Source organism: Eleutherodactylus coqui, chromosome 1, assembly GCF_035609145.1.
Source record: "Eleutherodactylus coqui strain aEleCoq1 chromosome 1, aEleCoq1.hap1, whole genome shotgun sequence".
NCBI lineage: Eukaryota > Metazoa > Chordata > Amphibia > Anura > Eleutherodactylidae > Eleutherodactylus > Eleutherodactylus coqui.
The window spans coordinates 102,304,746-102,419,372 of NC_089837.1; the positions used below are offsets into that span (position 1 = coordinate 102,304,746).

General features: G+C 43.6%; 1 protein-coding gene across 2 annotated transcripts; it reads right to left on the reverse strand.

Annotated features, from left to right (window-relative positions):
- Nucleotides 1-2,885: 2,885 nt before the first annotated feature.
- INPP5D (inositol polyphosphate-5-phosphatase D) lies at nt 2,886-114,131 on the reverse strand. 2 transcript variants are annotated; one of them, XM_066598248.1, is made up of 27 exons: nt 113,872-114,131; nt 109,681-109,744; nt 80,373-80,520; nt 69,453-69,615; nt 67,078-67,218; nt 60,910-60,997; nt 56,445-56,525; nt 50,127-50,198; nt 48,047-48,170; nt 45,305-45,411; nt 42,611-42,713; nt 42,328-42,524; nt 42,124-42,241; nt 40,099-40,195; nt 38,906-39,044; nt 36,282-36,390; nt 33,933-34,021; nt 30,317-30,398; nt 29,052-29,141; nt 27,721-27,834; nt 25,654-25,733; nt 22,978-23,065; nt 18,052-18,204; nt 16,854-16,941; nt 12,866-12,940; nt 8,264-8,494; nt 2,886-7,027 (listed from the first exon to the last, which is right to left on the reverse strand). In XM_066598248.1, the coding sequence occupies exons 1-27, from the start codon at nt 114,003-114,005 to the stop codon at nt 6,706-6,708; spliced, it is 3,297 nt and encodes a 1,098-aa protein (XP_066454345.1). In that variant the 5' UTR covers nt 114,006-114,131; the 3' UTR covers nt 2,886-6,705. The 2 variants fall into 2 exon arrangements, with proteins under 2 accessions (XP_066454345.1, XP_066454346.1); XM_066598249.1 differs by lacking the exon at nt 50,127-50,198.
- Between the last annotated feature and the right edge of the window lie 496 nt (nt 114,132-114,627).

A 114,627-nucleotide genomic window follows, 5' to 3' on the forward strand; every position in this document is an offset into this window, starting at 1 on the left:
ATCATCACGTGCTCATACCACGTGACGTGTTCTAGCTCTGCCTTCCTAATGGAGGAGGAAGTGACAGGGTGACAGATCTAGTGGGTTTTCCCACTCAGAACACGTTCACTAGGAAGTATTTTGTATCTAGAGTATTATGACCGTAATTTTTACATACGTAATACAGACAGCATGAACAACATTGATTTGCATTGGGGTATTAAGTTAGGCATTTTTTCGCATGCGCCAACTGGCCACGTGTTACTAGGAGACAGTCGGTAAAACGCACGCGGTCATTTTTCCTAGTGCGGTTATGTTTAACAATGTGGTACGCCGAGAAATAGAGCGAGCTGTCATGTATTTCTCATGTGTATCTACACACACACGTGCATGGATCAATGAAAGTCCACTGGCTCCATTCACTGCATATCACGCGTCTGTGCATCACACACATAATACGCGGTGAAAAAACGTCCTAAGGGAGCAGTGGTGCACATGCGTGATCGCCACTCCATTCACTTCTATGGGACTGAGCGCGGTTTTGTTCCCTTATGTGGCCATGATCATCATATCCCGTATTTCCCGCGGGGATGAAGGGATTTCCCCCGCCAGCAATTAAGGGAATCCCCGCCGCAGCTGTCACAGCCGCGGCAGAGGCTCGGGAGTTCTCCCATTGCTTTCAATGGGGATGGCGTTGCTGCTGGCCCCATTGATAACAATGGGCGATATCGTCAAAAGATAGAACATGCTCCAATTTTTTTTTCCCCACGCAACGTCGCATGAGTGAAAACATCGCAAATGGGAATGAAACCATTGAAAATAATTGGTTTCATATTTATGCGTTTTCACTCACTCTCGCACAATTTTATCGCCAGTGTAAAGGCGCCCTCAGGCCGTCTTGGAAATGCTCTGACCCAGTTGTCTAGCCAGCAGATTTTGGCCATTTTCAAAGTTGCTAAGTTTCTTAGGCTTGCAAATGTTTCCTGCTTCCAACACAACTTCAGGAACGGACCGTGCTTGACTTGGCTAAGTTTAAATCCATTGTGGCAGCAAATGGAACTTACTAGTATGTCATAAAAAACTTTGAACCAATGAAAGATATCATTCAACCTGTCTTTTATAGTTTCTTTGTAATTAAATCCCCAAATCTGCTCCTTTTTGAATAACCCTGTACAGCATCCGAGGAGCGGGCCCAAAGCCGAAGAGACAGCGGGGTAGAGAAAGGCCTTGTCACGGGGTACTACCATCTCCTCTCCTGGGGGTAGCTCGTGACCCGATCAAGGTGCTGCTGGGGGAGATCACAGGTGTAGTAACCGGGGGTTACCTCATGTTCGATTGTCACTCGTGACGCCACCGTTCCATCCTCTGCGGCGCATCTTCCCGATGAAATAAAGTAGTCCAGATACGGCAACTTTCTGAACAAGAACCAGGAACGGTTGGCTCTGTCTGTTTACTGTAAACCTCTCAAAGTAATTCCAAACAAACAGGCATGGTACAAGTGCGACAAACCAGAGTGGTGCAGCAGAGAGGATTATCGGGGTGATCGGATATTCCACAGTCCCAGTTATCTGTGTGATCCCACTCCTGGCGTCTCTCTCCCCGTCTCTCTCTCCCCGTCTCTCCCCGTCTCTCTCTCTCTCCTCTCCTCTCCTTTCCTTGCTGTAAAGCAGCTTGTCCTGCTCCCGATGCTCGGTAGCGGCACCGAGGTCCCTTGAGTAGGATGGTCCCGGGCTGAGCCTAGGAAAGTTGCTCAGCTTCCTCCATTCCGTCCACACACAGACTGATGTCCGGTGTCTGTGTGGCTCACTTACTTGACTCCCTCACTGTCAGACCTCACTCTTCTTTCCTGATTGATGGGCTTCTCCTTCTGACCTGACTACCACTACTGCTACTCACTACCCATTGCATCCTTGCAAACACATATATCCCAGGTACAATCACATGACCACAGACGATGCACAAAACGTTACATTTTCCAGACATAAACTTAATGCATGCCACAAATAAGACGCTGACAAGACATTGACACGAGACAGCCATATAACATTATGGAGGGGCCCCATTAACCCTAGGCCACTACACCTGTATTTTACACCCCTTGAAGGTGCAGTTGTCACTGGATAATCATTGTTGTTCACTTCACCTGTATCTTTTCGCGGCGATATCGCGATTTTGTGTTGCTAATAAGTTGCACATTATCCTACAAAGTTGCGCGACTTTGTAGCGCTCTTTTGCCAGGATTTTTTTTTGGGGGGGGGGGGAGGGGGATGCTTGAAATATAAGCCTGAAAAGAAGCCTGGCTGCAATAAAAAAAAACAAATCAGCAATGTTGTAGGCTACAAAACATCGCTCATGTGAGAGAAACCATGGGCTTCTCATGCATGCGCTTTGTAGCGCTGTCGCATTGCTACAAAAATCGCGCAATTTTGTAGCCCATGTGGAAGCAGCCTTACATTGATGTCTATGGGAGAAAAAGTTGCATGCGACCTGTGGCAACAGTCCAACAGAGTTAGTTTTCTTCAACTATCGAGTCACAGTCGTGTTAGGTCTAAGACAACAGCATTGGTAATCATCAGACGCGATGTTGCATGTGATGCATGTTGCCATGTAACCCTAGCCTAAAGCACGCCTGCAATCAGATGATCACTTTCCACCTAGTTTTCCAATCAGCTGATAGGCCTGAGGGAAGCCGCGGCCATTACATACTTTACAAATGTAACATGGCATAATATCATAGTGAGAGCAGTTCACTGCTTCGGCTAATAGAGGAGATCCTTACCCCCGCCCCCCCCACTGATGTCCATATACCCCAATAGTATGTAAGGAAAGGGCTTGTCATTGTAAGCCAATACAACAAGTGAAATTCGACATTCAGCATATAAATGAATCGAGAGATTTGATTGTTTCACTGAATACTTTTATTCTGCTCACAATTTAAATATATTCTTCCAGAGAAATGTACAAAACAGTAAAACCTTTCCTATTTACAGTAATGCTGAGCAGTGCTCTCTAATGCACATGCAAACCATAAAATACATAGAAATTGTACCTACACAATATCCTCGTTTCCAGTTCAGATTTATTCCTAGCGCTGCTTTTTAGTTCCAGTGAGCAATCTCTATGTGTGATCAGCATAAGTGTAACGGGTGCATAGATGGGCCATGTCTCTTTCAAAACCTTGGACCTTAAAAAATCATGTACACCTAGAAATACAGCATTCTTCACCATATAAAGTGCTCTCATAGATGGAGGGGGGAAATGGGGGTGGTTGCATTAAGATCTACCGCTACAAAGTAAAATAAAACGCAACAATGTAACTCATTCATATAACATGAATGGACAATAATAAGTGAGATTATGTGTTACACTTTGGCACTGTTCATGTGAATTCACCTCTTCATTCACATCAAGCTCTTGTAAATAATGTGTAGTACACAACAAAGTAGCAAAAAAAAGTCATTTACAAATGGTAGAACATATAATGAAATAAGGCAATAACGTAATAGTACACCGCGAACTGCAAAAGAATGGTGCAGAAGTAAAGCTGATTTAAGGCCCTTTTACACGCAACGATCATCGCTCACAATTCGTTAAAACAGCAGAAAATGAGCGATAATCGTTACATGTGCACTTTTCGTTTGAGCGATGATTTTAAAGTAAACTTAAAATCCATCATTCAGCTAGTGAGAGATAAAGTATCTCTTAATAGACAGACTGTTATCTCCACGGGAGTCGGCAGATAACATTGTAATCTGCTGTCAGCCGTGGTCAGAACAATGCAGCTGGGTGTGTGATTAATCACACGCTGGGCTCTGCAAACAGCTCCTGGACGCCCTATTACATGCAAATGAGCATGATAAAATGTTAATGGCAAATAGATCGCAAAATATTTCAGTAGTTTGAAAGATTATCTTTGCGTGTAAATGGGCCTATAGTCATACATGAATTACCATACAATAGCCAGAATGGCTTGAAAAGATAGAAGAACTCTTCAGAAGCTTTCACATGGAATGGAATATGCAAGCCCAGAATTTTGCACCAAAATCTGCATGGCTTACTGTGGAATATCTTGTCTGTATGAAAGGTCCCTTCAAGTTTTTAATGCACCTTACAGATGTTCGATGTGAGCACCATTGATAACAGTAGACAACCTAAAACAATGCATTTCCACTACAGTGGAATTGATAACAGAGGATATGCTGGGCAGAACTGGACTACCAAACTGACATCTGCTGTATCACCAACGGTGCCCAAACATCTCTAAGGTGCAATGCAAACTTGAAGAGTTCTTCTATCTTTTCATGTCATTCTGGCTGTTGTATGACAATTCAAGTATGAAGAATCGAGCTTTACTTTTGCACTTCTCTTTGGGGTTCACCATGTATAATCATTTCCTTCTTTAGTACCTGTAATCCCTGCCTTGTTCACTTGCTAAATATCTCTGTAGCTTCTGGTAATGACCTGATATTTAGATTTCTTAATATGGGGTTTGTTTTCGTGGAGCTCCACTACTTTATGCTATAAATACGGTACCTCCGGTGAGCCAATTGATAAGTTGGGAGGAACTGTTAATGTTAAAATGGGACTGTATCATAAAATTTGTCAAAACAAGAGCTACAGCATCCACTTGACCTTTTCGGTTGCGAGCCACCACCGGTACAATAAGTGTGTAGTATGAAATACATCTATCATGCAGAACAACTTCATTTGTATACTCCACTTCTTATGTAAAAGTTACACAATGTGGAGCTTCACTCTAAGCCTGTATTAAGTAATCTGTGTCAGTCTTCAGATGTAAAGCTCCTGTTAACCATTTCATAGTTATGGTAATGCATTATGTGTAAGGAGGATATATGTTTTTTCATGCCAATATGGAATGTATGAGTATTTGGTAGTACCACCACAAGATTAATAGACTAACCATCAAAAAGACCTGTATAAAATGCTGGTCTCATGTAGAGTACTAAATGCTAATAAACTGAAGCACCACTATTGATTGACTATAGCTATACACTGAATGATATCCGCATTAAGAACATCTACTCAATAACCAGTTGGTCCACCGCTTTGGGCAATCACGGCTTTTAGACATAGGGGAACAGATTGCACAAGGTGGCAAACATCCTTCATACTCAAATCGACCCATGACTTCTGCAACAGCTCCGTCAGTTGGTGCACATTTCGCAGATAAGTAAGAGCAGATCTCACAGCCCTTTCCGGCATATCCCAAACAGTATTCAATGGGGTTACAATCCAGTAAGTTTGGGGGCAAAAGTAGTATAGAGAATTCATTGTCATGTTCCTCCAACAACTCCCTAGTGATCCGAGCTCGATGACATGGGGTGTTGTCCTGAATAGAAGATGGCATTTCACTTCCTGAAATTTTGGTAGTAGTCTGTAGTATTCACCATTCAAGGATTGTCATATCATGATGAACGGTCCAAGGCCATGCCAGGGAAACGGTTCCCACACCATGACATCTCCACCACCAGCCTGTTGAACTTCAGTGGCACAGCCATGAGATATTGCTTCATGCTGCTTACGCCACATGCAGACCTGACCATCCGTATGGTACAGCAGGAAATGGGACTTATTACTCGAGATGACCTTTTGCCATGTGTCCAAGGTCTACTGACATCTTTCCTAGGCCCATGCGTTGTTGGTGATGACACAGGGGCTTCGGCTATTAAACAACATATAGTCATTGTGGAATGTTGTCCAAGTTTCCTGCTGTTGCACTGCTGGGTCATTTGGTCTACCATGGGACATCATTGTTGAGATAGCTGATGTGCTACCTGATGCTTGCCTCTAGGATCAACTACACATGGCCTGCTGCTGCGTAATCTTCTGTCGGATGCTGGTCCATGGTTCAACCAGTTTTGGTACACTCTTGATACTGTGGTTCAGGAACTGGTAATAAGTGTGACTGTTTCAGAAATACTGCCACCCCACCTCCAGGCACCAACAATCTAAGTGTGGTCAAAGTCACTTATGTCTCCACGTTTACCCATGACTGCCAAATGTAGCCTTCTGCAGCACATTCTATGAGAGCAGATCGTGACTCACCCATCACGTTGTACCCTGGTACTAATTACAAGATGTTACATACCAGCTGTTCATAATGCAGTGATCGTTCAGTGTATAGACAGCATGTTTTACCCTTGTTATTTGGAAACCACCGACTAGTTGCTATTAACAGATCTGTTTATTCATATGTGTTACTATTTTGTGCCCAAGTATAAAATGTTTCCAGGTCTGATTGATTCTTTAGCACCATAATATCTGAATGTTCACATGTCATCAAAAGTAATAATGATTTTAAAAAATCTAACAAGATCTGTCAACAGCAAATCTGCTTGTTGTTGGTTTCCGAGAAACAGTCTATGGGGCTGCCTTCAGCTGCCGAAAGGGATCTGCAAACGGCCGATGGAGCAGAAATGCTCTGAAGGTGAAAGTGTAGGTACTCTTTAAAATATGTAAAATATACAATAAGGACATGTGACAAAGATGAAAGAGTTAAAATATGTGGGCTATATAACTATATAGCCATGGCCAATCAAAAGGGAGATATGTACTTTAATCATGTATTCCAAAATAAACTATATGGATTTCACTGGCAGAAGTGGAATTGGAAAAGGCAAAGAACATTTTTTCCTGACTGGAATGTGTCAAAAACTACATTAAAATTTTGACAAAAACTCCAATGTATTTGAAGAGATGACTTAGCTAAGTGTGATGGCCATCACGGCCGCCTTGGAATTTTGCAGGAAGAGGAGGGCGAGGTTTGGTTATAGACGGAGCGATTTCAGAACGGTTGATGTTAACAGATGCCATGATCTTTGCTGTAGTTTTAAGAGGCGCAACAGGTTTCTTGTCGGAAGACGAACAAGTCATAGCTCGCTGCCGAATGGCAGGAGTGGTACGAGTGGCAGGTTCAGGTGGCTTCAGTGGTCGGCACTGTGCTGGAGGTTGAGGAGGACCACTGTTTACTGGAGCATATAGGGGATTATCAACCATTTCTGGTACATCAGGTTGAGTTGTGGAACGGCTGCATATAAAAATAGATATAAAGAAAAGAAGAAAAAGCTATAAATCCAGTAGCATCATGTAAAAAAGAACACATAAGAGCTTATTCACAATAGCGCTTTGGGTTCCTTCTTGCTGCTCCGTAATGGGAACAGGAAAACGGAACAGTCATATGATAGGACCTAAATGCCTAACAAACGTCATTGACTGAAATGAGGTCCGTTTGGTTTCCAAAGAGCCATCTGGAGTTACATAGAGATTGAATGCAGTGGCGGCTGAGCATGCATGGGTCTGCTCCATACATTTCAGTAACTCTGACGGAAATAGCCGAGGACAAGCGCTCAGCCATCTCTGGCTGCTCGACTGCTGCTCCATTCAATTTCCTCCGCACTGCAGGGGTGCAGTGAGGAGGAGAGGAGACAGAGGACCCATGTTCTCAGGATCAGTGGGGGTCTCAGCGGTGAGACCCTCACTGATCAAACTTTTATCCTGTGAATAGGTAATAAAAGTCAATTTTGGGATGACCCTTTAAAAGTTGTCGTTCCATTTGGACAACCTCTTCCCAAAAGTGGTCCATACGCATGAGATAAAAGTCAGTCGTAATGGTCAATTCTGGCCATTTTGATTCTCTTTAGGAGTGCATGTGGCCAAAATCTGTGATTTGAGTTGGATCCACTGACTAATATAATGGGGACATGCTGAGGAACAAAGCAGGATCGCCATGTTGGATTTCAAGCTCCTAAATCCTTTGCTCCACCAGGAAGTACTTTTAGCAGCAGCGTATCCCCCTCTCCCTATCATATTGAATAATCTATCTATGAATCTATGGATAGCATTAAAAGGGGTTGTCCAGTTGTACCCTTAGGATAGGACATAAGTAGTAGATCAGCGGGGGTCTGCTGCCCTAGACCTCTGCTAACAGCTGTTCACTGGGTCAGTGTGTTAATTCACTGAGCTGATTTCTGCAGGAAGCAGACAGTGCTGTTCCCACAGCAGTGGCCAGGCTTAGTCTTACAGGCAAAGTTACCACACGCATCATTGGGAACTTGGCCTGTAATGCCAAGCCTGGCCACTGCAGTGAGAAGAGAGCTTTCTGCAGATATCAGCAGTGCACAAACACAGCTGATCGGCGAAGGTCCTGGGTGGTAGATTCCCATTGATCTATAATTGATGGCCTATTGTAAACATGGGCCATAAACAGTTTATAACTGAACAACCCCTTTAATCACTTAAGATGACATTGGTTGGAATTACTTACATGGAATCCTGCTGGCGAACATTCTGAGCTCCACGAGCATTGTTGCAAGTTACAAATTTCTGACTAGGTGTAGCAGAGCGAGCAGGAGGTGTGATTGGTGTCTCCCCGCGACCCATCACTGGAGAACCGGGTTTACTTCGTTGCTCGCTTCCTTTAAAGCCTTGTGGGGTATTAGGAGGACTCTGTTTTACCTGGTTACTTAATGCCTGAGCTGACACATTATGGTCTGTACTGGAAACAGATGAAAACCAACATTGTAAGTACAAGATAAACATATGAAGACTAATACGGAAGTAGTCTACATGCACACATTCTTGCACCCAGTTCGCTCTGTAGATATACTAAATATATGTATCTAGACAAAAGGGTCTAAATACATTTGCTGTAAAATACTGTCTCTTAGTTACCCAACTTTTTGTAACTTTAACAAGTTACCTCTATTTGTTCAGCTTACACATTTTTTTTTACACAGGACTTACTTAAGGCCCCTAAAAATGAATGAAAAGTCATCTGAACTTGCAAATTTTTAGTAGGACCAGATGGCTGTTGCATGCGTATGGGGGGCGTCTGAGCTTTCCCAACAAATAATGTCATGGAAAAGTATCAGTTAAGTTGCATTTCAACGCCTGATCATTTTGTCCCCCATGGAAATAAACCACCACCAGAGTGGTCTGGCTGTGGCTTTTGCCCCTCTTCCCATGAAAAACACATGAACGCTTTACCAAATCAAGTGTTCAGGTGTATGATGGATACTGGGTTCTTTGAGAAGATGGTGTAAAGGGAGTTGTCATAAGTCTATGCATCCCAATGTAGAATAATATTGTATGGGGACATGTTCGCTCCCCTATTAGCCAAAACTGCACAAAAAATACTATGCCATTCGGCTAATATGAGTGATCAAAGAATACATTAGGGAAGTAGTTTATGAGTCTGGTGTATTTACAAGAACAGTGCTACCTCCACCTCTACCTGCCTGCTCTCTTCACATTCATTGATGCACTTGTTAGGTTGTGCTGCTGGCATCTGTTGTACCACATAGGTTTCTAGCAGCACAGCCCGACAGGTGTAGCATGATTGTGCTGGCTGGGTGGGGTGATCTCCTGCTAGCCAATCCCCTGGGTCTTTGCTAACATAAATACCCAGCTCCTGTCAGTGTTTGTTTGGTGTCCAGGGTGAGCAGTCATGTATCCTTGTCTGTTGCAGCTTGTTGTGTGCTTGGTGTTTTGCTGGTTCATGTCCGTTCTTATGTTTATTTTATGTCAGTTTTAGGTTAGTTTGTCTCTGCTTTGCCCTGCTGAGTTTGTTTGCCATATCTGGGTTAAGGTGGCCCTTAGGGTCCTCTGGTACATGTTGTCTTGCTAGTGTAGGGACTCGCAAGACAATGAGGAGCCTTGATCGCGGCTTGCGGGCTTAAGTATTTTAGCCAATATATGAACCAATACCTCATACTTTTATAGCTTTTGCATTTGCTTATGGGCACAGGTATGGAAGGTGAGTGTTTTGGTCATTTGTCAGTCCCTATATTATGTCTGTCCATCAGTCCAGTCCTCAGTATTCAGTTCTCTGTCCAGTTGGTGTTTCCGTCACCACGTCCAGTCTGAAGTCCATCTTAGGTTCCCTTGTTTGTTATATCCCCGAGTTTGGACACGTTCATGTGGGCCCAGTGCTCACTAGCCCACACGAACGTAACAGTGCTATTGTGTATACACCATACACAGCAGTCAGTTGCAGGCACTGATGAGGGGGGCAGCTAGAGGCTATGTGTCCAGGGTATTCTGGGATTACTCATATTAGCCAACTAATTAGCCGTTCTGGTTTATTTAGAGCGAACCGGTCCTCATGCCATACTAACCATACATAGGGTAGCATAAAGTTATGACAGATCAGCTTTAAAAAAGTCTGTCACGTTACTTTTGCCTATTAGTGCCATATATCTATTCATGTGCCCTCGAAGGAGGAATGCACGGATACCTTTATTTTTCTCATCTTCAGATATCACCGTGGGAGGTCTTTCCGCACCACGTGCATGTTAGCAGTGGACCATCCAATGGACAGTCCAACTCTGCAAGTGGTCTGGGCTCTCCAGCTCTGCCCCCTGGAGACATCATGCATTCCACCAAACATGCAAAGGCGGATGACCCATTGGATGGTCTACTGCTAATTTGCAAGATGTGCGGGAATATCTGTAGTTCACCTATATTCCTCCCTTAGTTGCACATGCATAGACATATGGGGTTAATAAGGCAAAATTAATGTGACAGATTTTCCAGGGTCCACAAATTGGCCCCATATCTGGAAAAACTAACAAACCCCCGAGAGCGCAAAGTCCTGTGCCACTACAGACTGAGCACCGACAGCTTGGCCATTGAATCAGGGTGGCACAGTCAGAACTAGAAGCGCAGGGACAGCAGACTGTGCCAACTATGCCACTAGGAGTCCATGGAAGATGAGACCCACTTCCTACTGCCAAGCTCCAGATACTCAGTAGTGAGGAATACTGTCTTCAGCAGACTCTGATCTATTCCCGAACTTCAGCGTCATTGAGGAGGAAGATAAAACATAGTGGCTATAGCAGCAAAATATGTTAGTGCTTCCCATAGACAGGAGCCTGATATGCCATGGACTTCTATACCTCCTACCGTGGATATGTCCCCATCCCCCAAATCCTCAGTCCTGATCCCTCATGCCTATCCCTCAATCACTATTCTCCACTTGCTTTTGCAATGCTAATGTTTATTTGGTTCTGCTAATAAAGCTTCCTTGAATTTCAACTTGAGTCATGCTACTACCAGTCTCATTAATTTACTTACTACTAAACATTGAAAGCACTGAAATCTTCTAATACAGAAGCCAGTGAGAAGAAAAGCATAACACTGGGCTCAGAATCTGAGAGATGAATATGTTCAAAATAAGTGGAGTTTGCTAGAAATAAGAAAGGGGATTACATATGAAGATGTAGCTGTTATTGCCAAGATTTATTGAAGAAGGCTTGAGTTGACCTTTAAAGGGTTATAGACAAGAAGTCTATGGTCAGGAAGACATATGTCATTTCTCCTAACCCTTATGCAACAAGAAAAACATCTTGGCAGTAGGAATCGAACAGTGAATCATACAGAAATATGACATTTCAGAAAATCTTGTGTGAGTTGGTGCTCTTCTAATCAATGGATTGATTCATCTATTAATGAATCTGTTCCCTCTTAACTGCCCAATTTCAGTCTTATTTTCATGGGACATCTATCATAGTAACATATCATATCCATTAAGTAGCCTATTATTCTGCAATGTTGATCCAGAGAGAGGCAAAAACCCCAATGAGGTAGAAGCCAATTTAGCTTATTTTAAGGGAAAAAAATCCTTCCTTTTCTTTCCTGATTCCAAAACCTGCAGCCAGAATAATCCCTTGCTCACCGAACCTTCTGCAGTAATCAATGATAATCATTAGACATGAGCGAATGTACTCGTTTCGAGTAATTACTCGATCGAGCACCGCGATTTTCGAGTACTTTCGTACTCGGGTGAAAAGATTCGGGGGGCGCCGGGGGGAGGCGTAGCGGAGCGGGGGGTAGCAGCGGGGAACAGGGGGGAGCCCTTTCTCTTTCCCTCTCCCCCCCACTCCCCGCTGCAACCCCCCACTCACCCACGGCGCCCCCTGAATCTTTTTGCCCGAGTACGGAAGTACTCGAAAATCGCGGGTGAAAAAGAGGTGTGGCCTAGTAGGTTCGCTCATCTCTAATAATCATGTAATTGTCACGTCTCAGTCAGCACACGGTCAAGTCTCTGCCAGCACACCTTTGTTTCTTTGGGTTCTATCCTGATTAGTTTGGGTTAACATCTCCTGTCTGTACTAGTCCTAGTTAATTAGCCCTGCAACTATCAGCGAGGTGTGGCTAGTGATTGACAGTTCTGTCTACCAATCAGCATCTCCCTCTTCCCTGTATAATCCAGCTCTTCCTGGCTGGGAGCTGCTGATGATTTTCAGTGTTCCCTGAGCAGTCAGCCTGCTCAGAGCTCCTGTGTTTGGGTTTGTATCTGTTTGCCTGGTACTCTATTGTTCTTGTCTTTTAGTTATTGTCTGTCTCTGTTTGTTCCTTGGTTGCCAGCACTCTGGTTTCCTTCGGACCCCCCATCCTGTTCTCGTGGAAGAAAGTGGGGTCATCCCTTTTGGAACGGGTGCTCCGCTGCGAGGTGGGTTTAGTCTGAGTTTTCACATCCGTTCTCGCTGCCCTTGTACCAGGTTCCTGTTGGCAGTCCAGGACGAACATAATAGTAATATTATTACTCTCAAAAACGACTACCACGTCCCTCTTGAACTCTTTTAGTGAGTTTACCAACACTATGTCCTCAGGCACAGAGTTCCAAAATCTCACTGCTCTTACAGTAAAGAACCCCCTTCTATGTCTGTGTAGAAACCTTCTTTCCTCTAGACGTAGAGGGTGCCCCCTTGTCACAGTCCTTGGTATAAATAGATGATGGGAGAGATCTCTGTATTAAACCCTGATATCTGGTGTCTTCAATGAGGTCAAGCCAGAAAAACTGTCTAAACTCTCCAATGCTGTAGGCTTCTGGTAATATCACCAGTTCTAAATACAATAGGTATACCTGCTTAATGTCTCCGGGGTGCAGAGTGGAACACCTCGTACTCGTCCAATTTTATCACCAAAGCATTTCCCACTCCTGTAATCAAAGAAAAGTAGAGGTAGTAGACTTATGTTGTGATGGATCATTCATCAATGGGTTTGAAAACCCAGCATTAAAGGGTTTATGTAGACTTAGAAACATGGCTGCTTTATTCCAAAAAAAGCTCCCCACCCGCCCATGGGTTGTGTCTGGTATTGCAGCTTCCCATTAACTGTAGAAAAAAAAACCAGCCATGTTTCTAGTCCTAGACAACGCTGTTCATTATAGAACTGTTTGTAATTGAATTTGGAACTGTCTTGCAAATGCAAAGTTCCCATAAGAAATCAATCACAATTGCAATTAGTCTGTATAGGAAATGCTATTGTTAAAGGGTAAGAATTATTGTAACTTAATGCAATAATTTCCAACTATAAAAGATCTGACTTACCTAAACCTACCAATCTTTATTTTGAAACTCACTAGCCTTCTCCTGCCACCCTCCTTAAAGTTTAACTATTTGGGACTTATTAAGGAAACTGTAAAGAAAAGGCTCCACACTGCTGTGTTAATCTGCAGACTCCTCCAAGGGAGCATCTCTCAGAGCAGCTGGCATTCAGGCTTGGAACACAAGATCTCACTAGTTATCACGCGATCTCACGTTGTGACTATAGAAGAGCGCTATTTACTGCCTTAGGCCTCGGTCAGACGACCGTTTTTTGCCGCGATTTGCGGATCGCATGACAGATGCGCATCCGCAAATCGCGTGACCGGGGCTGACGATTCGCCGAAAAATCTGCAGCTAGCAGCGTTTTCGGTGAAACTGGCCCGATCAAAGGAGCGCTGTCTAACCCATTGAAATTCAATGGAGCCGGCAATACAGCCGGCTACATTGAAAGCAATGGGCTGCTGGCGAGTGCGGCATGAATTTTCGGGAAGGGCTTAAAAATATAAGCCCTTCCCTGAAAAACATCCAAAAATGTGTAAAAAAAAAATATATATATACTCACCTTGTCCCTGCAGCCGGAGTTCAGCCGCGGTTCGCCGGCAGTTCTCCTGAAGTGCTCTGTGTAGTATTCAGCAGCCGGGGATTTAAAATCCCCGCCTGCTGAATGGGCTGCCTCTGATTGGTCACAGCCCTCACCAATCAGAGGCAGCTCTCACTCACCCATTCATGAGTGCTGCCTGCGGGCCGCGGCTGAACTCCGGCTGCAGGGACAAGGTGAGTATATATATGTTTTTTATTTTAACACATTTTTGGATGTTTTTCAGGGAAGGGCTTATATTTTTAAGCCCTTCCCGAAAATTCATGCCGCACTCGCAGGCAGCCCATTGCTTTCAATGGAGCCGGCTGTATTGCCAGCTCCATTGAATTCAATGGGCGAACATCTTTCTTCTCTGCCACAGCTGTTACAGCTGTGGCAGAGGAGAATGATCTTTGTAGTATATGTTCTCAATGGGGTCGGCGCTGCTACAGCCGGCCCCATTGAGCGCATATATAGAACACAAGGAATCGCAGAACGCAGATAGGTGCGATCTGCGATTCCTCGTGTCCTATAATTTATCGGACATCCGCATAAAAAGCGGCCATGTGACCGCTCCCATTGCGAAGCAATGGTTCTATATATGCGCAGATCGCATGCGCAAATTGCGCGAAAAAACGCCCGTCTGACCGAGGCCTTAACCCTTCACTACCAAAGCCTGTCTGCGCCTTAAGGACCAACTAATTTTTCAGTTTTTTTTCATCACAGCATTCCCAAAGCCACAACTTTTTGACAACGCCAAGATTTGCTTTTGTGTCTCTGCATTCCATCAGTTTTTCATCAATGGAGCTCTATAAAGCTGGTTTCACACGATTTTGCTGTGAGAAAATCGTGGTAAAATTCGCTTCTTTGTTCTTATGATTGTTTTTTTTTTTAAAAATTAAAAAATCTTGCATCACATTGTTGCCGCCCACAATAAAATCATGCGATTAAAAGCGCATGATTTTTTTAAATTGCAAAAGTCAATAGGACTTTCTGATATTAAAATCGCATCCCAATGCAAGTTTGTTGTGACGCGATTAAAAGGAAGCGCCACAGGGAAACATAGGGGATAAAGAGAAAAAAATAGCACATCACAGAAAGATAGAGCATGCCATGATTTTTTTCGTTTTCAACATCGCATCAGTGAAAACATCGCAGATGGGGAAGAAACCAATGAAAATCATTGGTTTCATAATCTGCTTTTTTACTGACTCTCTCCTGTGTGAAACCACCCTAAGGGCTTATTTACACGAGCGTATATCGGCCGGCGTTTTCACGGCTGGCATACGCTTCCATCTAGAATATGCCAATCCTGCAGTCAATAACATCCGAAAGCTTGGAAACCCCAATGGTACACAGTAAGGGCTTATTCACACGAGCGTATATCGGCTGGTGTTTTCACGGCTTTTACGCTGCGGCAATAAGTCTGTGTGATCTGATGCGTTGGAATTCAATGCATCAGATGGTAGCGTATATTGGCCAGCTGTGAAAACACCGGCCGATATACGCTCTTGTGAATAAGCCCTAGGAGTGTGAACAGAGCCTAAATGACAGGGCTCACAGAATTTTAAAAGGAAATTCACAGATCATATTGATGGCATATCCACAGGATATGGCATAAATGTCTTATCCCACGTCTGGGATCTGCTCCTATCTCTAAAATGGTTGCTCCCTGACCCTGTCTGTGGCCACCATCGGTGACCATGACATTAGGTCAGCTCTTCCCATCTCAACCATAATTGACTGAGATGGAAATACCCCTTACAACATATACCGTATATATGTATTGCAAAAACTGGTAAAAACAGAAAAAAACAGTGCTAAATAAGTTGGACCCTATTCACAGGGGCATCATGACTTTCATTTTGCAGGATCTGACACCAATCAGTTATGATTTGTTAGCATATATATATTTTTTAAACCCATTGACTTATAATGGGTCTGTCAGGTGTTTGTGGCTTTGTTCATACCAGCAGGTTTTCATTGCATTTGTAGCAGCAAGAAGAGCAGAGTAGCAAATAGCAGACTGTATCAGCAGCGTATGGTGTGGCGGCTTTATAGAATAGATTGGTATAATCTATATTCCAGGCACTGGGTTCTGCAAGTAATAGGAAATATCCATTTTCCCACAATTAAATATCAAAAAGTACTTCTAAGCACTCCTCAGATGACTCAAAGATATAGTCATGCAGATATGTATGTTATGCTCTGGATGAAGCCTAATGGGGAACCTGGAGTAGGGTGTTCTTCTGACACTGCTTGCCATGGTTTCATTTTACATGCCTCTGTTAATCCCACTTGTGAGTACAATGAAAGAAAAGTTTTCTGGACCTGGTCCGTGTTAGCTGTACTGCACTACATTGGCTACTAGGAAACTGCACTGAGTTGAGAGTGTGAACAGCGGTGATCTATGGTCTACCAATTTATTCTGTGGGTGCTTGGAGAGGCCCCTTCCGTCTGCGTGACTACATCTATGCGGCATCTGAGGTGCACATAAGTACTTTTCTTTATATTTTGCTGTGCTGGTCTTGGCCCACTCTTGATTTACATGGACAGCCTTTCACATGAATGGACACCATTTCATAGTGAATTCGTAAAAAGGAATGTTTGCTCTGCAAAAGCGCTACACTCATGTGTATGCAGATATGGATACGCTCATGGAAATCTGGCCATAGCCATTCTAAATAAGTCCACTAGTAGACGTGTTTGTGAGAATCTGTACACCTATACAGATCATAATGGTAATGTATAGGACTCCGGCAGTACTAATATATTATATTTTATAGGCGGGATATCATAAGATAGTATCCTGGGATCATTCAGTAGTTGTGCCATACTCCCCAACCACCTGTGTCATGATGGGGATTTCGGCACACACTATAAGAGAATTTCACTTTTATGTAGCATGAAGTAGTAAGTTTCCTTCCGTATATACAGTTCATCATTACCTGGATGACTGTTCCCATTGCTGGCTGCACTGTGCTTTTAGTTGATGTTTTTGCGCTACAGTTTCATCTTTCTCGATCTTCACAAAATCTAAGACACAAATAATGACACAGTATAACATATACTGAAATATTGTCAAAGATACAAAATAGGTCTAATGTACAATAAAAAGAGTCCAGCATCCTATACATTAGAAAACCTCCATATGTTTATCTAACAGGGCAAAGGTTTGGTACCATGTTAGCCAGTGGGACAAAATGTGATTGTTCTCTGTACAAGAAACAAAGCAATCTTGTAGATACGATACCTTTTAATGACTAATGAAAAGTAATGATATTACAGCAAGCTTTCAAATCTACTTTGGTTTCTTTAGCAAGCTGCTGAAACCTGATGAAGAAACCAAAGTGGCTTTGAAAGCTTGCTGTAATATCATATCTGTCAGATCCAATCTGGGCTTGCTGGATTCAAAAACCTGAAGGACTCAGGGACTGTGAACAAACAGACCACAACTGCACACAAAACAGTAGTAAACTATAAAAAAACAGACACCAGGGAAACAATGTTCCTATAAACCCCGAAAGGGACCTGCCTATACGCAGATAACCCGCCCTAACAAGGGTGAACCTGACCATGTACCTTGGCCACTAGCAGACCCTACATGGGATAGGAGAAAACCACAGAAAACAAGATATAAATGGTAGTAACTGCAGTACTTAGCTTTGTGAAGCATCAGGAGATCCAGCACCAAACTCTGACTTCTGCCACAATCAGAGGGAGACTGAATTAAACAGCAATGATCTAAGCACAAGGCCAGGTTAAATAGTCCTCCCAAATTACCCATAGGAGAGACTAAGCGAGTCTCACCTAAAACCACTCCCACCAGAGCCAGAAGATGAAGAGAAACAAAAACAAGACCTGAACCAGATTACTAGAAAGGAACAGATCCAAGAACCGCTGCAACAATGTATTTTTGTAAGGCATTAAAAGGTATCATACCTACAAGATTACTTGGTTTCTCTTACTGAGAACAGTCACATTTTATCTAACAGGGCTGCACAATAATCCGGAATCTCACGAGATTATCCATAATATTTGCTACAAATCATGTAATGTTGGGTTAAAGAAGCTTTAATGTACTTGGTAAATAGTTGGTAAAATGGGGTAAGCAATTGCTCTCCGCGTATGCTGTACATGACTTACCATACAGCTTCTCTCTCTGTTTCCCACTGGGCGCATGTAGGCAGATCTCTCCCTGAAAGTGACCCGTCTCCTCTCCATGGTGGGTCAGAGGAGTGAAGAATGGGAACTGCTGCTGCTGTGGATCCTCCATGCGGAGTGCAATGCAGCCCTCACCTGAAGCAAACAAGAGTGAATAATGTGGTAATTCTGACACAGATTAAGGCTGCATTTACACGAACGTATATCGACTTGGTTTTCACACTGAGCCGATATATGTCGTCCTCATCTGCAGGGGGGGGGGGGGGATGGAAGAGCCAGGAGCAGGAACTGAGCTCCCGCCCACTCTCTGCCTCCTCTCTGCCCCTCTGCACTATTTGCAATGGGGAGAGGCGGGATAGGGGCGGGGCTAATTCTCGGAACTTAGCCCCGACCCCGTCCCACCTCCTCTCATTGCAAATAGTGCAGAGGGGCAGAGAGGGGGCGGGAGCTCAGTTCCTGCTCCTGACTCTTCCAGCCTCCCCCCCCCCGCAGATGAGAACGACGTATATCGGCTCGGCGTGAAAACCGAGCCGATATACGTTCGTGTGAATGCAGCCTTAAGGGTCATTTTTCCACAAAATGGAATTGTTGTGGAATTATGGCTGCCGAATACATGCTGATATTCTGCAGCGATGGATGGTAAAATGTACCATTAGTGCAAACCCCATTCACTTACAGTGGAAAAGCATCTGCAGCAGTAGATAGATATAATATGGATTATTTTTCCCCTGTTGTGGAAATGCCATGGGTTTTCACCACTAATTCATTTATAGCAATGCAGTAAGTGAATGCCACTGTCAAGATCCACATCAAATTCCACTCATGGATTTTAGTATGGATTTACTCTGTGATGTGTAATCACACCCTCAGGGCGCCTACCCACTAGTGATATGTTTTGTTGCGATGTGAGAGCGAGTGAAAACACATGATTATGAAACCAATTATCTCAGCCAATCAGACCAGCGCTTCCTGGGGGCGGGGATTTTTCAATCTCCGGCTTCCAGAAAAGACGACTGCCGGGGCTGGAGAGAAAAGCCGGATGGCTCTTCTAGGTGAGTAAAAACTATTTATCTTTTTACAGCTGGGAATGATTTTTAGGGAAGGGTTTATCTTTCAAGCCCTTTCCCGAAAATCATTGCTGCGATGGTTGCCTGAAACCCACTACTTTCAATTGGGCCGCAGCAGCACCGTCATCATTGAAAACAATGGGATAGCATCACAGACTTCTGCCACAGCTGTGACAGCTATGGCAGAGGATTCCTTCATCCCCGCAGGGATGAAGGAATCCTCCGCTATAGCTGTCACAGCTGTGGCAGAAGTCCGCGATGTATTCTCTATGTTTTCAATGGAGCTGACGCTGCTGACACCAGCCACATTTAAAACCATGAGCGATATCGCAGAGTTTTCTTAGCGCTGCGAGGCTTGCGTTTTGCACTCGCTGTCACATCACAAGAAAACATATCGCTAGTGCATAGGCGCCCTCACTCCCTGTGTTTGTCTGAGCTTTCTCCAGTTACTCTGCATTTCAATGAGTTAGTTGGAAAATTAGATTGCAAGTCTTGCTGGAAACACGGACTGATGTGGGTATAAAGAAAGTAATGGGAAGTGAATAAAATAATGTATTTGGTGTACTCCCTTTTTTTCCTATTTCTGCCATGTAATGATTCTGAACTAGACAGTGTTTTCATTCAAATGTATGACTAGATGGCTATATATACTAGCAAAGTCTAGTACAATATATGTATGTAGGTATGAGGTATTTTTAAAGAGGTTATCTCATGAGGACCCAACCCTTTTTTGAATAGTCGGGTCCGATTTCTCTAACCCCTGGCAGTCATCACCGAAGGAAGTGGCTTCTGGCTGGAAATCTCTCTGCAGAGGTCACTGCCATGATAACATAGCATTACATAGTGGTCATTCACATGAATGTAATGATACATGAACTGAATGGATGTAAAACATGTACAGCGCCGTGGCCTCTTCTAACCACTAATTAGCTGCGTTTGTGTTTAAAAAAAAAAGTATAACTTGTAACATATTGAGTGAAATCTCTGCTCATTGTGGGCTTAGGAGTCCAGTGGGCGGTCTCACTCAATAATTGTCAGCGTCTTCCTTTTTGAGAATGCATACAGACATAGCTGTCAATCACAGATTTGGACCGCCCACTGGACTCCTAAGCCCAAAATGAGCAAAGATTTAACTCAATACTTTACCATTTATACTAAATCCTTTTACACAAAACTGTATATTAACCTACTCAGCTCCTCCTGCTCTATAACACAATGCCAGGAGGTTGGACTACATTTTCATAGTGACAGGTTCCCTTTAAGGAGCAGCTTTCTGTCTAGCTTACAGAGGGGGACCCTAGTGGAACCTTCCCTATGTGACCTTCATATGATCTAGAGGTCATCTAGACAGAGATTACCATCATCTGACAGCCCTTTAAGTGTTTTTAGTCTGTGAGTGTGTGTATTTACTAATGTCCCAGCTAGTGCCCCATCCAATAAATTGTATTGAGAGTCATCAAGAGTTTTCTAGCTCAGACACTAATGAGATACTTGTAGAGAATGTGTGGGTGAGTCACAGATGACTTTGACAGGGAACGAAGGAGATGCACTAAAAATATACTAAGATGCCAAACAACTTGTGCTATTTTTAAAGAAATTAGCCAGACAACATGGCAACCATTGAAATATGACTGTTCTGCCGAGGAACAGAATTTATCCACATATGCTCCGTATTCCTACCAGCAGATGGAAACTAGGATACTGGCAACTTCATGTGCAGCTATGTCAGTGGATGCCATTGTAGTGGTTCAACTGTGCTTTCATTAAAGGGGTTATCCAGTTTGTAGAAACTCAATTACTGATCAGTGGGGGTCTGCTGCCCGGGAACCCCGCCAATCAGCTGATTGAAGAAGCTGCAGCACTTGTGCTGTCAATGTTTACATCCTAGTACAATTCTGTTCCTTCTTAGAATGCTGCACTAGTCATAGCAGTTGTTCCATTGTGCCATTCAAGTCAATGGAAGTGAATGCAACCCTACGGACATGCTTAGCATGTATGATGGAAGTTGTTAACATCGTATACATTAAACAGATCTGAACAGAGCTAAAGCTAAGTCCAGGGGGTAACTATAGAGGATGCAGGGGATGCGGTTGCACCCGGGCCCAGAAGGCCTCTCTTCTCCATATAGAGAGCCCAGTACTATGAATAAAGCATTATAGTTGGGGGCCCTGTTACAAGTTTTGCATCGGGGCCCGGGAGCTTCAACTTACGCCTCTGGCTAAGTCTATATTAAAATTGTCATATGATGGAATGTTATATATACTGTTGAAGACCACAGCCCTGATAATGCATAGCTACCAAGGAGTAAAAATAAGTAGTGCTGTCTGTTTGTTAGGCAATGATTATGAGGGTAATGCAATAAGCGTTGCTTCCTCGATATACTAAAGGGATATTCCAGGCATTTACTGTTGAGGACCAGTCCTCAGGATAGATCATCGATATTAGATTAGCAAGAGTCTGCAGCTCGGGATCCCCAGGCGATCAGCTGATCTTCCAGCACTTTGTCATTGCAAGGGGCCAGATGTCTACATCGGTTGTCAGGGTCGGAAGTGTAGTAGCCAGCATCACTAATGGGAAGCCTTCTATTACACTTCTGGCTTCTTGTTGCAGTCAGAGCTGAAAGCGTAATGAAAGGCATAACTATCATTGATTTCAATAGGAACGAAGCTGTCTATGACACTTCCGGCCTCGACCACCAATGCGGATGTCTGGCCCTGCAGCACTGACAGCGGCAGGAGGAACAGTTAATCAGCAGGGATCGTGAACAAAGAATGCACGGCTATCATCTATGGATCACCTATCTTGAGCATAGGTTATCAATACTAAGTGCCTGGAATATCTTTTTAAAGGTTGGGAACCACAACTCAGTGCTAGTCTACTAACATGTTAGTCTACTCCATGTAACCCCAGCTTAGGCTACAGCCACAAGGGGAAGAATTACCGCTGTGTACAATCCTCATAAACCCCCCAATGTGCGGATTCGCTGCAGAATTCATCCTACTCATTGAAAGGGGTGAATTTCACTGTTAAAGTTCACAGCAAACAATTGACATGCCACAGAATAAAAAAAAACCCCACCACATGGCAATTCTGCCGTGGATTTCATGCAGATTTTTCCCACCCCATGTAAAAAGATTTGATAAAGAGAATCTGTTGGGTCAAATATGCTGTCCAATCTGCAGGCAACAAGTGGAGCAGGAGGAGCTGAGCAGACTGATATATAGTTTTATGGGGAAATATTCTGCTTATTCTGAGCTGAACAGTCCAATGGGCGGAGCTATCTTGTGATTGACAGCTATCTGTGTAGGAGTGTACATACAGTGAAGCTGTCAATCACTGATAACTCCGCCCACTGGACTGTTCAGCTCAGAATAAGCAGAGATAGAAATGAATAAAATATAAGTTATACTGAATATTTCCCCATAAAGCTATATATCAATCTGCTCAGCTCCTCCTGCCCTATAACATCATGCCTGCAGCTTGAACAACATGTCCGAGCTGACAAATTCCCTTTAAAACTTCATCCACTTTGCTTATACTATAAGCGTTGTAGGTTTTCTGCAGGCATTTACACTGCAGAAAATCCACTGCATTTATGCTATGTGTGAACATATCCTTAAAGTCTCTGTCCCTGCATCGCACTGACCTGGAGACTTTGCTCCATTATAAATATCTGTTCAGTTATTCTGCCACTGTTATGGATTCTGCATTTCCAAATTTTATGGTTAACCCCCCCCCCCCCCTCGCTAAACCATCAGCTATTGTATATGCCGCAAATAATATGTGATACACTGATGTTAATAAAAACACATTATAACAGGTCTGTAATATGTTTACTAACCATATGACTCGTCAGTGTCTGAAGACTTGATACAAATCAGTAGATGCTGGTCCAGAAGGTACTCAAGATCTGAGATGATTGGCGTTAGCTGCAGGGACAGAACTGTGATAATGTATAGAGAGCCAAAAGTAGGAAGTAATACAGCAAGATATACAGGATGATCGCTTCATCAACAGCCTATTTTCATTATTGATGCAGACACAACTGGGCCCACCTTAGGGCATACAGCCCAGCCGCCCCACAAAAGGTACTGACCCCAGATCCAACACCTTGGGCAGAAGACGCAAAACAGCTGTGGCTATCCAACCCGCTTCAGGTAACCCAACAACTAGCACGAGGTTGGTCCTCTATGGTCTGAACCAAGGGGAAAAAACCAGCCACCACCTTAGGGTCCCTTAACCCCTTATTACAAATACAGTCTCAGCTTCCATTTTTTGAAACTTCCTACTATGGGTATTGGCCAGACAGCTCATTACATTGTCCCAGGCCTGATTGTATGACTAAATCGTTTGAATCACACTTTGAACAATCCAAAAAAAGTGTACTACTGATGCAGACATCTGGCCTCATGCATTTTTGCCCTCAGGTACAATTCATTTAATAGTTTTGTCTCACTAAAGACATTAATGAAGATGGCATCAATATCTGATTAATGGGGAGGGATGATCACTGTGACCCCCACCGATCACTAGAATAAAGTCTGCACAAGATAGTTCCTGTGCTACTTTTGGTTCCTGCTGGCTCTGTTTCTCAGATACTCCATTGTTGGACCCATACAATCAGTATCCGAATATATGGCCACTTTGAAGGGGGTTACAGCAGCCGGACTTCAGCAATAAGAAATTAATAGCACAACCTAGTGATATGTCATCAATGCCTTTAAAGGCTAGGGACACCTTGGGGGGCACATTTTTTCACTGAAATGCATGAATTTTGCGCTGACAATTTTTGCAGTAGGGTTTAATTAAAAACCTTGCAGTTTTTGTCTTCTCCAATTTCATTTAGTTCGTCCCTAATCAGTCCATATTTAGGGCTATTTCAGGGACGGTTTTCACACCGAGCCAATATACGGTGTCCTTGTCTGCAGGGGGAGGAGGATGAAAAAGCCAGGAGCAGGAATTGAGCTCCTGCCCCCTCTCCGCCCCTCTCCGCTATTTGCAATAGGAGGGGACACGGCGGGGGGCGGGGCTAAGTATCAGCACGTAGCTCCATCCCCGTCCCACCCCTCCCATTGCAAATAGTGGCAAGGGGCGGGGAAGGGGCGGGAGCTCAGTTCCTGCTCCTGGCTCTTCCATCCTCCTCCCCCTGCAGACAAGGACACCGTATATCGGCTCGGCGTGAAAACCAAGCCGATTTATGGTCGTCTAAATAAGCCCTTAGTCTGTAAGAAATAAATATAGACTGAATATGGATGGAACATACACCCATGTGAATGGGCCCTAATTCTCAATAGGAGATCTGTCAGTGAGGCTGGACCTACGGACTGATTATCGCTTCTCTGCCATACTTTATCAGCTAATTTATGGCCACGACAAATATAACCGTTGTGGTCATAAATTAGCTGATGAGGTGCAGGAGAAGAGAGAACAGAGGAAAACTAAGCCATCAGTCCAGCCTCGCTGACAGATCTATTGAGAAGTACAGCTCACTGAAACAAAGCGATTAGTGAGCGACTTCTCAGTCAGTACAAATAGACAGCTTATTATTGAACAACTGTTCACTGTGAATGGAGACAGGTGACTGGAAAAGACCTCCAGCACGCCCCACCCGCATTCACTGAACGACTAGTGCTCCTGTGTGACAGCACAGGAGCGATAGTCATCCCTTGTAAAAATAGCCTTAGACTGCAGTGTCTATATACAGTGATATGTAGAAGCTGCAGAAGATAAATGGTGTAAAGTTTTACATTAAACCCTTTTGCAAAAACAATTGTCAGCCCAAAATGCATGCATTTAAGTAAAGAAAAATGTTGCATTCCTCCAAGGTGTTCATAGACTTCAAGAAAAAACTTGAATCTTACTAGCCTCATTACCTGACCATACAATTACTCAGTTTTCAGAATAGGTTAACACAGGGTAGTCTGATGTAGTTTTTGAGTGGATCTTAAAAGGAGGAACAGGAAAGTCTAAATCTTTTTTTTTTGTATCTACGGTTTGTTTTAGCTAAAAAAAGACCCCAAACTCTGTGATATGTGAATCTGCTTTACTTTGCACTGCGCCATACCAATACTACAAAGCTGTATCCAAATTAGCATTTTTTAAATATTGGTCTCCTAAAATTGCATTTGGAAACATCGGTATATTATTAGATTCGAAAAATGGTCTATTTTGGGCTCTACAGAAATAGCCTGAGATCTGCCAAACTTCTGTGGTCAGCTCACACAGAGCAATGAAAACTCAACTGGTGCACGGGGAACTGGCTGGGGGCAAGAGGGGAGGGGGAGGTGTGTGTGGGGGGGACTCCTATGTGGTCAGAGATTCCGCTTGAGTTTTGTAAATGTTTTTAATACATTATAAGTGTGTAAACATGGGTAAGCCTGATTCCAACTAGCTGGTTTGAAAATGTTGCAATCTGTTTAAATGTATAGTGACTATGAATGCATCATGTATACTTGATAAAAATTGCATTGACACAAACACGATGGCAAGAGATGAATGTACAAAAGGGATAAGTCACCTTTGAGGGAGCTTTGAACTTAACAACTAAAGTGCCATTGTCACATTCCTGTTCTTCAGCTTCTAAGCTCTTCACCATATCTATAAGCCAAGAATGTAAGAAGATATTTGGTTATTCAAATGCACGCAGAACACATTGGACCACTTCTTCACATAAAGGCCCATTTAGACACAGCGATTATCGCTCAAAATTCGCTCAAAAGCCGTTTCTTGAGCGATAATCGTTGTGTGTAACATCGTGCAGTTTTCGTTATTCCATCTCTCATCGTTGTCTTTCACCGTGCTGAAAGACGACAATGAGCCTTATCAGGGATTCACAGCGGGATACAGCTGATACTATTGTTTGAGCTGTATCCCGCTCCCTGATAACAGGCTGGATATGAAGAACAGAGCGGTCCAGCTGTGTTCTCCATACCTGGCACGGAGCGCTCAGCTGTATAACAGCCGTGCTCTCCATGCAGGAAACATCTGGATGCAGAAGACAAGCGGGGACACCGCACTTGTCTTCTGCATCCTCCGCTCCGAGCGCTTGGCTGTATAACAACTGGGTGCTCGGAACGGGGAACAGCTGGATGCAGAAGACAAGCGGGGACACTCATAAAGTGGCCTTTCAAAATACGCATAAAAAGCAATGCTTTGTGTGCGTATTTTGACATTGTGCAAACATACCCTAAGGGTGAAATGCTATTCGTTGGCTAATCAAGTTTTTTTAGCAAACATAAAAGTGCTTGCTGGTTGGCTGCATGTTCCCCATGCAAACAAGGAGATGTGCAGCCGGCGAATGATTGCTGCATGAGGACAAACAATTATATTAATGATTCCTCCTTCCTACATCCTGTACAGTTGGCAGTGGGACGTCCAGTTCTCTGCTTGCTCTGGCAGTGGATTTCGGAGGACTTTGTGTGAAACTTGCTCGGACGTACTCCGCTGTTTCCACACTTACTGATGGATGGCCGGGTGATTTTCGTTTAGAGGTGCAAGCATTTTCCTTAAAATTGGAGTGACACGTATGAATTGTGCGCCCCCTGGGTGGATCTTCACTAAACTTTATTATTCTGCAACGTCATTTTCAAACAGACTGGTAGGCGTGAAAATAAAGGACACAAAACGCTCTCCTGTCTTCTTTGGCAGCCATTTTGTCTCATATCCGTCTAGCGATGACTATGGCAGAGATAAAACATTTTGGGCCTCATTTAGCAAAACTGTCTAACAGTAAGACCGTCCTTGTTGTCCATAGCAACCAATCACAGTGTAGCTTTAATTTTAGCTCAGCAGCTTGAGAGATAAGAGCTGAACTGTGATTGGCTGCTTTGGGCATCAAGGACCGTCTTACTGTTAGATTTGCTGAATGAAAGTTTTTGAGCTTCTGTTTCCATTGATATCAAACTTATTTATGTATCCAAGGGTCATTAAATGTGGGTTATGAGGGTTTCACATCGGGAAGATTATTCCTAATAATCCGGTATATATTATATGGCTGCCTTGTGTTTTATTACATTTACATATACACTTTTTCCCCAATGTGCTCTTGTAACATCTTTTTTATATACGGAGGCGGAGGCTCCTGCCTCCGTCCCCGTAAATGTGAAGTGAAGAAGCCATCTGCATTGCAGACAGCTTCTCCTCTTCACAGTGCACCTGTTCCCCGCCGGACCCCATGCACTGCCAGGAATTTAGTGCATCAGGTTGTGATATACTGAGAAGTTGTCTAACACAGAATGGCATGTTCATTACACAACACCGAGGAAACAGAGGCTGAAACGATAAATATAAAAGATGTCAGAGAAAACACTATGGGGCAATGTATGTATAAATGTAATAGAACATAAGGCAACCATTTATTATACTATTCTATGAAAGCTGCTGTGCCTGCACTAGAGAGAGTGCAGGCACAGCTGGAGCTCCCTGCTCAGCTATGCAGTTAGTTAGCTGAAGACACATTTCTAAGCACCCTCTTTATCTAGCTACATAATGCAAAAATGCTTATAATCATGTATCATGTACCAAAATCCCCTTGTTCTACAGTATTCTGCTCTTTTTTTTTTTATAGGAGACATTAAGAACTTACTTTCCAGGCAGGAAGAATGGAATTCTATGTAGAACTCAGTGTGACTCTTGGTGTGTAGCGTTGCCTTGCAGTTCAGCAACTCAATACATCCTTGCACATCCAAATCACCTGGATCTGAGAAGCGAGAATGAAACATCACTATTGTTATCTTAAGTGCTACACTGTTATTAGTGCCGGATACATGAAGACGGGAGCCAGTCAGTAAACAGGTTAATAATTAAAGTCATCAGAACACAAAAAGTCTATACTCACCCGTCAGTCTTCTTAATGCATCCTCTCCTCGCCGATCTTCTTCTGGCTCCTGCAGTCCCCCCGGGTCACCTCACCTCCAGCCGGCCGATTCTTCTTCTTCCGGTGACAAAGCGTCCTTTGCGGCACTCTCCTTTCTGCAGGGCGGTGTACCCTACATCACTAATGACGTAGCGTTCATAGCCTAGCAGAGAGTGCCGAGCTGTTGCTGAGACTGCGCATGTGCTGGGTCTCTCTGCAATAATACATAAACACTTGTGGTGAGACAGCACGCATGCACAGTCTCGGCAATAGATCGCCATTCCTTTCTAGGCAGTGAACGTGACGTCACTAGTGACGTAACCTACACTGACCTGCCAGAAGAAGAAGAGGATCCGGCCGGCTGGACGTGACGCAACCTGGGGGACTGGAGAAGTTCAGCGAGGAGAAGATTCGGTAAGAAGACTCCCTGGGGAGGAATAGGCAAGTACTGATTTCATTTTTTTAAATGACAAAACCCTTTTAAAGAGGTTTGAGTATTAGAAATATCCATTAGCTGGTAGTATCTCCCAACACAGGGTTATGGCATAACAGAACTTCTAGTTTCAGACCACAGCTGTCAGTTAAACTGTAGTCCTACTCACATTGTGCTGTATATACCAAGTAAGATTTTTACTCGTCCTTCTCTTATTCCAGTAGGCTTCCTTCAAACATTCTTTTTTTTTTCCACTCACATTTTGTAAAAATAGTTGCTTACTATTTGTAGCAGTGCTATATTCTTAGGTGATGGGAAGGTTTTTGAGCCTCCGCAAGCACCAGTCAACCTCTGCAGCACTATAATTACATCTCTGATGGTGCAATGTAATCGTCCTATTTTCAAGGCCTCTTACATGTTAATGTGATTGTGGCATGAGCCGTGTCTGGTGTTCATGACACTATGTATTCCTATGGACTGCATCTGTCCTGTGACAATATGTAGTCTCCTGCCGTACTACACTGAAATGTACAATGAAAATAGGCATGCTGACTTTCAAAAACTGTAGACAAACATTTTCTGGCACTTCAAGAAATCATATTTGGGGACTTTTCAAAAGTTATCTTACTGTTTTTTGAGACGAATTGCGATGTAACGCCAACTTGGAATGTAGCAAATACAGGCGAGTGATCACTGGTAGTTATATCTTCTGTGCATCCTTCAGAAATAAATATATGAACAAAAGTAATTAATATGTTCATCAAAAAACTACTCACCACCCAACTCATGTGTAAACAGTATGCTGCATAAACCTGGCTTAAAGGCTCAAACGATTGAAAGATTGACAGTTCTAGCGATCATTCTGCATAAAGTACTAATGGGCGCTAATGCCCATTAGCTCTTTATCAGCTTCATTTGCATTAAAATGAGCCTCCAGCAGCTGTTTGCAAATCCCAGCATGTGGTCTGGACTTTGCATTCAGCTGCATTGTGTTTGCATTGTTTGCCATAGGCTGTCAGCTAGATAAAATGTAACCAGATGCTCCCGTGGAGAACACAGCATGTGGTCTCTGCTATCTCTCTCAGGCTGAACGATGGATTTTATGCTCACCTAAAAATCATCGCTCAGCCGAAGAGTGAAAGATGGAAGCGTTTACACGCAACGATTATTGCTCAGAAGCCATTGTTGAACGAATTGTGAGCAATAATCGTGTGTAAATGGGGCTTAAGAGCACCTAAAGGGTTATTGTCATCTCATAAAATGTCTGCATATTGCAAGGATATACCATCATTTTGTGATAGGTGGGGCCAATGCTGATATTGCAACTATAACAACCTTTATGGACAAGTATACATACATATTCAATCTTTTCCCTATAGAGACCAAATTGTAATACAAAGTTTATTCTAAAGTTAAAAGGGAACCTGTTAGGTTCCCTAAGCTACTTGGGCTGTGGTCAGCAGGATATAATGACAGACATGCTAATAGCAGTAGTCTGTCACTTATACCAATCAGTTTGGAGGTTTTGCAAATCTTACTTTTGAAACTTTGCAGGGCCGGACTGGAGAGGAGTCCAATGAAGCTCATGTATATTCATATATGCACAAACTCCCACCATCCCCCTCTTCTCTTCAGATGCTGATTAACAGGTCTCTCCATGTACATGGTAACACAAAGGGACCTGCTGATCAGCATCTCAAGGGAAGAGTAGGGCAGGGGGTGCTCATATATGAATATACATGAGCTTCATTGGTCTTCTCCAGTCTGGCCCCACAAAGTTTCAAAAGTAAAATTTGCAAACCCACTAAAAGGTACTGCAGTGTATTTCAGTCTCTTGCATGTAGGTGGCACCATTCAGCAGAGAACCTTTTCTGGAAAAATAGAAGTACTTACCATAAGACTGACATACAACGTGCATCTGAGGATATGATTTCCATAGCACTCTGTCACACCAAGAAGGCAAATTGTACTTTATCTAAAAAAATACACATGATAAATTGTGTCACATATATCAAAGATACTTCATGTTGTGTTATCTAGTAGACAGGAAAAAACAGTAAAAGGTTCTGAATATGAGAAGCAAATGACTATCCTCTGTATGTAACACCCTGTAATAGCTAAATTGATGACAAATAAGCTTTTAAGGCTACCTCTAGTATTTCTCTTCATAAAGCACATTGTAACATATAATCTGAAGAGTCACATATTTATATGGCGTAGCAATGTCTGCGTTGGGGATGGGGTTCGGCAAGGTCACAGTTGCCCACACAGGCTATATAAAGTCCATCCAGCTTTATTTTATACCAGCAACAGAAGATCAGTGGAGAAACAGCCATGTGCAGAAGATAAACTTTGTACAATAAACAGAAATAAAACAACTGCCCGGCTGGGCACTAACTAGACAGTGATTTGTTCACCTAGCAATAACATGCAGCATTTGCCAAGAAACAGTCAGAAATTCACAGGGGACTTGTGTTCACACCTAGGCTCTAACCCAGACTGCTTGGGCTTGTAGACATGTATGTCCCAATAACCAATTCGGTGGGTACAGCTGAGCTGACTGGGGAACCAGGAAAGTCCCATACTGGATTGGGAGAAGGAGTGATGGGTCCCACTAAAAACCAACCATCACTTCAATAAAAATCCACCCCATAACTTACTTAAATAACGGTTCAGCAAACCATCTCTCCTGGATTTTTAATTTCACCCAGTTTAGGCATTCAAATATACACTCCCTCCAGTACTCTTCTTGTCACGTGTTTACAACTGATATTGGTCATGATGAGGATGACCTTTAAAGTTTGCAACCAATGTGTGCACTTCTCTCCTGGAAAAATAGGCATCATCTTTATCTTGTGCTGCCTTTACTTAAAGGGGTTGTCTCGCAGCAGCAAGTGGGGTTAAGCACTTCTGTATGGCCATATTAATGCACTTTGTAATGTACATCGTGCATTAAATATGAGCCATACAGAAGTTATTCACTTACCTGCTCCGTTGCTGGCGTCCCCGTCTCCATGGCTCCGTCTAATTTCGCTGTCTTCTTGCTTTTTTAGACGCGCTTGCGCAGAAGGGTCTTCCCCCTTCTGCTCGGTCCGGGCACGAGCGGCGTTCTGGCTCCGCCCCCTTCTACACATCATCGTGTAGCTCCGCCCTGTCACGTGTGCCGATTCCAGCCAATCAGGAGGCTGGAATCGGCAATGGACCGCACAGAGCCCACGGTGCACCATGGGAGAAGACCCGCGGTGCATCGTGGGTGAAGATCCCCCGGCGGCCATCTTGGAGAAGGAAGAAGTAGGAAGAAGAAAGAAGTCGCAGAGCGGGGATTTGGGTAAGTAATATATATATATATTTTTTAACACATCCCTTGGGTTTGTCCTGTGCCGAACGGGGGGCCTATGCAAAAAAAAAAACCCGTTTCGGCGCGAGACAAGCCCTTTAAAGGGGTATTCTGGATATTGGGCAAAAATCTCAAAATTTCCCTAACATTTCCACTTATTGCCATTATTCTAACATCCATCTAAAGCATCAAACTGAACTCCAGTATATATATATATTTTTTTTTTTGCTGCCCTACGCCACTGCCGCTTTCCAGCCAGCCTCAGATTTTCACATTGTCATTTAAAATGGCCACAAAGGACTACAAAAACTACATTTTCCCCAATGCCCCATTGCTAGTTACTGACATAGCAACATAGTATGTTAGGCCGAAAAAAGATATATATCCATCCAGTTCAACCTATTACCCCCCAATATTGATCCACAGGAAGTCAAAAAACCCTAATGAAGTAGAAGCCAATTTTCCTCATGTAAAGAAAAAAAATCCTTCATGACTCCAATCTGGCAATCAGAATTATCCCCGGATCAGCAACCCTTTTTTAGTAATCAGTGACTATAACATGTAATGTTGTATCACTCAAGAAAGGCGTCCAGATCCCTCTTAAAGTCTTATAGAATTTGCCATTACCACATCCTCAGGCAGAGAGTTCTATAGTCTAACTGCTCTTACAGTAAAGAACCCCCTTCTATGTTGGTGTAGAAACCGTCTTTCCACTAGACACAAAGGATGCTTCCTTGTTACAGTTGCAGTTCTGGGCAATACAGACGAGTGTGCATTTATAACTGTACAAACTATGCTGTCATTACAGAATGTGAAGGCACTGAGCATGCCTGACCAGCAAAACAGCGGAGCAGACAGGACGTAACCATTGGATACCAATGGAGAACTACGTAGGCGGTAGAGATGTGAAGATGGAACCACTGGTAAAGCAATATATTATATGTTAGTGTTTTATGTAACATATAACTTTCGCTTTAAATTGTGAGAATACCCCTTTAACTGCCTAGGTCTGGGCAACTCTGGCCTTTGCCATGTATCCTAGACTTGGTACCTTAGTCTAGGATCTATGACAAACACAAAGAGCAAAACTGCCCGACTCAAGCTATGAATCAGGTGTGATACAGTTGTCAACTGATGGATTTTATCTCTTTTCCGGTGTAGAAGCTGATTATGATAAGCTTGTATCAAGCCCAAAGACTTCAGCGTCCTGTCACAGAATGTATGGGCAAAAGGGGAAATCTGGACACAAATGATAATATTTATTAACCCCTGAACAACCCTAGGCCATTAGATATGTTAGACTTTCTACCATTTTAGGGGTATTATATTTATCTTCTAAACAACCCAACACCACCAGGGATATTCTAACAGACTTAGACCACCAGGTAACTTCGAGCTGAATGGTTATTTCAGAAATCCTTAGAGAAAATCTGCAACAATTAAAGCATGCTCTGGTTTGAGGTTGGTTGAGGGCTAAAAAGGTTGTCTTTCTGATTAAAAGTTTTACGTGATTGGCTGTAGTGGCCATGTGTCCGTGTCAAGAGGAGTCATGAAGCAGAGACCAGTACTGGACTTGGGAAGCATCAGGTTGAGAGCAGCAGGTGAATCGGAAAGGTATGAATTAAATACTAATTAAATTAAATAAAATAATTATTTTACACCATTCGGAGCCTTTTCTTTATTTTAATCGGCAGCCTACACCTTTAATAGGAACGTGTGTGTGTGTGTGTGTGTGTGTGTGTGTGGGCCCCTTTAGTCAAAGAGTAACTAAACTTTTCTGGGGAGCAGTCTAATCCACTGCTTATCATATTCCAGAGACAGATTTTGCAAGTAGTTTGAAATGGTTGATAAGACCGCTCCTCTGGATACAGATAACACAGCTCCCATACGCAGACACTGCGGGGCGCTACTCCATGGACCTATTTGCAGCAGCTGTTGGTTGCTCTGTTCAGGGAAGTTCAGCCGCAATTAAAAAAATGTAAAACTAAGTGTAATCATCTGAATAAATATATCACAAAGTGTCATAAAATCACATGTACAACTCAACTTCTCCCCCTGACCCCAAAAAGGTTTAGTTACTCTTTAAATCTGTAACATGTATCTGTATATTTTCAATTTCTAACCATGAAATAAGAATCTCTCCCTTTTTCTTCATGTATACCAGTGACTTACTCCTGTTGCTTTCTGCTTGGTGTAGCAGTAACGTTCTCTTGTTCCTCGCTCATAGCGGTATGTTGGGGGAAAGGTGATCTCTTCTTCGCCTGCAATAAGAGATCTATATAGTCATATACTGTACACATACTTATTATATAACCTAGTTTAACGGGATTTTTTACTTTGATGCAAAAGGTTCTGAATAGAGATGAGTGAACGTACTCGTTTCGAGTACTTACGCACCCGAGTACCGCCATTTTCGAGTACTTCAGTACTCGGGTGAAAAGATTCGGGGGGCGCCGGGGGGCGGGGAGAGGCGTGGCGGTGCGGGGGGTAGCAGCGGGGAACAGGGGGGAGCCCTCTCTCTCTCCCTCTCCCCCCCACTCCCCACTGCTACCCCCCGTGCCGCCACGGCGCCCCCCGAATTTTTTCGCCCGAGTACGGAAGTACTCGGAAATCGCGGTATTCGGGCGAAAAAGGGGCGTGGCCGAGCACGTTCGCTCATCACTAGTTCTGAAACTTACTATTATTATTTGTTTCAGCTCCTCACCATTTTCAAAATCTTAGCTGTCAGTGGTTTAAATTATTTTTCATTTACATGCAGAGGTTAAAAACTCATATAAACCTAGTCCTGCTCACAGTGGAGAAGAACAAACAGTTCTATCCAGTAAATATAATCCTATGTGAGCTAAAAAGTCCGAATCCTGAACTGATACATTTAGTAAACATTGTAGCAAAATATTGGAGATTTGTGCTGCTGTGCTTAGTTTACTGAATATTGCCTGGACTGAATACAATTCTAGAAGTAGAAGATTTTATATGTGTAAGGCCCCCCTCACACAGGCGCTTTTTGCAGCAATTAGCACGGTGTTTGCAGCACCGCACTAATAGAGGTACAGCGCTCACATTGCTTTCAATGGAACTGCTCACATAGCTGCAGACAGCTGCTCGATTGCGGCGCAGAAAAGCGCTGCGATTTCCGAGCGGTGCATGTTCTATTTTTGGGCTTTGAGGAGGAGTGCTAAATGCCGGCGAAAACAAAAGTAAAACGCTCAGCCAATCAGAGTCAGTGGTTGATGAAGCAATCACAACCATTCATCGAGCACTGTCTCTGATTGGCTAACCATCACAGCACTCAGCCAATCAGAGGCAGCGCTTCCGGGAGGCGGGGATTTTTCAATCCCTAGTCAAAAGAGATGATGAAGAACATTGACGGGGACCGGACAGAAGATGCAGCGCTTCTAAGTTGGTGTATTCTTTTTTTAATTTTTCCTGCAGCTAGGGCTTAGTTTAGGGCTTTTACAGTAAGATTCCCTACTGTAAAAGTTGCATTGCACCGCACGAAAACCACATTTTCATGCAACAGAAAAGAAGGCTCCATAAGGAAACATGGGCTACAAAAAAACTGCAAATCGTGGCTGTTTAGAGCATGCCGCGATTTTGTAGTCTCGCAATGTCACAGGCTACAGAACATCGGTCGTGTGGAAGAACCCATAGGAAAGCATAGGCTCTATATACATGCGATTTGTAGCATTGTCGCATAGCGAGAAAATCACACGATAAAGTTGTCTGTGTGGATGTGGCCTAACGACCTACCCTCAAGATAGGTATCCTCAAGATCGTCAACTGATTGTCCAGCCTGCTGTTAGTACAGCAGGGCCAGACATTTTCATCTGGTTCAGAGCAGGAATTCTCAGGGACAGCTTTACTACCATTGAAATCAATGGAAGTGAAGCCGCCTATTACACTTGCGACTCCGCTATGTCTGTTATAAGTATTTGTAAAGAAGTTTCTAAGGGCCATTTACATGCAAAGATAATCGTTCAAAAGATTTTGAGGTTTTGAGCGATTGTTTTGCATAAAATGCTAATGGACACTAATGCCCATTAGCAGCTTATTACCTTAATTTGTATATAAGTGAGCCTCCCAGACCTGTACGCAGAGAACAGCAAGTGGGCTTTTCTCTACATTCTGCCATGGGGCTGTAAGCTGGATACAATGTAATCAGCACTCCCATGGAGAATACAGCACCATGGGCAGCAGACACAGCATGTGGTATGTGTTATCTTCTCTCCGGCTGAACAATGGATTTTATGCTCACCTAAAAATCATCATTCAGCTGAAGAGTGAAAGATAGGAGCCTTTACACACAACGCTTATCATTCAAACGATGGCATTTGAGCAATAATCATTGTGTGTAAATAGCCCTTAAGAAACTCACATTTTATCAGTAGCAGTGCAAACATTGGAGTGGAAAGAGGGAGTCACTGACATTCAAGAGCTGCAGGGCTAGACCTGCCCACACACCACCCCCCACCTCACAGTTGTCTCCCTATTAGTTCTATTAGTTGTGATAACATTACTTACTGAAGTGCAGGAATAATTGACTTTCTTTACGTTCCATATTTAACTGGTCGTATGCCAGAAGTTCATGGTATTGCTGTAGCTTGATCTTGTGAACAATGTTTTCTGCCTCCTTAATTACAGAGACAAAATATAATGATTACATTGGTTATCTATATGCATGTCATGCACTACTCTTCCTTAAACAATACAATACATTGCTACTTAATAGTGAAGGGACTCACCCTAAAGAACTAATGTTGGCATGGAAATGAACTGGAAGATTCACCAAAAATTGCACCAGAATTACCAAATGTGCCAAATTTTTGCACAGCAAAAGTGAGCATGCAAACAATGCCCTGATATAAAAGAGACAAATTCTTGCTGCATAAAGAGTAGAGAAATTGTGGTAGAGGAGAAGAAGAGGCTACTGGGAGAAGAAGGTGTACAGTGCTTGTGAAGAAGAGCTCAAAGAGGGAGATAAAAGAGCACTGAATATACACAGGAGTGAGTCTAAGAGGACTGAAGCCAATGCTGCTCAGGCCCGTAAAGGAGCAGAATTGCCAAGTTGTCAGTGGAGAATGGTGTGGAGTAGCGCTCCCGACTCCCAGGTTGGTAGTAGCAATGATTCCCACACATTGGAACTGTAAGTGAGGCCGTCCTAAAAAGTACACTGGGATTGCACACCAGACAAGGTTAAAATATAGTTAGCAGGCCTTCTGCAGAAGATAGGACTTATACTGAGGATACTACTGTTGACAAGTTTCAGATGCTCAAGCTTCTGTTCACGGTCTGAGTTATTTATTGGCAAGGGGTCAGTTAAATGTCTCTTGGGGTCTAGAGTAAGCCTTAAAGGAAAATTGTGAGTGCATACTGTAATCAGCCTTTCTAGAAGACTGTATGGAGTGTTAACCCTCAAAGGGATGCTGTGTATCCTATTTTGCAATTTGCATTCCTCTGAGTTAGTATCGATATTAGACAAGAGTTATTGGTAGATAAGGTATTACCATTACTATGGATTGCTGAACAGGTATTATTATTCCTACATTATAGTTAGCAGTACATAGTGCATAGGTATTTGAAGGTACAAGTTCAATTGCATAATCATTATTATTCCATTGCTCACCTTTGTTCCTATGCTGCTAAATAAACATTATACACCTTGGTTACACCATCTGCTGCATCATATCCTGAATTCTGCATCATTACATCTCCTCCCATGACAATAGCTTATAGCAGGGGCGTAGCTAAAGGCTCACGGGCCCGGGTGCAAAGGTTTACCTTGGGGCCCCCCAACTCCTCTTAACCCCTTAACACAGAGGTGTAACTTAAAGGAGATGTCTCGAGGAAGCAGTCAATTTTTTTTTTGCCCAGTCCCCCTAATTAAGCATACATTACTAATTACCCCTGTAAATGACTTTTCTAGCTGGTTTCTACTTACAGTTCCAGCGTTTCAGCAACTTATAAAAATTTTCCCAAGATGGCCGCCAGCTCTTTTCCCTTCGCTTGCTGTAGCCCGACGTGCGCGCTCCCGAGACGCTACCAGCTGTGTCTCCCTGACAACCAGACGCCCCGCAGCCGCCGACCGGACCCCTGGATTCAACGCGGCCGACCACGGCACACAGTCACCCACCGCCAGGCAGCAGGTAACCGGCGCAGCCCCCCCGGCCCAGCGACAGCCCCCCCCGGCCTAGCGACAGCCCCCCCCCGGCCTAGCGACAGTTCCCCCGGCCTAGCGACAGCCCCCCCCCGGCCTAGCGACAGTTCCCCCGGCCTAGCGACAGCCCCCCCCCGGCCCAGCGGCAGCCCCCCCGGCCCATCACTTACCTGGACGGCTGGGCGGCTTCTCGGCTGGGCTGTTGGGCTGGGCTTCTCGGCTGGGCGGCTCTGCACCTTCCTCTAAGAGAGGATGGTACAGAATGGCCGCTCCAGCGCGCTCCCGAGCAGTGACAGCTCGTCTGCGCATGCGCAGAAGAGCTGTAGCGGCGAGCACACTGAAGCGGCTCGTGCTGAAAGGAGAAGACCAGACTGCGCAAGTGCGTCTAAAAAAGCAAGCTGCCAGCAAATTTAGACGGAACCATGGAGACGAGGACGCTAGCAACGGAGCAGGTAAGTGAATAACTTCTGTATGGCTCATAATTAATGCATGATGTATATTACAAAGTGCATTAATATGGCCATACAGAAGTGTATAACCCCACTTGCTGCCGCGAGACAACCCCTTTAAAGCTCCTTGTCCCCAATGCAAAACCTGCAACAGGGCCCCCAACTATAAAGTTTTATTCATAGTACTGGGCTCCCTATATGGAGAAGAGAGGCCTTATGGGCCCCCTAAGTCTCCTGGGCCCGGGTGCAACCGCATCCCCTGCATCCCTTATAGTTACGCCAGTGGCTTATAGGCTGCATCCACACATGGTAGAAAAATCCACCAGTAGATTTCACCAGAAATCCGCAGTAAATCCACAGCAAAATCCATACATGTAACAAGCAGATGTTGCTGTGCATTTGCTGCTGACCTTATTGTAGATTTCTGCTGCAGATTTCGAGTGAATTGTTCCGCCATGTGTGGACCTGGCCTAATCCAAGGATTCCAACTTCAGAGCTGGAGATGTGGAGCAGATCTGGCTGCCATTAAGTAAACCACTTACACTGTTTGGCAGTTGAACACGATAGTTAAGATCTCCAAGCCAAAAAATATGAGTAAATCGATGTGAGATGTTGAAAGGGCTGAGCTTCTTGTCACCCAGGACTAGGAACCGCAGTATGTTAAAGTAATTCTGCTTCCTCCTAATTAAGAGAAAACAACAGATGGAGACATGATGATTGCATGCTGTCTCCTTACCGATAGCAACTAATGTTCCATGAAATGTGAAGTAAACTGTTGTATATCAAAAACTATTAAATATAGCTTTTAAAAGGAACCTGAGAAAGGCACTTTTACATTAGAACACCTAATCAGGGCTGTATTCACAGCTCGTGCTGCCCTAGGCAATCAACCTGAATAAGCTCCATTAGGTGCCCACTTATACTGGCCAATTATTGTTACAATTTGTTTAGTTTTGGGTGATTATAACGATAATTGCCCATTGTTAATGAAAAATCAATGATAAATAAACTTAGCATTTACATTTGATCATCATCAATCATTCTGCTGCATAGTTATGGTACCAGAATCAACTTACTGTAGATAGTGTTCCAAAACTTAGCTTACTGCGTATATGGTAACAGAACCAAGCTTATTATATAGATACAAAACTAAGCTTATTGCAAAAATATATTACCAGAGCCAATTTTAATGAACATTTACAGTACCAGAACCAAGCTTACTACATAGATACACTATTAGAGCTAAGCTTATTGCATAGATGTTACCAGAACTAAGCTTACTGACCTGATATGATACCAGAACTAAGCTTACTTCATACATACAGTACCAGAATCAAGCTTACTACATAGATATGATAATAGAACCAAGTTTACTGTATAGAGGCATTACCAAAACCAAGCTTACTGAACAGATACGGTACCAGAACCAAGCTTACTACATAGATATGGTACTAGAACAAAGCTTAATGTATAGATATCATACCAGATCCAAGCTTACTCAATAGATATAGGCCTACTAGGACCTCATAACACTGAGTATATAGATACATTTGGGTTGTTTCCCAAACTATCAATAAGAGGACTTCACTCTATGAGTCCTCTCAGACACCCAGCTAAGCCAGAGCTCTAAGGAACCACTATTTATAATAAGTAATGGATAAAATATATGTTTTAACATAGGCAACCCTATATACACACATCTGAATGTACCTATGTAGAAGAAGAAATTTAGTACCTGAGTTTCTTTTCACTTCCTGAAGTAAGGTGACTGTTAATGAAACCAAATGATGTCCCATTGAACATAAATGAGGCACCAACTGCTCCTTTGTTACCTACATACAAGAATATGTGGTCAGTGAAATGTTAGTGGTGGATACAGAGAGCTATGTCTATGGCTGACTTGAAGCTCCGTGGGCTCAATGGAAAGTCTCCAACAGACCCCATCCACCATGAGCCATTTATAACGACGTCTGGTGTCTTCTTAAGTGTCAGATGGCTTACCTCACACACGGGGTAGGGGTGGGGGGATGTGACCAGTTCTCCCTAACGGATTGTTAAAGTAACAGGTGATTTGGCAAATTAAGCAGAAGCATGAATGCAACCTGGGGCTCTGCTTCAGTAAAAGTTAGCAGGTTAGTGCGTGCACAGAAGCCCTAAGCTACCTACCCCGTCGTTTAGCACCTTCTCCTATGATGCACTTGGCAATTTTGCAGGAGGCAAGGCTAGCAAGAAGAGGAAAGGTCTGCATACATGCGCATCTGCTGAGCTTTGATCACATACAGTCTTTGCTCTCCAGTGTTTCCCCACACCTCCTCATTCCACACTGCAACCAGCAGCTATAAAGTAGGTGAACAAGGAGACACATGAGCACAGTTCTTGGTCTCTAACCCATGGAAAAGGACACAGGGATCCCAAAGCTGACACCAAAAATATGCCATAGTAAGGTGCTGTATATATCTCTATGTATTTTGGTTTATATGTAAATGGATCTATGCCAGTGTGTGTATAGTGGTAACATAGTACCAGTATTTTAGGCTGAATGAAAACAATGTCCATCTAGTTCAGCCTGTTCCCCCCTTGTTGGTCCAGAGGAAGGCAAAAAAAAAAAAACGAGCCAATTAAGCTCATTTGGAGGAAAAAAATCCTTCCTGACTCCATAATGGCAGCCAGAGTAATCCCCGGATCAACATTTGAGATCAACAACCTTGCTGGTTATTTAATGACTATATCCTGTAATATCATAGCACTCTGGAAAGACATCTAGTCCCATCTTAAGCTCCTCTATAGATTTTGCCATCACGACGCCCTCAGGCAGAGAGTTCCACAGTCTCACTGCTCTTACAGTAAAGAACCCCCTTCTGTTTTGGTGATGAAACCTTCTTTCCTCTAACTGTAGAGCATGCCTTCTTGTTACCATTGCAGTCCTGGGTACCAACAGATCATGGGAGAGATCCTTGTATTTTCTTCTAATGTATTTAGTGGTGTGTGTGTTCTTGAGTGCTACTTCTGGAGCGGGGAAGGCATTAGGGTATAGCACATGAGGATTAAGGAGGTTCTTTTTACCTAAAGACATTTATCACTGATCCACAGGATAGGTGATAAATACTGTATATAAACTGCTAAGGGTCTGACCGCTGGGACCCCCACCAACCACAGTAATGGTGCACCCCAGTCTCCCTTGTAAATGCAGCAGTAGTGACAATTGTGTGATTTATTGTCTATGCCATAGCAAAGTACTTGGCCATCTCCATCAAGCATTCAAATGGCTGCTTATTGGTAGGGAAACTGGATTAGGGAGCACAGATTGGCCCTACTGGCAGAGGACTGGGGGCGAGCAGAACCAGAGGTGTGGTATATGGCATGTAATAGGTGGCAGCATCTGACAGCAACCTAGGAGCAGATGAGCGGTATGAGCATCGGTGGTGCGTCGTGACACTCCCATATACACACTCAGTTGAGTGTACATGTGTTCTAAATGGGGGGGGGGGGAGAGAAATATTCCACTGGAAGACTCCTCTTATCTCCCACAAGAACAAAAGGTCAGGCAGGCTGAAGTTCACTTGCTTAATTCTTCTTTCTCCCAACATCTACCTCGGAGAGTGGTGGAACATCCGTATGCACATTAGACAGTTGATTGGTCCCAGCAAAATTGGTGGGTTTGCCACACTTTCATTAATGTGTATGGGAACCTTTAGTAAATTGTATATCAGACCCTACATGCAGAACAGAAATACATTGCATAGTCCCACGCTTTTCTCACCCAGTGTGTTGGCGATTCCCGTCTTCACACTGTTTGTGGAAATGTGGCTGATTCGGTGAGCGTGCTCTTGCTTTGCCAGGACCACAATTCGTATGTTCCAGAGTGTTTGAATTGTAATCTAAGTTAAGATGAAAATAAACACTGTATTCTATCCTAGTTATTTGCAGTGTATCATATGTATCATGACATAGGTGAAATAATTACCAATTTGTATTCAGCATTGGTGATCTCGTTTAGAGAGCGAAGCAATATTTCCACCCACTCTTTTTCATTCAGAGGGTCTTCCTGCGTACCAATCACATAAATATCATGTTCTATGTAATCGGCTGTCTCGTCACGTGTCTTGCCTTGTCCTTTGCAGAGAAACCAGGATGTAATTTTCTTTGGTGGAGGAGCATCTCCTGTTACAACATGTGCCACGATAAGTAAGTGTTAACCTATTTTTAGCCGATTCCGTAGTTTTGGAAGAAAAAAGCTCATAACTGACCCATATTCCACGTTCCGGTGAAGATAGTCAACATGTCTGGCTCTAGCTGATCAGAGTGCTTGTTCTTCATCTGTTGGAGAAGCTGGCAGAATCCTTCCCGTTTCTATATGCAAGCAGAGAGAGATAAATGGAGTTATAATAGGCAGTCCATATACTGGATAGTAATACCAAAAGACAAAATGTTGGCTGAAAATAGTTCATATACAATACAAAGCCTATACAATATGGAGTGGGTCCTCAGCCTAGGAGACAGCAGGGTAGAGTTTGGGCCTTGTTACGGGGCTCTACCGTCTCCCACCCTGAGGGTAGCACAGGACCTGTTCAAGTAACAGAGGGCAGGCGTTGCAAAGGGGTAACCCAATACGTGGTTTACCTTGGCGGTCAGTTGTCACGGGTGACGCCACCGTTCCTTCCTCTGCAGTGAATCCAGGCAATGGAATAAAGGGTCCACACTCACAGGTAATGATTAACTAGCAAAGCCGGGAACAGTCGGCAGTGCCTCTTTACTTGAAAAACTTAGGTCCAGTTCCAGACAAGTACATTTCACGCCAGCAGGAGAAGAGTGCAGAAAATCACAAGGTGATACGACAGGGAGGAAATCACAAGTGCCCAGAGGAATCTACAGTCCCAGTTATCTGTACGGCTCTGGTCCCAACACAAACTCCTTTCAAACTCTCCAGCTCTCTACCAGTCGGCACTCACGTTGGCAGGCACTCCACGCTGCAGTGGCGGTCTCTCTCTCTCTGTCAATGGCTTTGGATACCACCGCTAACTCCTGGGTACGACAGACCCAGGGAAGCCTAAGGTTACCCCTCAGCCGCTTCCATTCCTAGCCACACAGAACTGAAGGTGTCTGTGAGTCTCTCTCATCCAGCCTGACTGACTGGCAGACAACTCCAACTCTCTACACTTGCAAACACCTTGCATTTACATACATAAAGCACGATCACGTGACAGACAACAAGATATAATTCTCAGACATCCTTGCATAGGATACAGTTAGCCCATTCAGTGCTGCAACATGAAAGACACCAACAATACAATTAGCACAAGACAAATGCATTCATACATTACGGAGGGGCCCTGTTAACTCTGGGCCACTACACACTCATTATAGAAGGATATTATATAGTAAGGAGTCTGGGTAGTAATTGTCTTAAGACAGAAGACCTGTGCGGCGCGAGCACGCCGGAGCGAGACAGAAGAGGGAAGACAGCGCAAGTGCGTCTAATCGCGGCAGGAGAAGGCTTTAGTCGGAGCCATGGAGACGGGGACGCCAACGCCGGAGGGGGTAAGTATATAACTTCTGTATGGCCAATATTTAATGCACGATGTATATTAAAAAGTGCATTAATATGGCCATACAGAAGTGTGTAACCCCACTTGCTGTTGCGGGACAACCCCTTTAAGTCAGTCTGCACCAGTTGGCCAAAAGCATCCACCCTCTGTCAAATCCCCCACACTCTCCAAAGCAGTCCACATGAATCAGTCTGAGGAGCTGTTTGACAGTGTCATGGATGTCAACTGAGCAGTCCAAACACCCAGAGGGAGAAGACCAAGACATCGAATTCACTGATGCCCCACCATTCCGTGTGAGCCAAACCCATGCAACATATGTATGAATAAAGTATTGAGTATTGATATGACGAGTATTGCCTTAGTTTTATACTAAATTATACACACAGAAGATGTGGAGATTAACGTAACGGAAATTGTGAATTTTACTTAGGAGACAGATTACTGTCACATTCACTGAAACTAATCATCAGCATCAAAAAAATATATAGTAAAAAGCAGTGTAACCATAGGGGATGCAGAGAATGCAGGGGATGTGGTTGTACCCGGGCCCAGGAGCATTAAGGCCCATTTGGACCTAACGATTCTCGCTCAAAAATCATTCAAAGCCGTCTTTTGAGTGAGAATCGTTGGGTCTAACTGCACAGACACTATGAGGTTTTCGAGCACAAGTCGTTCATCGTTGTCTTTCAGCAAGCTGAAAGAGCATGATGAGCCTTATCAGGGCCGCGCGCTGAGTTCTCAGCGGGACACCGCTGATACTATTGTTTCAGCTACTATCCTGCTCGGATAACACAGCAGAAGTATGCAGAAGACCGCGCTCCAGCTGTGTTCTGCATACCCCGTCAGAGGGCTCAGCTGTATACCATCTGAGCGCTCCACGAAGAAAACAGCTATATACAGAAGACAAACGGCTCCACCTGTCTTCTGCATACCCCACTCGGAGCGCTCAGCTGTATAACAGCTGAGCGCTCTGAGAAGACAACAGCTGTATGCAGAAAATAGCATACAGTGAGCCTTCATTTACAAACTTATGCAAAGTGAATGCTTAAAACTGTCACTCAAACTGCCGTTTGAGCGAATTTTGAGCGATCGTCTTGCCGTGTAAATGCACACAACGATTAACGCTCAAAAGATGTCTTTTGAGCGAGAGTCGTTGTGTCTAAATAAGCCTTTAGGCGGCCCATCAGGCCTCTCTTCTCCATATAGGGAGCCCAGTACTATGAATAAAGCATTATAGTTGGGGGCCCTATTATTGGTTTTGCAGCAGGGCCCAGGAGCTTCAAGTTTCGCCTCTGATAGTAAAAATATGTATTTTTGTAGCTGAAAGCTACAAATATGAAGAGAATCTCCACAGTAATCCCTCATACTTAATAATTATTTCTAACTTTTTCATACCTTGGAATCAGCAAAAATATATTCTTTACGTTGTATCTTTTCCTTTTCAGTTTCTAGAACAATTACCAATTTATTTGGGAATCTCTGAGATTTGATCAATTGTAGAACTAGGGAGAAGTAAAGAAGACAGAAATTAGCTCAAATGTGTCCAGAACTCAACATTATGGAATTAATATTTTCATTCTAAATACAAAATATTCTTCATCCAGGTATGAAGCCCGGTCTGTTTAGCACACACAGTGCTGTGCAAAATTTTAGGCAGGTGTGAAAAAAATGCTGCAAAGTAAGAATGCTTTCAAAAATAGAAGCGTTAATAGTTTATTTCTGTCAATTTACATAATGCAAAATGAGTGAACAAAAGAGAAATCTAAATCAAATCAGTATTTGGTGTGACCACACTTTACCTTCAAAACAGCAACAATTTTTTTAGGCACACAGTTTTTGAACAAACTCAGTAGGGAGGTTGTTCCAAACATCTTGGAGAAGTAACCACAGATCTTCTCTGGATGTAGGCTTGCTGCCTAAACCCTGTCTAAAACTTTTGCACAGTCCTGTACATCTACCATATCCAAAGGTTTCAGTAGCTGCACATCTGTCCCTTTGGCTAGTATACAACAGTAATTTTACAATGGGAGCCAATGACAGATGTATACAGCTACAGTATATAGAGACACAGAATTGTATATGTCTAGGGCACATATCTGGTGGCACTAATCAAACATGCACACTGAACTCCATGTGAATAGAGCCTAAGGGTACATTTATTCTGAGAGACTATCATTCAGATAGTCGCTCAGAAAAGTTGCTGAAGCGTATGAATGACATTTGTTTGAAAGCTTTTTCACAGAGCACTTATTGTTCATTAGTTGTTCTCTGAAATGTGGTTCATAGAGGGGATCTCCATGCAAATTTGTTTACAAGTCATTCAAATATGACCTTCTGTGACTTTATATAAAAAATGACTTTTGACCAACCGGTAACCATTTTTTAGGTGAGCTAAAACGACACTAGTGAGTGATTTATTGTGTGAGAACAACTGTTTGCATTTGCTCTTTTGAGTAATTTTTTTTCCAAGGATCTTTTAAATTTTTGCTAATATTTTTCATTACAATTCAACAAAAAAATAAATAAATACTGTATATACTCGAGTATAAGCCTAGTTTTTTAGCACATTTTTAATGCGGAAAAAGCCCCCTTCGGCTTATGCTCGAGTGAGGTTAAAAAAACAACAACAAAAAACCCAGAATACTCACCTCCCAGCCTGCGTCTGTGTCTCCGGCGTGATGGTCTCCCCGGCGGTGCAGGAAGCTGCTTGAGAATTCTCCCCACTGTCATCTCCCTGCTCAGCTTTGAATTCCCCTGCCATCAGCGCTGTGTAGGTAAGCGCTGTGATTGGATCAAGCGCCAGCCAATCACAGCCAGTGCTCGATCATTCAGAGCCATTCAATGAATGACATCACTGAATGGCTGTTGATTGGTTTATTGAGCGCCGGCTGTGATTGGCTGGTGCTCGATCCAATCACAGCGCTTACTTACACAGCGCTGATGGTGGGGGAATTCAAAGCCGAGCAGGGATATGACAGCGGGGAGAAGTCTCCAGCAGCTTGCTGCACCGCCGGGGAGACTATTGCGCCGGAGACATAGACGCCGGCTGGGAGGTGAGTATTACATTTTTTCTTTACTTAGTATATACTGGAGTATAGTTAGGCTTATACTCGAGTCAATAAGTTTTACCAGTTTTCTGTGGTAAAACTTATTGACTCGGCTTATACTCAGGTCGGCTAATACTAGAGTATATACGATAATAATAATAATAAAATGATACAGAAATAAAATACATCTTGTAAAAATACAATGACACTCTTCAAGAACTTTGCATTTGCAGACATGACTCGCATTGTCCCTTTGGGAAGTAAAATATTATATTAAACATATTGATCTCTTGGACTATTTCCTTATTATGGTTTACTCGGCACTTTTAATCCTCCCATTATCTTCGTATAAATCCATTTGTTTCAAATTAGGCAAAAAACACATAATAAAATGTCAAAAAGGAAACAACCAGGGGGAGGGTACTTTTAATATTTTGAGTAATTATTTTGACGATAATTGTTCTGTATAAAGCCACCCTAAGTTACCAATGGTGAGTAGCGTTGAGCGAACCAAAACAGTTGAACCCTGTTTCAAGTCAAACTTTGCTAAATGCTCTGTTCAGCAAGAACCTGAACGTCGGACAGTTCATCTCGGCTGAATCTACTAAAATAAAAATAAAGTAAAAGAAGGGAAAAAAAGGGAAAAAAAGGAGAAGAAGGAAAAAGACAAAAGAAGAAAAATAAGAAGGAATGAGAAGGAAAATGAATCCTTTTCCTCCTTTTTTCATCATTAACCTTGCTTTAAAATGGGACTTAGAAACACTCCTAGATGACCTAAGAGTGTTATATAGGGTTTTTATAGCTCTTTCACACTGCTATACACCAGTTTTAGGGGTACACTATTAGTGAAGTTCCACTTCGGTTCAAACTACTTCAGACCCAACCAAACGTTTTGCTGAAATTCGCTAAACCAGCCAGAACTTTTCAAAAGTTTGCGCATCGCTAATGATTAGCTATCCAGATGACAAATCAAGTTGTTCACAGCCAGAAGAATCTGCTGTCTACTAAACCTTTCTTCTAGATTGTAATTATATTATTCTGTATTTTTTTCATTTAATGTCATTATAGCACTGGAGGAAAATAAACATACTTTTTTTGCTGGTGTAGTATTTTTCATCTGGCCCATCTTTTGCCTTCTTGATGACAAGTTTTCCAGTTTCAACATCAACTTTCAGGTGAGTCTTTTGTGATATGGCTAAAGAGTCCACTTTAACCTACAAATAGGTATAATGGTTTAAGGTAGATCTGTGGCCTAATATCCAAATAGAGTTACAATGGTATTCTGGGCTTTTTGAAGGTCATCAGTAGTTGATGGACAGGGGTCTGCCACTCAGGACATGTCGTCCTGACCATAAGAGAAGCAGGAAGTGTGGGTAAAGTGCCTGCTGCTACTGCAGAGAGTTGGATATCACCAGCAGTGGGAGCCAGTAGCGCTGGCTTACCTCCCATTTAAATCAATGGGAGCGCAGCACATTTTGCACACTTCCTGTTTCTACTATAGTTAGGACAGGACCAAACGTTTTGAGTGGCGAACCTCTGTCCATCAACCATCACTTCAAAAAGCCCGGAATACTCTTTTAAAGAAAATGTTAATTAGCAATGCATTGTATGTTTAAAATATCACGGTAATTGTATTGTAACGCGACATATATATCAATTTTCTGTTCTTTTTTTTGGTTTGTTTGCTTATTGTAAAATCCAATAATAATGATTGAAAAGAGAATTACACAAATTAGTCAAAATATTACAAAATGTGAGACAAATCAGTAAAACATTTGTATTCCTCTAGTCAATAAGTGATGAGTGGTCAGTTTCCCAATTATTCACTTTTTCTCACAAAAACATTGCTGCGCTTGCGATTTCTTGTGCGTTTTTCTTGCGTAAAGGACAATAGGACTTTCTAATATTAACATTGCATGAAAATCGCAAGTTTGTGAATTGCAATGTGATAAAACGAAGGCTCCATAGCGAAACATGGGTGATTAAAAAAAGCAAAACGCAGAAAGATAGGACATGCTGAGATTTTTTTTTCACGCAACACCGCATGTAGAGATGAGCGAACGCGCTAGTTTAGAGCAATTACTCGATCGAGCATCGCTTTTTTTGAGTATCTGCCTAATCGGGCAAAAAGATTCAGGGGGAGCCGGGGGTGAGCGGGGGGTTGCGGGGTGGATTGGAGGGGAAAGAGAGAGAGAAAGCTCCCCCCTGTTCCCCCCTGCTCCACCCCGCCGCCCCCCGAATCTTTTCGTCCGAGTAGGCAGTTACTTGAAAAAAGCGATGCTCGATCGAGTAATTGCCCTAAACGAGCACGTTCGCTTATCTCTAACTTGCATGAGTGAAAACATCGTAAATGTGAAGGAAACCATTGAAAAGCATGGGTTTCATAATTCTGCGTTTTCACGTGCTCTTGCACCAAGTGAAAAAAAATCACACTATTTTATCGCCCGTGTGAAAACGGCCTCACCATACGGCCACTATTGTAAGCATCACATATAAATATAATCCCTATGAATATTCTGCTCTCCTTACTCCTCTTAGTCTGATATCAGATTCCAGTTTATGCATATCCTCACCCAGTTCTGCCGGCTTTTGAACTGACATCTCCATACTCTTCCTCCTCAGAGATTCCTGTAGTCATTTACAATATGGGATAATTCGCCTTCTGACAAGTGTAGTTTAGCTCTGTATTTGGTCCGTGTTTTGCTATTCACATTACCTGATTTTTGATGGACATTTTTAAAAACGCGGCATGACCTATTTCTGTTTTTGTCTTTGTATTGATATTATTCTATTGGGGAAATATTTATCAAATAGTGATGAAATATTGACGACATACCGATGACACGCGGTTGTAATGTTATCTGTAACACATACACTCGTCTGAAACTGGCCTAAGTGTAGTTTCTACATTGGACATTAATACAGTGTGGAGCATTATATTGCAGGAGCCAGAAACATTATTTCAGGCCAACTCTATTATAGGGACAGTGTTCTAGTCAGGATCACCGATGCACGCTGGATATGTTCTGGAGGTATTGTGGATAGTACGGTAATAGAAGCAAACTGATTGACTTGTTCATGGCGGAAGGTGTCTGACCAATGTAATTGAGGTACTTTTGAACCTGAAGAATTGGATCATTGAGAAATACTGCCCTAAATTAAAACATTACCTCAAATATTATGGGCGGTATGAGCGATCTGCGGTGTTTCACTGCAGCCCCTTCCATTAATACTGTTTTTACCTGAAATAAGAATAAACTGCAGTCAGCGCAAAAGTGTATATTCATTTTGCTTAGGTACAAAGATGTAAATTATCATTGTCTTTCAGTCTGATTGTGCTAAGTGTAGAAGAATGAAAAAAAAGATTAAAAAAACATAGAATTTCAAGAACATTCCTTAAAAGGATCTAAACTGTCCTAATAAAGTCCTTAACTTGGACGGGTACTAGACAGCTTTTCCTCAAATGTTCCTCTGTCTTCTGTCTCACACATATTATAAGCAGAACAGCACTAGGCTTTCCGGTTATAAAGATGGCATGGTGACATGAACCATCACCAGTAGTGGAAGCCATTTTTGCTCTTGCTATGGGGTCCATTCTACTTTATGTCTGCCCTTGGAAGGCCATAGTGCTGCTTGTGAAATTGCAGAGAACCACGCTCTTCAGATGTCAGATTTAGTTTGGTTGAGGCTAGGTGCACACTAGCCATGTGTTTGAGAGGCTCAGGTGCAACTGGCATAGGCAGCATATGTCCACGGGCTGTCCAATTTACGCAGCGGCAACGCACTGACATGCATTGGCGCGCTCTATTTCTCTTCTGTGGAACAGACAGGAATAGAACATGTCATGTGTTTTTTCATTGGTCCATGTGAAAAAATGTTAATGCACATAGATTCATAGGCATATAATGGGTTGCGTGCTGTCTGTAAATTAGCATGGACAACTGATAGCCAAATTATAGTAGTGTGCGGAGGGCCTAAGTCATATAGTTTGGTGGAAAACGAAGGGCATCTGAGAACGTTGAACTTTTGTTATATGGCAACCAAATACACATTGGTTGTGGAGTGTGCATTCCAATTATTCTGTGTGCAGCTTGCCTAATATAGGCCGCCTGCACACGGGTGGGTCGGATTCTGCATGCGCCCAGCCGGCATCCGTGGGTACCTGTCCTGAAGTCTTGTTATTTCTACTGCAGATTTTTAAAAAATCACTGCTTTTCCCATGTCATTGCCTAGCGATGACGCTGCATCTGCGACCTTTCCGCTACTGAAATTGCAGAAGGGCTGCGGATCAGACGGCTTCCATTGACTTCAATGGAAGCCGTCCGTGCGGAATCCGCACGTAAATAGAGCATGCTGCGATTTTTCGAAAAAATTGCAATTTATTTCTGCTTGTGTAGAGGAAATCACGTTTTGCCATAGCATGCTATAGGCAGTATTTGCTGCAGAATCTGGAGGCGGATGCCCACTACGGATTCCGCAATGCAAATTCGCCCGTGTGCAGGCGGCCATACAAAGGCATTTGTTGAAATAGGATTAGTTCATTAAAATAAGCCTTAGCAAGCAAACAAATAGAGACAGAGGTATAGAAAAAGGGTAATAACAGTAAATGACAGTAAATGAACAGTAAGTGACTACCAAACTAAGGCCGCTTTCACATATATGTCAGAACCTCTGACTGCAGTGCTTTTTCTCCCATCCAAAAGACGGGCAGCTGGGCGGAAAGCGGGCAGACACCATAGTAGTCAATGGAGTCCGTGTGGCACTGTTCAGGTCCATCCGGAGACAGAACCGTCCAGCTGGGGGATTCTCCTTTCCTGCTCCCATAATGGATCAGGAAAGCGGACCCCCGGGGTGCAGATGTGAAACCACACTAAATATTATAAGCAGCCATAAATTTGTCAGTTATTACATTAAATCAGTGGCGGTATTATAGAGCAGTTGCATTTGGCCCTGATGCCAGGGTAGTCCGTGGCCCCCACACATCAGCATGAGGTGACAGTTCAGGTTCTTTTACAGAGCCATCTTCCCCCACTTCCATCTGCCTTCTCATTTTTCTCCTCGCCCTTCCTGTAATGCATTTTAACTTTTTCCGCAGTTTGCATGTGTTTGTTGGGATTTTTGTAATGGAAAGAAAATTATGCAGTTTTACCAGAATTAAGAAAATTCTGGCAAAAATTGTGGCAAAAAGAGCTATTTGGCTGCACTGTGTGAAATGTAGACTAAGGCCGCTTCAGAAGTACATGATTTGTCTGAGATTTTCAGTATGGATTGAGAAGTGAGAATCTGTTACCAACTGCATTACAATACATGTGAGGAGGTTTTCAAAACCTCATGCAGATGTAGCAGAAAAACCGTATACGAAATCTATGACATGTTGATTTTCCAATCCACAGTCTGTTTATCATGTTGCTCAACTGCCATGCATTTCAGCCTTTACAATGAAAATGACATAATATTTACTCATTGTGTGAATCTGGCCTTAAAGGGGTTGTCCAGATGTAAACTACTGATGGCCTATGTGCAGGAGAGGCCATTAATAGTAGATCAACAAGGCTGTGCCACCATGGATCTATGACAATCAGCTATTTGCCAGGCCAGTGTGCTCATGCAATAAGCTGATTTATGTGAGAAGCAGACAGCTCCGTTACCCACTGCAGTGGTCAGGCTAGGAATTGCAGACCAAATTCCCACTGAAGTGAATAGGAACTTCTCCTGTAATACCAAACTTGGCCACCATAGTTGGAATAGAGCTGTCTACTTCCTACAGAAATCAGCTCAGTACATAAACGCACTGGCCTGGCAAACAGCTAATTGGCAGGAGTCCCTAGCAGCAGATCCTCGGCGATCTACTATTGATGGCCTACCGTAACGATAGGTCATAAGTAGTTCACGACTGGAAAATGCCTTTAAGGTATGTAAGGTATGTATGTGTACATTTAGTTGTGGAAGTGTTGGGATAAACAAGGGGGTGATCAACACTGCAGTAAGGAGGACCGGGATTGCAAGAAGAGAGTTCCTTTATTGGGCTACATGTTTCTGAGCCGGACTGACTCTTTCATCAGGTTAATACTTGGCTAAGATACAATAACAAATTTTAATACCTGTCAGAAGCCAACTAATGGCCTGATGAAAAAGCTGTTCTGACTGAGAAATATGAAGCCCAATAAAGGAACTCTCTTTTTACAATCATAATCTCATTTTAAAGACAAGATTCTTGAATTTAAAACAAGACCCAAACCATAACTCTAGCCACAACAGAACTGGAGATACAACTGTCAGAGGTAGGTTCACCACTGCAAGACAAACTGTGTTCATTCTAAACGGTATAGTCTTTTAATAGTTGAACACCTAATCAGTAGGGGGTTAAGCTTTGTCATATATCTTATGTGAAAGTGGAATTTCTCACTCCATCCAATAGTCTGCAGTTCCCCTTTCCCTGACTCAAGGCTCTTTGCAAATGCTCAGAAACCTACCGAGTCACCAGAAAAATCCCTCTAGTGTAAAACAGCGAAATCGAACGCAGAATTCCTCTTTCAGTATATCTATGAAACTGCATGTTGTGCAAGGAAACAGTTTGCAAGATGTAGAGTTACTAAGCACAGACAGTGAAAATGTGCATTTAGGATTTACAGAGAAAAGACAGACATATATATATATATATATATATATATAGGAGAAAGCCCTCACTGAATCACTGACTGACTTGCCACTAATTCTCTAATTTCCTGATGTCATATAGATGTAAAAATTGTCAGGAGAATTCTTTAGGTCCTAAATACGAAAAGTAAAGGGCTCACAACAACTTGATTATCCAATGCTAAGTGCAAAAGTATTGGCACCCCTATGTACTGTACCTAATCTAATACTCTAACTTCCTGATAATGTCGTATAAACATGACATTTGGCACAACCATTCTTTAGGTCCTAAATAGGAGAAGTAAAGGGGTCACAACTCGATTATTTAATGCTATTTGCAAAAGTGAGTGCCCCCCTCAGTAATGTAACTTCCTGATGTTGTACAACTGTGAAATTTGGCACAACAATCTAACTGACCTCTGTGTGTATATACTGAGAACAATCTAACTGACCTCTATGTGCATATACTGAAAGGCTGTAAAGTACATAAGGAAGCGTCCATGGATGGCAGGGATGGAGCATACCTTCAAGGCTAAGAAGGGGCTGTAACCTGGAGTTAAATTTGAATAAAAGGGGTGTTACCCTTAAAGGTAAACAGTGAGGAGAGTGGGAGGGGTGACACAATCTGAGAGGGACATCGGTACATGCAGCCTGAGGAGAATCTAATGCTCCTCTATGTGTATACATATTTTATTCCTCGGTTCCTCTGAAGTGACCATGACTTCATGAAAATTTTCAGCAGCCCTTGCGAAGACAATGCAGCTGAGTGCAAAGTCCAGACCACATGCTGGGATTTGCAAACAGCTGCTGGAGGCTCATTTACATGAAAATGAAGCTGATAAAATGCTAATGGGTATTAGTGCCCATTAGTAGTTTATGCAAAATCATTGCTAGAACTGTCAGTCTTTCAATCATTTGAAAGATTGCCTTTGCGTGTAAATGAGCTTTAAGTTCTTTGTGTATTAAGTTCTTTAGGGCCCATTTACATGCAACAATTTTCACTCAAAGTTAGCTCAAAAGCCATCGTTTGAATGATAATCATTGTGTGTAAATGTTCCCATCTTTCATTCTTCAGCTGAACGATGATTTTTGGTAAGCATAAAATCCATCATTCAGCTGGAGAGAAGATAACACAAACCGCATGCTGTGTTTGCTGTTCATAGTGCTGTATTCTCCATGGGAGCACTGATTACATTGTATTCAGCTTGCAGCCCCGCAGCAGAACAAAGGAGCTGAATGCAGAGAACAGATCCCCTGCTGTTCTCAGCATACACCTAATGGAGCTCATTTACATGCAAATGAAGGTGATAAGCTGCTAATGGACATTAGTGTCCATTAGCAGCTTATGTAAAACAATAGCTCAAAACCATTGTTCAGCCGGAGAGAAGATAACACATACCACATGCTGTTTCTGCTGCCCATGGTGCTGTATTCTCCATGGGAGTGCTGATTACATTGTATTCAGCTTGCAACCCCATGGAAGAACACATAGAAAGGCCCACCTGCTGTTCTTTGTGTACAGATCTAGGAGGCTCATTTACATGCAAATTAAGGTAATAAGCTGCTAATGGGCATTAGTTTCCATTAGCAGTTTATGCAAAACAATCACTCAAAATCTTTTGAACGATTATCTTTGCATGTAAATGGGCCTTTAGTTTCAATGTCAATCCAAATTACAATGGGTAATATGAACAACTTTCCTGGTCATCGGTGCAAGACCAGCTTGTCCAAGGTTTCAAAAACTGCCAATCTTATGGATTTTTCTCATGTAACAGTGTGGTGAATATACCGATAATGGTGTGATCAAGGGTTACATGCAGCAAAAGGGAAGAATTGTTCTGACAAACAGGGGGTGCATGTAAAGTATATTGCAGCCAAATATTACCCTGATGCTCCTAGTAACATATCTGAATGCCCTACTTGTCATCCCTTAGCATGGATGGACTATAACAGCAGATGACCAGTTCCAGTGCCATTGCTGTCAAAGGCCGCATTCAAACGGGCGAGCAAATCGTGCAAGATTTGTGCGCTGCGAAATGCACAAATTTCGCACGAATATGAACGCCAGTCTTTTGCATGGAGTCATATAATGAGTTGCATGTCCTATATTTTCGCGTTCCTCAGAACGAATCACCCATTTTTTTAATGGGACAGGAAAACACATTACACGGTGTGCAATGTGCACAGGAGTGTGATGCAAAGTTTCCCATTGGAAACACTGGGAAACACTTGCTGATCCTCTGACGCGGCTGAAAGCTGCGCCGAAGGATAGCAACCTCACATTGCATGGCCGTGTGTACGTAGCCTAAGAGAAACAGAAAGGCGAGAGTCCATTCTGTTGCACCATGCTGATGGGAAGGTCAGAATTGGCCCAAGCAGCATTAATCCATGAACTATTTCTGGCAGGTGTTACCAGTCCAGGCTGGTAGAGGTGCAAAAATGGTGTGTGGAATGTTTTCTTGGCACACCCTGGGTCTTCTTGTACCCGTGGATGTATCGCACAATGAATTGGGTCTAAAGGCCAAAGGAGGTCAAATGTCTATAACTACGTGGCCAATGTGAATATAGCAATAGGGACAAATATCAACAATAGCTTGGCAGAAAAGTTGAAAGGAATCAAGTGTAACCAATGTCACATTTTAGAATGGTTCTGTTCCAGAATGACCTCTTTAAGAGAACAGCTATGTTGCCTAGCAATCAGTCAGTGATCGCACTGCAGGATATACTACAGCCCAACAGAAATGAATACTTCCTAATATGACTCAGTTCTAAAAATGTCATCTCTAGTTCTAGCTTGTTTTAGGTATAATTTCTGCTTCTCATTAGAAATCCAATTGTATTATTTGTCATACCTTCTCTTCAAGGCTGGATACCATAGAGGTCAGCTGGTTCAGTTTACTCATCATGCTACTTGTGCTGGGGTCACCAGGTAGCTGTGAACGATCACACAGAATAGTTGTTACTAACAGACCCACACTGCATCTAATCCTATAACATGTAAACTCCTAAATGCAAAATTGACCCTGTTTATCAAGATTGGAGACCACTGGGGTCTTCAACCTTTGGTTCTCCAGTGTTTGTTAAACTCCAACTCCCAGCACATCCTAACATATGGATACTTTTTGGCCATGTTAGGAGTGCAGTTTCATAACAGATGGAGAGCCACCGGTTAATGAACACTGTAGTATATAGTATTGCAGCCTATTATACAATTGTACACATATTTTACACAAAGAATACTGTACTTAGTTCTGGATTCTATTCGATGAGCTAGCCTCAAAGGTAAGTACTGGGGTTAAATGGCTTATTGCCATCCCCTCTAGCACAAAAATCTGGGACACTTACCTTACCAGTGCTCTTCCCTAGTTATGTTCCACTTGAGATACACATCCATTACCCACCATCTGTAGTTCTGACGGCTCATGTGGTATATTGGTACTGAGAAAAGGGAATCATTTTAAAGGGGTTGTGCAGTTGTAAACTATTGATGACCTATGTTCAGGATGGGCCATCAATAGTAGGGACCTCCTTTGAAGAGCTGTTTGTACTCATGCACTGAACTGATTTTTGCAGATGGCTTAGTTCCCACTGTACTAGTCAGGGTTGGGACTATAGGCAAAGTTGCCATTCACTTTAATGGGAACTTTGCCCGTAATACCAAGATTCACCACTGCAGTGAGAACGGAGCTGTCTGCTTCCAGCAGAAATCAGCTTAGTGCACAAGTACAAACAGCTCTTCAAAGGGGGTCCCAGGTGGCGACCCCTTGTGATTTACTATTTATGGCCTCCCTGAGCATAGGCCATCAATAGTTTACAACTGGACAACTCCTTTAAATACAGTATTCAGGTTTTCTGTATAGATAACATGTTATGGCACATCACATGTCAACCAATACCCAATGTGTCTCACAGCAACAGCACCCCAAAACACATGTAATATTGCATATCCAGGGTAAACTAACGTACACCATTTAGGTTTTGGTAACATAGTATCATTGCCCTGAAGCATTATGAAATTCTGATTCTACCCAACATAACGACCGCAGGGAATCTGACTCAATGTTGCAGTAACATTTACACGACAGGCACATTAAAGTCTCACTCGCATGCTATCATAATGCATTTCAATGGGCTACTCGAATGTACATGGTGCAGTATGGTGTTCAGCTGGAGGAAAAGAACATTAGTTCCTCTGTCCATCTGAAAAGGACATGTGGTCAGGGCCAAAGTGTGAGAAACCCATCCGTCAGCAGCTCTCTTGCAAGACTCAGTGCTGCTGACTGGCAGGGCTCTGCTCTCTTTGCATTCCCTATTCTGCCTGCTGATAGGCACCATATGGCACGCAGGTGAGTAGTTTAGCTTAAAGAAGACCTGTACATTCTTTGCCCAGCGAGATGGGCTGCATACATTTACTCTCTACAAGAAACAAAACACAGGAGGAATAAGCCGAAACGTGGCTGTAAAAGTATGCGTCCTATTCCACTGGCCAGAAATCCAAATGTGTTAATACAATAAAAGCAGCGGTACCTATTCGTTCACCCATCGATCCTGCGCTGCTGCTTTCCCGCTCCTCACAGTCTATATTTATGAACAGCTACCATCTTACTGCTGCAGCCAATCGGAGGCCACAGTGGTCATGTTGCGTTCTCCTGGCATCATGGCTCCCAGCATCTGTTCATTAGCAAAGACTGGGAGGACCACAGGGGCTGCAGTGCTGGATTGATGAGGGAACAAGCAGGTGAGTACCGCTACTTAACCCAAGTACTGCTATTACTTTAACCCATGAGGACCCATTTTAACAACTGTCCACACCTGGACAATCCCTTTAAGCATGACCAACTTTGCCATTCACTAAATATTCTTTCATTCTTCATCATTTTTAAGATACTGTTTGCTGTCATTGATTGAAAACATTCACTTATAAATCCATAGGCTGAAAACCAATACTGACGCACATCTAAGAGATAGATCTAGTTGTACCAGCCAAGGCAAACCTCCATGAGCTGATCTGCCTGAACTCAAGGATGATAAAGTATATCTAGAGTGATAAATTGTAGCAATTTATGGGTACTTTTACACAGGCGACAGTCGCCCGAGTAATTGCTCAAACGAGCAATTATTGGTGAGGCCTCATTGACACAGGTGCAATGTTTTGAAATGTGTGCCAACCCGACACAACAACCTTGCGGGTCCGGAGATACGCACGCAACTCGTGTGGTTTTGAAGCCCATGTTTTCCTATGGAGCATTGCTCTCTGTTGCATCGCATGAAAACGCGTTTTTCGTGCGGTGCAATTCAACTTGTACAGTAGGAAATCCTACTGTCAAAGCCATAACAAAAGCCATAGCTGCAGAAAAAAAAATTTAAAACTACACATACATCACCTAAGAAGCACTGTCAGCCCAGCCGTGTCTTCTTCCTGATCCCCGGCTCTGGTGGTCTTCTTCTCTTCTGGCTGGGGATTGAAAAATCCCCGCCTCCTGGAAGCGCTGCCTCTGATTGGCTGACGGTTAGCCAATCACAGCCAGCGTTCGATGAACCAATCACAGCCATTCATCGAGTGCTGGCTCTGATTGGCTAAGCGTCAGCCAATCTCAGCCACCACTTCCAGGAGGCAGGGATTTTTCAATCCCTCCAGAAGAGAAGAAGGACACCAGTGCCAGGGATCGAGAAGAAGCTGCAAGGGAGCCACGGACTGCGCTTCAAGGTGAAGTATACTTTTTTTTTTAAATTTCTTCTACTACGGCTTATATTCGGGGTGTGGCTTATATTTCAGGCCTCTCACCGAAAATTTTCGCATGTGGTGCTACAAAGTGGCATGTAAACGCAGAGCCTGACAGAGTAAGTGAGCGAGAATCGCTTGGTTTTTATCCCATCTAAGAACCAAACGACGATCAGCCTGTGTAACCAGGCAGTGGTTCATTTATGAACGACTGCCTGTTTATTGTGAATAGATGTGAGCAGCCAGAAGAGATCTGTGGCCCGCTTCGCCTCCATTCAGTGAGCGATCATCACTCTAGTGTAAAGGTGAAGTAAGAGATTTGTGCTATGTATTTAGCCCATAACAGAATTTCTTTGACTAGTAGATACTATTGTATCTAACTATGAAAAGTTTGTATATGTGCAAATACACTTGCCTCATTGCAACATATTTGTGCTATGAAGGAAGTTGATTTGTGCGCCTGTCTGCGCCACAGTACTGTACTTGTTGCGCACACAGAGCCAGTTTACACATGCACGCAACACACCCCTTCCATGGATCAAAAGGCTATTGAGTATAATGAGGTCCAGATGTGTTCTTTTTTTTCATGGAATTGCGCAGCGAATTTTGCATTTGCACACATATTGAGTGCGTATTTGCACACCTCTTATAGACTCCTATGGGGCCCTTGGTGCGCAAATATGCTGGAAAATAGAGCAGCAACTATTTTTTTCGCAAGCGCAGGAAATGCGCGCACAAAACACGCTCATGGGAACGACTCCATTGACATCAATAGGTAATATTTTCTGCTCATTGTGCGCATATAATTTACAAGCGCATAAACATTCGCCAATTGAATTAAATGCGTAAAGAAGCCCTAAGACTGTAAACAAGCTTGTTCCCACTCAATAACAGCAAGCAGAGATCTAGAAAATATTAAGCAATCACTGAAAATGGCCATATACTTACTGATACAGGAGGCCAATTATGTGTACCACCTCAGCATGCAGGCAGCCAAACTGCCAAATGAGGGAGCCAATTACACCTAATACCTTGCATTTATTATCTATTATTCACATGCAGTGCGGCTTTTAAACGCCAAGGAAGCCCAGGGTGGCAGTACCAATGTGGTTCACTTTTTGAGGTGCAGGGCAATCGGCCAAACTAATATGGCGTCATTAATAGGTTGCTAGTCTGCATGGTGCACCACATGTATCAGAATGGTCTGATACTTTGTATCTATTCTGTGTAGGAGTATACACCAAGCAGCCACCCCCCTCTATATTAAGAGGCTGTGTGAGTGGCTGTCTCATCGGTGTCCCTCACAGGTGTAACTGGCTCCCTCATTTGGCTGCCTGCATGCTGAGGTGGTGCACATGTCTGCCCTCCTGTAACAGTAAGGCCGTTTACAGTGATTGTTTGTTTTTATATTTCCCTTCCTGTGATACACCTAGAAAATATTAAGGAATTAAAAAAGTATATTAGATCACCCATAAAGGTTCGATTAGAATAGTTCTTTTTTATTGGCTAAAAGTTACAATATGCAGTTTCTTGCTTTAGTGACTATGATGATGGGTGTTAAACAGTACACACTAATACTGTCCGGTAAAACTTACAGGGGAGCGCTGCCTGAATCCTGGAGAGAACTGAGGTTCAAATGTGCTCTGCAGGGATTCCAGCGCTGGCAGCGTACGGGTGATTTCACTAAAAGAAGAATGGACGGGTCAGATAATAGAGCAATACATATACTTGAGATTGAGGTTCAGGTACAGAATTACAGAAAGGTGACATCACAGCGGTGTGACTTTTTACATACAGGTGACATGTGGGCCTTATGTCAGGACCATAAATCTGGTGATTAGCTCATAGGCCCAGTGGTAGGGAAATTATTTCCTTGCATTGGCACAGAACAGATGACTTATGGAAAAGAAAATCATTTTTGGCTCTTCAGTTGGGCGTGAAACATGAAGAAATACTGTGGGTAGATGAGACAAGGACACTGTGTAGCTGATGCATCACACAATGACAAGACACATAGGTGGGTAAAGGGGCAAAAAGAAATTGAAGAAGGAGAAGAGATGTTGCACTTCCCCTTACCTCAGACAGCTGCCACCAAACTCGTCTGCCCGCGGCCCCCTCCTTTCCATACCTTTCCTTTGTGCTGTGATGCTTGGCTGTCTTCCCTCTGCACGCAGTACAGTAAGAGGGAGGGGACAGCAGGGAGGCAGACACTGAAGTAATAGGAAGATTTCATTTGCAAGAAAGGAACAAGAGCTATCCTTATGTCATGGCCCTACATTACGTTGTAGAAGATGACAACAGATCAGTAAACGGGGTTGGAGTAGTCACTCTTCTAATGCATCTCTATAATGGAAGGAGAAGCCACTGAAGGGCGAGTCTGTCCCAGATGTGCACAGACAGTAAAGGGAGGAGGCTGCTGGGACTACTAACATATCTACCACTTAAGTAGACAGATATCTCCAGTATGGTGTTCCTCCGTCATTACATGTATGTATAGAATATGGACTTCATTAATAAAGTTGTTTTATGTAAATTAAATGTACAAAAATTAAAAACAAATGTATTTGGAGAATTCAGATAATTATCTAATTGAGCAGATAACAAGGACAGATTCATTTAGATGAGACTACCTTAATCAGTTACATTATTACTTTATTTGTGTATGTTTTGATTTCTGTTTATCCTTTATTAAAAATACTAATATTGCAGGAAAGTGAAGACCTTTTATATGCTTAAATAATACAAATATGTTTGCAATTGTGTGTTAACAAATAGTTACATTTATAACTTCTGATAGGGACCTGGGTGTCCAATATTATTTGGCTCTTTCCCGTTCTTTCAACCTGACGTTTTGTAAGCTGCATTGGCAATCCGAGATGTAATCCATAAAATAAGATAGATAACAAAAATGAAATTGGCATTGAAGAGAGTACGTGCTCACCTACCCGTTAGAGATGAGCGAGCGTACTCGGAAAAGCACTACTCGCTCGAGTAATTTGCTTTATCCGAGTATCGCTGTGCTCGTCCCTGAAGATTCGGGTGCCGCTGCGTCTGACAGGTGAGTTGCAGCGGGGAGCAGGGGAGAGCGGGCGGGAGAGGAGAGAAAGATCTTACCTCCGTTCCTCCCTGCTCTCCCCTGCAGCTCCCCGCTCCGTGCCGGCACCCGAATCTTCAGGGACGAGCACAGCGATACTCGGATAAAGCAAATTACTCGAGCGAGTAGTGCTTTTCCGAGTACGCTCGCTCATCTCTACTACCCGTCCCAGGTTGGAATTGGGTAGACATGGCTAATGCTGAAAGGCTCATTAATTATCAGAATGGGACACAATGGTTACATGTTACTTCTGGTTTAAAATGTTTACAAAGATTGTAACAAATGAATGCGAACATCACTGGTTACAGTTAAACTCATGAAGCAAACTTGTATCCATGGACCAACTTCTATGTAATACTGTATCAACTACACATCTTTACATATACCGATGTCTGCAGTTACTTGAATGTTTACCTAAATACCAATAAAAATATTGAAAAAGAGAAATTGCTTATACTAGATATACAGTATTGCAAATATAGGATCTTGATCAGAATGATGATTAATTACTTTTTAAGGCCAGATTCACATGGTTTCTTGCACCCAGGAAACTCAGACGCAACTCGTGTTAGCATGCGACTAGAGATGAGCGAGTATACTCGCTAAGGCACATTACTCGAGCGAGTAGTGCCTTAGCCGAGTATCTCTCCGCTCATCTCTAAAGATTCGGGCCCGGCAGGGGGCGGGGAGCAGCAGGGGAGAGCGGGGAGGAACGGAGGGGACATCTCTCTCTCCCTCTCTCCCCCCCCCGCTCCCCGCCCCCTGCCGGCCCCCGAATCTTTAGAGAAGAGCGGGGAGATACTCGGCTAAGGCACTACTCGCTCGAGTAATGTGCCTTAGCGGGTATACTCGCTCACCTCTACATGCGACACCTGTACGTGTGCAGTCTGATCTCTACAGACCCTGTACATTGCATGTCCTATTCTCATCAAACAGACAAGAATAGGACATGCAGTGATTTTTTTTCACACGGACTATCTAAAATAGCCTAATAGGGCAATATGGGGCTATTTGCTGTCCCTGTTTTTCAAATTCGGGATATACGGCCTTAATTATGCCAACAACTGTACACAACAATGACCGGCTGAAGCAATGTCAGTTCATCTTTTCCACAGATATTCGGCCGTGACTGTCACTCTCTTGTGTGTCATAAAAAGGAGACTGCAGTTGACAGCAAATAGTGTAAGTCAGCCTTCTCAGCCATATAAAAATCGCTGGAATAGTGCTATTAATTTAATTGTGAAGTCTGCTATGCATGGTGATGAAGCAAGGTTAGCCAGATGCAGACCGAGCACCATAAATGTACAGTACTTGGTCCTGGGCTTTAATCCCGTACCATTGTAAATATATGTTGCAGGTTCGAAGGTCCTGCAATTTAGCAGGAACAGGTCATTTGCTCGGCTATCAGAGACAGCTGGGAACCATGGAGAAAAGACATAAGCAGTTTATAACCGCTTCTGCCATCAGCCGACACAGTGCTTAATCAGTGCTATGTATAGAGGAAGAGGCAGTGCCATATTCACTTCACTCTTCTGATAGGTTTAGGCCTCCTGCACACGGCTGGGTCGGATTCCGCTTGTGGGATCCCACAGCAGAATCTGACCCTGTGCCCAGCCGGTGACCCCCCTGCGTACCTGTGCGCAGTCATCTCTTCTGCATTGCAGACGTTCCGTTCGGTGGGCCGACACACATGCGTGGTGCAGAAGATACTGCGCCGTTGCTAGGCGATGACTCGGAATCCATGACGCTTCTACAATGTCATTACAGAAGGACCGCAGATCGGATGTCTTCCATTGACTTCAATGGAAGCCGTCCGTGCTGGAATAGGACATGCTGCGATTTTCCTGCCGAAAGCAGAAAATTGCAATTGATTTCCACTAGTGGACATGGAAAGTGATTTTCCATTGCATGTCAATGACGCCTGCTCCGGATTCCGCAATGCAAATACGCCGTGCATTGGGCCTTACAGTCTTACAAATTGTTATACAATGAGTTGTGTTTGTATTCCACCAGCAGGGGGTGCTGGGTGATGAGAGCTCAGAGTTGAGAAGCAGGTGGGAGAAAGCTAAATGTAGTTCTGGTTGAAAATGGACATGATGTAATTCAAGATCAGTGCGAGATAAACAGACCAAAGTATTTGCAAAGTTAGTCAACATTATATGTAGAATATATTTATAAGTATGCTATAAATAATAGTAAAAGGTAATCTCAGTTTTAGGCTGGATTCACATGGGTGTATATCGGACGGGTTTTCATGTCCAGCTGATATACGCTGCCCCTCTGATGCATTGGTTTACAATGCATCAGTTCACATGGGCGTATTTCCGCAGCGTAAAAGCGCCCTGCTGGCCAAGATAGTGCATTTCGGACGTGCGCTTTTACGCTGCCGCCGGCTGCATAGACTCCTATGGGAGCCTATGACAGCTGCCGGAGAAGGAAGGTGGGAGGGAGTTTAACAGCGTGACTGCTAAACTCCCACCCCTTTCGCTGCTCCTCTCCGCCCCCCTGGCTGGCTGTTAGTAATGGGAAGGGACAGGGCAGCTAAGCTCTGTCCTATCCCGCCCCCTCTCATTGCTGGCTACTGGCAAGGGGCAGAGAGGGGGCGGGAGCTTAGCCCACTAGCTCCCGCCCCGTACCGCCTTTTTTTCTTGTAGAAAGCCGGCGAGGGGAGGGAAGGCAGACAGCTTAGCAGAGCTGGGCGTATATGCGCCGGGCCCGTGCCGTCTGAATGGGCACAAACGTTAGATTTGTGCGTCCTTTCACATGTTTTCATGTCACCGGCGAGCAAACGTAAAAACACATACTCCCGTGTAAATAAGCCCTTAGGCCGGTTTCACTAGGACGAGAAACTCGCATGAGATTTTGCACGAATATAAACCCCATTCTTCTGAATGGAGTTATACACATGAGTGATTTTTTTTCCCCACACCGCATCACTGTGCGAAAAAAATTTGTCACATGTCTTATATTTTCGTGTTCCTTGGATTGCATCACCAATTGTTTTCAATGGGACAGTAAAACACATCGCACATGAGTGCGTTGCGAGGTTTCACATAGAAAACTATGGGAGGATCACTACTTTACTGAAGTGATGGGAGGCGGGTTTGCCATAAAAACGCCTTGCATCCCCGTGAAACCACACATTGGCGAACACGATATCAAGCCGAGTTTCCCGGCCCGATATCACGCTTGCCTGTGTGTAGGTCGGCTCAGCTACTCTCTTTTGCTCCTGCCTTGGTCAGTGCAGTATGAATACTCCTATTCTTTCCTAATAACAGCTCAGAATTGGTTTCCAGAATGCTTTTGCTTTAATGGGGTTGTTTAGTTGTAAACTATTGATGGCTTATCACTAGGCTAGGCCAGCAATAATAGATTGGCGCGGTTCCACCACCCAGTTTTAAACAGGTGCTGGCAACACCCGTAATGGAATCCAGCTCTGGAGGGGGAGGGGGCGTGCATACATTAGCAATCACTATATTGCACTGCAGTATTACAATACATAGTACAAGCAAACAATTAATTGCAAGTTCATGTCCCCTGTAAAAAGGTTTAATAAGGTTTTTTTTAAACAAAAAAAAACTTTCCCCAATTTTCCCATAAATAAAAATGAAACAATTTAAAAACCCATATATTTGGTAAAAGACCACACTTTTAAAATACAATATTTATCCTGCTTGGTGAACATCATAAAAAAAGTAAAAAAAATGCCAAAATTTCAGTTTTTTTTGTGATTCCAAAAAATTCAAAAAAGGGATCAAAATATGTATGTACCCCAAGATGGTACTAATAGAAACTACAGCTCACCATGCAATAAAATGATTCAGCACACAACTGAATCAATGAAAAAAATTTTAAAAGTTATTTTTATTTTTAAAAGTTCCTTTAAAAGTAATAAAACATACAAAACACTACATAAATCTGGTAAAACTGTAACCATACTGACCCAGTATGTTATTTTCACAGCACCATGAATGCTCTAAAAACGTAACCTCCCCAAAAAGGGCACAATTACATTTTTTTCGTATTTTTTATTTCACCCCACTTAGTTTAAAAAAAAAAATTAATTCATTATATGATACATACTTTAGTATCTTTAAAAAATATAACATGTACTACAAAAAACAAACCCTCATACAACTATGTCAGCCTATGGGAGCCTATGAGAGCTGTCAGAAAAGGGAAGGGGGAGGGAGTTTAGCAGCAGCTCGCGTTGCTAAAGTCCCTCCCCTACCCTTGCCAGAAGCTCCCATAGGCTGGGGAGAGAGGGTACGGGAATTTAGCCATGGCAAGTGGTGCTAGAGTCCCTCTCACTCTCTTTTCGGCAGCTCCAATAGGCTTCTATGGAGGAGAGACTTCCCCCAGTCCACGGAATTCTGGGCTGTGGCGTATATACGCCATAAGCCTTGTGAATGGGCAAAAAACAGGTGATTTAGCCAGGATTTGGTTGCGGCTTTCTCTCATTCATGCAGTTTTCAGCTGTGATGCGGGCGGTTTAAAGACGCAACGCCATGTGAAAGAGCCCTGAATTTGGCGAAAATGCATTTTAAGTCATCATAAATTTTGTAGAAACTAATTGCGTAATTCACTTCATACATTTGCACTGAAAAGCAGAAGGTCAACTATGATTTGAGGATTAGTGCTTAGTCGGTCGGATCAGCATTCCTGTTACCTGTACAGCCCGGTGCAAAGACCCATCAGGAGCTTTTTGAACTGAGGGAGATTCTGACATCCATTGCGAACCATCTCACAATCGCTGGTGATGTGAAGGCATAAATACTGATGAATTGCCTGTAAGTGCTCCTCAGACACACTGCAACACAAATAGAGAAATGTAAAAAATACTTCCTTCACACACATGGAAAAAGCCAACATTTTTAAAAATTCTACTTGCATATTTTTTTTTACAAGAGATTTATATGTGGCGATGTTTTAACCCAAATTGAAAAACACAGTTTTTGGCACATTATACATTTCCCTACTGACTTCCAGCTAACATCTGGCTATGGTCTTTTTGGCAAAAAAAAAAGAGTTTAAGGGTGGGTTCACACGAGCGTGTTTTTATGCGCACCTAGGTAGGAGCAAAAACCCGCGTGAACACAGCTGCGTGCTTGTTGCCAATGGAGTTGCGGCTGCTGCCGGTGGCTCCATTGAAAACAATGCTCTGCCGGCACCCCTGCATTATTTTTCAGGGAAGGGCTTTACATATAAGCCCTTCCCTGAAAAAGAAAGATTTTAGTGTAAAAAATAAATATATATATATATACTTACCTGTCCGTGGCTGCCGTGACCCCAGCGGGGATGAAGAACACCTCTGCTGCATCTGTGACAGATGCAGCAGAGGAATTCTTCAATTCTCTACCGCAGCTGTCACACATCAGCTGTCTCTGCTGGTGGCAATTGATTTCAGGGAGGGGCTTTAAATATAAGCCCTTCCCTGAAAATCAAGTAAAAGTGGTTTATAAAAACAAAAAAAATAGATACTCACCTTGCTTCAGCTGCCAGGGCACAGCCGCATCTTCTCCTGCTGTCCCCTGCACTGTGGTGCTGATCTATCAGCAGGCGGGGATTTAAAATCCCCACCTGCTGAAAGAGCTGAATGTGATTGGCTGAGCACCTTAGCCAATCACAGGCAGCTCTCGCCGAATGAATGAAATCAATTGCCGGCAGCAGAATCCTCTACCGCAGCTGACATGTGTGACAGCTGCGGTAGAAAATTGAAGAATTCCTCTGCTGCATCTATCACAGATGTGGCAGATACAGCAGCAGAGAATTCTTTTAACTAGCAGGGATAAGGGAAACATCTGCCGCATGCGGTGGACAGGTAAGTATATATATTTTTTTCCATTGAAGAGAATGTCTGCTTTTTTTTTTTTACGCTAAAATGTTTCTTTTTCAGGGAAGGACTTTTATATGTAAAGTCCTTCCCTGAAAAAGAATGCAGGGGTGCCGGCAGACCATTGTTTTCAATGGAGCCACCGTCAGCAGCCGCGGCTCCATTGAAAACAATGCGTGCATTCCGAATGGTGCACGCATGTCCTATCTTTGCAGGCACACGCCTGTAAAGCACGGACATGTGCATGCAGCATAGGGAATGCAATGTTGCAAATACAAGTGTGTTTTTGTGTGTGCGTGAGGCCACCCTAAAAAAGGGCCACTAAAACGTCATGTTTTTGCTCAAAACTCTGCATTTGAAACTGCCCTTAGGGCTCAGTCAGACAGGCGTTTTTATGTGCGCATGTTACTTGCATTTGCGATCCGCATCTATTAGAACCAATGCTTTTCAATGTCAGTGGTCACATGCCCAATTTTTACCTGCGCACAAAAATGTGCAGCGGTGAATATAGGACAGGGATTTTAAAACGCAAATAACTGCGGCATTCCACGGGGAGTCCACTGCGGCATTGTCAGAGTGTCCACTGACAAGGGGATTTCCCGCGGAGATGAAGAAATCTTCTGCCACTACTGTGGCAGAGGACCGCAATGCTATCCCATTGAATACAATGAAGCTGGCAGTACAGCCGGCTCCTTTGAAAGCAGTGAGTTGCTGGCAGCCCACACAGTGATTTTAGGGGAAGAGCTTTGAATATAAGCCCTTCCCTGAAAAATCATCCCTAGAATGTGTAAAAAATAAAAAAATATAAGCTCACCTCTCCGCTGCTTCCAGGTTAAGAACATTGTAATAGATTGGTCATTTGATTTGCTAGATTACAATAATTACAATTCAAAACCATCATTTCCACTTGCCTTGCCATTTTTTAATGTAAGAGGACGTACAGGCTCTTTAGATTCAGACTTCTGAATTAATCTTACATTAGGCTGCCTATCCACGGGTGTTGTGGAGCAGGAGCCGGCAGACAGATCTCCGCCGGCCAGCCTTCTCCGCTCGTGGACAGGGGGGAAGCGCTCTCCATAGCAATGCTATGGAGAGCTTTCATCGCATTCCCCGTGGCCGGATTATCACTGCAGGGAATGCAATGAAAACCCGCCCGTGGACAGGCAGCCTTATGATGATGCACTCTTCCAATCAAAATCTCATGAAGCTACCTGCGGGTGTCAAGGTCGCGCATTCTTTGCAACAATGTATCAGACAGGAGCAAGGAGCTGTTTCCAATATCGGGCTTTTCTATAGTCACTGGACACTCTTTAATTTCCGGGGATGACAATGTGGAGACAAAGTTTCTTGGAGGAACATTCGGGGGGACCAGCTCTGTGAAAAATGATATAGAAAGTACCGGTTATAACAATGGGTATCTTAAAAGAATTTGTATCATCAGACAGACATTGGCATCCATAGACACAGCGGCTCAGTTGTCAAGCAAGGCATCTGCGGTGGCGGAGCGTCCAGTATAACATCCACTTGCGTTGTCTCCTAATACTTATCAACTGTTGGCCACAATAGAACATAACGCAGGAGGAGGTGCGGAAGCGTCTAAAGAAAACTAAAATTGATAAATCACCGGGCCCAGATGGATTACACCCAAGGATACTAAAGGAACTAAGTGACGAGATAGCTAGGCCGCTATACCTAATATTTCTAGACACTATCAAGACCGGAGTAGTACCATTGGACTGGCGCATTGCCAACGTGGTTCCAATTTACAAAAAAGGGAGCAAAAGTGAGCCTGGTAACTACAGGCCAGTAAGTCTCACTTCAGTAACGGGAAAAATTTTCGAGGGGATTCTGAGAGACGCCATCGATGAGTACCTCAAGGAGATTAAAGGGGTGGTCTCGCGAAACCAAGTGGGGTTATACACTTCCGTATGGCCATATTAATGCACTTTGTAATGTACATTGTGCATTAAATATGAGCCATACAGAAGTTATTCCACTTACCTGCTCCGTTGCTAGCGTCCTCGTCTCCATGGTTCCGTCTAAATTCGCTGGCAGCTTGCTTTTTTAGACGCGCTTGCGCAGTCCGGTCTTCTCCATTCAGCACGAGCCGCTTCAGTGTGCTCCCCGCTACAGCTCTTCTGCGCATGCGCAGACGAGCTGTCACTGCTCGGGAGCGCGCTGAAGCGGCCATTCTGCACCATCCTCTGTTAGAGGAAGGTGCAGAAACTGGAGCTGCCCAGCGGAGAAGACCAGACCAGCCCAGCCCAGCCCAGCCCAGCCCAGCAGCCCCGAGAAGCCTCCCAGGTAAGTGATGGGTCGGGGGGGGCTGCCGCTGCGCCGGGCTGCGCCGGGGGGGGGGGGGCTGCCGCTGCGCCGGGGGGGCTAGCGCTTGGCCGGGGGGGCTGTCGCTGCGATGGGGGGGGGGGCTGTCGCTAGGCCGGGGGGGCTGTCGCTGCGCCGGGGGAGCTAGCGCTAGGCCGGGGGGGCTGTCGCTAGGCCGGGGGAGCTAGCGCTAGGCCGGGGGGGCTGTCGCTAGGCCGGGGGGGCTGTCGCTGCGCCGGGGGAGCTAGCGCTAGGCCGGGGGGGCTGTCGCTGCGATGGGGGGGGCTGTCGCTAGGCCGGGGGGGCTGTCGCTGCGCCGGGGGAGCTAGCGCTAGGCCGGGGGGGCTGTCGCTAGGCCGGGGGGGCTAGCGCTAGGCCGGGGGGGCTGTCGCTGCGCCGGGGGAGCTAGCGCTAGGCCGGGGGGGCTGTCGCTGCGCCGGGGGAGCTAGCGCTGGGGAGCCGGGGGCTAGCGCCGGTTACCTGCTGTCTGGTCGGCGGCTGCGGGGCGTCTGGTCGGCGGCTGCGATGCGTCCGGTTGCCATGGAGACACAGCTGGCAACGTCTCGGGAGCGCGCACGTCGGGCTGCAGCGAGCGACGGGGAAAGAGCCGGCGGCCATCTTGAGGAAACTTTTATAACTTGCTGAAACGCTGGAACGGTAAGTACGAACCAGCTAGAAATGTCATTTACAGGGGGGCTTAGTAATGTGTGTTTAATGGGGGGGACTGGGCAAAAAAAAAAATTAACTGCTTCCTCGAGACATCTCCTTTAAGGGAATAACTCCTCACCAGCATGGATTCATGAAGGGTCGCTCATGTCAGACAAATCTGATCAGTTTCTACGATGAAGTAAGCTCTAAGCTGGACCAGGGAGAATCTATTGATCTTGTATATCTGGACTTCTCTAAAGCCTTTGACACCGTGCCACATAATAGGCTAATATACAAAATGAGGCAGCTCGGACTGGGCGAAAACGTGTGTAAGTGGGTAAAAAATTGGCTCAACGATAGAAAGCAGAGGGTGGTAATAAATGGTTCGTACTCTGATTGGACCACAGTCGCTAGCGGGGTGCCACAGGGTTCAGTATTAGGCCCCACTCTGTTCAACATATTTATTAATGACCTGATAGAGGGGCTGCACAGCAAAATATCAATATTTGCAGATGACACAAAAATATACAATATAATTAATGCAACGGAAGACAATGTGCGGCTACAAACGGACCTGGATAAGATGGGGGCTTGGGCAGAAAAATGGCAAATGAAGTTCAATGTTGAAAAATGTAAGACTATGCACATGGGCAGGAGGAACGGATGTCACAAATATTCACTTAATGGGGTACCGCTGGGGAAAAGTGATATGGAAAAGGATCTAGGGGTATTAGTGGATAATAGACTAAACTGGAGTAACCAATGCCAGTCAGCTGCTGCAAAGGCAAATAAAGTCTTGGGGTGCATTAAAAGAGGTATAGGGGCGAAGGATGAGAACATTATCCTTCCATTATATAAGGCACTTGTCAGGCCTCACATGGAATACTGCGTACAATTCTGGACACCGGTGCTCAGGAAAGATGTCACAGTGCTTGAAGGGGTTCAAAGAAGGGCAACTAAACTAATACATGGAATGACGGGACTGGAATACCCAGAGAGGCTATTCAAATTGGGACTATTTACTCTAGAAAAAAGAAGGTTAAGAGGCGACCAAATAACCATGTATAAGTACATGAGGGGACAACACATGGATCTCTCCCGTGATCTGTTTACACCCAGGACCACAAAGGTAACAAGAGGACATCCGCTACGATTAGAGGAAAGTAGGTTTCATCACCAACATAGAAAGGGGTTCTTTACTGTAAGAGCAGTTAGACTGTGGAACTCTCTACCGGAGGAAGTGGTGATGGCAAAATCGATAGAGGAGTTTAAAAGGAGACTTGATGTCTTTCTGGAGAAGAAGTATATTACAGGATATAAATATTAGGTTAAGGGTCAATCCTGGTATACAGGCAGGTAGGAACTATTAGGGGTTGATCCAGGGAACAGTCTGATTGCCATTAGGGAGTCGGGAAGGAATTTTCCCCCCAAAAGGGCTAATTGGCTTCTGGCCTTGGGGTTTTTTGCCTTCCTCTGGATCAACACAGTAGGATAGACAGGCTGGACTAGATGGACAATGTCTTCATTCGGCCTTACATACTATGTTACTATGTTACTATGTTACGACCATTCTAGGTGTCCAACTCAATGATAATGCAGTAAAGTTTAGAAACTTTTTTTCTGGTATGTAAGTAAAATACTTTAAAAGTGGGACCTGTGAAGCGGGTTGCGAGCGAAGGTATCAACTAACATCTCGTATATCATCTGGATTGACTTTTCTTTTTGGTAAACTAATAAAAATTCACTATTAAGCAGTGTCTGTTTCTTTAATTTGGTACTACGGTATCACACATGTATACAATACATACAGGATATGTACCACTATGTGTCAAAAACCTGTGCAGGACTCCCCTCTATAGAGAAACTACATTGTTAGCAAAGAAGGGGGTAAAGGAAATAGGTTACCATCTATGCCTCATGTCCACAGGCGGGTTGGACTCCACATACGGGAGCGCGCAGCAGAATCCCACCCTGCCCATGGCTGAGAACCCTGCTTACCTGTCCAGGTCTTCTTTTTTCTGTACTACAGATATGTGTGAAAGCACCGTCCGGCGCACATGCGCAGTAGAGGGTGTTTATTCAAACTCTGCTTTTGCACGGAATGCGGAGCCAGTACACAATGGAATGCGCGGCCAGTAAGCAATGGAAGCCATCCGTGCAGGAACTGCACTGAAATGGAGCATGCTGCGATTTGATTTCCGCATCCAAAGATTCGCAAATCAAATCTGCATGCTTTAATTCAGGTGCGGATACCCATGTTTCCCTATGGATGGCTTAAACTGCGGATCGTACGCAATTTCCACAATTCAAATCCGCCCATAAACTTGCACAAGTTTTTGATACCCAATCACAAATAGAAGTTCATCCCAAATACAGTATCGTCAGTATTGGGGGCATATCACCCATTCACACAGAGAGATCCATATGCTCCTTAGATATATTATCCATAAGAATTGTTTTTTGGCCGCATAATTGACCCAATCAGTTGAAGATTATTGATCTGTGTAAACGGCCCTTTAGAGATTCAGTATATCTATTAACCATTGTTTCTAAAGTAAACTTTTATAAGGTTTACAGGATGGCAGGAAATGGATGGCTCATTGTAATTACGGAGAAATTTGAGAAAAGTTCACTGGAGAATTGCAATCAATATAATAAAAAGGAATCCAACCCTAAATCTCCAATCCAGGAAATGATGTGGTTTCTTGTTGGGGGCGATAATACTGTATTGGTACTACTCTATGGGCGCCTCTATGTAGCACTGTTCTATGGACGGTGTCACTGTACTATGTGGGTTCTGCATCATATCCCAGTCTATTATGTTCAGAAAGCTAGAAATACACATTCCTATTTATTTACCAATATTTAAACCTTTTCCTGCCCTGCAGGCGTAACATAGCTGCTAGCTTTCCCTGCAGCATTGCTGGAGCGCTGCTGTGAACATTGACAAGCAGTTCGATGGGTTTTGTCTGTTGGTTATTTCATGCTTTTTGCTTGTAGGAAAGAGAAGAACGGTCACCCGAATATGCAAGTAAGCTGGGGGAATTTGATTAGGGGTTATACAACCTATGTGAACGTCTCAAATGGCCTAATTCATACCTGTGTATGGACATACAGAGCCTATACAGCTCCTTTTATGAATCTGTGTTACGCACTGTTAATATTATATAATCACTATTGACTCTGTTTCTGTTCAGTATGTATTTTTGAGGCCGGTTTCACGCGGGCGACAAAAACATGCGGTTTTCTTGCGATGCAAAAGTGCTACAAATAACATGTGTGTGAAGCCCATGTTTCCAATAGGTTCCTTCACATAAGCGATGTTTTGTAGGCTGCTACATTGCAAGAAAAAATCATGGGTTGCTAAATATTGCCTGCAGTTTGTGAGGTCTTGTAGACCATTTTTCCCTATGGAGCCTTTCTTTCTGTTGCATGACATCACACAAAAATGCGGTTTTCGTGCAGTGTGATGTAACTTTTACAGTAGAAAGTCCTACTGCCAGAGCCCTAAAATAAGCCCTAGCTGCATAAAAAAAAAAAAAAAAAAAGCAAATACATCACCTAACAGCCACTGTCAGGCTCTCCTCAAAGGTCCCTGGCACTTGTTTTAACCCTTTCCAATCCACTGTCTGACGTATAAAGACATTCTGATTGAAGACTGTACAGCTTCTGATGTCGGAAGATGTCCAGCAGGGTATTCTTACTGTATATTACTGGCCGCTCTGTTGTCGGGGGCCTCTCCAGTATGTCCAATACCGCAGTACGGGCTATAGGCAGCAGGTGGTGCCATTGTATAATGGCAGAAAGAGGAAACCCTCTAGGAAACCCTGAATCCAAAATTGGATTGCAAAGGGTTAAGTCTTCTGCCAGCCCTTCCTAGACTGGAGGTTCAAAATCCCTGCCTCCAGGAAGCACTGGCTGTGATTGGTTCTCAAGTGCCGCAGCTTAGCCAATCAGAGCCAGAGCTTAATGAACTAATCACAGCCATTAAATGACGCTTGAGAACCGTTCAGAGGCAGCACTTGCTGGAGGCAAGCTTTTTGAAGCCCCTGACCAGGAATCGTTGCCTGAAGACTGAAGACAAGTGCCGGAGACCTGCAGAGGAGACATGCCGCAGAGCTGACAGCGCCTGATAGGTGATGTATTTGTTATGTGGCTAGGGCTTATTTTCAGGGTAGGGCTTATATGTTAAGCCCTCCCCTGAACATCCCAGCAAAAGAGTGCTACAAAATTGCGCAATGTTGTAGCGACACAAAATCGTTATATCGCTGCGAGAAAATGCAGCGATATCTCACAGAACACAAATCGTACATCACTGCGATTTTCTTGTGGGAAAGAGCCCTGATACATTGATTTGCCTCTATATCCGTGCTTGGCTTTTGATACCTCTTTTTGCAGTTTTTTTCCTTTCTTCCTGCTATAATGCCTCTGTCTCCTGGTAATGATGATCATGTCCTGCTTTATTTGCTAATCATTGAGGTGCCAAGGAGTCGTAGACCAAGTGAGGAGGATCAGCAGAGAAGATGAAAGATATGGTTGCACTCAACTGCGTCCTAATGGATATCCTGGGAACATTTTCACATCTTATATGGTGGCCAGAGGTGGCACCCTGACACATTCACTGCATTTTCCACCTTGTCTATCCAAATATTCAGCATTCTGCTAGCGAAGTTATATGGTCGGGGCAAAGACTTCAAGACAAATTTCCTCAGTTTGCAGAATTGAAGTGTTATGTATATGTTTCCACTATGTTTTTCTGACATATGCTAAGGGCAATTTTACATTGAACGATTATGGTTCAGATTCTCACTGGATTGCAGATATCTGAACAAAATTTATATATAATGATTATAATCATTCAGTGCGAATGCTTGAAGTGACTAAATAACGATTTGTTCGCTCATCATTTATCGTTCAGATTGTGTAGATGTAAAATCAAACGACGATCAACCTGTGTAAACAGGCAGTTGTTCATCTATGAATGACTACCTGTTTACTGTGAATTGAGGCTGGCTCCTCCTCCATTCAGTGAGTGATCATATTATTCTGTTTGCCTTTGTTTAGGATGCCATATCCTTATTTTCTTCTCTTATGTCCTGGCCATATTTTGTAGCCCTAAAATAATTGTAGTTTGTGATATTCGCACATTTTTAAGCAAATGATGAAAAATGTTGATATCAGGAACTGAAAAGTTCTTTGCCTCTCCTCATTTTGATTTTTGTTGAAAATCTTCACCATGACTGGAATCATGAACAAGACATGACATCACATCTTAGACAAACTCTAGTTGTTGGTTATGCCAACTCCTTCAACAAAGGCCTGGTTGGAGATAGCTTCACATTTTGTGAAATGGGTTGGTGCCCTAGATGGTAAGAATGTTTGGCCAATAAGCTATCTAACTCAGCTTTTGGACTTCACTGATAGCTGTTACTGTTTTATTGCTGTTGATATTGTGTTATATGGAGGTAAAGCAAATGCCAAGGTACTTCAATGCTTCAAGAATGGATCAACGACTTCTGACTAGAGATGAGCGAACGCGTTCGTCCGAGCTTGCTATTCGTGCGAATATTAGGGTGTTCGGGATGTTCGTTATTCGTAACGAACACCATGCGGTGTTCTGGTAAATTAAACTTTCTTCCCTGAGACGTTAGCGCTTTTTTTTGGCCAATATAAAGACAGGGAAGGCATTACAACTTCCCCCTGCAACGTTTAAGCCCTATACCACCCCCCTGCTGTGAGTGGCTGGGGAGATAAGGTGTCACCCGAGTATTGAAATCTGCCCCTCCCGCTGCTCGCTATGGATGCATTCTATATGCGCTCAATGGGGCCAGCGGCAGCAGCGCTGACCCCATTGAGAACATATAGAAGACAAATCCTTCTTCTCTGGCACAGCTGTAACAGCTGTAGCAGAGAAGAACGATGTTTGCCCATTGAATTCAATGGAACCGGCAATACAGCCGACTCCACTGAATGCAATGGGCTGCCGGCGATCGCAGGATGAATGGTCGGAAAGGGGTTAAATATATAACCCCTTTCCTGCAATTCATCCAGAAATGTGTTACACTAAAAATATATACCGGCGTATAAGGCGACGGGGCGTATAAGACGACCCCCCAACTGTCACCTTATACGCCGGTAATACAGTGGAGCAAAGAATAAAAAGCATTACTTACGTTTTTAGATGATCTGCGGCGCTCCTGCAGGCTGTCACTCCCTCCTGGTCCACGGCAGACAAGCTTTCTCCACGAAAGACTTTAAATCCCTGCCTCCAGAAAGACACGTGCCTTCAGCCAATCACAGCCAATGACAATGATGTCATTGAATGGCTGTGATTGGCTGTGTTTCTGGAGGCGGGGATTTCAAGGCTTGAAATCCCCGCCTCCAGAAACACAGCCAATCACAGCCATTCAATGACATCATTGTCATTGGCTGTGATTGGCTGAAGGCACATGTGCTTCTGGAGGCAGGGATTTAAAGTCTTTCGTGGAGAAAGCTTGTCTGCCGTGGACCAGGAGGGAGTGACAGCCTGCAGGAGCGCCGCAGATCATCTAAAAACGTAAGTAATGCTTTTTATTCTTTGCTCCACTGTATTACCGGCGTATAAGGTGACAGTTGGGGGGTCGTCTTATACGCCCCGTCGCCTTATACGCCGGTATATATTTTTAGTGTAACACATTTCTGGATGAATTGCAGGAAAGGGGTTATATATTTAACCCCTTTCCGACCATTCATCCTGCGATCGCCGGCAGCCCATTGCATTCAGTGGAGTCGGCTGTATTGCCGGTTCCATTGAATTCAATGGGCAAACATCGTTCTTCTCTGCTACAGCTGTTACAGCTGTGCCAGAGGAGGACGATCTTTATGCTGACAGTGGGGGGGGGGGGGCACTCTTGCCGCTATTGTGGCTTAATAGTGGGACCTGTGAACTTGAGATGCAGCCCACCATGTAGCCCCTCGCCTGCCCTATCCGTCACTGTGTCATTCCCATCACTTTCCTGAATTGCCCAGATTTTCACACATGAAAACCTTAGCGAGCATCCGCGAAATACAAAAATGTTCCGGTCGCCCATTGACTTCAATGGGGTTCGTTGTTCGAAACGAACCCTCGAGCATCACGGGAAGTTCGTTACGAATAACGAACACCCGAACATTTTGGTGTTCGCTCATCTCTACTTCTGACCAATCATTTTGCACCCCTATGAACATTACTCAAACAACAAAATTATCTGCTATTTCATAATGGTTGCAGATGATGGCTATGCTCTGATTTAGCCATTGAGATGCAGCCCTGCCAAAGATGTAGACTTGGTGCTGGGAAGCAGGGGTTCAACTTCTAACTGTCTAGAGTACAAGCAAACGTCAAGTGTGCCTTCATGATACTCAATTGACACGTCTTCCATGGACCTACTTATCTGGATGTTGTACCTGTGACTATTTGGTGAAAGCCACAGTCACAATTTTCTGCACATGCTTGAGGCCACAGTGGATACTGATGTGGAAGAATATCAATCACAGTCTGAGGACTCTGTGGTTGTGTAAACAAATGAGAGATCTCCAACATCATAACTCTGGGTCAGGGATCATTAAGGCCCATTTACAAGCAAAGACAATCTTTTAAATGATTGAAAGATTGACAGTTTTAGCGATTGTTTTGCATAAAGTCTTAATAGACACTAATGTCCATTAACACTTTATCAACTTAATTTGCATATGAAAGTGCCTCCAGGAGCTGTTTGCAGAGCACAGCATGTGGTCTGAGCTCTGCACTCAGCACCATTGTTCTCGCAAGGGCTGTCAGCAGAATACAATTAAATCTCAGACTCCTGTGCAGAGCATATCCTGCAGTCCCTGTTATCTCTCTCCGGCTGAACGATGAATTTTATGCTCAACTTAAAATCATCGTTCAGCCGAAGGCTGAACGATGCCATCGTTTGAACGACTTTTGAGAGATAATCGTTGCATGTAAATGGGCCTTTATCTAAACTATTCTACCCTGGCAGATCGAATCATTTTCTGGAGTTGGCATTATGTTTGTACAATCGCATTGGTCCAGCCTGCTGTGTGGTAACTTTATAGTTTGACTAAATTACAGAACCAATGCAGATGTCCTAAGGATGCACCATATTGCGGATCCAAACATCTATACTTTAAAGATGTCAATGGGGAGCTGTCATACTGCATCAAAATGGAGCCTGCAGCGTATAAGGAAAAAAAGTCCCCTATGTGAAAGTATATCCAAATACTGGAAAACTAGTAAGGTGTATACTGTCCCATAGAATTATATTATCTTTATTCTGCACCTAATCCACATGGACAGACTATGGAGTTGTAATAAGCAGGTGTAAATTAAGTTAAAGTTAAGGTGGCTTTATAAAGTGGCAACTATTTTCTGAATAGTCACTCGATAGGGCGAATGTAAGCAACAAGTGTTCCATGTAAACATGCCATCAACTTGGTCACTGGTTGATTAATTATCGTCTGGTTTAAACAGGTTATAATTGACTATGAATGACTAGTCAGTAACTTTACAGGGAGACGTGTGCTCATTCGGCGTGCACCTCCCACCAAACGCTGATTGGCTCTGATCTTGTTTTGAACATTTTCCCTTCCCACTTAACACTCATTGGTTCTAGAAAACACATAAATATGTACGAGGGATCGTCAACTGAACAGTAAGTGCTGGTCTTCGGAAGAAGACTCGTTGCTAAAGTCTCTGACTGGTTATGGTCTTTGAAGATACACTTGCTGCGGCGGTCTCTTGCGGGTTTGGCCTACAATGGAACAATCGGCGCTGTGGCCGCTCACAGCAGTGAATGTTCACTTGAAGACCGCTCACACGTATTTATGTGCATTCAACAGACTCGGAACCCAATGGACATGGGTTGGGGAGGGGTCTAAATTTCAAATACACTTCAGCCAAAAAACGTCACACCCTCTAACTAGTTGATGAATGATATTTCAGCCCGTGTCAATGTTCCCAATAATAAGTTCGGCAATCAAAAAATTGCAGAACAAGTGAATAGCAATTGCTTTGTGTAAAAGCGCACAAACGACAGTTGTTTTTGAGCGACTATTCAGACAATAGTTGCCCCATGTACAGCCCCCTTATTATAATATGAGTCAGGCAGGTTTATATACAGTACATATCTTTAATGTTTTACCCTGGTCTTCATCCGGGTCTTCGGGTCCCTCTTCCTCTTGCAGTACGGGGTTTTGCAGATTTGTGATTAAGCCTACATTTTCCTTTCTGTAAAAGTCAATCAGTTCCTGTAGGTTTGTGAAAAAGCGCATGGGAACTCCTTCAGATGCCTGCAGAGGAATATTCATGTTAGTTAGTTAGTTTTGTTTTATCTTATAAGCCTACAGAAAGAGCAATGTTAGAGAAAATAGTGCAATGCATATACAGGAGAGCATAACGCAATATGGGCACAGCTGTTGTAGTAATACCTAGCACAATACGTACAAAAGATTGTATACCAATATCTTACCCGCATTCAATACTATAAGCAGAGACATAACTTGAGGCTTCTGGGCCCCAATGCAAAACCTGTAACAGGTCCCCCAACTTTAACGCTTTATTCATAGTACTGGGCTCCCTATATGGAGAAGAGAGGCCTTATGGGCCCCCTAAGGCTCCTGGGCCCGGGTGCAACCGCAGCCCCTATAGGTACGCCCCTGCTCTAAGCGCCGACTGACAAAAAAAGTATATCTATGACCCATACTTCTATTTTGTGTCTAATGCCATATTGACACAGCCAAAAGTAATTTGCACTCCACTTTATAGGGCGCAACTTGTATCACACAGCACATGGACACTCCATCTGAGTGATGTGCGGGACACTGCACATTACAATGCTCATTCTTGTGCGACGCTCACATGCAAATAGGACATGCTGCGATTTTTCAATCTCGCATTATCTGTGCAAGTGAATACTTGCTCATGTACACTAAAGGAATTTTTCTGGCATACAAAAAAAAGTTAAAGAAGAATTGAAAACTCACCTATCCTGGTGGCTCCCCGTCCAGCGCTGTAGCCCCTGTGCCCGCAGCACGGAGCATGCAGCATGTCCTATTGTGCTGCATATTACATGTGTAATGCGCACCAATATAGGCTACGGGGATTTAATATAAGCAGCAAATATCAATGCTACATGCGTATTTGTTGTGTACTGAGTATTTATGTCTGTGATAAATATGCGGGACATGTACGTTAATGTGAGTGAGCCCTAAATGAGCTTTTCTCCCCTAGAAGCATTACTTGTAGGAGAGAATGTGGTGCCTCCTGGGAGTACCATATGGGGTGTCTGTTGGTTTATGTAACAGACTCATAGGGATTCAATGTGCCGTCGTATAGAGTATATGAATGTGACAATGCTATGTGGATGCAGCATGGTGGCTTAGTGGTAAGTACAATTGCTTTGCAGCCAGAGGTGTAATTTGAAGCTTCTGGGCCCCAATGCAAAATCTGGAACACGGCCCCCAACTATAATGTTTTATTCATAGTACTGGGCTCCCTATATGGAGAAGAGAGGTTTTATGGGCCCCCTAAGGCTCCTGGGCCCGGATGCAACCGCATCTCCTGCATCCTCTATAGTTACACCTCTGCTTGCAGCGCTCAGGTCCAGAGTTCAAATCCCACCAAGGACAACGTCTGCATAGGGTTTGTATGTTCTCCCTCTGTGCATGTTTTCTTTGGGTACTCCTGTTTTCTTCTACACTGCCAAAACATATATTGATAGGTCAATATATATTGTGAGCCCCCAATAGGGACATAACTTAGTATGTAATGTAATTAATATGCATGTGCTATATTAATAAAGGTGATTGTAGTAAAATAATCTTTTTATGTATCATACATAAATGTAAGAATATGACTTTAAAGGGGTATTTCCATCACAGTCAGTTATGGCTGAGTAATGCTATGGCCACCCGTGACTGAGATTACAGAAACGCCCAAACCTAGAAGTGACTGCAAGTTATATAACTCCTGAGCTGTGAAAACAGCATAACTTGCTGCGCTCGCACTCTCTGTAACTCCTATTCACTTGTATGGAAGTTATAAAAACAGTGTAGATCGCCAGTTTGGCCGTTTCAGTAGTCCCAGCCACCAATTGCCGCAGAACTGAGCCAGGGTGAGGTCATAAGAACTCCCATCCGGTGACAGGTGCCGGTCTCAGATTTGTTTGCCTATACATGGATAGAAGGAACTTCAGTGACAGAGGTCACATGATTACGACACCACTAAGGTTCTGAAAGTCAGGAAGACTAGCTCAGTGTGTTGGGGCCGTGTATGAGGACTAAACCCTGCTGCCAGGTGATGTCATGGAGGCCATCTTAGACCATAGATTGGAGTGGTGTGTGTCGCAGCAGCAGGAGCTGCTTCACAGAGGCAGAGAGAAACAGACTCCAGACCAGTGTGTGGGCAACAGTAGCGCAAGACTATGCAGAGCCATGAAGGACGTGGCAGCAGCCCTTAGCAGAGACTCAGCAGAGATATTAGTGTGAGGGCCAGATGATCAAGGCGTCAAAATATTACAGACCATTGAAGAAGAGGGGGTTTCCCTTCCTGCAGGGGCATGGTCCCCAAAGAAGATGATGGCACTGGAGACTTATCGATGAAAACTTCAAGAAATGTAGGACAGGCCCAACTAATTTAGTGTGCGCACACTTGGTACAACGAATATAACAGATGAGCTTGGACTGAGGAAGTATCTCCCCAGGGACTGTGATATGGGGAATGCAAGAATTGGGATGATGCAGCGGGATGTTTTGTATTTAGTAAGATATTGGGAGTTATATAATGTTTGCCAGATGTGAGTTATAGGATGTTCACTGATATGATGTGAAGTGTAAAATGGTGTGACGAGGGACAGGGCACTTCAGGGATGGCGGCACTACCAGCATATACGAGATGATGCGAGATTAAAGTTATTCCTGATGATATTTGCATCTACGGTCCGTGTGAGCCCGCAGTTACGAGGAGCTTGTAAATTTTGTGACGTTCTCTGGCCCTTGTGGTGCATTAGGCCGCAAGGTTGACATGACATGGAGCTTCGGTAATACGGAGTAGAATGATGAGTATGAAGTTCCACAAGGACAGTAGTTAGTGATGATGGATGTAAATACAAGTATGAAGTGCCTTGTCCCACTGAGTAATCCCCTTATGTGTAATGGACATGGAGGGAAGAGATGCCGAGGGACGTAAAGGAGCTGCATCAGGCACCTATGCTGCAGTGATCCCACATGCGCAGAGTATGGAGACTGTTGTATGGAGACAGATCTTATAAGTGTGAAATTCTGGTTAATTACACGGAACCTTAAACATATTTGTACCCTCCCATGGAGTGGCACATCATTTAGTAAAGTTTGTTTTTTAGAAAATGTACTGCCTCTGCTTCTGTCTGTCACCGCCGCACCAAACATAACACCACCACCTGCTTCAGATATACCATGAATGTGTGAGATAGGAATACCTCTTTAAGGCGGTAATCTCAGACTATCACTTATTGTCAAACTGAAACAACTGGTCACAGGAAGTCAAAATACGTCCGCCTATAGTCATCAATGCTGAACAATTTTGCAATAAAATGAGCCTAGTGTGGCGCAGAGTGTAAGCTCTCGCCTACGACCTGAAGGTTGCAAGTTCGATCCCCACATGCGTGTAAGCTCTCGCCTACGACCTGAAGGTTGCAAGTTCGATCCCCACATGCGTCAGGTAGCCGGCTCAAGGTTGACTCAGCCTTCCATCTTTCTGAGGTCGGTAAAATGAGAACCCAGCTTGGTGGGGGGTAATTAAGTAATAATTACCTGAAAGCGCTGCGTAATAAGTTGGCGCTATACAAATACCAAGATTTATAAAATCGTGTGACCATTGGCCACCATAGATTTTTGGCTACAGGCAGCACAGGCCTGCTTGTCTTTACACTTGACCAGGGGCATAGCTAATGGCTTAGGGGCTCGGATGCAAAAATTTAGCGCAGGGTCCCCCTTACACCATACCCATACCTAAATCGTGCTGCACAAAGGTGTAACTTAAACGCTTCTAGGCCCCAATGCAAAATCTGTAATGGGGCCCCCAAATATAATGCTTTATTCATAGTACTGGACTCCCCATATGGGGAAGGGAGGCCTTATGGCTCCTGGGCCCAGATGCAACTGCATCCTCTGCATCCTCATTAATGCAATCCCACATACCATGTATGTAGTGGGCTTGGTAGCTAGTTTGTTCCCTATGCAAGAGGGGTCAACTGTTTTAACAGCTGACACCTGTTGCATATGCCAGGATCAAAGATAATTATTAACTATTTAGATGCCGTTATCAATTCTGACAGCAGTACTTGAATATCCCATCAGAAAGAGCTCACTCTGTCACCCAAGGAGCTCACCAAGAATGAGATGACAGGTGGCCGTTTGTAGGCTAATATATAATATGGAAGTTTTGCAGTATGTTGTATGAGTGATTGAGTGATCAAATGATCTCCAGTTTAAGTTCCCTGTGGGGACTAAAGAAAGTTAAAATAGGCAAAATAAAGTTTTCTGTACTTATTACAAAAAAAAAAATTTAAAAGTTTTTAGGAAATAAAAAAATCAAAACAAAAAAAATACATTTGGTGTCCATAAAAATCCAATCTATAAAAATAACAAATTATTTATAATGTATAGAGAATGCTGCCAGAAGAAAAATACACAATGCCATAATTGGAATAAAAAGCGATCAAAAAGTCATATGTGCCCCAAAATGAAAGTTACAGGTTATCCCACAAAAAACAATCCTCACACAGCTGGGAAAAAAAGTTATTGTGTGTGTGTGTGAATATATATATATGTGTATATTATACATTTTACACACACTTTTTTTTTAAAGATATCTTATTTTTTAGAAGTAGTGCAACAAAAAAAAACTATATAAGTTTGGTATTACCGTACTCATACTCATAGAATAAAGCATTTTTGATGCACCGTGTGCGCTGTAAAAACAAGACTGCCAAAGATGGTGCAACTGCTTTTTTTTCAATTTCATCCCACTTAGGCCTCATGTACATGGCTCGCACGGATTCCGCATGAGAATTTCCGCCGCAGATGACCTGCAAGCCATTGCGGAAAGTAAGTTAAAATGCTTGTAGACTATTGTGTATATCCATGCGGTTTTTCTGCATGGATGTAAGCAGATGCATAGCAGATCGCCCATGCGAAAGAAAAAAAAAAATGCAAGCCCAATGGTGCCTTTCCCCATCTCCCTGACTGGTCTCCAAGCAACCTGAGAAGTATCCGCCTACAAATCCGCAATGCATCCCCAATGTATTTGCGGATCAAACACTTCCATAAAAAACAATCGAGCCCGTCCACGCAGGATCCGTATTAAAATTGAGTATGCTGCGATCTATTTTCTGCTCGCAGAATCTTCAAATCAAATTCACATGTGTGCGTGGAGCTGAGGAAGTTCCATGCTTTCCTATGACTAGAACAGTGGATCTCCCATGGGGTGCCGATCGTGGATTCTGCAATTCAAATCTGCCAAATGTGCATGAGGCCTTAGAGATATGTAAAACTTTTTCAATATGTTACATGGCTCATTAAATGTTAACACTGAAAAATAGAATTAATCTCACAAAAAACAAGCCCTCATACGGCTGTGTTGACAGAAAAATAAACAAATTCATATTTTTTTCAAAGTGGGGAGGAAGAAGCAAAAAACTGACTGTGGTGTTAAGAGGTTGGGCTTTCTAAGGGGCCTTTCTTTCTGGAAATCGGAGCTGGTCAGAGATATACATACTTGTAAAAATAACATAATGATTAGAGATGAGCGAGCGTACTCGGCCACGCCCCTTTTTCGCCCGAGCGCCGCGATTTTCGAGTACTTCCGTACTCGGGCGAAACGATTCGGGGGCGCCGTGGGTGAGTGGGGGGGGGGGGGGGAGAGGGAGAGAGAGAGGGCTCCCCCCTGTTCCCCACTGCTACCCCCCGCTCCGCCACGCCTCCCCCCGCCCCCCGGCGCCCCCCGAATCTTTTCACCTGAGTACAGAAGTACTCGAAAATCGCAGTGCTCGATCGAGTAATTACTCGACACGAGTAGGTTCGCTCATCTCTAATAATGATCAAGTCTGCTAACATGGTAGAAGACTATTTTGGCAGAATTTTCCCTTTACTAGGTTCTTTCACTCAACTATCTCAATATTCTCTGTTTATGCCTTGTAGGAAACATACATTGGCCGCCTTTTCCACTAAGTGTGTGCAGGCATTCTTCATTCTATGCCAACAATAATAAGTATATTGATTCGTCTTTTAGATTCCTTTTTGCCCTACTTAATAGATACATTCTTGTCACATCCCTTCTTAGCAAAGTCTAACCACAGTTAATTCTGCACGTTTTTTGCACCCACTCTTTCATAAACCATGAGCAGTGGTTCCTTTACATGCCGCATGGAACTCCTGTGGTCGGCAGGGTGCCACCCCCTATGTTTTTGCAATGATCACATAGATGTGAGATATATCAACAATGGCAGTTAACCCTCATAGATGTCGGTGAATTAAGGCTGTGGTTTAAGGGTAAAGAAAAGTTCAGGAGTGTTTGATGGTAAGCAAGCAACACTTATAATGAGTAGATGTACTAAATCTGGGTTTACATAGATAGGCTAAGGTACTGTATACGGCTGGCCTCACATGGCTGTAACTCGTGGCATGCTGCGTGCACGAGCAATGTAATGCGTACTTGCTGCATGCTGCCAATCAGCATGCACTGGCTTGGCGAGTATATGTACGTAATAGATAGAACATGCTGAGATTTTTTTTTGCTCGCATATTTTGCGACATTCGTGTAAGTGGCAACATGGGAGCCTATGATAGATTGGTACAGCGCAAAACCTGCGTGCGTAATATGCTGTGACCACACGCTCCTGTGAGCCCAGCCTTAACGTCATTCATATAAATTTATTAAAATGACCATCTATACAAGTACTAAAACTACAACTAACCCTTTGCAATCCAATATTGGATTCAGGGTTTCCTAGGGGGCTTTCTCTTTCTGCCATTATACAATAGTGCCATCTGCTGGCTAGAGCCAGTACTACAGTATGGGACATGATGGAGAGGCCCCTGACAACAGAGTGGCCAGTAATATACAGTAAGAATACCCTGATGGACGTCTTCCGACATCGGAGCTGTACAGCCTTCAATCAGAATGTCTGAAGACATCAGACAGTGGATTGGAAAGGGTTAAGTGTTATAGAGCTACAAAATGAACAGCAAAACCAGGAACTTGTATAAGAATTTTCAAAAATCGTTCTAGCCCTTAATGGGTGGTTTCCATTATGACTATTGTGTATCTTTTTAAATAGGTTTATGATATTTCATAATAATAAAGAAGCTCAGCTGCTCGTATCATGCAGCCCGAGAGCCACACAGATAGCCCTGTCCATGCCCAGGGCCTGACAGGGACAAAGAGTGGGGATAGTCATTTGTCAGCACTGTGTAGAGGCCCCTCCACTGGCAGTGTCACAGCCAGGGAGGGGAGAGAGAGGCAAGGGTGCTTCAGGTTTCTTACCCAATAATTGGCCCCTAGTACAACGGGCTCTGCTTTATTTATGCCACTGTAGGGGAGGACATGTTTTTCGAACATCTTATACTCACTTATGTAAGGATGTCTACTTCCCTATGCAGTTTTATGAACAGCAGACTAAGAAAGGGAAGGGAACCAGTCAAAATTTTTGATTAGTAATCTTTTAGAATTACATGCTACTCATGAAAAATTCCAGGAAAATGAATTTCACAATAGTAATCTGTATTTTATTGAATCACAAATATCCAGGCTCAGATAACATGAACAATTGTATGTTATTATAGCCACTTGCTTAGTACCGAATGTTTCAATGCTCTTAAAACTTTTTCACTAGCATTTCTTCACAAAATGGCCAGCCCTTTCACAATTCGAGCTTTCCTGTATCGAAATTAGACCTATGACCCCGGAGTGCAATATAAAATCAATTGAGCAATATATGGTCGCTACTAATTTCTGCCACCCTTATGCAAATCCGGGCAGCTGCTAGCTTCCCTCTGCTCTCCCTGTCTGCTTTTGTCCAGCACTGAGAGGGTTAACCAGTTTTCTGCTCACCTGAAAAGGTTAATTAGTAGAGATGAGCGAGTACCAAAATGCTCGGGTGCTCGTTATACGAGTCAAGCTTTTCGTAATATTCGAGAGCTCTATTCGAGTAACGAACCCCATTGAAGTCAATGGGAGACCCAAGCATTTTTGTATTTGACCAGCCGAGCTTTTTTTATTATTATTATTATTATTCTCTCTCTCGCTCTCTCTCTCTTTCTCCCCCCAGCAAACCACATACTGCTGTGGACGTGCGGACGCTGGCATGTTACAGTAGGAAGTGGTAATGCAGTGAGGGGTCAAAACGGGGAGGGGTTGAACTCGGCGTGGTACTTGCTCAAGTAACGAGCACCATCGAGTATGCTAATACTCGAACGAGCATCAAGCTCGGACGAGCATGTTCGCTTAACTCTATTAATTAGGCATTACTCCCCTATTTAAGCTAAGCTGATGCACTTCCTGTTGAATTGGTGTTTGTTAGTTCCTCACACTCAGCCTTCTTTGGTAACTCTGTTCTGTCTCAGTTCTGCCTTGCTCTCTGAGTTCTGTGTTTGCAGTCTGAGTCTTGTCTGATCTGTGTCTTGTCTGACTCTCAGTGTTGGGTCTCTTTCAGACTTTCTGTTCTGTCTGTGCTGGTATTGTCACCAGCTGTGTTTCTGTATCCGTATATGTGTGCGTGTATACCTGTGCTGCCTGGTTCATTTACTATTTAGGATGAGTTAGGTCCTTGAGTTAGAGTGTGAGGCCGCCCTTATCGGGACGATCGCCCTGCTTGCAGGTAGGTATCTTGGGCTTAGTTGTCTGGTTAATGTAGGAACCGCGAGACAACGAGGACCCTTGAAGTTTGGCTCGCGGCTTAAGTGACTTGGCCGAATCACAAACTAATTCCTCATACTTTTATAGCAATTCCATCTGGTTAATTGTGCGGGTATGCTGCTGAGTGTTCTGGGTATTTGGGTCTATAATTCCTCTGTTGGTCCAAGGCTATGTAGTCCGTCTCTTGGTTCTGAGTTCTGTCTATGCCTTCTCAGTTCTGCCTGTACCCCTGTATATGAGTTCATTCTGAACACCTGTCTACAGTCCGTCTATCTGAGGAGTCAGCTACCGACCACTCAAGGACTGGCCTCAGCCTGGTGGGTTGGTCCAGTGGATCCACATTCTGTAAATTCGTAACAAGCAAGTTGTCTGTTGATCAGTTTCAGAGTGAAACTACAATAGAATGGGAAAATCAAGCTACTTCCAATGTGACCTGGTGAATGGTGCTAAATTAGCTGGAGTCAGTGTCTCAAAATCTGCCAACCTTGTGGGAAAAACAATGAAAAAAAACATCCAGCAAAAGATGATCCTGTAGACGTACACAACTCATCAATGATGAGCATCCCAGTAGGATCTCAAGAATCCTTCTGATGGTACACAGTCAGGCAAACCGTAACCCAATACAATTCTAGTGCTGTAACTAATGTGTCCAAATACATAACCCATCGTTTCTTAGCCCAGATAGGCTATAACAGTGGACAACCACTTTGAGTGCCATTGCTGTGGAAAAGAAATGCTTTCGGGACAGCTCTCTGACTGTGCACATAATATATATATTAGTGTATGTCAAGTGCAGTATTACCTAGATCCACTGCAATGGGGAGAGCACAGGACAGATCAATGAACACCAGATGGCATAGAAATAGGCAATCCAGGAAGAAACAACCAATCTTTAGAAAAAAGTGATCTGGTGCTCGTAGGGTAAGGTGCAGGTAGCTGTAGGAAAATGTACTTACTGCTGTGGTAAGTCTCTCTCCTGGAGACCTCCCATAATTGGCTGCCTAGAGAGAGATCTCCCACAACAGTAAGTACACTCTGCTACAGCTATGTGTACCTTACCCTAAGAACACCAGATCATTTTTTTCTAAAGATTGGATGCCATAACAATTGATTGCCATGAAATTAATTTTGGGGCTCAGCTGTGGTGTGAGTTGGGGAAATGATCTAGTTTTTACAGAGATCCATTGTGGAACATAGAGGTGACATTGCAACACTTCTGAATATTTAACTGATGATATGAAATAAACTTCCTTTTAATTTTAAAGGGGTTGTCCCGCGGCAGCAAGTGGGTCTATACACTTCTGTATGGCCATATTAATGCACTTTGTAATGTACATTGTGCATTAATTATGAGCCATACAGAAGTTATCAAAAGTTTTATACTTACCTGCTCCGTTGCTGGCGTCCTCGTCTCCATGGTGCCGACTAATTTTCGGCCTCCGATGGCCAAATTAGCCGCGCTTGCGCAGTCCGGGTCTTCTGCTGTCTTCAATGGGGCCGCTCGTGCAGAATGCCGGGTCCGTGTAGCTCCGCCCCGTCACGTGCCGATTCCAGCCAATCAGGAGGCTGGAATCGGCAATGGACCGCACAGAAGAGCTGCGGTCCACGGAGGGAGCAGACCCCGGCGGCCATCTTCAGCAGGTAAGTATGAAGACGCCGGACCACCGGGATTCAGGTAAGCACTCTCCGGTTTGTTTTTTTAACCCCTGCATCGGGCTTGTCTCGTGCCGAACGGGGGGGGGGGGGGGGGGGGGTAAAAAAAAAAAAAAAACGTTTCGGCGCGGGACAACCCCTTTAAGTTGCATCATGGAAAAGTCAGGTTTAACTTCTCCATTTTTAGTTCAGGATATGAGGAGTAGGTGGTTACATAAGGTGCTTTTTATTAGATCACTCCACCAATACAGTACGTCTATGAGCTCTGCAAGAAGGTTTTTGTTCTCTTAGTCAATTTGTAGTGTCTCAGAACATCCTTCTGGACCCCTCAAAATTGTCATACGTGTTTGTCGTGTAGGTGCACTGTGCAAAGCTGTCATGTCTAATTTTCTGTATGTGTGTTGCACAGCTGCAGCGTCTGAAGGGTTAACTATATTAAAATCATTGCTGTAAGTTTGGTGGTATTTTCGTTGTACCTATCTTGCTATGTCATGTGATATGTTGTGCATAAATCTATAAGTATGAGTGATTGGGTTCCAGAGAGAGTTCTGAGTCCGTCTTCAGGCTGCTGAGGAGCACCCATCTACCATCTGAGGGTTTGCTACCACAGAGGCGCATGAGGGCACCATCAGCTCTTATGTTGTTGAAGATGGAGGAAAAGGAGAGACCGCCAGACCGTATGTGAAGCGCATGGGAGTGAGCCTAAACGTTTTCCCCATAAAGTCCCATCACAAGAGAGAGCTGTAGTGAGTAATTAACCTTGCAAGTGACAAGAAGTGTATACAGTTGTAGAACCGTGCAGAAGTCTACTGAACCTCTGAAGATAATATTAGATTGTTTATTATTCCTATGTGTCCGTCTGAATTATAGATCACCGTATAGTGGTACACCCGTAACTGACACCCACGTGTGCTGAAGTCTATGAGAGCGGGGTGATCATTATAGCCATTCTATGGCCATTGACTTTTATGTCAAGTATTGCTGAATATGTACTAAGTTTTCCTGCACTGTAAACTCTGCATACTGAAGTCTGCTGTATTTCCAGGAAAAGTCTCTAGTAAAGTTTTACCGGGCCTCCACCATTCCGGAGGACGCGACGTACTATGTACTTGTCCAGTGTCAATAATGCATCATGTGTGAATGCCGGTGTATGGAACAGTGGCATTACAAACTGACAACTACCACCCCCATCATTGCCTGCCACTACAGCTAACAAGAAAAAGTTGTATATAGTTTACTCCTTGGCCGTGTGTACAATTTTTGGCAGTCATCAACAGGACCATATTTATACATATTTTATATTGCACGTTGTAATAATTGGCGTCACGTAAAAGGATGTATATAATTTACATAGTTGTACACTACAACAATAATTGGTGTCCCATGAACAGGATCTAACCTTGTTTGCCGATAAGTTAAATGGACTGTTGAAACTTTATTGGGCGCAACCAAGATGGCGCTTATCTTTATGACTCTCCCAAAGCTCACTCCTGCCAACAATTATCTGCCAAACACAATTGGCACCAAATAGCCAATGCCCTGGCCTGGCGCAAAGTGTGTGTGTGTAGGGGGGCTACCCCTACTTCATAGACTTGCTAGTGCCCACAGTGGGAGGAGCTAACTGCGGCTGTAGACTCCTGTGCCCAAAAGCATTACCGGCGGTAGAACAAGGAGTATGTCTGCTGCTATGGACGCAAACAGCCACATGATACACGGAGTACCTGCGGGTTACCCACCACCCGAACCCTGCTATTATTGGGGAGATGAACCGGATCTCGTGGAGCTCCTGAAGGAAATTACTCTGGGACCGACAAAAAATAAATTTATCGCTTCGGACCTTAAAATAATTGGCGTCACGTAACAGGATGTGTATATTTTACATAGTTGTACACTACACAGTCAATACACTAAAATACTAAACAGATGCAAACTCACAATTCAAAGTAAAAAGGGATGGCTTTGTAATAAAAGCATGGTAAATCTGAAGTCTAACTATCATTATTGCATCCTCAACTAAAAGATTTCTGCAAGTTTTGCATTTTCTGTTGCTCGAAAAGATATGTAACCTTCACTTCTGTATTGTAGGCTTTTTACTTTACTATATTTGAAAATTCGGAAAATTATGGCGGACCATTATGAATTAAAGGGTTGTTTCATGAAGACATCCCCTTTTCAAAAAGCAGCAAAAATGGATCTCAAACTCCAAACAAAAGAAAAAGCAGAAGAAAAGATAAAAACAGGAGAGAGACAGCGTGATATCTGGGTGTGATACTTCCAGAACAGTGAGAAAAATAGCTGAATATAGGTATGGACGCTCACCTGACTGGTGTTACAGTCTTGCAGGATGCAAGTACGGCACCCTCTACGGACGTCACCAATACGTCAGGTCAGATATAATTTATGTCCACAATGGACTAAAAGCAAGGCAATCGCCTCAATAAAGGTGTCCCCTCATCAGGAACCTGTCCCTAGATTGAGGATAGGAAAGAGGGTTAAAGAGAATAAGCTCCATGCAAAAAAATCAATACTCGCTGGAAATTAGCAGACAGGAGTTCACTGCCCAACCAAACGTTATAGACAGGACATAATTCAGACAGGGGTCAGGATTCAGGCGTCCAGCAACCCCATGAATGGAGGGATTAGGTGTCTGACAACCCATCAGCTGGAGAGAACAGACAAGATAGGACTGGGTCAGATGTCCGACAACCCTTCGGATGGAGTGAACAAACAAGACAGGACTCAGGCATCCGACAACCAATCAGATGGATGGTACCAGCAAGACAGGGCTCAAACATGGACAAAACCGGATCCTGAAAACAAAAGCAGGATCTAGAAAACAGCATGAAGTCAGCAAAATAACTGTTGCCGATGTATACATCAATGATGGCTGACTAGGGGAAACACCTCCCTGTCAGCAAATCAGGCCATATAGTCTAGATGCTACATCTAGCAGATGACTGCCCCAGATCTTTTGTGGTGAACAGCATAGTCACGCATATACTGTAGGACAAACAGCTGGAATACAAACCACTAGCACTTCTGCCTCAAAGCTTCATCGAAAAAAAGATGGCCATCAGTCCACAGAACTGGTCAGCAGTAAATAAGGGGCGAGATATGGACCTTCTTGTTCATCCAACAACAATCTCCCACAACCTCCCCATATGCACTCTCCCATAGAGATATGGCAAAAAATAAATTGGCAGCTATACAGTAAGACACCTTCCTAATTTGTTACATCTGCTAATAGTAATATTAGGGTAAAGTTTTAGCTTTAAACTCCAACTGCAAGATGGAGCTCAAAACTGATGTATATTATGAGAAATGGCGCTTCAGATTTCCAGTTACACAAGCTACAGCATTAATATTAACTATTTGCTTTCGAACCGCTATACTTTAAACAATAAGCATTGACAATGACATTTGTCCTGACAATCTACACATTTGTACTGTTCCTACAAAAATACCTCCAAATATATGAAAATAGTCACAATTACGACACAAATACTTGGCAGTCAGCGCTTAAGGACTGAACAGCAGACTTCTTGGTCATCTGTGTTGGAACAGCCTTGTGATTTGCTTCCACAACGTGAAGCAACAGTTGTTTTCCTTAATCGTCATTAGTAAAAAGTCTGAAAATTCATGGTCTTTGAACACAATCTTGTCGTAGACATAAGAACCCAAAAATGCCCCAAATAAAGGTTTGTTAAAAGGGGAAAAAAATAGAGGGTGTCTTGTTTTGTAGTGGAAAGTTACGTTTTTGGGCCACCCTACTCTAGATGGTTCCAGACTCCTCTGACAGTGAATTATGTCGATATAGAACAAAAGTATCTGGCATGTTGAAATCCATGTCTGATCCTCTTTACTCCTGAGATGTGCCATGATGGGACAGGTGGGAGGGCTCCATACACATTACATTGTATCCACTACCTTTAATCTCAATAGGCAGCAAAGAGAGCGAGCCAATGCTAAGTGCACACTCACACTCGCACCTAAGGCCAACGGTCTATTTCTGTTGTTTGTTGCTGAACAATGAAAATGTGAAAATGCTGATTCGAACAGTGCCGGACAGACCTCATTCACTATAATGGGGTCCTCCGGCTTCCAGCATGCTGGCCCGCAGCATGCTGCACTAGTTTGTCTGGGATTTTGTTTTGTAGCTGCGCTGGAAGTATGGATGTGAAAGGAGACATACCCTTCTGCATGAAAAACTCATCCTTATCAATATCAATGATAACACTTTTCATCTAGGTATGAATATTGCATTTAGTGCATGGTGTATGGTCTTTTTTGCTGGTTTGGCATCACAACTTTTTTCAAGAGATATTTTTTTTAAGATGAAAATATTTGATATCCTAAATATTGCTATTTTATATCATTCTGATGAGAACAGTGGCAATACAATACTCTGATACAGGGGCAACACCGGGGCATGTCTTCTTGGAGCTGGGTATCAGCAATGACAAGCCAACTTTCTTTAGTACTTTGGCAAGTGTATTTAGTTTCAGGATTAGGACAGTGAGGTAAATCTTTGCACCAGGTGAAGGTAGAGTAGCTCTAACTAAGAACTCTCTGAGGTGTCAATATTTGTCCTATTGCAAATATTTTATGTCCGAGCCACATGCCAAACACCTCGTACAGATTGGACGCAATAGTTGTCCTAATAGGACAGATATACACAAAATTTTGAACCATGGAGAACAAAACTCTTTTATAGAGAAACTAAAAAGTGGGGAAAGGGAATACCTAACCCTATCATATTGACACAAGGAAACCCTACCTAAAAGTGGGACAATCACTCTTATGAGGATGGCCAAACTTCTAGAGTCTGGGGACAACCTTCGCTATTCCTAAGTCAAAAAAGACAAAGACAACATTGAATGATATTTAGAATAAAGGGCCAAATGGTCGAAGCAATTAAATATGACCAGCAGTCATGAATTAGTATCATGTGTGTAATTATGCATATACACACTAAAACATAGGCCTGGATAGCCAACTTCCAAAAGCCCATGTGGAAATTAATAAGTCAGCACCACAAAAACCCTATTAAAATCTAATCTAATTAGAGATGAGCGAACGTACTCGGATAAGCACTACTCGTCCGAGTAATGTGCTTTATCCGAGTACCTCTCTGCTCGTCCTGAAAGATTCGGGACGCGCTGCGGAGCGGGGAGCTGCAGGGGAGAGCGGGGAGGAACGGAGGGGAGATCTTTCTCTCCTTCTCTCCCGCCCGCTCTGCCCCGCTCCCCGCTGCGACTCACCTGTCAGCAGCGGAGCGCCCCGAATCTTTCAAGACGAGTACAGCGGTACTCGGATAAAGCACATTACTCGGACGAGTAGTGCTTATCCGAGTACGTTTGCTCATCTCTAAATCTAATGCCACCCTGACATGTTTCGCCGTGCGGCGTTCTCAGAGGGAACTGGTTGTTGTTCTATTTAGTGTAGAAAAGCAGCAATTTGTATAGAGTGCGTGTTGCTGCATCAAACGGAAGTGGGAACTATTGGGAAGGCCAAAATGTATAGAAAGGTGCAGAGGTCTCTCCCCTTGACTGCATCTGAATGAGTGGTGACTCCATGACGCCTCCAGAAAACTGTGTCTGGCATACACTGTAAGTGCAGAAGCAGAGGTGTAACTTGAAGCTTCTGGGCCTCAATGCAAAATCTGTAACAGGGCCGCCAACTATAATGCTTTATTCATAGTACTGGGCTCCCTATATGGGGAAGAGAGGCCTTATGGGCCCCCTAAGGTTCCTGGGCTCGGGTGCAACCGCATCCCCTGCACCCTCTATAGTTACGCCCCTGTGCAGAAGATTGGAATTGTTCCATAGGGGAGTGTGGGGAGTCCATTTGGCAGCTTCATAGGGTATCAGATGGAGAGCGATATTTTGGATCTTGAGAGTACATTTCTATATTGTTAAAGACACAGTGTATATTTTTGGTAACTCCGTTAGCTCCATTTTTTCCTGAAAACTGTGTCGTGCAATAATCGCCCGCAACATTATGATGAGTTTTCCCCTTTTAAGGTTTCTTGCCGGATGTCTATTAAACCAGAATATGTAAAAATCTGGCACCTACCATTCATACTGTATAATTTTAGTTCATTGTAGTGGGATAGGTGTGTAAAATGCTCAATGTACATAGCTCTAGTAAATGTTTAATGCACTGTATGCAGATATGAGTTGAGTAATTTGGACCAACCGGTACATGTGAAACCAAAAAAAGGAAGCATGTAATCACTGTACCGCTGCCAGTTTTCCATCCGCAAGCCTCCATTAAAAACATAAAACATGTATGAGGGACATATTTTACAAACCATCTAACAAAGTCAAGTCTGTATGCAAAAGCTGGAATATGTCACAGAAGTCCAGAGTACTTGCGATGTCGTGAACTCCATGTGTGGAGTTCTTTGGAGTTCATTGTCCGTATCTAGAATTAACATTCAGAATTGTTGTGGTTTTGAAAATGAGGAAGAAGTAAAGTTAGCGACAGTTACTTAGTGTTGGTATTAATGGGTGTAAAACTTTACAGAGTCTGTCAGTTGAAAGGTGTCATGTACGATATATACTATAATGCCCTTCTATGTGGTGTACTATCACACAGTGCACAAATATGCATGAGTGTCTGATTATAAGCACTGTACAGCATTGTTCCCAAAGAACAGTGCTAAAGTGTCAAGCATTGGCCAAGTAAGAGTGATCTAAATAACAGTCACATATAAACTTCCCTTAACTATACATTAGAAAAATAATATACTGTACAATGCCTGGATAGCAGTGCCAAACTATACAGTGCTTAAATAATACCCAGAAACAGTCACAAAGTAACAGCTCTACTAGGTGTGTGTAAAGGCCCGTGTAAACAGGACGAGTGTCGGGCAAACGATGTCCGACACTCGTCCCCACACATACTCGCTCCCGTGCTGCTACAGCAGGCCAGGACGGCTGGGGGAGATTTTTCTCCTCTCGCTCCCCCGCCCCTCTCCATTTACTTAAAACAGCGGCGGTTCAGTACTGAACGGCTGCTGTTTACACTGAACGATCATCATTCCGAATTTTATGCAGCTTAAAATCCTGAACGACGATCGTTCAGTGTAAACAGCAGCTGTTCAGTACTGGAGAGGGGTGGGGGAGAGCGAGCCAGCGATACTCTCTCCTGTGCAGCAGCATGGGAGCGAGGACACACAGGGACGAGTGTCGGGCATTGTTTGCCCGACATTTGTCCCATGTAAATGGACCTTAAAGAGTGACCTCTGGGTTTCTCATACATTTGTATTATTCTTCCTCACCATTTTCCTGCAAGTTTATGTGGTATATTGTGCTGTGTCTAAGGCTCCTTGGGCAGCGTGTGGCGCAAGAGCAAAATGTAATTGTTCTCAGTAAGAGAAACCACGTAATCTTGTAGATATGATACCTTTTAATGCCTAACAAAAATACATGACATTCTAGCAAGCCTTCGGACCTCCCCATTTTGCTCTACCGGCTAACACAGTACCAAACCTTTTTGTTGTTTTACCACGCAAGTCACACCATCATGTGTGGAGTTAGAGAGAGACCGGCGAGGAAGACAGTTGTCTTTCATATCCCTCCTAAAGGGCAACATCCTCTTCCGAGGTGACACCAGTGAATCTCTGTGGGATTATTAAAGGGAATCTGTCACCATCTTTTTTTTGTAGTCCTCACTGAGGGTAGCATAAGGTAGTGCCTGTCACACTGATTACAATTATATGTCTGCTGTATGTGTCTTTAACATCAGGAGCCCTAGGCTTGGGATTGGCCGGCAGGTGTTGCAGTCCTTGGGCGGTCAATGGCTTACCTGAATTTGGCGATACAGAGTCTTGCATGGGGAACTTGGCATCTACGTCATACGCCCAGTTTATCAACGGTTTCTCTGCTACTGTCTTTTTCTTCCGCTCTGCATAACTGGTGTACCTTCTGGCTCTCATCCCCGTGAGAAATACCATAATGCACATCCATAATGAATTTTTCAAGTTGAACTTTTATTGTGACACTTGGATTCTCTCTAGGGGCTGGGGTGGAACACTCAGTGGAGCACAAGCGGTGGTCCCCTCCTCCCTAATTCCTCAGTCTTAGGCTCCTCACAGTATGCCAGCTTGTTTTCTCTCATTGGCTAGCTTACATACTCCCTCTGCACAAGGCAGGCATCACCCTCACTATGTAGTATATATATTATATGTATGTAAAGCAAATGCAGGCGCTATAAGTGACTTCCTACCTGCCACACATGCTTGGGTGAGTCCTACCGTCTTGCTCATTTGCAGGAGTAATGCAAACGATGCTCCATGAATTGCCAAAAGGAGTTTTCTGTGACTAATTTATCAAATAGAGCCTGCTGATATTTCTGTTGCATCGGTTGTGTTGTGCTTATTTATGATTGAAACTGATCAAATTCAAGACTCAAACCCTGGTATTTTCATGGAAGCCATAGGAAGGTGTTTTGTTATAACTGTTGAAATAAAATTTACAAGCCACAATGCACCGGCCTGGCCCTCTTACTGAAGTACTAGCTAGAGCTAGGGCCCACAGAGTACAGTTACATCAGAGAGACCAATGTCAGTCCACTGGCTTGATCCCAGAATGCCAGGTAGGCCCACCTTCTAGGGATAGCCATGCCCATCTGGAACTGGTGCCTGTGACCACATCTTGTACAACTACATCTATCAGACACTCCAAAAAACTGGCCCTGGCTTTCATTTGTAAAGGCCATGATCATTTTCAAATGGATACTGGAGAACCTTGACAGACGCCAATGACTTTAACGGTCCATTATGGCCCTGGTCTTTTTAAAGGCAAGAATACTGCTATAGACATGCACTTTTCTTGGAGTCAAAAATCTGATGAGCAATCAGATGGGACTCCTAAATGCAAGTCAGATTAGAGATTTACATATATTTTGGACAATAAAACACAGTTTTTAGCAAGCAAATTCTTGCTAAAAAGTCCCTGGGTCTCATAGTCTGCGGTCAGGAATAGCCTGAGAGAGACTGAATCCTCTATTGTGCTTGAATGTCAAGAAAGCCTATGAGACAGATGCTGGCGAGATCCCTAGGTGACCAGCGACAGAGAAGAAAAATGAATCATGGGAGCCAGTAGTAACTGTCAGACATTTACTTCCTGTCCCACAAACTGAAAGCAGAAGTACCGAGCACACTCAGCAAGAGAAAGACTGCAGACAGTTACTACAAATATGCTTCACTTCTGGTTGGAGAACACTTTAATTTAAGAAATGTTGCTAAATACAACAGAATTATAGAATTTCAGTTTGAAGTAGAACTGAATAGAGACATGTTAGAATCACAGTAGGACCCACATGGCAATGTAAAACTCAATCTAGCTTCTGGAATGTTTTTCTAATCTAAAACTGCAAAATTATGCCACTATGGATTACACATGAAAAAAATAAAGGCCTGGCATTTTTAGAATAGTTAAAGGGATCTGTCGTTACAAAAAAGCCCCCAAAAACGTATCTATTCTTCCCCAGACTGTCTTCTTACCGCTTCTTCTGCTCACCGATCTTCTGGCTCTTCCAATTTCCACCGGTCACCTCACCGCAAGCCGGCCAGATCCTCTTCTTTCTGTTATGGAGCATCCATTCTCGGCATTCTTCTTCCTGCAGGTCAGTGTAGGTTACGCCACTAGTGATGTAGCGTTCACTGCCTAGCAGGAAATGCCGAGCTATTCCCGAGACTGCACAGGTGCACTGTCTCGCAATGAGTGTTCATATGCTATTGTCCCAAGACAGTCTCGGCAATAGCTTGTGCAGAGAAGAGAATGCCGGCAATGTAGGCTTCGTCACAGGAAGAAGAGGATCCAGCTGGCTGGAGGTGATGTGACCAAGGGGACTGGAGAAGTCAGAAGAAGATTGGCGGGGAGAAGATTCGGTAAAAAGCCTGACGATGGAGGAATAGGTAAGTATTAATTTTTTTTTTATGACAGAACCCCTTTAAAGGGGCTGTCTGAATTATACCATCTCTGGAAAACTCCTTCCCAGTGTACTAACATAACAAATAGATAAACGATCGGTCGCTGGGTTCTGTTATTGATTGTAGCTCCTGTGATGTCCTGTAAACCGGACAGGATTGCAGTAGTCAACTGAGACCGGAGCTGTGGACAGAGCGCTGTCCCCAGACTCAGCGGGAGCAGGGAGAGGTGAGTATATGACAGTGTGTTATGTTGGTGCATGGGAAAGAGGTTGTCTAGAGATGGTAGAACTCAGACAACTCCTTTAATGAGGATCGTTTGCAGCAGATCAGCTGCAGGAGATGTCAAAAATGTAGAAATGTTCTTTTAATTTTCTTTTGGGAAAAAACAGATCTCTTTTTGCCCAATAGAAATTATTATGAAGAAATGCAAATACTAATGGATTACTGATACAACTACACAGCACCCTGTTGAGAAGGGGACTGACAACACAGTTAGTTGTTGGCTCCTTCATACATTTCTAGAAGAAATAACAGAAGAATGGAACAATGCAGAGCTCTAAGAAAAGAGACTCTAGAATTGGTATTACATGCGTAATACAAACATTTACAGATTAGGAGATCAGACATGTCCTCTAGAGAAAGCTGCTTTGTGCCATCTGATCTCTCTTTTACCCCCTACATCCAATCTCTGGCTCGAACATGTCAGCTGCACCTCAAGAACATCGCAAGAATCCACTCTTTTCTCACTGTGAACACGTTAAAAAACGCTTACTGTTGCCCTCATCCACTCTCAGCTCGATTACTACAACTCGTTGCTGATCGGCCTCCCCTGCACCAGACTCTACCCTCTCCAGTCCATCCTGAATGCGGCAGCCAAGCTCATCTTCCTGTCCAGCCACTACTCGGACGCCTCTGCCCTGTGCCAGTCACTGCACTGGCTACCCGTCAAATACAGAATACAATTTAGACTCGCTACCTTCATCCACAAAGCCCTCCACAGTACAGTGCCCCCCTATATCACCTCCCTCATCTCAATCCATCAACCAGCTCGGGCTCTCCGCTCTGCTAACAAAACCAGACTGAGCGCCCCTTTAGTTCGAACTTCTCATTCCCGCCTCCAAGACTTCTCCAGAGCAGCACCGGTCCTCTGGAACGCACTACCAAAGGCTACCCGGGCAATTCAGGACTCGCAGAACTTCAGGCGTGCTCTAAAAACGCACCTCTTCAGGGAGGCATACCACATTCCCTAAACAAACCCCTCTGTACGCTGCCTGATAACATGACCTGCTGACTGCAATCCCTGCTAGCCGTCATAAACCGCTCCTGTAGTCATACTGATCCTGCCGTCACACGGCTAAATGTCTGACCATTGTCTGTGTATAACACCGCTCACTCTCCACCTCGCCATACCGTGCACATCTCCAGCCCCTTTACCTTCTGTATCACCCCATTACTTGTAGTATGTAAGCTCGTTGGAGCAGGACCCTCACCCCTATTGTTTCCATCAATTGATTACTATGTAACCGTGGTTCTGTAATTTTTGTACTTTTGTCTTTCTGTATCCCCCCTGTCTATGTAAGCGCTGCGGAATATGTTGGCGCTATACAAATAAAGATTATTATTATTATTCATGTTGGAGTGCACCCCTGTATGATGGGTTTATTTTAGCAAGACAGTTCAAATACACTTTTAGAGCAGAAAATTATTTTACTTTAGTTTCAAGCATTGAACACACAAACACCAGAAAGATGAGACCTTCTAGAAAGTGTGTAATGATTATATAACACAGAGGCCTCTAAATATACTTACTGACAAATATGGATGAGTCAGAAACTATAAAATGGACTTCAACTTTAGAGACATAGAACATTTATGGAAGAATAAGCACATGTGGTCAGTCTAGTCTGTCATTATATTATTTCCTTTTTATTCCTCTTTTAAGATATATATATATATGCTTTTCCTACTACTCTTTCACTAAAGTCATATTTTCTGATATTGCTTTCGATCCCCCCAACTAATCTTAGATTGTGCCCCCATGTTCCGGTGTTTAATTTCTTCCTTTAAGAAGAAAAGGTCCTCTAAGTCTCTCCTAAGTTTTCCTCTTAAGACCTTCACCATTCCTTAACCCAGTCTTTGGACTTGTTCTATTTTACCAATGTTTTTCTGTAGGTGAGATCTCCAGAAATAAAGCAGGATCACAATCCCTCTCTTTCTATTAGTTATACCTCTCGTTATTCAGCCGAGCCACGTGAGAATTTTGGTCTTTCTAAGATAAGGCAAGATCCTGTTGATGAAGTCCCCTTGTGCTGAGCAGTCATACTGACAAGACAACCTGACTTTACGTAATGGCACATTGCATGATGACACAACTAAGCGTCGAAAGATCTCAGAGGATAAAACTCAGCTATAAGTACTGTAATGTGTTCTACATCAATTAGATATTAGAGGACACATTGACAAGGGCATTACATTGTATGCAAGTCGGCACAAGATCTTTGGTCTTACCTTTCAACTGGGCTCAAGTAATGTTCAAAAATGTTTGTTTCTACAAATTCTTTTGGCGCTAAGCTGTCCTTCACCAGGCAAAGAGGGATTCAGTTTGCAGCCACAGCCCTTTATTAATACACCCAAGAGGCAGAGTAACATTTTGGCACCAACCCTGCATCCAAGACACATGTGCTACCAGTTCCTCTACCCATACTCATGATCCAATGTTCCAATTGGTAAACCTCAGAAATCGGGTGGCTTTGGTCTGCAGGAGATCAGCTGAACTAGACCTGTGCATGAAATCCTATTAACTATAAAGTATATGCAGAAACTAGCAAAAATATCAAAGTGACTCGGATAACCAATGTACATGCCAGCTGTTGCGGTGGTTCTGGGATTGATGCCATGGTGCAGTTTTTGCAGGTGGTTCTCCATCTTCTGGCCCTGGTGGGTGTGCTATTAGGTGAGACATGCTTAGCCGCACCTGAGGGCAATTGTCACGGCTATTTTAGTCTGGCTAATTGTAAACAGAATTGCCGTTGAATCTTCTGTCTAGCTCTGACTGTGGTCTCAGTCAGAGCTTGGTCCTGGAGCTATCATTTGCCTGCTGCATCGCCAGGCTATGTTTGTGTTTCTTATGTTATTCCCCTGTCCCACGTAGGGTTAACTAAGGACTGAGGTACAAGGTCAGGTACGTCCTTGTCAGGGTGAATTGCTTGTGTGTAGGCAGGTTCCCGGCCCTGAGGTTATTAAGATAGGGAAAGAGTTTTTGTTTTGACACAGTTTGTGTGTTTGTGTGTGAGATCTGCAGGTTAAGGTTCCAGCACGTCCTTGGTGGAGGTGACACATTCAACGGCCATACTTACTCGGTAGGATCTGTGTTTACATCTGAGATGGATTCCATCGAGGTTTTCTCAAATCAGATAAAGCTGCTGACAAGTGATGTTGCTGAGCATAAAAAACGGCATCTAACTTTGGCGGCTCCAGGAAAGGAGCCTAAAATTGACCTACCTGACAGATTCTCTGGAAACAGGCAGGAATTTATTTTCTTTAGAGAGTCTTGCAGGCTTCTTTTTAGGTTACGTCCTGTTTCCTTGGGTGACAAGTCGCAGAAGGTGGGCATTGTTATTTCCAGGCTGCAGAGGGCTCCTCAGGCATGGGCTTTTTCCTTGCCTCCCTCCTCTGAGGCCTTATCCTCTGCGGATAGTTTTTTCTGTGCCCTCGGTTTAGTTTATGATGATCCTGATAGGGTGTCACTGGCAGCGGGAAAGATCAGAGGTTTGCATCAGGGAGACTCTCCTGTTGAGGATTTCTGTGCTGAATTCTGCCGTTGGGCGACAGAAACTCAGTGGAATGTCCCTGCTTTGTGAAGCCAGTTTTACTGTGGTCTGGCTAATAATATTAAAGACCTATTGGTTGCCTATCCGATGCCTCACAGCCATGATAATGCCATTTCCTTGGTCATCAGAGTTGGCCATCGGATTAGAGAAAGGCAAAGTGAGCTGTCTGCTATTTTTTATCTTTCATGCCTATTGCTGGGGAGGAACTTGCCAACTGGGTTCATTAGTTGGCAACATCAGGAGGCGGGAGAAGTGGCAGTCTAAAGGGCGATGCTTTGCATACAGTCATACTAGTCGTTTGGTTCAGAATGTCCTTTAATCAGCCTCGGCAGGAGGAATTAGGGGGCCTGAAGGTGGGAGGGAAGGTCCCTTAAGGGCCACTGATTGCTTGGGTGGCATCCTCCAGGCTGGTTCTACCCGCTAAGATCCTTCTTGGGGGACGGTAGCAAACAAATCACAGTTTTTCCTAATTGTGGAGCTGGTATTAACCTAATCCATCATGAGACGGTCAAATGCTTGGGCTTGGAGGTAAAACCTCTGGATCCACCTATTTCTGTGTCCGCCATTGACACCTCTTCATTATCAGTGCTTAAGATTTTGTGTTCCGGATATATGTTTAAAGATCGGATTATTCCATACCAAGATCATCACTCTATATGTCATGGAAACCCTTCCAACACAGGTAGCCTTAGGCCTACTTTGGTTGTGTTTGCATAATGCTGTGGTGGATTAGGAGAAGGGAGACATCTCTAAATGGAGTCCATACTGTAATTCCATTTGTATCTCTTGAAAGGGTGTCTTCAGTGCAAGTTGAGGAGTTATTGGAATATATTGCAGACTTCGCTGATGTTTTTGCTCTAGAGAGGGCAGATAAGTTACCACTTCACAAGGAGGGGGATTGCGCTATTGAACTTGCTACAGACTGTAAACTTCCAAAAAGCCGTATGTTCAATCTAACTATGCCCAAGAGACAGTCTATGAAAGTTTATATCTGGGACAATTTGAAAAAGGAGCACATATGTCCCTCAAATTCCCCACTGGTGGTCGGGTTTCTCTTTGTCAAGAAAAAGGATGGAGGTTTGCGGCCCTGCATTGATTTCAGAGAGCTACACAAAATCACCAAGCGTAATCCATATCCATTGCCTTTCATTCCCGATCTGTTTTCACAGTTGAATGGCGCCAACTGTTTTTCAAAGTTGGATCTACGAGGGGCATGTACTTTGATTCGGGTTAAGGAGAGGGACAAATGGAAAACCGCCTTTAACACCTCTGAAGGGCATTACGACAACTTGGTGATGCCGTTTGGTTTAACAAAGGCTCCTGCAGTTTTCCAGTCCTTTAGCAATGCGGTCCTCTATAAATTTATATACCTCGACAATATTCTTATCTTTTCATTGGATTTTGATTCACATATTTCTCATGTTTGTCGAGTCCTCCGGGCATTGCGCAATTATAATTTGTTTGCAAAATAGGAAAAGTGTGTTTTTTCCATACAAGAGATCACATTTCTGCGCATTAGGCATCTCTGTGAAACTCCCCCAGCAGAAACGTGGTTGGATCCCATGCTACCCCCAGGGGAGGAGATGGTAGAGTCCTGTCAAGGCCTTATCCACCCTGCTATCTTTTCGGCTGTGGGCCCACTTCTCAGATGCTACACTGGAACTATCATTTGCCTGCTGCATTGCAAATCTAAGTTTGTGTTTCTTATGTTATTCCCCTGTCCCATGTAGGGTTAACTAAGGACCGAGGTACAAGGTCAGGTACGTCCTTGTCAGGGCGAATTGCCTGCATCTAGTCAGCTCCCCGTCCCTGAGGTTATTTAGATAGGAAAAGAGTTCACATGTTTTAGTTTATTATTGTTTTGACACAGTTTATGTGTTTGTGTGCAAGATCTGCGGGTTATGGTTCCAGCACGTCCTGGGTGGACGTTACACCAGCCACCATCTAAATTATATTTGAGACAAAATCACTGCATCCTGAACTTTTGTCATTCAGCAACTGCTTTTAAATCTGACTCATCCATGGGCTGATCCCATTATAATCATCACTGCTACAAAGAAGGGATTGTTGCTATGAATGGAGCCACTTCCTGAAGTTAATATTGTACAGTTCTAGTTAACATGGACTTTGATATGATATATTTACTCGAAGAGGACACAAGTTGATTGTATGAGAGCAAAGCACAAAACACATTAGATTAAAAGTGGCCCATATGCCTTTTCTTACAATTTTAGACACAAATATGCACAAAGTGACATGTTTGCATGTGAAGGCCGACAACACGACATACTTAACATTTCGATCAATGAACATAAGCAGTATGCCTTGAACATACATTAGCTATCGCCAACAATACTTTTATATTTTCATACGATTATTAAAACTGTCTAATATCCATGGGCAGATTAAAGTTTTTTTTTGCCAAGCTTTAAACATAGTCCTATGCACAGGATGAGGATCAAGTAGCTCATCGGTGAGGCCCTGACTGCAGGGACCACAACTGATCACATGAACGGTAGCCTTCTGTTTTTATTGTTGAAACAGAGCCACAGTAGCGCATGTCCACTGGCACTCTATGCAACTCTATGGGAATCTCAGAGATAGTCATTCGCAGTTTTCGACTATCTGCAGGGTCTAAAGAAGTGATAACGAAAAGCAAACCAGTAGTCCAGTACTGGGAGGATCTGCTTTTAAAAGAGGAGAAACACACCCACATTTTCATGATTTGGACTGACAAGCATGATGCTAGGATTAAGAATGGATTGGCAGTCGAAAATGCGTAAGCATGGTAACATTTCTTCTCTGGTTTTGGGACTGTTGGATTTTAACACTGGTCTGAAATAAAGCTGCTAAAGCAGATCCTCCAAGTACTGGAATATTGGTTTGCATTTCCTATGGCTCTCACACTAGGTTGAAGCAATCTCCTGCACCAAATGTGCTCCACAGTGAGCAGCTAGCGAGACCTACTTACTGGTACAGCTAGAGGCAATACATGACAAAGAGATTCAAAAAACACCAAACACCACATAACGCCCCCATGGGACCTGTTCCTCTAAAGGGGTTTTCTGAGTATACTATTATAATACTATTAATGACCTATCCTCAGGATACGTCATCGATAGTTGATCGTCAGGGATCTGCTGCTCGGGATCGCTGGCAATCCGTACAGTGGGGCAAGAAGCCTCAGAGGCGGCTTCACTCCCATTGAAATAAAAGGAAGTAAGCCAACTATTATATTTTCAGCTTAGCATTGGGGCTAGAGCCGTAAGTGTAATAGGAAGCCTCAGCTCGAATTGATTTCAATGGGAGTGAAGCCGCTTCTAAGGCTTCCTGCTCCGACACGATGATGACATCCACCCCGCTGCACTGTCAGCAGGCCTGACGATCAGCTGATCGTTAGGAATCCTGAGAGGTGGATCCCCAGTGATCAACTATTGCTGACTTCTTCTGAGCATAAGTCATCAATATTATGAGGCAGGTGGTGTTATGTGTGTCACGGTGGTGACAGACGGAGGTGGAGGTAGCATTTAAAAAAAAACAAAAAAAAAAACTTTTACTGAACTGAATACTATTTCTGCTCCATAGGGGGGTTTGATACGTTGTGTAATAACTTTAACTGGAATTTCATTATAACAACAGGTTTTAATCTCTTCAATCTGGCAATGCAATTCAATCCCTGTTGATACTGCCCATTGCCATACTACTACTGCATACTTTACTTCAGGAGGTCTGCAGCATCATCGCGGCCTCATGCACCATGGGTGCAAACATCTGTATGTAATACAGATTGTCTTTTTCGTCATCTATCAATAATTGCTGCCTAGTGGACCTATTCGGGGAAAGGTACATTTTATAAACACCACACCGAATGAGGTACATCTTAAAAGCTGCACTGAATGTGGTACATCACTTTCATCTACTATACTTCTCTTTCGTGCGTAGTACCTCTGTAAAGTGCCTTGCTACCCCGGTACACATGCTACACAGCTCATCATTTACTATTCCTACTAGTTAAACACTTCTGTAACACCATGTGCAGAACATCACTTCTTATATCTCAGGTACACAGCGTATGTCCTCTGGCAGCAGCAAGTCACCTGTACATTAAATCTTGGCCGTTGTCCTCTATCGAATCAACATCTTACAGTCTGGTCAACACTGCAGCATCGGTATTGCCTTACTGATCCAGCTGGTCTTCCATACAGCCGTCTCTTTAGTCCCTGGGTCATCAGTGCCATATCAGTCTCTTTCAGTCTCACTGCCTGCTGCACTGTCTCTAGGCACAGTCTCCACCACTATACTGCTGACCTCCCTGTGCTGCTCCTCCTTTCACACATTCTGAATTCTGAGCTGCATCACAGAATCATGGAATGGTAGCGTTGAAAGGGACCTCCAGGGTCATCAGGTCCGACCCCCTGCTCAGTGCAGGATTCACTAAATCATCCCAGACAGATATTTGTCCAGCCTCTGTTTGAACACTTCCATTGAAGGAGAACTCACCACCTCCAGTGGCAATCTGTTCCACTCATTCATCACTCTCACTGTCTAATATCTAATCTGTGTCTCCTACCTTTCAGCTTCATCCCATTGCTTCTAGTCTTTCCTTGTGCAAATGAGAATAGTGCTGATCTCTCTGGACTGTGACAGCCCTTCAGATATTTGTAGACCGCTATTAAGTCTCCCCTCAGCCTTCTTTTTTGCATGGTAAACATTCTCAGATCCTTTAACCATTCCCCATAAGATCCAAGATGACTGCTGGCCCTTCCCAACTGTGGCACGTGGAGCTACACAACTTGGTCTAAAAGCTCCCAGCAAACTCAATTCAGTTTTATTAGCAATAGCCTTTGGTTGTGTTGTGGCCAAAGCTGATATTGCCGTCTGCATTATTGAAGCTCAGTCTTAGATGCCCCAAAGTGGCTGACAGAGGCAGTGGATGGAACTTCACTCTGGAGCTTACTTCCTGGAGGTAGACTTGCTGTAATCTGTAAGAGGGGAGCAGGGCACTGCTTACCCTTCTTACAAGTATTTGCCTGGGAAACCCCCTTTAAGTCATGATTGTTTGACAGTAGAATTATATTGTCATCTTTGCATATAACAAGATGCTCAGTAAAAGAATGTATATAAGTATCACCTACCTGTACTGAAAGCTGCTTCTCATTGTTCTGTAAAATCCTGTATGTGTAGACACATTTCTGGTATCTGAAAAACACAAGTTGTACTATTAGCCAATATCTGTGGTCTATACGCACACTTCAGTTTTCTCTCTTTAATGGCTTATTCACTTGAGTGTATGCGTATTGTGCAGAGAATAGAACCCATTCACAATATCGTTTTCAACCGCACATTTCGCGTAAGCAAAAAAAAAACACGACATGCTCTATTTTTGTGTGCATTTATGCATCTAAGGCACCATAGGAGTCTATGGAGGTGCGCACTTGATCCCCGCGACGTTGCGCAATGGACATGATAACACCAAGGACTAATTAGGCTGAACAGCCTTTTTAATCACAGCGCGGGTGTGTCCGGTGCAGTTATGAATGGTCTCTGGCATCGCAGAAAGTACAATTGAGGGCTTCTATAGACCAGTGTATGCGTAGATACGCTCGCAATAACATGACGTAATTGTGCTATCAAGGCAGTGCTCTTGTATCCACGCATTCTACCGTACTTTTCTATGCTGCCGGGCCTGCTCTCATTGGCGCGGCATGCAACAGGCTGAGCAGCCTAATTAGTCTCCAATGTTGTTGATGAACCCTGCGAAATCCTGCGGTGCCTTGGGTGTGCAAATGCACACAAAATTAGAGCATGTCATGTATATATTTTCACGTGTGCAAAAAAGCATGCAAAATCACCTGTCTGCAGAAGCCCTAACAGCGCCAATATGCACACAATAGCGTCACCTTCAGAGAGCCTATGCTCGTTCTTTAGGAGCCTCCCGTCATCCTGAGCCATCTGATCCAGGAGACATTCTTCTGAATCTGTGTACTGCCACTATTCTGGCTGACTGAGTAATCTGATTGAGGTACAATGGTTGTTTTGGAGCTTTCTGTTAGTGCGCACTCATGTGTAGTCATCTGTAGAAATGTCAGCTGCATTACCGATTGAGAAACTTTCTGCAAAGTTTAGAAAATGTGGCGTGGTTTTGCACGCTTCAGACTTCTTCCAGACCCGTGCTTAACTTATTGTAATTGACAAGATCATTTAAAAAGAAAGAAGGAGGGTTGTGCTGGTTGCCGCTGCAGGGGGAATGCAATATGACATGGCTTTCAAATAAATGGACAACCATGTAATACATAGCCAGACTGAGTCTGACATAGCCGGAGCTGCTCTTACTTAGCGCCTCTCTTCTGTGGCTCATAGAGGGTGTCTTTATTAAGGGGATGATAGGCAATGTTCCCCTATATCTTTTTTCCATTACTATGCCATAACATTTTGTGATGGCAACACTTTATAAATCTTGAGAGATTTTCTAGTTGTAGTCTATCCCTAATTTAGAACACTTTACCCAATTTTTTCAGATTGGTGCCAAACACAAAAATATAAGCAAAGATATGAAGATTTGTAAAATTCACTAAATCAAGGCCTGATAACAATAATAGCTTACAGCCATTACACAGGAAGCATGTGAAGTAGACACCAATTTCAAGGTCAGTTATCTCATCATATTGGTTTGTCTCACACGTCTTTTTATCTATGAATGTATCTTTCCTTTTCATCTTACTGCACAGCTTTGTAATAACTTTGTCTGATCTCAGCACTCTACATTATTGCCATCTGTTGTTTCCTATAATGTATCTAGATGTTTTCTATAGATACAAGTCTTGGAGACATCCACTCCTGTCAAGTTGTTAAACTTTCTATTCTGCAATTTACTTATATTATATACTGAGGAAGGCAACCTGTCAGGGAAATTTCTGCGTACAGCACCAATCCGGTCCACCCCAATGCCCCGCTGCCGGCGGTAAAGAAGAGACACCACACACGGAGGTCTGGTATAGTTCCTCACACGGGGACATAACTGCGCACTTTATTACAGATTACATGGGATCTTATACCCTTTGGTCTCATCACTAGGAATGGGTGATGGTCTCATTGGCTCAAATTCACCGCATAGCCATATATGTTAAGTCCGGATTTCCGGCTGAGGCACTGATAGTCATATACGTAGTTAAACAGTCGTTATCTTGATACGGCGCCTCTGGGAAAACAGCCAAGTACACACGGCCTTCATGTCTGGTTCTGTATCATCTCTGAATTTCTGGACACATCTCTCTCAGCCTTGCAAACTTTTGGAATATCTGATGTAAGGCGACATATAAGTTTTTCTCATTTTAACTTTGAATAGAACTTGCATACAGGTATAAAAGCATAAAAAACATATGGCAATATATACATATACCCTCACAAACCAAAATGGTGACAAGAAAATCTCCTTCCTGGGTTCTCACTCAACTTTCCCAGACAGGATCCCAAAGTGCAGTGCTACTTCCCCTTCTCCTGTAGTGGTGCATAAATAGGTAGGTTTGCGTTTTTTGCACCTGGGGAAGCTGGGTGACATGTAGTACATGTAATGGAGGCGGTATTGTTGTATCTTTTCTCCACCATGAAGAATGGGGGGAGACAAGATGAACACCTCCCAAGCGACGGCCACTATTTTATTGACTGGCCTGGAGAATGGGTGGGCATTATCTCCCCTCTGGCCTTTTGTCACTCAGCCCTCTGGTGCTGTGCCTTGTGCCCAGTACCGAGGTTCTGCACCATTCCCTCCTCCTCCCCTCCCCTCTGCTTCATTCCCTCAGCTGAGCGTTCCGGTACTTGCTTTGGTGATGTCATTCCCCCCCACCCCCTGGCGTCCGCTGCAGTCTTCCACCTGAGCGGTCCGGTACTGCGGTGCACCTGCTCTCTATACAGCAGTACAATCAATCTTTTCATTATACTTTCTCTCCACTCCTGGTTTTGGCTCACAAAAAACTGAACACAAAAACTGTCATGTGAAAGAGCCCTAACGCCTTTTTCACACGAACTTCATTTTGATGCAAAGGAGGTGCACCAAAAAATGGCATCTAAAAGAATAATGGTTTTCTATGGGTTCTTTCAGATGAACGATTTTTTGACGCACCAAAAAAAATTTTTGACACTGAGATTAATCTCGTCAAAAGATAGGACATGTCCTATCTTTTGACGGCACAACGCCGGCGACCCCATAGTCTCCTATGGAGTCTATGCAAGCCAGCCATTAAAGAGAGGGGGAAGAATAAAGGGACTCCTCTGTTGTGGGGATGAAGGGAGTCCCCTGCCGCGGGGACTCCCATCATCCCCGTGAGGATTTCCTTCATTGTTCTGGCAGCCTACAGATTTTGGGGCTGGGGCGTCGGTGCACTGCAAGACACCACAGCCAGCTGGGCAAAATCGTGAAAAATTCTTTGTTAACACGATTTAATGCTCTTGATGCCAGTTCACATTCGAGGATGATGCTCCCTTTCCGTGGAATAGAATGGCTATTTAAAGCCTAACTACAACCAGCTGCCTTCTTTTCTCTGCATTTTACGTAGTGTCACACCTATCCCTTTGCTTTTTTGAACCTGCCATTGACTTCTATGGCAGCTTGTTGCGTAAAACGGAGAAAGATAGGGCAGGAATTGTGAATGAGAAACATGCTCTTGAGAGCGAACCAATAGAAATGAGTTTTATTGTCACGTTTTGCGGGTGTGATTTTTCACGCGCGCAAAAAAGGGAGGGAAACACGTCCGTCTGCTTAAAGTCTTAAACAGACAAATGTGTTTGCACACGGTTTGGTAAAAAATGCTCATGCGAATACATCGATTCAAATAAATAGGTTCTATTTCTGTCCGATTTTCAGACCAAAAAAAAAAAATATCGGCTGCAAAATCATATAGAAAAAGGGTTTGTGTGCATGCAGCTTTATGCTACAAATGTTTACTGTAGATCTCACCCCTTTTGATGAGCGGGGTGAAATCCACAGTGAATTTGCAGAACAATTTGCCATCAATCAGCAGCGAAATCTGCAATGGATTTTTTCAGTTGCATTACCCCCTGAGATAGCCTTAGACATATCATATACGTATCGCTTATGTTCACACATTGCTTATTTGCTGCAGATTTTGCTGCAGATCTGCAGTTGATTTCACCCCAAGAAAGTGCTTTAAATGACAGCACTGTATCTCATATTGAAAATCAGTCAGCAGGCAGAGCCGCTCGTTCTCTATTCTGTACTTGTCGACATTACTATTGTGCTCAATGCAAAGAAATATATGCGCACTTTCTAACTACAGGGCGATGATAAGAATAAGTAGCATGTCACTTACAGCACACAAAGAGCATATGCCCGGCATACAGATTCACTGTCTCGCACAAGGAAAGTGCCATCCTTGCCAGCCTGTGACAGCAGGTCTTCAGCTTTGGAGCGAGTAATGTTCCCATGGTACCAGCAGAAAGACATCTCAGGAAGTGTCAATGGCGTATTTCCAGAGGCCTCCCTCTGATTGTCCTCACTGCAGTCAGGACCCTGCAGACAATAATGCTGCACTTGTTCAGGAGCCCAAATGTTCTCCCTAAGTTCTCTTGTTCTGTGTGTTACATTGTTTCCTGTTTTAAACACAGAGATGCAAAGGAAACAGTAACATGGGGACTTCCTTATTGTAACCACAGCTGAGAAGGGAGGGGGTGGTAGAAACGCATGACAAATTCGTACTATAGTACCAGGCAGCTGTATTTTACTAGTAGCAATTATATCAAATTCCAGTTATATTTAACTCTGCGGAGTGAATTCAATAACTGAGATGTGAGGGTTCAAGCGGAGTCTGTCCCCAACAAGTAGCAAGAACAGTTTATTGCGGTCTATTGCCAATTTCTAGAAATAACTAGGAGGTATTGGGTAACGTCCTGGAGCATCCGCATCTAGCGCCCTTCTGCGTGCCTAAACTTCTATGCGCCTTCTGGACACCTGAGAGATCGACAGTCACGTCTTCAATATGAGTTTCATCATAACTGTGAAAAAGTACTTCCTGATATCCTCTATTTTTACATATATTTCACACTTAGTTGTTTTAAAAGACCTGAGT

Coding starts and splice junctions, on each gene's coding strand:
- INPP5D (XM_066598248.1), bottom strand. CDS start 114,005: ATGTCTTTCTGCTGGTACCATGGGAACATTACTCGCTCCAAAGCTGAA. Junction 40,196..42,123: donor GGGAATCGCCAACACACTGG/GTGAGAAAAGCG, acceptor TCTTGTATGTAG/GTAACAAAGGAGCAGTTGGT. Junction 18,205..22,977: donor AGACACTGACGAGTCATATG/GTTAGTAAACAT, acceptor TGTTTGCTTCAG/GTGAGGGCTGCATTGCACTC.